General features: G+C 33.0%; 18 protein-coding genes and 3 pseudogenes across 24 annotated transcripts; 15 read left to right on the forward strand and 6 right to left on the reverse strand.

Moving 5' to 3' along the window:
* The first annotated feature begins 11,099 nt into the window (after window positions 1–11,099).
* On the forward strand, window positions 11,100–20,087 carry LOC120147185 (beta-galactosidase-like). 2 transcript variants are annotated; one of them, XM_039160623.1, is made up of 17 exons: window positions 11,100–11,289; window positions 12,100–12,339; window positions 12,941–13,087; window positions 13,562–13,640; window positions 13,884–14,061; window positions 14,365–14,430; window positions 15,093–15,332; window positions 15,987–16,193; window positions 16,276–16,579; window positions 16,873–17,032; window positions 17,163–17,271; window positions 17,550–17,685; window positions 17,791–17,846; window positions 17,930–18,229; window positions 18,474–18,593; window positions 18,731–19,417; window positions 19,752–20,087. In XM_039160623.1, the coding sequence occupies exons 1-17, from the start codon at window positions 11,157–11,159 to the stop codon at window positions 19,920–19,922; spliced, it is 3,333 nt and encodes a 1,110-aa protein (XP_039016554.1). In that variant the 5' UTR covers window positions 11,100–11,156; the 3' UTR covers window positions 19,923–20,087. The 2 variants fall into 2 exon arrangements, with proteins under 2 accessions (XP_039016554.1, XP_039016555.1); XM_039160624.1 differs by lacking the exons at window positions 11,100–11,289; window positions 12,100–12,339 and having other exon boundaries at window positions 12,952–13,087; window positions 13,879–14,061.
* Window positions 20,088–21,309: 1,222 nt separating this feature from the next.
* Window positions 21,310–23,886, forward strand: LOC120147194 (annotated as a pseudogene).
* Window positions 23,887–25,482: 1,596 nt separating this feature from the next.
* LOC120147189 lies at window positions 25,483–29,227 on the forward strand (annotated as a pseudogene).
* A 729-nt stretch (window positions 29,228–29,956) lies between these two features.
* LOC120147193 (putative RING-H2 finger protein ATL69) lies at window positions 29,957–30,674 on the forward strand. The gene has a single exon (XM_039160633.1). It carries the CDS (start codon window positions 30,136–30,138, stop codon window positions 30,670–30,672), a length of 537 nt encoding a protein of 178 aa, XP_039016564.1. The 5' UTR covers window positions 29,957–30,135; the 3' UTR covers window positions 30,673–30,674.
* A 3,204-nt stretch (window positions 30,675–33,878) lies between these two features.
* LOC120147192 (cysteine proteinase inhibitor 12-like) lies at window positions 33,879–35,404 on the forward strand. Of its 2 annotated transcripts, XM_039160631.1 has the most exons (3): window positions 33,879–34,368; window positions 34,860–35,005; window positions 35,121–35,338. In XM_039160631.1, exons 1-3 carry the CDS (start codon window positions 34,032–34,034, stop codon window positions 35,256–35,258), a joined length of 621 nt encoding a protein of 206 aa, XP_039016562.1. In that variant the 5' UTR covers window positions 33,879–34,031; the 3' UTR covers window positions 35,259–35,338. The 2 variants fall into 2 exon arrangements, with proteins under 2 accessions (XP_039016562.1, XP_039016563.1); XM_039160632.1 differs by lacking the exon at window positions 34,860–35,005 and having other exon boundaries at window positions 35,121–35,404.
* Window positions 35,405–35,654: 250 nt separating this feature from the next.
* LOC120147191 lies at window positions 35,655–39,541 on the reverse strand. 2 transcript variants are annotated; one of them, XM_039160630.1, is made up of 6 exons: window positions 39,319–39,541; window positions 37,961–38,033; window positions 37,779–37,872; window positions 36,954–37,079; window positions 36,806–36,863; window positions 35,655–36,592 (listed from the first exon to the last, which is right to left on the reverse strand). In XM_039160630.1, the coding sequence occupies exons 1-6, from the start codon at window positions 39,349–39,351 to the stop codon at window positions 36,020–36,022; spliced, it is 957 nt and encodes a 318-aa protein (XP_039016561.1). In that variant the 5' UTR covers window positions 39,352–39,541; the 3' UTR covers window positions 35,655–36,019. The 2 variants fall into 2 exon arrangements, with proteins under 2 accessions (XP_039016561.1, XP_039016560.1); XM_039160629.1 differs by having other exon boundaries at window positions 35,655–36,595; window positions 39,319–39,539.
* A 1,134-nt stretch (window positions 39,542–40,675) lies between these two features.
* LOC120147076 (zinc finger protein 3-like) lies at window positions 40,676–41,311 on the forward strand. Its single transcript, XM_039160533.1, has one exon. The coding sequence runs from the start codon at window positions 40,676–40,678 to the stop codon at window positions 41,309–41,311; it is 636 nt and encodes a 211-aa protein (XP_039016464.1).
* Window positions 41,312–41,637: 326 nt separating this feature from the next.
* Window positions 41,638–42,894, reverse strand: LOC120147077 (metacaspase-9-like). The gene is made up of 2 exons (XM_039160534.1): window positions 42,587–42,894; window positions 41,638–42,306 (listed from the first exon to the last, which is right to left on the reverse strand). Exons 1-2 carry the CDS (start codon window positions 42,829–42,831, stop codon window positions 41,694–41,696), a joined length of 858 nt encoding a protein of 285 aa, XP_039016465.1. The 5' UTR covers window positions 42,832–42,894; the 3' UTR covers window positions 41,638–41,693.
* Window positions 42,895–49,003: 6,109 nt separating this feature from the next.
* Window positions 49,004–50,039, forward strand: LOC120147124 (putative expansin-A17). The gene is made up of 3 exons (XM_039160568.1): window positions 49,004–49,148; window positions 49,199–49,520; window positions 49,626–50,039. The coding sequence occupies exons 1-3, from the start codon at window positions 49,004–49,006 to the stop codon at window positions 49,933–49,935; spliced, it is 777 nt and encodes a 258-aa protein (XP_039016499.1). The 3' UTR covers window positions 49,936–50,039.
* An 8,539-nt stretch (window positions 50,040–58,578) lies between these two features.
* On the forward strand, window positions 58,579–61,111 carry LOC120147211 (pentatricopeptide repeat-containing protein At1g11290, chloroplastic-like). Its single transcript, XM_039160645.1, is given in 3 exon segments — window positions 58,579–60,283; window positions 60,286–60,315; window positions 60,318–61,111. Coding segments are annotated over 3 exon segments (2,424 nt in total). The 5' UTR covers window positions 58,579–58,680; the 3' UTR covers window positions 61,109–61,111.
* A 140-nt stretch (window positions 61,112–61,251) lies between these two features.
* On the forward strand, window positions 61,252–62,808 carry LOC120147213 (protein ELC-like). The gene has a single exon (XM_039160647.1). The coding sequence runs from the start codon at window positions 61,365–61,367 to the stop codon at window positions 62,616–62,618; it is 1,254 nt and encodes a 417-aa protein (XP_039016578.1). The 5' UTR covers window positions 61,252–61,364; the 3' UTR covers window positions 62,619–62,808.
* Window positions 62,809–63,936: 1,128 nt separating this feature from the next.
* Window positions 63,937–66,049, reverse strand: LOC120147038 (nascent polypeptide-associated complex subunit alpha-like protein 1). The gene is made up of 4 exons (XM_039160508.1): window positions 65,914–66,049; window positions 65,757–65,829; window positions 64,681–64,820; window positions 63,937–64,470 (listed from the first exon to the last, which is right to left on the reverse strand). Exons 1-4 carry the CDS (start codon window positions 65,980–65,982, stop codon window positions 64,138–64,140), a joined length of 615 nt encoding a protein of 204 aa, XP_039016439.1. The 5' UTR covers window positions 65,983–66,049; the 3' UTR covers window positions 63,937–64,137.
* A 3,785-nt stretch (window positions 66,050–69,834) lies between these two features.
* Window positions 69,835–71,568, forward strand: LOC120147130. The gene is made up of 2 exons (XM_039160573.1): window positions 69,835–70,409; window positions 71,353–71,568. Exons 1-2 carry the CDS (start codon window positions 69,915–69,917, stop codon window positions 71,482–71,484), a joined length of 627 nt encoding a protein of 208 aa, XP_039016504.1. The 5' UTR covers window positions 69,835–69,914; the 3' UTR covers window positions 71,485–71,568.
* Window positions 71,569–73,512: 1,944 nt separating this feature from the next.
* Window positions 73,513–78,192, forward strand: LOC120146976 (uncharacterized protein YnbD-like). The gene is made up of 2 exons (XM_039160456.1): window positions 73,513–74,203; window positions 78,077–78,192. Exons 1-2 carry the CDS (start codon window positions 73,786–73,788, stop codon window positions 78,160–78,162), a joined length of 504 nt encoding a protein of 167 aa, XP_039016387.1. The 5' UTR covers window positions 73,513–73,785; the 3' UTR covers window positions 78,163–78,192.
* A 5,063-nt stretch (window positions 78,193–83,255) lies between these two features.
* On the forward strand, window positions 83,256–91,819 carry LOC120147004 (metacaspase-9-like). 2 transcript variants are annotated; one of them, XM_039160482.1, is made up of 2 exons: window positions 83,256–83,668; window positions 91,183–91,819. In XM_039160482.1, exons 1-2 carry the CDS (start codon window positions 83,323–83,325, stop codon window positions 91,719–91,721), a joined length of 885 nt encoding a protein of 294 aa, XP_039016413.1. In that variant the 5' UTR covers window positions 83,256–83,322; the 3' UTR covers window positions 91,722–91,819. The 2 variants fall into 2 exon arrangements, with proteins under 2 accessions (XP_039016413.1, XP_039016412.1); XM_039160481.1 differs by lacking the exon at window positions 91,183–91,819 and adding an exon at window positions 83,856–84,420 and having other exon boundaries at window positions 83,262–83,668.
* Window positions 91,820–106,802: 14,983 nt separating this feature from the next.
* LOC120147158 (SAC3 family protein C) lies at window positions 106,803–111,451 on the forward strand. The gene is made up of 8 exons (XM_039160595.1): window positions 106,803–107,181; window positions 107,542–107,642; window positions 108,577–108,798; window positions 109,560–109,778; window positions 109,856–109,941; window positions 110,052–110,148; window positions 110,789–110,881; window positions 111,117–111,451. Exons 1-8 carry the CDS (start codon window positions 106,875–106,877, stop codon window positions 111,273–111,275), a joined length of 1,284 nt encoding a protein of 427 aa, XP_039016526.1. The 5' UTR covers window positions 106,803–106,874; the 3' UTR covers window positions 111,276–111,451.
* Window positions 111,452–112,181: 730 nt separating this feature from the next.
* LOC120147157 (SUN domain-containing protein 1-like) lies at window positions 112,182–117,649 on the reverse strand. Its single transcript, XM_039160594.1, has 2 exons — window positions 116,446–117,649; window positions 112,182–112,789 (listed from the first exon to the last, which is right to left on the reverse strand). The coding sequence occupies exons 1-2, from the start codon at window positions 117,550–117,552 to the stop codon at window positions 112,481–112,483; spliced, it is 1,416 nt and encodes a 471-aa protein (XP_039016525.1). The 5' UTR covers window positions 117,553–117,649; the 3' UTR covers window positions 112,182–112,480.
* A 1,548-nt stretch (window positions 117,650–119,197) lies between these two features.
* Window positions 119,198–125,422, forward strand: LOC120147230 (heat shock 70 kDa protein 17-like). Its single transcript, XM_039160667.1, is given in 15 exon segments — window positions 119,198–120,056; window positions 120,662–120,894; window positions 121,571–121,730; window positions 121,921–121,948; window positions 121,951–122,165; window positions 122,269–122,405; window positions 122,743–123,082; window positions 123,212–123,373; window positions 123,667–123,741; window positions 123,819–123,919; window positions 124,040–124,109; window positions 124,246–124,302; window positions 124,399–124,460; window positions 124,763–124,835; window positions 124,929–125,422. Coding segments are annotated over 15 exon segments (2,664 nt in total). The 5' UTR covers window positions 119,198–119,306; the 3' UTR covers window positions 125,130–125,422.
* An 8,851-nt stretch (window positions 125,423–134,273) lies between these two features.
* LOC120147120 (U1 small nuclear ribonucleoprotein 70 kDa-like) lies at window positions 134,274–135,436 on the reverse strand. The gene is made up of 2 exons (XM_039160565.1): window positions 134,607–135,436; window positions 134,274–134,422 (listed from the first exon to the last, which is right to left on the reverse strand). The coding sequence occupies exon 1, from the start codon at window positions 135,274–135,276 to the stop codon at window positions 134,623–134,625; it is 654 nt and encodes a 217-aa protein (XP_039016496.1). The 5' UTR covers window positions 135,277–135,436; the 3' UTR covers window positions 134,274–134,422; window positions 134,607–134,622.
* Window positions 135,177–138,235, reverse strand: LOC120147119 (pre-mRNA-splicing factor cwc-21-like). 3 transcript variants are annotated; one of them, XM_039160564.1, is made up of 6 exons: window positions 138,148–138,235; window positions 137,644–138,037; window positions 136,938–137,409; window positions 136,413–136,488; window positions 136,145–136,203; window positions 135,177–135,952 (listed from the first exon to the last, which is right to left on the reverse strand). In XM_039160564.1, exons 2-6 carry the CDS (start codon window positions 138,006–138,008, stop codon window positions 135,434–135,436), a joined length of 1,491 nt encoding a protein of 496 aa, XP_039016495.1. In that variant the 5' UTR covers window positions 138,009–138,037; window positions 138,148–138,235; the 3' UTR covers window positions 135,177–135,433. The 3 variants fall into 3 exon arrangements, with proteins under 3 accessions (XP_039016495.1, XP_039016494.1, XP_039016492.1); XM_039160563.1 differs by having other exon boundaries at window positions 135,177–135,917; window positions 136,110–136,203; XM_039160561.1 differs by having other exon boundaries at window positions 135,177–136,203.
* A 1,852-nt stretch (window positions 138,236–140,087) lies between these two features.
* The window catches only part of LOC120147169, a 5,100-nt pseudogene continuing 2,986 nt past the window's right edge, over window positions 140,088–142,201 (forward strand).

Consider the following 142,201-nt stretch of genomic DNA (forward strand, 5'->3'; position numbering starts at 1 on the left):
ATATTTAAAATATTTAAACACTTTCATTAAAAAAACATTTAATCGTTTTTCGTCAATATGAATCTATTATTAATTTTTTAAATATTTTTAATCAAAATATAATAATATTTGTTATATATATTTTTAATATTCCTTGAACCTAAAGCAATAAAATATAAATTTGGAAATCATAAGAAATAAAATGGTCCTTTATATACTTGCTTATTATATGATATGCTAGGACTTGTGGATATCTATTCGAATTGTTTTAAACATGACTAAATATGTGTATGATTGATTAGAACGGCGTACGATGTTTTCAAACAATGTGTGTATATGTTTGAGATAAAAAATGTTTGTATATATATGTGATAAAAGTGTACGACATGTGTAGTGATGATCATATGAATATGCTTAATTTTTCATTATGTTTTATACGTTACATGTATAATTGTGTTTAATATATGATAGGTCGATAGTTATTATATGATATTTGAGTTAAATGATACATTTCAAACACTCTCGACGTTAAAAACATGATTGTGTGCCTATATGATAGGACTGAAATATGAATTTTATACTAAAGTGACTATGTGTATAAGTTTGACAAGCTTGTATGCCTAAATGAATAATATAAGATTATAAAAAACTTTAAAGAGATTATGTTATAAAAACGATTGAATATGTTTGTCGTACCTTATGATCTAAATGACATGAGTATGATTAAATGATAAAATATATCATCATTGTGCTTGTGCTTAAAGCAGGGCGAACTTTCTTGAAGATGAGCCTTGTCCCTCGTCAAATATTTTTAAGTATTAATTAATTTTTAAAAAAATAATAAAGAAAAATTTATCAGACCCCTCAATTAAAAAAATTGTATTTATGAAAAATAAAAAAATATTTTAACCCCTTTTATAATAAATTTATAGTTCCACCTATGCTTAAAAGTATACATAATGTATTTAAATACTAAAATTATTATTTATAACAATTTAATATATATATATATATGACGATTTCTAAGTTTTTTTAATAGTTTAGGATAATTATAACGTTTATATGTTCATAATTTTTCTTAACTATTGACAAAGCATACATACTCTGTAGACTTACTTGAATATAAAACCTCTCAAGGAGAATAATATTTCCTTTAACCAATAAGACTAGACGATTTTAAAGTTAAAATAACAATCAGGTATTTAAGGTAATTTCATAGGCTAAATAGGTACATAAGACAAACTCATAGGACAAAATACGCATTAATCCTAATAATAATAATGACAACTTGACACATACGTGTATGTTTCAAAATTCAGTGTATGTTGTGTCTGTTCTGGAATCCTTAACAATATTTATATGCAATAAAAAAATCAATCTATCTTACAATATAATAATTGAATTATTAAACAATGAATGATACTTGAAAAAAAAAATAACATTTCTTCTTATAAAACATTCCATTAGGGTTTGATAATGAAAACTTTATTAAAATGTATCCATCATATAATTTGGATTCACTGATTGAGACAATTAGAGTGGTTGACTCTTAATTAAGAAATTATGTTAAAAATGTAGGAATATAAAATTATAAAATTTTAGGAATAAAAAATTAGATAATCAATATAAAATATTAAAAAAAACTAATATGAAAATATAATTTTTTTTAGGTCCACTGCATTCAGCTGCCAAGGGATTGGTTCATGATGATTTCATTTGCCGCTGCTTTTTTCTTATATCTATCCATTCACCATCTTCAACTGCTGCATCATAATCAAACATGGTTAAACTCAAAGTCCTTGTCGTTTGTATTCTGATCGTCGCCGTGGATGTCGCCGCGGGGATTCTAGGCATCCAAGCCGAAGCTGCACAGAACAAGGTGTTTTATTCAAAAACCATTGATTTCATCAGGCTTTATCTTCTTTTTTCACCATGATTGCTGTTTTGTTTATAACAGGCCATTAAGCACTTGAGACTGGGGATATTGGATTGCAGATACAGATTATGGATGTTTAAGTGCAGGGACCCGAGGCGTGAGGCTATCAAGCTAGCTTTGGGTGCGGCAATGCTGTTGAGCCTTGCACACGTTGTCACTAACCTGCTCGGTGGGTGCATGCATGCCCGTTGTCGAGGAGAGTCCGAAGAGCCTACTCTAACAGTAAACTTCCATTGGCATGTCAAACTGGTAATTAAGCATTGGCATGTTCGTTTTCACATCGATATTTTATCGGATATCAAACGATACAAAAATTATATATTATTGTTGTACCTCCGTGAGCGATAGATCGAGAGATGGTTGGGGCAATCGTCCATGAAAACTTTAAATTATTATATATTAGATATTTTCTTTATATTTTGTATTGATAATCCGTTTTCATCTTCTAAATTTTATAAGTTCGTCCCTCTTAAAATTTTAAAGTTCACCCTAATATAAAATCTTGTGTTCGTCCCTGACCTCCGCCAAATATTCTTTCCGCATCATCTTCGCTCCTACACCTTAAAACCTCCGAAGAATCTCTACATAGGTAGGATTTCGAAAGAGCACTTCCGGAGAAATAACCTCGAACACCTAATATCCTTTGGAAAATCTAGAAGACATGAGAAAAAATTTCTTTAGAAGAAAGATCTTGAATACCTAACATCTCTAGGAAAATCACAATAACTTAACATAACCCCTCACAGGCTCATGTGACCTACCAGAGTCAAATCTACCGCCAATTGACCATATTCATTAGTCTACTAGCCTACGAGTAGCTATTATTACTCTATCTAACGCTGACACTAAGAATCACTATAAAACCTCTTGATCAAGATTGAGAGAAAAGATATATAGATCCTATTACTCTTCTTCTCCACTCAATTCTTCTTTACCTTTTATGAAAACAGAGGATTTAAATATCGACTAATCATTGTTATCTCACCAATTTTTAATTCTCCGTCTATACTAAAAAATGAACCGTCTATAACTATCATAATTCATTTATTCCACTCAACAACTATCATACATCAAATATTCTTCCCTTTACTAGCTCACACTGCAGAAATCAAGCAGTACAGATTTGGGATTGAGATTAGCAAGTAGAACTCATTTGACACATAATTTTGTGGGTTGATCAGGATCATATTAGCCGTTGGATTGTCGATGCTGGTGATAGGGATGTCGTCAAACAAGAAATCCAGGGCGTCCCATGGTTTCAGGCAGCATCATTTCTTGGCCATCGGAGGGATTTTGTGCTTCGTCCATGGGCTGTTTTCTGTTGCGTATTACGTTGCAGCTACTGACAATAAGTAACAAGTGTCATCTTTAGACGACATATATTAATAAACTCATTCTAAATCATAGTGTTCTGTTTAATAATGTTTGATTTGATTTTAATTTAAATATTATTTAAGCATATTCGATTTCTTATGCAAAAACAAATTTATAAAATCATAAACTATCCCAATTCTTTTCCATCCATAAATCAAAAGTTATTACACGCTTAAGCACATTCAAACTCTTAATAACAGTGAGTTAAGACGTTAATCTCTAAACTCATTGTGTGGATTGTTGACGATCATTCAATGAGTATATGTTAAAAGTCTATATCTAATATTTAAAAAATAATACATAATCAGATATCTATTGACTACCTAATATAATATTTTTAGCATATATTTATTAAGTGATTGAAGATAAAATCCACACGTGTTGTTACTACGATTGAATCCGACTCATGCTTGCTTGTACTTAGTTTTCAATATTAAGTATTTTATTTTATTTTGATGTAATTTCATCCAATCCACTTATTGAAAAATACTCACTTGAATTTTGGTCGACATTAAACACTCGTCTCTTAATAAATTATTTTTTCCTATAAAAATAGTAAATAGTTCCTCGATTAACAAGTAGAGGTGATAATTGGGTTAGGTTATTTTGAACTTGGACTATATTCAGTTTAGGTTTAATTTGGGTTTAGATTATTTTGGATTCAAGTTTAGTTTAGGTCGTATCACGTCAAATCAATACCATATCAGTTGATATGTATTCATATCAGTATCACAACTGTCGATTTTTAGTTTAAGTTAATATCGGATTAATCAATTTTCAAATTAGGTTAATATCATATTAGTTGATTTTTTGAATTCGATCAATATCAAATAATTTTAGTTCGGTCAATCTTGGATCTTCATGCCAATTCGGGTTGAGTTGAATATGAGTATAATCATGTATATATATGTATATAATTATTGATATATTATGAACAAATATCTTTTTATTTATCAATCTTATTATTTAAGTTTAATTTCATTAGAATCAATTATCATTTAAGGATGACAATTTAACTTAAACCGACCTATAAGATGTATTAGAGCTTGTGACATTTTTCGTATTGATCTAGTCCTTAAAATTTGTGGTACAATCTATTTGGTGAAAAATCAATTACAAATTCTATTACCAATTAAAAACTTTAATTAGATATTTAATGTTTAATTATAAATAGAACATTTTTTATTGAATTTAGGAAAGAATAATATAATAATTATGTTTGAATAAATATTAGTTTAAATAGCCTTATAAATGATAGTATACATTCAATAATATTTTAATTTTAAATTATAAATAAAATAAATTAATTAATTCAAATAATCTAGTTCGGATACAGCTACAGTAACAACAATGTGAAATCGATTATCCAATTAGGAGTTGTGAGTATGAGTAAGTAATTTAGTCATTGTATTAAATAAATAAATAAATCCGTCCACTCCAATTTTTGCATGACCCTCTGTTATTTGACTCTTCAAATCTTGTGTACTTTTTTGAATCATGTGCTTCTGCTCTTTCTTTTAGGCAGGGAGACGGAGGGAGGAATATTGTACAAAATCGTGGAAGAAAAGTTCATTTTCGTTTGAAAAGAATCATTGTTTGGGCTGCATTTTCTATTCCCTTCTCCCACTAAATCTGCATTTTGGTTTGATCATTCATTCTTGGCTCCTACATTGAGAACCTATTCGGTTTCCTTCTCCTTCTTATGGGGGGTTTTTCTATGGTTTTAGTGTCCGAAAATTCAGAACACAGCTAAGACGTTTCAGGTAATTTATTTGTACGTCTTATGGGCGCAAATTTACGATTTCATTTTATTTTTATTAATGTTTGGGTGCTTAGAAAGTGAACTAAATGTGTAGAAAATGAAAAAAAGGAGATTTTTCTTGAAGTTATGGGTTTTCTCTCTCTCTCTAAGTTGATCTAAAAAACAAAGAGAAGTGCGAGGAATTTGAGCCATTTGTGTTTTGTTAGTCAGCTTCTGTTTGGTTTTTTATTTTTCTTACGAGTCATGCATATCTGTTGTCTTGCATTTTCTTTGTCCATCTTCCTACTGAAGTAGAGAGTGCTTTGTTGACCTGAATCGAGGTGAGTCTTTTCATATTCCAGATATAAGAGAGAAATATCCCCTTTGTTCTCTTTGCTGTTTACTTGACATTGTGACTTCGTGAAGTTAGCTAGTGCTAGTTATAATTTCTTGATTTTGGCTGTTGATTTTCATCATGTTGGTTCAGCCTTACTATTTTATTTAATGGAAAAACCAAATATATATTTTCAACATTGACGTAGCTACTGTTTGTGGTTGTCCATGCCTACTTGGGCTCAAGTGTGAGTGTTGGATACAGATTTATGTGTGACACGAGTTTATTCAATTTCCCCCCAAGTTTTCCATGTATTTGAAGGCCCTTAGGAGGGTCATATACCCATACCCTTTTCTAGAAATGTGTTAGACAAGGATGCTGGAGATGGGTATTTTATGAAAAATGAAGATATGATCTTATTATGTTCCCTATGATGTTTAGAAGTATTAACAACATAAATCCATGCTTTGCGGGTTTGAAATGGGTAGTTTTTTTAATCCCCTTAAAATAGGATTGTCTATATAATTAAATGAAGCATAGTAGGTAGGTGAATAACCTATTGCGGCCCCTATGATGTTTAGAAGTATGATTAAGCAGTTAATATGTTGGAATGATCTTTAACACTTTTGTAGATCCATTTACAGAGGAAATGATGTTTTTTATGTGTTTATTTGAGTTATGTTTTGTTTTGGCTTAATACTATAGCATGGGATGATGATGCTTTTGTATGTCACTATGTCTGTAAGTTTATTTGCTTGTGGTTTGGAACGAATTGAATTAAAACTTTCAAAAAGAAAAAAAGATCCATTGATTTTGTTAGTTGTTGAATGGAAACAACAAACACTCTTTCTTATAATTTAATAGGCTGTAGTTACGGTATTACATTTTTTCGTTTTTGAAAAAAAAAAGCTCATGTCTTTTTCTTCTCTTATAGACTTTTCTATCATTTGTATATTTATTCATGAACCTGCAAGCTCATGTTTTTCACATTAGCTTTGTTCCGATTTATTCAGTTGATATAGTAGTCCGTTAATTTTCCTTGAAGTGACAGGAATGAAGATAGACTTTTATTATAGGCTTTTAAATTTTCCTTGAAGTACCATGCATGAAACAAATCAAGGATATGTAGGTATGACTTTCAAAATACATGGAAATACCTAGAAAAAAATTGAGCATATGCGTCTCGAACATACATGCATATATCTGGCACTCATTCCGAGTTTGAGTAACATAGGGCTTAGTTGATAGCTATACAACCTAGACTGAGGTGGATTTGTAAAACAATTCATTTTGTCCTTAGCCTATAGGATGATCATATGATACAGTATGGGTTCTGGCATTTGAAAAGCTTTCAAATGTACTTATAGGGAGAAAGCTGCTGATGGTTTTTAAACTTTTAATATCATCAGCGTTAGCTTTTCTTTTTTGTCCACCATGTGTTTTTTTTTTTGCAAAATATTTTTCTCCTTATCATTATACTTATTAGATGCATCTTTGCTGTGTATTTCTTATAGTTTAAAGTGAGAGATATGGAGGAAAATTCTTCGTCAGCTATATTAGATGGTGAGATAACTGGTGTTAACTTCCTAAAAATGTTAATTTTAAGTCATTTTTTACTTAAGTTATTATTTGTTTAAAAGTTCATTTTAGGTATTTTAGGATCATGTAGTTGCATATAGTGCATTTGTGGTGGTTGTGCTATTTTATTTCTTAATGGTGTTGTTTGAGGGAAAGGTGCAAGTTTGTTTGTGGTGTGCAGGGAATAGCAAGAAAAATGATTATTTGGGAAGCAATGTCGCGGCATCATACGTTGCTAAAGCAGATTGAAATGCCTTGGCATTTCCGGCGCAGAAAAAGACAAAAAAAAATTTCTGCATAAGGACACTGTCTCTGCACGTGAAGGACTGTTGTAACCGCCTGCCAGAGCTGCCAAAGGACCACTGCTACTTGGAGGATAAGGTTCACACCCAACATGTGATTCTAGGGGTATGAGGGGTATTTTGCACCCAACAACCTTATCATTACCCCTAGATATTTTTTATTATATATGACACCTCAGGGGGGAGAGAAAAAAAAAAAGAAAGGAGGAGGACACATACAGTAGCAAAAATCAGATTTTTATTTTTCCTTTTCCCTTCTTCTTCCTTGGGATATTCCTCCATTGATAAAGCTCCAAGGAGTGGCGAGCTAGGAGCTAGCGAGCTAGGTGGTTCACGGTGGCTGAGAGGAGACCTTTGGTGGCGCGTCGAAGGCTTCTTCTCAACTTCCCTTTTTACTGCTATTTTATATTTATTTGTGGGTTGTTGGAACAAATATTTTCATGACTTTGTGTTTGGATATTTTGAACCCCACCATGAACTAACTTATTTGGTGGTGGTTGATTTAATGGTTGTTTGAACTTTATTTTTAATGGTATATTTAAGTTTATTTTGGTTCTTTATTTGCTTTGCTTATGAATGCTTCACCATCTAGGCTTGTAAGAGGCATGTAAATGTCCATTTCTTAGATGAAGATTAGGTATTCAGAAGAATCCTAAGTTAAAAATACTTGTAAGTATTCGGAAGAAACGAAAGATAAGATCTTCATAAGCAATGTGTTATAGTATTTTCAAGGGGCTTTGAACCGGCCTAGGAGTATTATAATCTAATCCCTTAGATCTCGGAAGAGACTAGGATAAGATTTCAACGACTAAAAAGGGTGTCTTTATCAATAGGGTAGGTTGTCCAACATCGTTGAGTGAGAGCAGATGCCTTGACATCCTATTCTGTTAGGTTCTTTAGAACACTTTAGGAAAGTCCTGTTGAGTAAGTAAAGACCAGTTAGCTTAAATATACTTGAGAAATAAATTTAGCATCCGTAGATCAATCCCTACCATTCATTCTCTTGGAGGCTTGTCACGTGAGGATTATTTTCTTTTTATTTTATTTTCATTTTATTTACTGTTTTTACCATTTTTCATTGCCTTGACATTTCACCATACTCAACATCAAACATCCATCATTGCCTTTGCATTTCCATTTGCTACACCATCAGACCATCACTACATATCCACCAGCATACACATTTACATTGCCGTGACATTTGTATATATCAAGACTAACTATACTTAGATAGAATAGTGCATTGCTTTGGTTAGACTTTTGTAATTTCACCCAATCCCTGTGGAGACGATACTCACTCATCATTATATTACTTGAGCGATTGTGTATACTTCACATTACTTGCGTATAATTTATAGTACTCACAACACGCGAGCAACTGACATAAAGTTCTGCTTGGCAACTCCTAAAGAAATCGTAAATTGAAATATCTTTTTCATTTATCTATTCATTAGTTTGTTTCCCTATGCCAATACTCTTCCCCTTGGTCTGTTGGCATTTTGTTGATTGCGTCATATGATTTTTGGATGGTCTACTATTTTACTGCTCCCTTCCGTTCCTATTTGGCTCCTGCAAAGGAGTTAACTCTGGTATATATACATGCTTCTTGTAACTAGTTTTAGCATCTACACCAGGAAATCGAGAGCTTTAACAACAGTGTTTTCTATGAAAAATTAATTTTGATGCATTAGGGTTTATCATCTAGAAGTGGACTAAACGCTCTCTCTTTCTCTCTCTGTTATGCAATAGTTCTTTCATTGATGCTAATTGACTTTTTCCTTCCAAAATTTATTCACAGCTTACAGCATCAATCACTGGCTTTCCTATTAACCATGTTAGTCAGCTCTCAAATTCCTACCTTGGTTTGCCCCTTGAATTTGGTAAATGTTGTGCGTGTGGTGCATCCGAGCCTGGTCAATGTGAAGGTGCTTACTTCTGTCCCAGACAATGAAAATCGGAAACAACAATAATATTTTTTTTTTTGATAGAAATGAGAGGTCTCATTAAAAATCCCCTTCATAACCATCAAGATACTAAAATAGTTCGACGGACATTGGAAAGAAAAAGTCTAACACCCTTAACCGTACCTGACATGGATACGAATCCAAAGTGTCACATTGATGTTTCAAAACATTGACTCTTAATAATAGGGGAAAATTTAAGCTTTTATTTGTATTAGTGGTATTTTGAATTAAAGTAAATAATAAAAACTCGCATTAATATTTAATAATTCACATAAATACAAAAAGTATAAATTTACAAAATAGATCAGAGCATTTAATTTAAACTAAAGCTTAGGGTGATTTTTTTGTTCTTTATTATCTTAAAGAACTAAAGCTCCCATGATACAACTTATTTTCCTTTCGACTGTGCATTATGTGTGCGTATTAACACTTGCTGATATTCGATACAGGTCATGTTACATTTTATGCTTTCTGATCCTTGTCTTAAATTTGGTTTTGTAAGCATCTGCCCCAAAACCGATTATTAATAGGTGGAGAGGCCCAATTTGATTATAAGACTCGGGAAAAACATGATTGGACATAAAGCTATCAGCTTGACAAGTTCCGATTTCATTCTATGCAAGACCGGTTCGAATTTTCTCGTGATGCTTGATTTTGGAATAGGTTACTATGAATGATGGTTTTCATTTTCGTAATATATTCGTTGGTGGTTTACAATGTTTTACTGATTAGTATATTAGTGAATACATCGTATAAACAGATCTTATTATATATTTTATGTCTAAGGAGAAAGGAAAGGATTAACCAACTATTTGTGTATTTCACTTGATATGGAACAGGTAAACAAGAACACCAATTTCCCGGATACCAGGTGCATCTATGTTGTCACAACTGATGGTCATAAGCAAGAGTTCTCGTATCGCAAGTGCTTGGAAAACATGATCAAGGTGAAATATCCTGATTTGGCAGAAGAGTTGGGAACCGTGAACGAAACGTTGGTCTGGAGAATTCTCAATGGAACCCTCGAGAGGATACGGAGGGGGAGAATAGGCAGTAGGGCATCTGTCATGCCATATTTTGTTCATTCCTGATGCATGAAACTTTTGATTTGTACATATAAAACAGCTGTTTAGTGTGTTTATTCCCCTCAGGAAAAATGAAACTATACATCCATAGATTCCAATATCAAACTGACCTCTTTTAATCCAACCATTATCAGTTCATCCATTCGGGTTATAGTGTTTAACTTATGTCGATACGACTCTTCGGTTTCTTGAAGTATTCGTGTTCGATATTTATTCAACATGTAAAAAAAATGCCATGGGTGTATGATTCGTCTCTTTTGGTTCTACAAGGCTACACCCTTTGGTATCTCGTAGTCGTATGGACTAGAATTATAAAAAAGAGTATAAAATTAAAGTAGAATTGGATCATTTTGTCTAAAACCATCAAAGTCTACAAACTATTTCACATGATTATATGTACTCTTCATATTATTTTTTATTTCTTATATTTATTTTATTTTTTATGATATAACATATAAAATAAATAATGTCATGTAAATATAAGTATATATAACTTCTCACTCGAGTTGTTATATTAATATTTTAACTAGTATTTCGGTTGAAAATAAACAATTTGACTCTTTTAGAAAAATTGATGGCTAAATTTAGTTAAAAAGAATAGGGATCAATTTGATACAAATGTAAATATTGTGGATTCGGTTTATTATTATGCCAAAAAAATTAATATTGCCGTCCAAAACCTAAAACTAAAATGGATAACATTAATCCAATCCATACAAGTACAACCTCTGTTCTCCAATCACATATCCACGTGTCAAAATGTGACAACTTAAGATGACAAAATTGTCACGTTATATATGGAGAAAACAAAGGGCAAAAACCAGTAATTCACTTCACTCTCTGGTGCTGAGAAGTGAGAAAAGATGGCTTCTTTGGTACTGAGTCAACTCGCTTTTCCATCAGAAAATGGTTACAAAGTGTGGGAAGATCCATCTTTTGTTAAATGGAGAAAAAGGGATCCTCATGTTACTTTGCACTGCCACGAATCTGTTGAAGGTTCATTCTTTTTTCTTCAATCAAAGTTATGATTTTTTTTTGGTTTTTCTTTTTAAATTTCCGGGTTTGATTCAAAAGTTAGTATTTCATTTACATATTTTTATTTGATTTTTTTTGAAGTTTTGATTTTTCACTCAGATCTTATGCATTGGGTTCTTCTTGATCTTTTTAAGTATTAATACTATATTCATCAACTTTTCCAATAAAATTTGTTATTTGGGTTTGCTTTGTTCTATTTATTTATTTATTTATGATTAGTTTTTGATTTTTGTACTGGCTTCATTTCAGCTTGAGTGAATTATTACAATTTTTTATTGTGTTTTTCAAGTTTTGGTTTTTTATTCTGATTTTATGATTTGGGTTCCTTTGATTTTGAATTAGAAATGATGATTGTACGATTAAGTTCACTATAAATCAATATCAAAATGACTCCAATTTTCTTCATTGATTTCGGATTTTCTTTTCACTGGGAATGTGTTTTCTAATTAGTTTCTTTAGTTATATGCAATTCAAGCTATCGAGTGTCGAATTTAGTTTCGGATTGATCAGATTCAATACTCTTTACCTTCGAGGGGTTTATTTTCTCTCTTCAGGTTTTTTTCTTTTCTGTTTTGCTGATTCTTAGATGTTAGCAAGTCCTTTTAAAACTACTTAGTGTTATTTAATCTGCTGTTATTTGAACTTGATTCGCTTAAGAAAATAATGTTGTTCGCATAGACATAGACATATACATTGAGATTTTATGTCTAAGTTTCATTTACTGGTTTCGACTTCTGAATTATGTTTTCTTACACAATGTTGCATTGACAGGATCTCTGAAATACTGGTGCGAACGCAATAAAGTGGAACTTTCGGTATCCAACTCGGCAGTTTGGAACGACGAAGCTGTTCAGAGCGCGCTCGACAGTGCGGCTTTTTGGGTCAAAGGCTTGCCTTTCGTGAAGTCTTTGTCTGGTTATTGGAAATTTTTGTTGGTTTCCAATCCTGCAGCTGTTCCAAAAAATTTCTATGAAAGCGAATTTAAGGATTCTGACTGGGAAACTTTGCCGGGTAAGATATGTTAACATGTTATAAACTTTGTCTAAGCTTCACTTTTGCTTTTCAACTTTAGTTATGTATTTCTAATCTGATTTTTGCTTGAAATTAGGTGGATTATTATTACTATCATGTTGAAATAATTTTTAAAAAAATGCCAAAATCTCTCTCTTTATAGCATTTACCTATATAAGCCATGTAATCCTGAGTTTACCTTTTTCTGGTGCCTAGTTTTGCATAGTTTTAAGTTTCTCTTTCGATAATTATTGACATAAACATATAAGCATTTGGGCTTCATTTCATTCTAACATGCAACTTTTGGCATTTATGGAACTTGGTTGTCGAAATTATTGGGCATGTATCTATGACATACGATTCAGGGATGAACTAATAGGAAAATATAAGCAGTTTAGTATTCATTTGTTTGATAATTGTTTACTGATATTTGCATATTTGTCAACTATTTTGTGTTCTGATTTTATTCTTATTCTTATTCTTGAGCTTCACGCCTTTCGGTTGTACTAGCCTTTAGTGTGATATTTCATTCTTATTTGTCTTTTAATTTTCCCTAAATAATGTTCAGTGATAAAAGTTTTATGTTTTGCAATTGAAACAGTTCCTTCCAACTGGCAATTGCATGGATTTGATCAGCCTATTTATACCAATGTTGTGTATCCATTTCCGCTTGATCCTCCTCATGTTCCTACCGATAACCCTACAGGCTGCTACAGGACATACTTCCACATTCCTAAAGAATGGAAGGGTATGATCTATTCAAATGTGTTCGTGATTTAGACTCTCTTTATTCCGTTAATATGTTTCAGTTGTCACTTTCATCTTTGGCTCCGCTCATATTTTGATCTGCACGCTGTAAGGAAACAGTTGTAGTTGTTTCACTTCCACATCTGTTTATTTATTCTTTTATTTATTTATTTATGTATTTCCCTCATATAAACATATGTTTTCCACATATCTATGTTACTCAGACCTGGTTTGTGTGTGAGTGTCAGATAGGGATAGGGATATATGTTTAACAAGGGTATGTTCAATTCTTTCTTGGGGTTTCCATGTCATTAGAACGTCTTTAGAGGGTCATATCACCATACCCATATTCGAAAATGTGTTGGACACAAGCACTTCTAGAAAAATGAAGATTCAGAGCAACATAGGTTATCATGGTTGTTATACACTCTTCTATTGCACATTCTACGATGACAAAATATTTATCATTTGGCAGGTCGCCGGATTTTGTTGCACTTTGAAGGTGTTGATTCTGCCTTCTTTGCATGGGTAAATGGAGTACCTGTTGGATACAGGTATGTAATATGTACATGTTGCAGTAGAAAATTATTTTATTATGTGAGGGAAAGCTTTGTCACTTAAAGAAATGCCATCATCCGAGTTTGACTACCCTTAATTTCTTGAGTTCTAGAGATGATGGAGAAGTGAGAAATTTGGGGGGGGGGGGGAGTATTCGTTTATAATTAAAATATTGTATTTCTAGTTAAAATAATGGTGTTGGACCTATTATTAAATTCGTTTCCATTGTGTTAGTTCAGTCAGGATAGTCGGTTGCCTGCAGAGTTCGAAATAACAGATTATTGTTATGATTCGGACAAGAAGAACGCCCTCTCCGTTCAAGTATTTAGGTGGAGTGATGGGTCTTACCTTGAAGATCAAGATCATTGGTGGTTATCCGGGATTCACCGAGATGTGCTTCTCCTTTCTAAGCCACAGGTTATCATCTTGCCATAGTCGTTACAATTGTTACTTGTTTAACTGTTATGGCAAGTCATTGGACAGTGGATGCCATAGAGAAGCACTTTAATAAATATATATATGTGGATCAAAGGAATTTGGAAATATACCAGACCCTAAAGCCATGTAACTCCAATTCTTCATCTCTCTTAAAATACCTGTGTTTGGGGATTTGAACCTTAAAGCTTTTTGAAACACCGCTTTATAGTTATAAACTGTGGTGCAACTGATTTCATTTTATATATATCCTTGCATAATTAAATGGAGCTAGCTCTTTTGCAGGTCTTCATTGCAGATTACTTTTTCAAATCAAACCTTGCTGATGACTTCTCCTATGCAGATATACAGGTAAGGTTGGTCTACTGCAAGAGTATATCCGGAAATTTTCAGGGTTTTTACTGCAAAAATTATACCTGTTTTAATTGAACTGGTTTGTTTGAGAATGCTGCAGAAGTTTCTAATTGATTCAACTGCCATAGCTGCAAATTTGCGGATCTGCATTTAAAAGTCCTTCATTTTGTCACCAGTGCTTTAGCAAAATAAGACCATTTTGACACTATATTTGAGCTATGTTCCTGATGTTATAAAACAAAGGGATGTTGGTCTGAGTCAAGGAGAAAAATAAGGAGTTGATATATAAACCAAACAATTGCGGAAAGCCTTCCACTTCATTCTATCATAAGATAGAAAATTTTGCATCTAAGAAGATTGGTGAAGCTTTTATCATTATTTACGAGGCTGTGCTTAACTCAATTGCTAAGTGGTTAAACTATGAGAAAACCTAATGCCTGATAGCCTTAGATTTGAATATTCTGTTAGGGCTTAAGCTCAAGTCTTTGGTGGAGTTGTCTACTTCCGATGTACACAAAACTACTGTAGCTGTTCATATACCTAATCTGTATTCTGTACCCTTATTGGTTTTGTTAGCTTATTACATCTTATTTACTTATTTATTTTTTATTATAAAAGAATGTTATATGATATAATATTGCATCATACACATTGCTCAGGTTGAAGTGAAATTAGATTACTCAAGAGAGACATCTAAAGAAACAGTTCTTACAGACTATGTCTTAGAAGCTGTATTATATGATTTTGGGAGCTGGTACAATCGCAATGGAAATGTTGATCTGCTCTCAACGAATGTGGCTAACATGCAACTCAACTGCTTCCCCACTCGAACTCTAGGATTTCATGGTAATATGCTTGAGGGGAAACTAGAAAAGCCCAAGCTATGGTCTGCTGAACATGTGAGATTCTACGTCAATTCAAATTTTTCTTCAATTTAAACTATATATATTTGATTAAACCTAAAAGCAGTGGCACGCTCCTTCCCCTGTTTTTATTTGTCTTGCCAGTCTAGGTTCTCCAACCATGTTAATCAAACTTGGGTGTGAGTTTCTGACATGAGTATGCCAGATTTTCTAAGTTTTTACATGTATATGAAGGATACTTGGAGGTATTATGTCTTATTCATGTTTCAGGTACGATTGCCAAATATGGGTACTTAAACAAAAATGAAAAGTCAGAGCAACATAGTTCCCTATGATTCTACTTCTGTTATCGCTTTCCTATGCCTTCTGGGGCTTCAATATATTATTTTCTCTCATTTTGATGAGATCGCATTAGTTATATATAAGTTATAGTTTATGTCTTGTGTTACTCGGACTAGATGTGTCAAACACATGTATACATTCAACATGGGTATGTTCACTTTTTCCAAGATTTCAATGTATTTGGAAGGTCCTTGGAGGATCATATCCTCGTACCCATGTCTGGATATTATGTGTTGACACAGATTTTAGACACAAGTACTTCAAGAAAAATGAAGAGTTGGAGCAACACAGTAATTATTCTGATTTCATCTGTTTTGTTTATTGCTTGCTTGTTTCTGTTTCCTGCAGCCAAATTTGTACACACTGGTTATCGTGCTTAAGGATGCATCGGGCAACGTAGTAGACTGTGAATCATGCCCAGTTGGTATAAGACAAGTATCAAAAGCCCCGAAGCAGCTACTTATTAATGGGCGTCCTGTTGTAATAAGAGGTGTGAACAGGCACGAGCATCATCCGCGTGTGGGGAAGACTAACATAGAGGCTTGCATGGTTAAGGTAATGACACCTTAATTTGTTGACTGTTATTACTTATTACCAAGTTGTTATCTCTATATTTGTTCGTTTTTTTTCCTTGCAGGATTTGGTTGTAATGAAGCAACATAATATAAATGCTGTGAGAAACAGCCACTATCCTCAACATCCCCGTTGGTACGAGTTGTGTGACCTATTTGGAATGTATATGATAGATGAAGCCAATATCGAAACACATGGTTTTGATCTTTCTGGACATCTGAAGCATCCTACACAGGAACCTATCTGGGCTGCAGCAATGATGGACCGTGTTATAGGCATGGTTGAAAGGGACAAAAATCATGCATGCATTTTTTCGTGGTCCTTAGGAAATGAGGCTGGATATGGACCTAATCATTCTGCTTCAGCCGGTACTACATTTTGCTATATACTTGTTGCCTTAAATGTTTGTAAACTACTTGAGCTTCCACATTTAGTTCTATTTTTCTTCCCTCGGCTCAAGTTGTTATCATGTTGACTTCCAGAATTTATGCCTCAAGTACAACCGCTTCCTTAAAGCCAAATCACGATCAAGTTTCTCATTTGGCCATCATACTACATCTCTTAGTTTTTACTTCTAACGATCTCATGAATATGGTTTCTCTAATTCTCCTTTTATGTTATTTCTTCCCTCATGATTTATTAATTTGGAGACTTTACATAGGATGGATTCGTGGAAGGGACCCTGCACGAGTATTACATTATGAAGGTGGTGGATCTAGAACCCCATCCACTGATATTGTATGCCCAATGTATATGCGCGTTTGGGACATAGTAAAGATTGCAAATGATCCAAATGAAACACGGCCTTTAATTTTATGCGAGTATGTATTTCTTCATATCATTGTAACTCATTTCATTTTCATCTTTATTCTTTTCCTTTTTACAGCTGTAGTTTATTCTTGTAGTCGTTCCATTTGGTTAATCTTAGGTCCTGTGTTGCAATAATGTCAGGTATTCACATGCCATGGGAAACAGCTGTGGAAATCTACATGAATATTGGGAAGCAATTGATAATGTTTTCGGCCTCCAAGGTGGCTTCATATGGGATTGGGTTGACCAGGTTGAGAATCCTTAATTTTTAGGCCCTCTAGGATATCGGGAATTGTTTGTCTTGCCGTGATTAAATTCACTTAATGGTGTCTATTTCATGTCATTATCCTGTAAATTGTAAAAATGCATCAACTTACAATAACATGTGGCCTTATTCGAAGAAGTATTTGCTCTATCCTAATGGCTTGAATTTGACAGCATATTTTGCTCTTTTTACTCCATCTCTTGGGCCATTGTTTTACTGGTAATGTGTGGAAATGACTTAAATATTTTGCATTTCTCTTATAGGCCCTATTGAAGGACAATGGAAAGGGTAGCAAATTCTGGGCATATGGTGGCGACTTTGGGGATTCTCCAAATGATTTAAACTTTTGCTTGAATGGTATTACATGGCCAGACCGAACTCCTCATCCTACCTTACAAGGTACCCTATTTGAATATCATTTTTCTGCACTTTCTCTTTAGGATGATATATGTATTTTAGTTTTCCGATTGCATCAACACTTATAAAGTCGCTTATCTTCTGCAGAAGTTAAGCATGTCTATCAACCGATCAAGGTTTATCTAAGGGAAAGCATGGTTATGGTACTGTCTGGTTTCTTTTTCCCGTTCCAGCATTTTTGTAATGTAGTCTGTTTTCAACATCTAGTTAAAATTTAACTTGGCAGATAAAGAACACTAATTTTTACGATACAACGGAAGGAGTGATGTTTGAATGGGCTGTTCTTGGGGATGGGTGTGAACTTGGGTGTGGAGTTCTATCCGTTCCCGTGATAGAACCTCAGAGCAGTTATGATATCGAATGGAAGTCTGGTCCGTGGTATCCTCTATGGGCTTCCACGGATTCCATAGAAATATTTTTGACAATCACCGCTAAGCTTTTGCACCCCAAACGGTGGGTTGAAGCTGGTCATGTTGTCTCATCGACTCAAGTTCAGTTACCTGCCAGAAGAGATACCATACCTCATGTAAGTTCTATTCCTCTTTTTCTTGTTTTATGGTACTCGGATAGTGGTAAGTGTTGGATACATGTATGTGTCTTGACACTGGTTTTTTTTAATTTTCTTCATGTGTTTGGAAAGTTTTTGCATACGTATATCCGAATCTGTCAGAAACGAGTGCTTCAAGAAAAGTGAACGAGTCGAAGTAACACAAATTTATGGTATTAATATTATTCTGAATTGGCTTAATGTTTTACTTTGAACTCTTCAGATCATCAAAGCGAAAGACGATGTCCTTTCCACCGAACTTCTTGGGGATAATATCAGATTTAGCAACAAGTTATGGGAGATTACATTGAATACGAAAACTGGAAGTCTGGAGAACTGGAAGGTAATATAAGCCTATGACCTTTCTTAAATTTTGCGTTTTCCTCCGGTTTATCTTTTAAACTTTCATTGTGAACTAAAAGCATATGACGACAGATGTTGTAACTTCTAATTTCGGAGCAATTGGGTGGTAAATGGCAGGTTGAAGGCGTCCCTATAATGAAAAATGGCATATTTCCGTGCTTTTGGCGAGCACCGATAGATAATGACAAAGGGGGAGGTCCGAGCAGTTATTACTCTAAGTGGAAAGCTGCCCTTATCGACGATATAGATTTTCTAGCTGAAAGCTGTTCTATACAAAATAAGGCAGACAATCTTGTGAAACTAGCCATTGCCTACGTTGGTCTCATTAAGGGCGAGAATGGTACTTCAAATGAGTCGAAAAAAGTGGCTTTATTTGAAGTCGACATGCTTTACACGATCCATAGTTCCGGTGACATCATTATCGAATCCAATGTAAAACCGAGTTTTAATCTTCCTCCTTTACCACGCGTTGGAGTTGAGTTCCACTTGGAAAAGTCGGTGGACCAAGTGAAATGGTATGGAAGAGGGCCATTTGAGTGTTACCCGGATCGAAAAGCTGCGGCTCATGTTGGGGTTTTTGAGCGGTCGGTGGAAGATATGCATGTTCCTTACATAGTTCCAGGGGAGTCAGGGGGGAGAGCGGATGTCAGATGGGTGACGTTTCAAGACAAGGATGGTGTTGGAATGTATGCTTCAACATTCGGAACATCTCCACCTATGCAACTGAATGCAAGTTATTATAGCACCGCTGAGCTTGATCGGGCAATTCGGAATGAAGAACTTGTCAAAGGGGATAACATCGAGGTAAATTTTCTTCCCGGGATTTCGAGTTAACCGTGTTATGGTTTCCTTGGCTTTGGAACTTTCGTGTGTGAGGGCTCTTGTATGACCTTTATGAATCTGAAGCTAGGTATTTGATTCAAGCCCTTGAATTTTGGGTTTTCTTATACTGAAAATAAAAGGGTATACGAGGCCTGTCTATATCCATGCCGGAGTGTGAGATTATCGAAATCAGATCACTTTTGAGAATCTAAATATGCATGCATGCATGTCTTATGACTCGGGTTTCGAATTTCAGTTTCATCTTCACTTGAATGTTTGTCATGTCATGTTTTTTTGTGTTGTTATTCCTTCACAGGTGCATCTTGACCACAAGCACATGGGCATCGGCGGAGACGATAGCTGGACAGCCTGCGTACACGAGAAGTATCTGGTTCCGGCCGTGCCTTACTCGTTCTCGATCCGGTTATGTCCCATAACTGCAGCTACTTCTGGCCAAGATCTCTTCAAGTCCCAACTTCAAAACTGAGTCCATTTTCATATGTACTATTTGCAAATAACTTTTTGAAGTATGGACATCATGAGGGCCTGGGACGCCCTCAGGACACACTGTAATAAGACGTTTTCATTTAGTTTTCATGTGGATACAAGAGCGACTTATTTTAATAATAAATAAAAGGGTTAATGGCACCAATGTCCCTATACTTTAGCAATATTACCAATGCCGTGCCTCTATTTTTTAAATGTTCAATATGCCCCTGTATTTTACTCTTGTCTTAACATTGAGGAAAAATTGAAAATAATTAGCTTTTGGTGTTTGGATATTGAATTATTCATTATCACTAGAATTTTATTCAAATTATATTTCATTCTACAATTTATGTTCAAAATAAATATTTTAACTTTTTATTTTTTAACATAAATATTAAACACTTTAAATTAGCATATCACTTCTTTTTTCATAATGACTTTTTACAACACTTATTAAAAATATTTTTAAAAAAAAGTATTTTTCATGAACCAATATTAATAGAAAATGCCCTTTAACAAATTAAGCTATCATTGTTTGTAAAATAAATTCAAATTAAGTTCAGAATTTACACACAGTATAATATTAATAGAGGAATTTTATCTTTATTAACTGAAACTTTCATTGTAGTGATTGGAGTATACATATTTTTTGGTATCTAACTTTGATATTTGTTTGCAATGAAGTATCCAATTTTTTTGGTGAAATTATATACTTAACTTTTTATTGTTAGCTAATTATTTTTTCTTTGGTGTAATCAGATACTTAAGCTTTTTTTCTTTGATGCAATTAGGTACTTAACATTTTTAATTACATATATTTAGTTATCATTTATATATACTTTAATTTAAATACGTTTATTTAATGTAATATGCATTATAGATTCAAAAATTAAACGTTGAAATTCAAAGTATGAAAACACATAATTAATTTAGACACCAAACTGCACAAAGCAAAGTTAGATACCTAATTACACCATTAAGAAAAAGTTAGGTATCTAATTACAACAAAAAATTTGGATACCACATTGCACATAAATGTTAAATTTAGGCACCAAAGTAAAATTTCTCCAATTACTAATTATTTTTGTTATATATAATCTAGTTACAAAAAAGCTGTGTTAGATTGCCTATTTCAGTCATATATCTTATCCACAAATTGTTAAAAAGATAAGAAAAAGTTAGGTATCTAATTACAACAAAAAATTTGGATACCACATTGCACATAAATGTTAAATTTAGGCACCAAAGTAAAATTTCTCCAATTACTAATTATTTTGTTATATATAATCTAGTTACAAAAAAGCTGTGTTAGATTGCCTATTTCAGTCATATATCTTATCCACAAATTGTTAAAAAGAAAAAAAGAAGAAAAAAAAACGCCGAAGAAAATCATAAAGCAATATCCTATGTTACATGTCTCTCAATTTTCAGCTAAAGCAGTGAGCTTACGGTAATGGGTATGTTTCATTTTCCTCGTTCTCTTTCGAATTCTGGGTTTTTGAGTGTTCGTTTCTTTTCATGAACGCTGATATTTTATGGTATTCTAGTGTTTTTTTAGTAGTTATTATAATTCTTGTTCGGTATTTTCAGTCATTAATCCGTGGTAAACTGAGAAAAGAAAAGGTTCCATGGAGTTTTTGATGAATCCATTCCCTACCCAAACTTACTTCAAACCCTCAGTTTTCATGCCAAAGCAAGTTATTAATCTTCCATTAGTGAAATTAAGAGGTGGGATTGAGTTTCCAAGAAGAAACTTTGCAAGTTTGGGTAAAAATTCTAGTGTTAGTACTGGGAAAGGTGTTAATGGTGATGGAATGGAAGATTGGGAATGGGAGTTCATAGGGGAGATTGATCCATTTGGTTATCAAGCGCCCAAAAAGACGAAAAAACAGGAGAAATCTAGGGTTCTTGATGATAATGAAGGGATGGATTGGTGTTTGAAGGCTATAAAAATGGCAATCAAATCTATTGAATCTAGGTTATTGACTAATAAAGTTGAGGATTCGATAAAAAAGAAGAAGAAGAGAATCACAAAAAAAGATGTGATTAGTAAAGAAATCAAGGATATCGAAGAGGATTTTGATTTTGGGGAAGACAGTGAAGATGAGGGCTTCGATGATAATGCGAGTCAACTTCGGGAAACGGTTAGTTCAATGGCGGATGGGATGTTTTTAGAGAGGAAGGAGAAGGCGATGGAAGAGTTTGTTCAGAAATTAGCTCAATTTTCAGGGCCATCCGATCATAGAAAAGAAGTCATTTTGGTCAAAGATTTAGTTCAATCCCAAACTGCAGAAGTGTTGGAGATTACATCTGAGATGATAATGGCTGCTGGGAAAGGTTTAAGCCCTTCACCGCTTTCTCCATTGAATATTGCCACTGCAATTAATAGAATTGCTAAGAACATGGAGAAAGTATCGATGCCGAGTACTCGCAGGTTGGCTTTTGCTCGACAAAGAGAAATGTCGATGCTGATTGGTATTGCGATGACATCTCTCCCAGAATGCTCTGCTCAAGGTGTTTCTAACATTTCATGGGCACTGTCGAAAATTGGAGGGGAGTTACTGTTTTTGTCCGAAATGGATCGAGTTGCAGAGGTGACTTTGACCAAAGTTAAGGAGTTCAATTCTCAGAATGTCGCTAATATTGCCGGTGCATCATTTGCTACAATGCGGCATTCTGCGCCAGATTTGTTCAAAGAGTTGGCAAAGAGGGCATTAGCCATAATTCACACTTTTCGTGAACAAGAGCTCGCTCAACTGTTATGGGCAACGAGCCTGCAGATGACTTGCTTCAAGCTATGGATACTGTTTTCAATGATGCCAATCAATTTAAATGCTGCCTAGCCTATGAAACCAATGAAGAAATAGGTGCAGAAAATGGTAGCGATATTGAATTTGGAGGAGTTTCTGATCCTCCTGTGCTTATCTTAAGCAGGTATCAGCTTGGGAACATAGCTTGGTCCTATGCGGTTTTCGGAGAGCTGGATCGAACGTTCTTTTCTCATACATGGAAAACATTGAGCCGTTTCGAGGAGCCACGGGTTTCAGAACAGTATAGAGTAGATGTTATGTTTGCTTCACAGGTTCATCTGGTGAACCAATGTTTAAAGCTCGAGTATCCGCATCTCCAGCTATCGATCGGTGGCGAACTCAAGTCGAGAATCATTCGTTCTGGGAAAACTAAGAAGTTTAATCAAAATACAACTTCATTGTTTCAAAAGGAAGTCGGCCATCTTCTTGTGAGCACTGGCCTTGATTGGGTTAGAGAGTACCCTGTTGACTGCTACACAGTTGATGCTGTTCTTGTTGATCAAAAGGTTGCTTTGGAGATTGATGGACCAACACATTTCTCAAGGAATACTGGTGAGTATTTTCGACAATTCTTGTATTCTTATCGTGTTAGTGTATTCTATCGCCATAATCGCATTTGAGGCGTTTTTGTTATTTATATAAAGTTTGATACTTCAATAATTCGTATCATATAGATTTCTCAGCTTGATTACGCCCTGTCTTAAAACGGCGTCATATTGCATCTTCTGGTTGGAAGTTTGTATCATTGTCTTCCCAAAAGGTAACCTTATATTATTCCGACGCTTCATTTCGCTAAGTGTCTGTATAAATCATCTACTCCCCACATATTCGAAAATGGTTTCGGGGATATGACTTGAATGATGTAGAGAAACTTAGAAAAGAATTCGACATATATCCAAATCCGACATTAACATCTAAGTCTATGTAATGTAGTCTACACTTATCCCGAATTCGGATAACATAGCTTGTAATTTATTAGACAGGGTATTTCTTTGATGCAAAAGAAGGTGATGGAATGGTAAATTTATTTGTTGTCTTTCTGTTTTCAGTGGGAGGAACTTGAAGGGGAAGTGGAGCAGCTTGAGTACCTAAGGAAGATTTTGGAAGATCACCTTGCCTGAATCTATTTGAGGCAACCTCAATTTTATTTTTATTTTTATTTTTTTCAACGAGATTACTCAAAATGTATGTTTAAAGTTCTATTTTTTAAAGAAAAGAAAAACACCCCAAAAAAGATATTTTTCAAATTGGCACTGATTAATTCTTAAAATGATTTTGTTTTATTAACGAATATACGTTAAAATAATGTCTCCACTAATGTGTTAATTTTAAACATTTTTCATTGATTCTTTAAATCAAATAATGTCTCTACTAATTTAACCCTGACAAAAATTCGGTCTCATAATTGTTGAGATTCGTGAAAATCTCTAATATTTTGGCACGGAGGATGAGAAATTTAATAAAAATGCGATCAACGAAACACATTTTATTCATGAATTTATAATTGAGATGATTTATTCGATTGAATTTGATTGGTACTTATATTCTTTAATTTTTGATGCTAGTAAGTAAAATATTGTAAAGCAAAATTTCCATTATAAAAGGGAATTGAATATTGTAAAGCAGTTTTCCTTATCCTTCAATGGATTCACTCTGGCATTCATGGATTCCATTCTATATTTGATTCTATTATGATCCATTTTCTGATTTCCGACTTCTTTTTTCTCACATGCCAAGCATAAATTCAGCTTAAACCGTGACCATTGACATTGACCAACCCCCTCCCATTCAAAAAGAAAGACTTCTTTTTCTCACATGCCAAGCATAAATTCAGCTTAAACCGTGACCATTGACATTGACCAACCCCCTCCAATTCAAAAAGAAAACTTTCGACTCCCGTTTCAGGTACAAGTTTTCAATCAATCTCTCTCTCACCACCGTAAGTTTCTCTCTCTAAAAAAGCATATGGTATGATTGAAAACTTGGGGTTCCCCCCTTATGGTTTATGGTTTATGCCAAGTAAATTTCATTAAGCCATGAACATGGGATTTTCTTATTTAGCCAGTTTGTGTGTTAAAAACCGTTCCTTTTGCTGTCAAAGTTCTGACTTTTTCCTCAAATTTTAATTAATACCCATTTCCACTCATTAATCAGAATTCTTTTTTTTGTTTGACTTGTATTTAGTAAAAGCTTTGATTCTTGTGTAAGTGGGTTGTCTAGTGTCTTTTTTTTTTTATACTTTCGTGTTTGGTTCTTGTGTATGCCTGGAGATTGCTTGACCTCAATTCTGTATGGTATTTTTGAGTTTTTTTTTCTTGCTTGAAACTTTGATCCTTGTGGAAACTCTGTTTAATTTTGGCAACTGCATTGATTTTTTTGACTGATTTTGATGAATTTGAAAGATTTTGGTTGGTTGTATGGGAACATGGATCCCTCTCTGTTCTTCTTTTTGATGTCTTTGATTCTTATATGGAGAAAATATGTTCTACTTTGAAGCTCCCACGCTTTTCTCGAAATACTCATGTTTCGACACGTTTTCATCCGAATTGGATGTATACTTGTTGCATCCGAATCCGAAGAACATAGCTATGAAATGTATCTTGAACTTTGATATGCCAGTGAGCTTTGGTTTTAGTGTTCATCTGAGTAATTGATATCAAAGTAGTACTTGATGTTATGATTAGTGAAAACTTATTGCTTGATTTCGATTTCATGTGGATTGCTCTAGATAGTTAACTTCGTTTGATTCTTCTGAAGCTGCTTTTCGAGCTTTTGCATTCTCCTGTCAGTCAACTGGAACGTAGGAACTCCAATTGTGACCGGTTAGGACTTTTACCGGTATAGAGCTCGTCTTTAAGAAGTTTGGAGGATCGGAAATCAGTGTCCTTGTTTAAGTTTGACTGCAACTGTCAATGATATTGTGAAAGAACATGGGAAGTCCTTCACTGCTCCTTATTACATTAGTTCTCGGGTTCTCCTTTGCCACTTACAATCTGGTAACAATGGTAATGCACAATAGATTGATTTCCAAACTGATGGTAGATGACTCCAATGGTGGAATGTTTTTCGATCCAGTCATTGAGATGCCCGAAAGTGTAAAAAGAACAAAGAATGCCAAACTGCCTTTTCACGTTGCCTTAACAGCTACTGATGCCCCGTACAGCAAATGGCAGTGTCGGATCATGTACTATTGGTATAAGAAGCAGAAGGACATGCCTGGGTCGGAGATGGGAGGGTTCACTCGTATTTTACACTCTGGAAGTCCTGACAACTTGATGGATGAGATTCCGACCGTTGTAGTTGATCCTCTTCCAGCAGGACTCGATCGGGTACGTTTTTGGCATCACTATATTTTTGGTTCCCCTAGTCGTTCTTTTATGTGTGTTTAAAGGCTTAGAATAGTCTTAGACTTCCATTTTATTAGTTTGAGTCATCAATCTCGACAAAGTGAACTATTTTGTTGATAGCATAGTCGATTGACAGCTACATTAGGGCGTAATTTTTTTGAAGACGAAGAGTATCGCCTCCTTGAAAGGAGGTATTTCTTGGACATGTTTGTATTTTCGATTCGGTTGAGGCCGGCTAGATAGTTGGCTTTCTTAAGTGAGCCATTAACTATTGATACAAGCAAACAGAAAATCTTTATATTGTATTCTTAAGTTTCAGATTCATATTTGTAGGAACTGTGTGCTTAAATGGTTGCTCGAATTTAGAATTATTTCGGATCATTGGCACTATGTTCGAATGGATAACCTTCGAATCAGCTAGACAATAAAATAAAATAGAATAAAGGGTCGGAGTAACATTGTTCAAAAGAAGCTGCAGTCTAATAATCCCTCACAATATCGGCACCCAAGGACTATTGGCATTTATCCTATAGGTGGTACCAAAACATATTCTTGGATCATCCGAAGAAATTTTAATCGTCCGATCTTCAGCATTGTTTTTATGTATAGAAAAATGAAGAGTTTTCTAACTCTATGTTATGAGTGGGATTAGATTCCCCTTAGGCTGACATGAACTGTGATTATGTTGAAACAATTATAGATTGATATAACTTGGAAGAATGCATTTGCTGTATGCATGAAAGTTTTCATCTGCTGTATAAATGAATGCAGTACGTTCGTGGCGGGATTACTTGTTTGTTTCTGGAAAAATTTATTGTTTAGTAATTTCAGAAATTCCCTTGATTGTCTTTATTTCTATAATCTGCATCGTGTTTACCTTTTCTGAAGAGATTCCTCTCACTTCTCAGGGATATATCGTCTTAAATCGACCATGGGCTTTTGTGCAGTGGCTTGAAAAGGCTACAATTGAAGAAGAGTGAGTGCTTTCACATATCATCATTCTGTTATCAGTTTCATAGTACCTTCATCCATTTGTAGTTACGTTACTGGGATTCGGGTGTGAGTGCATTTTTTTTAAGTTTCTCCATGTATTTGGTGTTCCTTAGAAGGTAGTATCTACATATCCGAATTTGTGTCTGACATAGGTACTTTGAGAAAAATGAAAGTTTGGAGCAATATAGGTAGTATCTCCGAGCATGCTAACCGTTTTTCTTGATGCAGCTATATATTGATGGCGGAGCCTGACCATATTTTTGTCACTCCCCTACCTAATCTGGCGCACGGAGGATACCCGGCTGCATTCCCCTTTTTCTACATAAAACCGGACGAAAATGAAAAGCTGTTAAGGAAGTTTTTCCCGGAGGAGATGGGACCAGTGACCAATATAGATCCGATTGGCAATTCACCTGTCATTATCAAGAAGGTACAGATTTCCTATTAACCGATTTATAGATTAGGCTTGTTGCGAGTTTTGTCGACAAGCAGTTGTTGATTTTCACTGTTGAATACTTTATTATCTGTCTCTCTGTTGTAACCCTCGGCATTCCCTCTACATTTTCGTTGTTGTTGTTTGTCATAGATTTTGATTCTAGACAATTATAAGGTTTTTTACTTCGTACTTCCCGTTCTATTAAAACTAGATGATTCTATATACTGAATGGATTTTCTTATACAGGACTTGTTGGAAAAGATTGCTCCTACTTGGATGAATGTTTCTTTAAAAATGAAGGATGATCCGGAGACCGATAAAGCTTTTGGATGGGTGCTAGAAATGTAAGTATTGGCTATCTTTCTCAGACTCGCACTAGAGCTAGAGTGTCGAATATGGGGTTGTGTCTAACACTGGTATCCTCAGTTTTTTTCCAAGTTTTTTGCATATATATCTCCATACCATTGCCTGAATGCATGTTGGACACACATTTTCAGTACTGACATGTATTACAAACCGAAGGTATGCGTATGCTGTGGCGTCGGCATTGCATGGCGTGCAACACATTCTCCGGAAAGACTTCATGCTTCAGGTATGTCACCTTATTTTCTAAACGTTTTCTCTTTTCATGAAGCTTTCAGTTTCGGTTTAGTTTTCATCGATGCACCTCGTAGTGTTTTATTATTTGTTCGTAATTCAGCCACCATGGGATCTCGAAATAGGGAAAGGTTCATAATTCATTACACCTATGGATGTGACTACAACATGAAGGTAAACCATTCCAAGAATGACTTCAGACCGGATTTAGTTTAAATTAACTTGTTTCCACATAGCCTAAACTTTATTTATTTGTCGTTTAACTTTCAGGGAGAGTTAACATATGGTAAAATCGGCGAGTGGCGGTTCGACAAGAGATCATATCTACGAGGACCACCACCACGAAATCTCCCCTTGCCTCCTCCGGGTGTCCCTGAAAGTGTGGTATGTATTTATAAGTATCAGAGCTAAGAAATGCTATGGGCCATAGGGACCGACATAGTGTTTCCCCGTAAACTAGGGTCCGATTCTCTCTGTACCAGCATGTATTGTGGTTTATGTTCGCTTTGAGTTCTTTGTTTTCTCGGTGATTGGTTTGTAAAGCCGAGGCAAGTCATACCGCATTCTTTTTGAGCTTGAATTGGCCAACCTAAGTTGAGGACCAGTCTGCTCAAAATGTAGTAAATTTGACCGGGATAGTGTATGGCTCGAATGTATTCGAGGGAATTCTTCTTGTCGAATACGTTCATTTTGCACGTAACTGATACAAACTTGTTTATGATTCGAGGGGATTTCCCTTTCTTTTGCATGTATTTATGCATTTGTAGTTTGATTGTGATCCAGTTTCATGTATTCTACTTGCTGTCTGTAGGTGACCCTTGTGAAGATGGTAAATGAGGCAACGGCTAACATTCTGAACTGGGACGGAGAATAAACGCCGACGATCACAGGTTGCGAAAAGTTTATTTACGGTAAAGGACATTTTCTTTTATCGAACCGACATCTAGACTCTAGAAAATCGATGTTCGAATACCTTAGCTCGATTGAAACTTGAGATTTCAGGATGAAATCTTACAATCTAATAGTTGAATGTCTCCAAAATAGTCATAAATTTGTTAAGAACTAACTACCCCATTTAGCATCAACGTTGATTTTGTTTAGTCAACAATTTTTAATGAATGATTAGTTTGATATCAAAATAATAGTTCTTGAATCGAGCTCGAATTTAAAAAACAAATCGAGTTTGAGCTATTTAGAACAAATTTATCTAGTTATTTTGTAACATTTGTTTTTGGACTATCCAGCTCAGTTGGTAGAGCACAAATAATTCGGAGGTCTTCTACGGAAGCTGCTCTCAACCTGGTGTTGGGGGCAGCCTACTATCTTACCTCCCCCTTACCCCATTATATATGGGAACAAGGGACAACCATTTTCTCTCTGCTTATTTTAGATATTTAGTCCCTCTTGTTTGATTTAAAAATTAAATTATAATTGATATTGTTAAATAGTTTCTGTTAAATTTGAATGTATTTTAAGTTGGCTTTAAAATTTGAAAGTACACCCAGGATCACTTACTTTGAGATGTTTCTAACTTGACCATCATTTTTCAATTTTATTAATATGACTACTTAATTGTTTTAAATGATATCAATCGTTATTATTTAATGGAGAAGGTGATGATTGAGTGTTTTTTTAATGATTAGTGACTAAAATAAAATTAAAACTAAACATTAAGAATGATTTTTGAAAATAAATAGCTGAGTAGCCAAAATAGAATAAAGGTGATAGTTGGGTACTAAATGTGTAGTTTACCCTTAATATTTTTATATTATTAATGGAATTATTTTTCTTTGTCGATAAATATTAAATTATTAATTGCCTTGAAAACATAAAGTTCAAACTCCAAAGCTGGAATTAAATTTTTCCCGCGAACCACGGCGGGCCTCAGCCCACCTGCCCCATCAACCACCACCATTTTAGCTCACACTTCAAAATCCACAATCTCCAGATCTCACCCTTTCTTTATCCATCTCTTTATCCTCCCTTTCTTCACACAGTTTATTTGTCGGAAGCCAGTAACACCTACTCATGTCCACAGCGAATCCGCCGGTTTCGTCAACCGGCGTCGGCGTCGGCCTCGGTTACGGCATAGCCATTGCCGTTAGCATCCTAGTACTGATCTCCACAATCATGCTCGCTTCCTACGCTTGCGTGAGAGTTAAAGCCAGTGGAAACAACAACAATCGAAGTAGCCGGGGTAGCAACAGCGACGACACGAATGGTGGCATTGCCGACGAGGAATCTATGGAAATTGCTACGGTGGTGTTAGGACTCGACGGTCCGATCATCGAGTCATATCAGAAGATCATATTAGGCGAGAGCCGGCGGCTGCCGGGGCCGAACGACGGGCCATGTTGCATTTGCTTGACGGAGTATGAAGCTAAGGATCAGATACGGTGCATACCAGATTGCAATCATTGTTTCCACGTTGTCTGTATTGATGGCTGGCTGCGGATGAACGCAACTTGTCCTTTATGTCGGAATTCGCCGGCTCCTTCTCGGGGTCCCACACCTTCGGCTACCCCTTTGTCAGCATTGGTACCTTTAGCCGTTCATGGTAGATGATTGATTTTGTAATAATTAAGATAATTAATTAAGGTCTAATGATAATTTTTTTATCCTTGAATTTATTCTTTTAAATTTATTTGTCTTTTTTAAATTATAAAAAAGTAACATAACAAATATTTAAATATAATTTATGAATTATCAAAAACATATGTTTTCCATATATTTAAGGATAAATATGATATAATAATGCCACACAAGAAAATAATTTACTTTACAATTATATAAAATATCAAACTTCAATATAACATCCATACAGAAATATTTTTTTAATTAATGAGAATAATTTTAATGAATAAATAAAGAGAAAATCAAGTAAAATCTATAATTTTGAAAAGAATTATAAAAATTAAAATAGATTAATTACATTAATAATTCTTCTTAGAATCATCAAGAATCGCGAACTAATCCTTAAATATTTAGACTAATATCATACATAAAAAGAGTTAAAAAATTTCAATTAAACAACTCATAAAAATAGTAGATGCAAACAAATATTAATATGCGACGATAAATGATAAACACCCTCAAAACTAACATAAAAATAAATATAATGATAACAACATGTTGACAATCGAGTGTCTGTTGAGAATCGATTTATGAGAGAATTACGAACACTTATCAATATGAGAGAATTGAAATCGAGTGTATGTTGTGAATCGATTTTTATTCGTTCGTTTTGAATAAGAAATTTTGATTAAAGAATCAACTATAAAATTTAAATCGAATCCAAATCAAACTCAAATTTTATTTTAGAAAAAAAAACTAATAAATTGAAGTGGAGGGAGTAGGTATCAAACTGGGGATAAGAAGGTTAGAAATTCTCCTAAATTTCAAATTTGTGGGTCCAAATTCAATTCAATTTCACTTGCACTTGTTTTCATGAGGAGCAATGTTACGTAAAACACCGCTCGTAATTTTATAACTATGTGCATTAATTTGTAAGAAATTGAAAAGTGGTCCATGTTTGTCAGCACCAATAATGCTGAATTTAGGTATTCATTATGCATTTGTTGCTACCAAAGTCTTTAATTACATTAAATGCTGGTTTTAGGCATTCATTATCCACTAATTTGTTCTTTTGGGGATTTACAATTAGATCCAATTCTTTTATGTATTTTTTCTATATTTTTATATATAAAAAAAATAAAACTTGTTCATGGGCTCAAAAAATGGCCTAAAAGTTGTTGATTAAGTTTTTTTTTTATAGAAGTCGTTATTTTTATTACAAACAATATCATTTTTTTTAAATTATTAACACAAGAAATTAGTCACTTAAGAGCACACGAGAATCATACAAGAAAAAAGTTTTAAAAAATCTAATAAAAAGAAACCCTAACAAAAGATAAATACAAACACTTTATCTTAGGTAATCAACCATAACGAGTTAACTTTTGACCAAATAAATAGTTTATCCTATATATTTTTAGGTAAATTGCACCCATAACCAGTTAACTATTGATAAATTTTATTTTGACCACTGATAATTCAATTTTGTCAATCAAATTACTTAATTATTTAAGTGTTGTCAATCAAGTCACCAACCATTAACATTTAACGAAAAAAATATAATTACACATTTGATTATTGTCACTTACATATTCTATCAATTGAATCATAATTTTAATTTAATAAATTTAATATTTAATTAGATTACGATTCACCACTTAAATTAGGAAGATAAATGGATGAAACCTAGGTCTAGGGATAGGCTTGCACGCACATCAACCATTGGGCTAAACTCCTTATTTGGTAATGAATTACAAACTTTACAAGTAATAAGGATTAAATGTATAATTATATTATCTTTTTAATAGGCACGTCAACTTCTCTTGTAAATGTTAATGGTTGGTACTTTTGACCAGGCTTAAATAATTAAATTGTTTGATTAATAAAATTCAAGGATCGTGGTCAAAATAAAACTCATTTATAATTAAGCGTCATGGGTGTAATTTACCCTATATTTTAAAGCAAAGTCGAAATTTTAGTATTTAAACTATCAATTTTAATTTTAGGGTATATTAAACTTTTATTATATAAACTATCAATTTTATTTTGTTTTAGTAATTAACTAGTTTCTCACTCCTATTTTGGTCACTAAAGTTTAAAAAATTTCAATTTAACTACCCAACTTTTAAATTGCTCATGTTTTAATCACTCTAGTTTATTTTATTAATAATTTTTTTGACATAACATTTTTTTTTAATTTATAATAGATAATTAAAAAAATAAATTTAAAAGTTAGAGTGATTAAATTAGGTAATTTGAAAATTAAGTAATTAAATTTTAAAAAAAGTAAACTTCAGTGATCAAAATAGGAGTGAAAAGATAGTTTAGTGATGAATGATGTAATTTACCCATAAAAAGTGTCATAATGTAACAATTCCATTAAGCTTTTAACGACGATCTGTCAAAACAAAATAAAAGTAAATGTTAAGTATGATTTTGAAACAAAAAAAAGCTTATGTAACTAAAACGAAGCAAATTGATTGTTTAGATATTAAATTGTAGTTTACCCTAATTTTATAGTTAAGTTATGCAATCAATTGTTTAATAACTTATTCAATTTATAGTTATTGGTGTTTGTGGACTTCCTGTGCAAGTTTATTTCTTGATTTTTTTTCTTGGTTTGTATTTCAACATGCTTCCACGGATGAGATTGCCTTTAAGGGGAGATCGCCTTCTCCGTTTGTCGTTTTGAATCTTCTTCAAATTTTCTCCTCCATGATTGGTGATCAGAACAGTTGGTGCAATCAGTTTATATATGTCGTTGCTTCATTTATTCATACTTTTGCTTATCAAACTATCACTAGACGATCATTGTAAGATTTTATGATAGTCATGACTGTGTTTTTCGGTATGTTATTGGCAAGACGTTGTTACGGTTTATGATAAATAAATATTTAATTGTATTACTTTAAAAAAAAAAATTAGTTTAGATTTTCAGAACCGAATTAGCTATTGAAATTGAATAAACCAAAAAAATTGGACTATATGATTTGGTTTAATCAACTATCCACTATATTTATCAAACAATTTGTTTTAGAGAATTCGGAATTTGAGTTATTGATATTTAATTTTTAAGAATTTTCATTGTGAGTTTTTCCTTTTTTTCTTAGTTTATAAGCCTTGAATTGCTTACATATTAAGTAAAAGTATTTGATTCTTTGCGTAGCTCAAGCTAAAATGTCAAATTCAATTTCAGAATAAAAAGATTTCTTCAAATTCATTCGAAAATTTTTCTATATAAATCCGAATGCGAAAACCCAATTCCATAAATCACCATTTTATTCTCCATAGCAATCTCGATTCTCTGCAACAACAATCTCTCTGTGCCATCAACCCTCAGCTTTGAACCCATGGCCACCATCCCCGGCGGAGTTCGTCCTTCCGGCGGTTCTCAAAACAGCGCGGAGGTCGAAAACCTCGGTCGCTTCGCCGTCGACGAGCACAACAAGAAAGAGAACGGTGTGGTTGAGTTTGTGAGGGTGGTGAAAGCAGCCGAGCAAGTGGTGGCCGGGACGCTTCACCATTTGACTGTGGAAGCCATTGATGCCGGCAAAAAGAAGCTTTATGAGGCCAAAGTGTGGGTTAAACCATGGATGAACTTCAAGGAATTGCAGGAGTTTAAACATGCCGGTGATGCCGATGATAATTCGCCTTCTTTTACCGCTTCGGATCTTGGGGTCAAGCAAGGTTTGTTCATAACTCAATTTTCCTTCGATTTTAATTAGTTCTTGTGGGAAATTCTTGACATTTCTGGGAGAGAAAAAAAAATGAAGACGGATGGATGTAGAGAGTAGGTTATTCACAATAGATTGAATTTGAAAATACAAATTAGATTATATACTTGTATTTGACTCGCACTGAAATTAAAATAATATATTTATCATTTGACAATGAATTATCAAACGCTTGTATAAACATTTCAAACTCAAAATCTGTAATTATCTCTTGAATCACTAAGGTTACTTGTCGCTTAGTTCATACCAGACATATTTTTAATATTTCAATAGAAAGGAATGCATTTTTTTCTTTTGTTCTCGAAATTTTATATATTTTTAAAAGATCATTGGAGGGTGTTATCTTTACACATAAATCTAAATATGCATTTGAAAAAAGACATACATACTTTCTATATAAGTTGTTTCATATGAGACTCACATCAATTATTTGCTGTAAAATAGATGGCCATGGCCCTGGATTGCAATCTGTGCCAACACATGATCCTGTTGTTCAAGATGCTGCAAATCATGCTCTCAAGACCATTCAGCAGAGGTCAAATTCACTTATGCCCTATGAACTCAAAGAAATTGTCCATGCCAATGCTGAGGTATTTAAGTTTCGAGTATTTAATGGATTCAGATACGCGACAAAAAATAGTATTTAAATTCGATGCGGATTCAGATAGTAATATTGAAATCGCTTTCGTTGAACGTCCTATACAGGTGGCGGAAGATTTCGCAAAACTCGAGATGCTTCTCAAGGTGAAGAGAGGAGACAAGGAAGAGAAGTTCAAGGTGGGGGTGCACCATCAGAGCGAAGGAACTTTCCATCTGAACAGCATGGAACCAGATCACTCTTGAAGATAATGTTATTGCATAGTTTATGTTACTCGGACTCGAATATGAGAGCTAGACGTGTATGTGTGTCCGATCTTTTTTGATCATGTACCTATATCCTTATGCGGATATACACCGAATCCGAATATTATATTAACGAATGCAACAATGTGATATTAAGTTTGTGCCAACAAAGCCTCTTACAGTTGCAAGAATAATGTTAACCTGTGGTTGTCGTTAATTCACATGCATGAGAAGAAAGCCTGCAATGCATCCATCACAAATTTGAAGGCTGCCCGGGTTTTAGTTCCAACAACGAGGGATAGGAATCACTCCTTTCTGCAACTCAGGCAGGCAAACGAGTTCTTACCATTGCTCTTCTTGGTAAATCCAATTGAAGAAATGGGCAAGACCAAGTAATTTGACAATCACAAAACTAAAGTTAACGAGCTATGTCGAAACTAAACATGCAATAAGATAATAGTTACACTGAGGAGCCACAAATTTCTCGTTGCAGAACGAGCAGGTTCCCGGACTAGTGTCTTTCGGTTGTGAGAATCTACCATTTAAAGTTATGTTAGCGAAAGCTATAACAGAAACTCAACGATGATGGATAAACAAATAGAGAGAAGAGAAATGCATTTGAGCCCTTGTGACCTACTTAGAATATATTTGCATATTCCAATAAGATCATATAGACTATTTTCGCATTTTTTTTCTATCTACTCAAGGTACTAAACTGATCTTGACCGCTAATTTTTTCTAGAGTCCAGCTTTGGAGCTACTCACCCTTCCTCGTCATAATCTTCTTCATCCTCGTCTAAACTTCCACCAAGCCGAGCAAGTTGAAGAGGATCGATAGCCATCTTATCCATATCTGAAAGAGACCAACCTGGGTATTCTTCGTGTTTAGCCTCTGTTCTAGGCTCTGCCGAAGAAGACTGAGCAGCTGCCGCTGCTGCTGTGACCGCTGGTGCAGCAACACCTGCTGATGCTGCAGGTGCAGTGACTTTAGCAGCAGCAGCCGTGGCTGGAGGTGCATCAACTCTAGCAGCAGTTACTGAGGCCTTTGTATCCACTTTCTCATCTACCTCAGCATTCAGATCAATATTTCTAATAGGCTGATTGGCATCTTCACCAATTGCTTTCTCTTTAACTGGTTCCTTCAACTCAGAACCATCATCTATAGCCATTCCCGAGGTTGATTGACTTTTGTTGTTTTGCTGAAGTGTTGAGCATGGTTCTGGTTCTATTTCACGATGAGCATCTCTTTCCACATGTCGAGCTCCTCTTCCACGACCCCTGCCTCGTCCACGGCCTCTCCCGCGGCCACTGGTGCCAGAATGACCCACATCATGCTGCTGAATACATGAAGGAAGGAAGGATGTCAGCGGAAGTACTTCAATTCACTTACACACACATAAAAAATGGCATGCTCCGGATAATGACACTTGTTTAGCATAATTCATTCTATAGAGTTTCACACAAGTTCATCCTATGTTCTATACACTTATAGCATGTATGGCCATACATATATACACACACAAATACTTGAATCGAAGCCATCTTACCATTCTGCTTCTCTTTGATTCTTCGTCACTGTCATTCACCTCATCTCCAGTAGCTTTTCTGGCAGAATGATACAGAAAAATATCACCAACTAAATAAACTCTACAAATTGAAAAGTAAGAAACAAGTATGATCAATGGTTTCTCTAACCTTCTACGGGAAATGGTTCGATCATCAGTAGCAGTGGCCTCAGAATGGCCATGACCATAATCAGGAACCCGGCTAACAATGTCCCTCAGAAAGTCAAAAACGTTGTAGCTCTGTACACAATGCTTACTGCAATTTAGATTAGATGCTTTTGTTGGTACAATGCATAATACATAGAAAATACACAACACTAAGGGTAACAAAGAACGAGATCCGAAGACACGTAATATGATACAATGCTGATCACAAGGCTTGTTAGTCTAAAACTGTAGCATGATCGAGAAAGGATGAAAAAATAGACCCCTTTCTCCCAAAATTGTGATTCACCATTTATAGTAATCTTCATAGAGGATCTATAATACTTTTGGACCCAAAAGGAGAAAATCCGGACCAAGTCCAACATAAAATTAAAATCTTTGCTGTCCTTACAGACCAACAGAGGGTTCGCTTACTTAGGATTACGAAAAATGTTTGGAAGCTAATGATTTAATGCAAGTAAATACTTAAGTTTGATACTTCTGTACATTCTTTGGATCTTTTGCAGTATTGGATCCATTTCCTGTCCTCAGTCCTATGTCGCTCTGACCCTTTATTTCTCCTGAAATACAATAACCCTCCAACTACATAGAAAAAACTTTAAAAAACTGAACATATCCGTGTAGGACACATACCCACACCCAAAATTCCCAAGTCCAACTAACATAGCCTCAGGCTTCTCTCTGTCTCTCTCTACACTCTTTTCCCCTCCTCACCTTTTCTTCTTTAAATCCTAAAGTGGATGACAAATAATGCTCACTACAAAAAGAATAATGTTAATTATTCACTTACAGATGCAATGAATTCATGGTTTTTGCTCCTCTCTGAAGAGTAATCTCATACGTACGATCACAGAGGTCTTGTAGAAACAATTCCAATGCTTTAGCTGAAAAGTAATAGAAAGAAGCATGAGCAAGTAATATATATGCATGGATGATTTATTTCGGTAAACCATGAAAGTTATAGCCACTCACAAACTAAAACAGGCACTGCTAATGCAATCTTCCCTACATCTTCATCTGCTTGCATAATCTTCTTAATGCGAGCCTGAAAAACAAATATCAATTAAAGTTTAGTTTCAGCTTTAATCATGGCTGACATCGGTAAATCTGTAAATGTTACTATAATTCCAAGAAGATGGCTCATAGCCAAGGATGACAACACAACCCGTGGTCCTAAAGCATATAGGAAACATCGGGAAAACATTTTCTTTGGACTAACCAACTTTTTAATCATTATGTCACATACATATTCACCAGGCAAAAACAGCTCAAAAGATGCAACATTAAACGGAGTTGTGGGACCATAAACTTGTATATCTTAATTATAAGCGAATAACATTACCAACGAATATCGAGATATCCTAATATAAAACAGCAACCCCAAAAATGGGTAAGAAATCTGACAAGGACTATTACATACTGACAGAGACTACCATGAGAAGAAGATAGGATCTTTGACGCATCAATGTCCTTATCGCTCCATTAAGTGAGAGCATCACCTGACACGCATCCTTGTAAGTTGCTGGTTTAATACCATCAACTGATCAACATAACACAAGTTCCAAGTGCCAAGTGCAGTGGGAGAAGATAGGACACGGCTAAGCTACGTTACTCTAAACTTAGACATGAGTGTGGGATGGGGGTAGTGTTTGAAATAGGTATGTTCAATTTTTTCCATGTCTAAGGTCGTTGGAAGGTCAAAGTATGGGTACTTTCAACAACAAAAAATGAAGAGTCAAAGTAACACAGACGACGCCAATGATGTCAAGCAAGACCAAATTAGGACATGATGATTAACAAGAAACTAAAGTTCCAGAAGTCAATACTCAATAAGCTAAACATTCTGCAGACTAAGAACTACCAAATAATATTTGGGAAATTTAATTTCCATATCCCCATAAAACCGACCGATTTCGAAGAATCATAAAAGAACATTGTTAAAACAACATGAGGTTTTCATAGAACATCCAAAAACAAAGAATCCTCCCTAGAAGTGCTCTGAAAAACAAAAATCCAACAACACAGTCCATGAAATTCCATATAATCAAAACAATTATAAACTAAATATCCAAAAACCCTAAATATTGAACACATAATCAACTAATATATGGAAAATTAATGACGACCCAGATCACAAAAACTATAGTATAAATCGGAATCGCAGCAACAAAATCAACCACAGAATCGAAAAATAAAGCGAAACCAGATTTCATTATCCATCGAATCAATAAAAAATTAAATACCCAAATCAAATTAACAACTGATTAGAAAATGAAATTAAACAAATTCAATGAAAAGCAAAAGGATAATAAGAAAAGATAGAAGCTTACAGCTGGGAAACGGGTATCGAGCTTCTTTCTCATGATTTGGGTGTCAGATTTGGATAATAAAAATATAAAAAAAAAACCTAAACGAAATCGATATATATATATATATATATATATATACTAAATAAAAAACTACTTCAGGAGAAAAACGATGTTGTTCTAATAATTTAAAACACGAACAATTCAATAAAATATAAACTCAAAACAAAAAATAACAATTCAGATCCCAAGACTGCCCTTTTCCCCCCTTCTTTTAGTTCTAAAAAAACCAAACGTAAACAAGAACTCTTTGTTTCAAGAGCAAATTATAGATTAGATCACTTGTTTTGGTATTCTTCTGATTTGGACCACCTAACTTTCACTTTTACGTTTGGGTCACTTACATTACAATGTGGCATATTAAAAAAGTTTAACTTCTTATTTGATCCTGAAATTTAGAAAAAATATTAATTTAGACATAAATTTTTGTTTCATTTATTTTTTACCTTCCCATAAAACTTAAAACTTTTTCAATCTCTCTTTTAACTCGTACAACTGCGTTCACTATCGATGTTGTTCCAGCTATCTTGTTCTACCAATGATGAAACTAAATCAACTCTCATTCTTTTTCTTTTCTTTACAATTTTCTTAAATTATTTTTTTCATTGTTAAAATTAATTTCCAAATAACATCAAAACATTACACTAAAAACCAACAAAACAACTCTCAAAGTGAATGAAAATAAAAAGCGATTTACATCAAAGAAGAATAACATCCAATAATGGGGGAGTAATAACAAAATACAAACCCAAACAGTTAATTATAATTTAATCTTTTTTTTTTTTTTGAATATCATGTAGACGACGACACACAAATTTTGTTTGATCTCTCATATCAAGATATTCAAACAAAGTTTACCATAAATGTAATCTAATTTCTTAGTATTATAACATAATTTAAATGATATAATGAGATGGAACAAACTGAAGGAAATTTATTTGGACAACTTGGATCTATGAACACCTCTAATTACCATATATTTATCTGAGGTAAATGGTTACATGAACTCCAAATTCATAGAGTTGCCAAATTTAAAGTGATGCATAGGTGTCCAAATTTGTATTTTTACCATAAAATATAAATATAATGGATTTGTTTATAGTAAGTGAATATGTATGTATATCTATGTGAACATTGATGCATGAATAATTGAAGTATTATGATGAAATGATTCAAATTGACAACTTGAAAATAGATATCTTGCCATAATTGAAGCAATGTCACAACTCAAACCCCAATATATATCAAACAACATCCCTCATGATTTCCCCCCACACCAAAAATTCATATAGTTTTAGTCAAGCTGCCAAAGCATCTGAAAATGGTACCCAGCACCGGTGCTTCTCCATGCGAATCGAGGGTCATGCTGAGTCTTGTCACTCCTACCAACCTTATACCTTCTCGGTCTGAAGGACTACCTGAAACGAGTGTGGTTTACAATTGCAGCTACTGCAAGAGAGCCTTCTCTAGCTCTCAAGCCTTGGGGGGACACCAAAATGCACACAAACAAGAACGTGCATTAGCCAAAAGGGCGCAACGGATTGGACCGAGTGATTTTCTCCGTCCGATCTTTCCCTATTACCCTTATTCGTCCTTCTCTTCGAACCCTTTTCTTGGATCTTTGAATAGATCATCTTTTGGAGTTAGACATGAATCCATGATCCATAAACCATTTTATCCATGGATGCCATACAGATCGGGCGGATATCATTTCGGTCAAGGTTACCCTAGGCCAGCCATGATGAACCATCCTCAGCTGACCTCCAACGGAAGATTTGGCATCAACAATGGCGGATTTGCAGTTCCGGTGCCTTCGAGCTCTTCGAGAATCAACGGAATCAATTCTGTTGCAAGCTTTGGTAACAATTCTCAAGTAAATGTTGCAGTGAATAAGCCGGTAGCAGGAAGTGATGAGAACAAAGATAGTTCAGGAATCGATTTGAACCTTAAGCTTTAATTTATCTTTAGTATTCTTGTGCTCTAATAAGTTTCTAGTGAAGTTCATTTCATGCTTATTATGATTAAGTGTTCAAGTTCATTTTTTTTTGACTTTATGTTCAAGTTCATATTTGAACTTATATGTTTATTTAATTTTTATTCAACTACATTAATGAAATTAAAATTTATGTTGGAACTCGAATGAGATATTTTTATTTGAACGCACGTAAATAAATAATAATTTATTATTATATATGTATATTTACACGTGTAAAATAAACTCCTTATTACATTTTATTATTGTAGAAACCATTTTTTTCATACAAAGCAAACACATATATTCAGATTCGAATGATCAAAATCATAAAATAACGATCTTAACATCATGTTACAATCGATGTTTAAATTTCCGATACCGAGGGCTTGTTGTTGGGGTAGGACAAGAAAGTAACATCGGCGTTCCGATCGCTGCAATAAAGGCAAGGGTGTTGATCAAATCCTTGAGCCTCTAAAACCTTCCTAGCCATCATCACGACCTGTTTATTGCTTAATCCACCGGGGTTCTCTTTGAGTACCATCTGGATGGCATTGCTAAACGCCCCGTAAGCCTTTCCACCGCTCTCCGTCATCATAGGGTTCATGTCGGCCGACGTCTCGTCTGCTTGGCACCCACTTAAGAGAATCCCCTCGTCGGGCTTCAAGAACTCGAATAGATCGAACTTGAGTTGTGGTACGAGGAATTTAAGGCTGGCATTGGAACCAAAGGATTCTAACAAATGGGTACCGATGTCGGATGAGTTGATCCCTGTTAGTGATGATAAGTGCTCAAGTATGGATTCGAAAGGGATGCTCTTGGGCTTGTAAGAAAGTGATGAAGTTGTCTTGTACGTAGATGGTCCGATTTGTTCTTTTTCTTTGTCGATGAGACCGCCACTGTGACATGAATCCGCCAGGATCGTGAAACTTGCTCCTTCGGGCACTTGGTTAACTAATTGTCTGAAGTCCATGTCTGTAATAATCATGCATCATCTAAATATTAGGGTCAAATCGGATATGTAATTTGTTTATATATATATAAGTAAGGAATTTTAGCGACAAGCATTGAATATTAATCGATTAATAGTTTTTATTCGATTAGGAGGTATTTTACTCCAAATAAAATGTTAAAGATCAAAATACTAAAACAAAATAAGAGTTAAAATATATGGGAAAAAATACCCGTTACGAGATTGAAATCAGAGGCCACAATTGCTTCATCTTGTCTCAAAACATGGGCAGGTTTCAAGCTATGAACCTTGTTCCACGTCCACTATAATGAAAAAACAACACATCACCGGCTTCGGCCTGGCTCACCATCTTACTCAATGCTGCCTTTATGTTGGCTCCGGTAGGCAAAACTGTGGTTGACGACGACCCATCTCCATCTGCTGCTGGTGCATCCGTAAGGAGCTTTATATTCGTCTGTTCGAACCCGAATCGGTTAATCAACACGTCTCTCGTGGCTACCAGAACAGCCATGATCTTGTTAACTTTCGCCATTGGTGCTTAGATTTCGAGCACGAACTAAAAGTGCAGAAGAGTACCGACGTAACGGATGTTATCGAATATCGACAGAAGCAAGAATCGAAACAGCAAAATAAGGAGATTGTGCTTGGGATTATAAAGTACATGAAGTTCCATAGGTGACTTGGGAAATCGTTCAAGCAACCTTTCTGCCTTGTTGGATGCCTTTTAAGCGTCGGAAGAATGCTTCAACAACTCAATCTTTGCTGAACATTGAAATAATTTCTACAAAAGAAAACGTCTATTTTAGGAATAACGAAACATGTAATCCTAAACTTCTACATACAATAACAATTTGATCCTCAACCTTAAAAAAATATTATTTTTAATGAAAATGCTTACTAAAGTAATATATTGATATCGATTATTCATGTATATTTTATGTTGACATGATATTATTTGTTTTATATATTATTTTTAACAAAAAATTATAAAATAATAAAAATAGTTATTCTACATTTTTGAAAGATGGATGGTTAAATTATACATAATAAATAAGGAGTAAATTGATAAAATTATAAAGTTGAAGATTAACTTTATCATTATACTTAAATTTTAAATCTCACGTTGATAGGTTTATGGTGTACCAACAAAAGATTGAGTTTATTTCTGGTTAATATTAGGTCTTAAGTTCATACTAAACGATTTTTTTTTCATGAAAATTTTAAATCTCATAAATATTTAAAATATAAAATCAAAAATTAAGATAATATTAACTTTGTTAGATTACGAGTCTACATATATCTCAATTAAGAAGAGAAACTATACTCATAATCCAACAAAGTCAAAATTATATGACTCTTTAACTAATTAAATTAAATCTCACAACTATATGGAATATAAGGTCGAAAGTTAAAATAATATCGATTATGTTAGACTATAAGTTTATATCTCAATCAAGGAGAGAAACTAGACTCATCCAGCAAAATCGAAATTATATGGCTCTTTAATTGACTAAATTAAATCTCGTAAATTTTTAGAACAAAATATCGAAAGTCAAGATAATATCGACTTAGTCTATATATCAATTAAGAAGAGAAATTAGACTCATAATCCAACAAAGTTGATATTATATGATTCTTTAATTAATTGAATTAAACATCATAAATATTTGGAACATAAGAAAGAAAATTAAGATAATATAGACTCTGCTAGATTACGAGTCTATATCTTAACTAAAAAGAGGAACTAAACTCATAATCAAGCAAAGTCGAAATCATATGCTTCTTTAATTAATTGAATTGAATCTCGTAAATATTTGGAATATAAGATCCAAAACCAAGATGATATTGACTTTGTTAGATTAGGAGTCTATATCTCAATTAAAGGGAGAAACTAGACTCATAATTTAACAAAATTGAAATTATACAACTCTTTAATTAATTAAATTAAATCTAATAAATATTTAGAATATAAGATCGAAAGTCAAGATAATATCGACTTTGTTAGATTATGTGTTTATCTCAATTAAAGAGAAAAGTTAGACTCATAATCCAACAAGGTCGAAATTATATGATTCTTTAATCAATTGAACTGAATCTCATAAATATTTAGAATATAAGATTGAAAGTCAAAATAATATCGACTTTGCTAGATTATGAGTCTATATCTCAATTACGGAGATAAACCAGACTCATAATCCAGCAAAGTCGGAATTATATGACTCTTTGATTAATCGAGCATAATCGACTTTGATCAATCTAATTTTACTTGAACAAGCGTTCGCCCTTAATTGAGTGTCAAAATAATTTTGACTTTGCTGAATCATGAGTCTAGCTTTCTCTATATTTTCATAGAATGATTAATCTATAGAACAACGAAAATGAAATGAAAGCTAGACTCATAACCCAGCAAAGTCGAAATTAAACTAACAAAATATATAGGAGAAAAATACATGAAGAAAGGAAAACAAATAGGCTATATTGGCTAGCACCCCTTATCTTTTTAAGAATAGGGAGACGAGAAGTAAATCATGTGTATTTATAAGCTTCAAAGTATATTGAATTTAAGGGTTAGCCTAATAGTTTATAGATTTTCCACAAATGAAAATTACTTGGTATTTGCCTATGTTTTTTTCCCACTTTCTTTGATGGCAAAAAGTCAAGCTTTTTACACTTATACCAAACACATTAGACCAAAACTTAAATAATTTCACAGCAATTGCTAAAGCATCGCCATCTCAATAATCTTTGGTAACTATTACAAATCACCATAAAGGCTTGATTGAGCATGACTCGGATGAGGTACAGAAATAAAAATATTTATGGGTCAAGTTGAATTGGATTTAAATTTTTACTTAATTATATTATTCTAGAAGGATTTTTCGATTCTTTTAAAATAAGTATGTAAATATCGTCTGCTGAACAATTAAACATCATAAAAATATATTTGAATTTTCAAACAATATTAAAAAATTAAATTTTAAATAATTGCTACTACTCCTAAGCTAAATACTTTTTTTCTTTACTTTGTATTGAGATAACAAAGTGGTCATCTAAAGGCCTCGTTAAAAACCTCTCTAAGTCTATACAGAGGAAACCAAATAGAAGAATACAATGTACAACCACTAGAGACCAAAATACATGGCAAATACACAAATCAGTAGCTATATACATAAGCAACCTATCGGATCAAAACACAACAATCTTATAAAGTAGCGCCTGCGCATGACTGAATGGACCAAAACAGAAGCATATAAACTGGTCTAAAACTGGGCAATAACATCCCTGGGCAGAAACATACAGCAGTGAACAAGCAGCGAAATTCTGATTTTAAACACCACCTACAATTGCTTCCGGGTTACACACGAAATCATTCACTACTGGAACCAAAAGCGGCCACAAGTAATTCGCCCATAAACCAATCTGCAGCTTAACTCTGTGAAAAATCTGATCCGACGAGAAAGACACCCCATTAAATCTGGTAAGATTTCTGCAAACCCAAATGACCCACAGCAGTCCAAAAAAACCAAGAATCCAAATATTTCGATACTTCCTCCTTATTTTTTGAGAAAACCAAACCAGCAGTAGTTGTTTAACATCTATTGGAAACACCATGTTTACATTCCACGCTCTATTCCAACTTTGCCAAACTACCCAGGTTACATCACAATGACAAAGAACGTGGTTGATTGCTTCCATCTCCCTTTTACAGAACAGTCAATTAACCTAAAAAATGGTTAAAAAACGGCGTGACCGGTTAAACAAGTGACCGGTTAAAATTTAGACTGGTTATATTATATCATTTAACCAGAAATATGATCAAGTACAATAATATATTAGGTAGCGCTTATATAATGTAATAGATAACGCTTATTTTAACCTATTTTCTAACTAAACAAGTATATTTAAACCTGTAACATTGCAAATTTATATATTACATTATAATTATCGGTTTTGATGTTTTTGGGATTAATACAATTTTAAATGTATCGACACTTTATGCTTGCACCTCGTTGTGCTTTCATTTTGGGAAAAAAAAGTATCGACACATATTTAAAGAGTGTTGATACATAATGTAAATCTATTTGCTAATTAACCAGTATATTTTTACCGGTTATATTGTAAATTTACCTGTTACATAATAATTATCGATTTCGATATTTTTTGAATCGATATTTTTCATAAATGCATCGACACTTATACGTGCACCAGTTTGAGTTCTTCAATCGTAAGTTTATTCTTTAAGAAACTAAAATTGGCATAACTTTATCCTATGGAGATAATAAGAGTATATCATAAGTTTGCGTTAAGAGATGTTTGTTTCTGGATTTTTGTTATTTAAGAAACTGATAACATGGTAGGTTTCCCAATGTTATTTTTTTGTTATTGCAAAGTTTTTGTTATTTTCTTACTGGGTTTTGCTTAAAATATCCAACTTTTTGTATTAAAAATGAAAATTCTGAAATAAAAATGAGCACACAAGCAAACTTTTTTACTACCGGTTTTGTCATTTCGAGATCGATTTTGTCATATTTTTACTTGTTATATTGTTATGGATCGATACATTTTTATAAATCGATACTTTATTAGCGCTATAACTTCTTTTCTTTTAAATTCCAAAAGTGTCGATACTTATAATAAAGTATCGACACTATCAACATATCCGGTAGCTCTTTACCGGTTTTGTCATTTCGAGACCGGTTTTGTCATATTTTTACATGTTATATTTTTATGGATCGATACATTTTTATAAAGTGTCGACACTTTATTAGCGCTATAACTTCTTCTCTTTTAAATTCTAAAAGTGTCGATACTTATAATAAAGTATTGACACTATCAACATATCCGATAGCGCTTTACATGTTTTGTCATTTATAGACCGGTTTTGTCATTTTTTTACCTGTTTTATTGTTATGGATCGATGCATTTTTATAAAGTATCGACACTATCAATATATCTGGTAGCGCTTTACCTGTTTTGTCATTTATATACCGATTTTGTCATTTTTTTACCTGTTATATTGTTATGGATCTATATATTTTTATAAAGTATCGACACTTTCAATATATCCGGTAGCGCTTTACCTGTTTTGTCATTTATAGACCGGTTTTGTCATTTTTTTTATCTGTTATATTGTTATGGATCGATACATTTTTATAAAGTATCAACACTTTCAATATATCCGGTAGCGCTTTACCTGTTTTGTCATTTATAGACCGATTTTGTCATTTTTTTACCTATTATATTATTATGGATAGATACATTTTTATAAAGTATCGACACTTTTAATATATTTGGTATCGCTTTACCTGTTTTGTCATTTATAGATCGGTTTTGTCATTTTTTTTACTTGTTATATTGTTATGAATCAATATATTTTTATAAAGTATCGACACAAACCGACAAGCTAAGTTTGCCAGTTGCCAAATTTTTTAATATTTCTTCATGATTTCCACCTATTACATTATTATTACTCGATATTTCCGATAACACTAAACCAAATTTATCAAATATCTTTTAATATATCTGATAACACCATATATTAACCGTATATTAATTCACATTTCCGGAGACAATCCTGTATTCTGACTGATTAATAATAGGGTAAAGTATAGTAATGGTCACTGAACATTTCTGAAGCTTGCATTTAGGTCCCCCAACTTTTAAAACTTGCAATACAATCCCCCAACATTTATTCCGTTTGCAATATGGTCCCCCAACTTAAACCACCGTTAGAAAATTAGGGTAAATTATATAAATGGTCATTGAACTTTTCAGGCACTTGAATTTAGGTCCCCAACTTTTAAAACTTGCAAAATAGTCCTTAATTTTATTCTAAACCCCAAATTCCAAAGTAATTCAATTTCATTCTAAACCCTAAATTCCAAAATAATTCAATTAAATTCTAAACCCCAAATTCTAAAATACTTCAATTTAAGGTTTAGAATGTAATTGAATTATTTTGGAATTTAGGGTTTAGAATGAAATTAAGGTGTTTTGAAATTTTGAACATGAATTTACTATTTGACATTATCTAAAAAGGGAGAAGATATTTAGAAGTCTTCTGGTTTACTTTGTTAGAAATTATTTAATTTTCTCCTACAATTTTATATTGCCTGCTTGACAATTTGCTACTCAATTGTACAATAATGTACCATGAAACTATAATGCGTTGAATTTACAGATAATCCCAGGAATTTATTGGAAATAATAGTTAGAGCTGGCGACCCTTTGATTTGTTTCTCTTATTGCTATCAAGCATAAGAGAATTTTAGGTTATGATCATCTCTTCGATAAATACATGTGTTGTTGAAAAAATAAATAAAAATCATATGTATAGTATTTAGCTTGTCAAACTTATATTCACCCTGAGATTGAATAAATTGTAGTAACTTTTATTTCACCATTTATGGTAGTAGATTCACGAAAGGCATGGAAATATTATCAACTGCAGAACCAAGATTTATAACTACTGTCACATGGGTTTGAATATAAAAATAGGATTCCCATATGACATTATGAATTACGATGATTTATTCTATCATTTAAGGAATAAGGATAATAGCATAATATTTAAAAACTCTATCAATAATTTTTCATAAGCTATCAGCAGGGTCTATCACTGATTATAAATATCTAGGCAAAATGCATCTGTGGCATCAAACTCATCCTTCGCTTACATTCTCCAACGTAAAAGGAAAAAGAAAATGAAGAGTTCCTATATATTTACTACTGCTATTCTCATTGTGTGTTTTTATTTCCCCCCTAAATTTCATGTAGCAGATGCAGCTCATACTTGGCTCTTAGCACATGCAACATTCTATGGTGGAAGTGATGCTTCCGGCACAATGGGTAAGTTTCTTATTTTTGGTTCATTTCATTGAATATGTTGGTTTTTGCAGGTGGAGCTTGTGGTTATGACAATCTCTACACAGACGGTTATGGAACAAACACGGCCGCACTCAACACAGTTTTATTTAACGACGGCAAGTCATGTGGAGACTACTATCAGATAACTTGCGATGCAAAAAAGGTACCCCAATGGTGTCTCAAGGGTAAATACATTACCATCACCGCCACCAACTTCTGCCCTCCGAATTACACACTACCGAATAACAGTGGTGGTTGGTGTAATCCACCCCGACCACACTTCGACATGGCTCAACCTGCATTCGAGACCATAGCGAAATACCGGGTTGGAATTGTACCAGTCCTCTACAGGAGGTATGTCCACTGTTCTCATTCTGCCATAAAAAAAGAAGAATAAAAAAAGAACTTGAATACTAAGCACTGATTGACCATTGCAAATCTGAATAATTTGTTTTCCAGGGTTACATGCAGGAGAAAGGGAGGCATGAGATTCACCATCAATGGAAGGAATTATTTTGAACTGGTGCTGATATCAAACGTTGGGGGTGCTGGAGAGATTTCAAAGGTATGGGTAAAGGGTTCCAAAACCAATAAATGGGAAAGCATGTTGAGGAGCTGGGGTGCCAATTGGCAGAGCTTAAGCTACCTAAATGGTCAGACCTTATCTTTCAGGGTCCAAGTCAGTAATGACAAGACTCGAACTGCACTTAATGTGGTGCCTTCAAATTGGCAATTCAGTCAGTCTTTCAAAAGCAATGTTCAGATTTAGAACTTCTCATATAATCTCACATATGTATTTGTTTATGTATTTTGCTTATTACATTTACTTCCAAGCTGTATTATCATATTCTCATCACTTAGGTTGTGGCTTGGCGTTTTACTCTTGAAGCCCAGCAAGTGATTTGTTTACAAAATATACCCTGTTGTAACGGTACTGATGGTTGGAAGTTTGCAATTAATGTTCCAAATTTTCATTTATGGTTTTTGCTCAACCGAAATGATGGAAAATTTCTGGCGACACGAACATGATACTGTCAAATAGTAAATTCATGTTCAAAATTTCAAAACACCTTAATTTCATTCTAAATCCTAAATTCCAAAATAATTCAATTACATTCTAAACCTTAAATTGAAGTATTTTAGAATTTGGGGTTTAGAATTTAATTGAACTATTTTAGAATTTAGGGTTTAGAGTAAAATTGAATTACTTTGGAATTTGGAGTTTAGAATGAAATTGAGGATTGTTCTGCAAGTTTTAAAAGTTGGGGACCTAAATTCAAGTGCCTGAAAAGTTCAATGACCATTTATATAATTTACCCTAATTTTCTAACGGTGGTTTAAGTTGGGGGACCATATTACAAACGGAATAAATGTTGAAAGACTATATTACAAGTTTTAAAAGTTAAATGACCTAAATGCAAATTTCAGAAATGTTCAGTGACCATTACTATACTTTACCCTTAATAATATTACAAGAAACTCCTTAAATTTGTTTGGTGAGGAAGAAGGAAAAATAGTGGTTACTTGATAACGGTTATTAATAGATTTTTAAGGAGTCACTGTTTTAGATGTGAAAGGTAAAGTAAGTCAAGAGTCAAATCATTTTTTATTCTTTTTAATTGCTTAAAGATTCCTTTCAAAAAAAAATTAATGTAATTGATCAATTAATAAATATTATTAGCTAATCTAATTCCCATATATAATGAGATAATAAGAAGATAGGGTAGTAGACTGCCCCCAACGCCAGATTGAGAGCAACTTCTGTGGAAGACCTTCTTTATGAATTCTCCTCAATGAGACTCGATCCCACGATCACAAGATTAAGAGCCTTGCGCTCTACCAACTGAGCTAGATGGGCAATTCTGATCAATTAATAAATATGATGTCGATAATTTTATTAAAAAATATTAAAATTTTAGCATTAAGTTAATATGTATTTTCTATTTTATACTATTTTAATTGAGATTTTATTAAGGATGAGCTATTTAATTCCACATTATTTGTTTGATTTTTTTTATTTTTTTTATTTATTTTCTCTAATAAGATGATAATACCTTAAATCAAAATATAAATAATTTTATAAGATCAATTATATTTTTTAAAATATATTACATTTAGTTTAATGTTTAGCGGGATCATTCCATGAACTTTCCTTCCTCCCAACTCTCCTTACTTCATCTCTCTTTATTTATCTTTTCACCCAATTATATATAAAATATATGGAAAATCATATATATATATATATATTGGTTGCTCTCCCAGTTCCAAAACTTCGCATTGACTAATCCGGATCGACTCGTATCACATACATGATTTTTGTGAGTGAGTATTCTAATAGAGATTTTCTACATACACAAATATTCGAACTCGAGATCTTACTTAAACAATATCAAACTGCTTACCACTTGAACTAAACCTATCGATAAATCATATATATTGTTTGACTGTCAACTCATCTTACCCTTCATAAATGAAGGAAAACATTAGAGCCAACTAGCAAGTGAATTTAGTCTGCAACTTGCAAGACTTTTGAATCTTATAAACACATGCAATTTAGCTCCCTCAGCATCTCACCCCCTTAAAAAAAATAGAAATTTGGGTTGATTGCCATTGTTACTATGGTCTATTGCGTTGATTTTGCTGGATTATGAGTCTATCGTCAAATTAAATGCCTTTGTGAATTCTAATACAAAGTACTCATTTTTTAAAAAAAATGATTAAATGAATAAAATTAATTTTTCCGAGAAAAAAAATAAAGGAGATAATTTGTTTAAAACCAGACATGATGAATTAATAGAGTATATAGATTTGACATGTATAAGGCGTTTCTCATTACTAATAATTCCTATAATGTGTACTTTTCTAGTTTATGCTTCTAGATTTTATGTCCGAGGGAGATCTAGATTCGTAATTGAGCAAAGTTCATATTATCTTAGCTCTTAATCTCAATATTTTTAATAATTTCGGAAATATTAAATTCAGCGGTATGTAAATATGTTTCATACTTAATATCATATGGTTTCAATATTTTTTAAAATTTTAATTAAATTGATATTAGATACGATAATTTGTGTATTTATGATATTTTATATTTTTTTATTCGTATTAAACCCTTCAAACTAGAGATGACAGATTAAATTATGAATTCAGATGCTTATTTCATTGGGTTTTTATAGATATAAATATCATGGATCGGAATTTAAAATTATTATTTGTTGTAAATTCAAAGCGAATACAATAGACACCCTCAAATCTCCATTTATTTGAATCAACATCACTTATACAAAGACAGCTCAAGAATTCAGATATTTAAACATCATTTTTATATTATAAAATGAAGAGTATGTTTGCTTCTAAAAGGAATAGTATTAGGTCATTTGATTTTAATTTCAATAAAAATACTTAAATAATTTATAAATAAAAAATAAAATTGAATTCTCAAATAAATTTAAAATTTAAATAATTTAAAAATTTTATATATCCGACCCGGTACTATTCCTACTCGAAATAATTGGAGAATTACACGTAAAGGGAATGAGATGCTTTCAATTTGTTTGGTGAGAAGAAGGAAAAAGTGGTTGAATAACAACTATTATTAATTCATTATATTAAATGTAGGGAGTCACTGTTTGGCATGTGGAAGGTTGAGTAAGTCAAGAGTCAAAACATTTTTTTATTAGTATTCCGGTTCCAGGCTTTCAGTCTTATTTAGGGTCTGTTTGTTTAGCTGTAATTGGTTTTCCAGAAAATGAATTACTGGAAAACCAATTACAGCTAAACAAACAGACCCTTACTGGAATTTGAATTACTGGAAAATGAATTACTGGAATTTGAATTCTGGAAAATGAATTACATTTCTGTAAAATGAATTACATTTCTGGAAAATGAATTACATTTCTGGAAAACGTTTTATGATGTTTGGAAGATGTTATTTAAACATTTTTTCGGTATATTTTAGTGAAATAAAATTTTATAAATTATATTAATTATTTATTAAAGTAATAGTACTATATATTTTAAAAATATTAATTAGTATATTTTAATATCTTTACTAAAATATTATTGAAATATATAAAAATATTATTCATTATTAAATATAAAAAATTTATTATATATTATTAAATAAAAATATAATATCTTATATTATTATAATATAATTGATTATTTTATATAATATTAAAAATATAATATTATATTATTATAATATTAATAAATATTTTTAAATATTTTAATAATTAATATTTTGATGAAAATGATATTAAAATATTTTATTAATATTAAATTCATAAAATAAAATTATTTTGAGTATTTTTGCTTTGAAGTGAAAAGTTCGGAAAATGACTTACGGAAAATGAATCCGTAAGTCATTTTACAGAAAACACAAAGGAAATTCTGTTACTAGGAAAATGAATTACATTCCGGAAAACGAATTACGTGAAACAAACACGGGAAAACGTTTTCCGGAAAACGAATTACGTGAAACAAACACGGGAAAACATTTTCCGAAAAACGAATTACGTGAAACAAACACGGGAATTCGGGGAAAAACCAATTCCGTAATTCCAATTACGGGAAAAAAACAGACCCTTAATTTGGATCGACTTGCGTCAGACATTTAATTTTAGTAGGTGAGTATTTCAGTTGGATTTTTTTCATACACAAAGTCTTGAACTCAAAATCTACTTAAGCGATATCAAACTGATTATTACTTGAATTAACCTCGATAATAGAGTCAAAAACGTGTTTTATTATTCATGTTTGTATTCGATTTTGTTAATTTAAAGAGGACAAGACACAATATTTTTCTAATTTAACCTCTTATTAGAATTAATCAATAGAATACATAGATGATATATATTTATATTTTTACTGAAATAAATTTAAAGAAAGTCTTAGTCAAGATTTTAAAAACATAATAATAAATTTTGGAAGATAAAAACCTAATTTATGTGGTTCAGAATTACTTTCGTAGTTGTTCCACGTATTCGTTTCAACCTCTTTTTCAATAAAATATTAAGAGTTAATTGCGTCCCCAAACTATAATCATTATTTTAAGTTGGTCCTTGAACTTTTGAATATTCTAATTCCATCCTCAAATTATGACTCTCATTCTAAATTAGTCCTTAAACTTTTGAACATTCTGATTTCATCCCTAAACTACGCTCTTTCTATATTAGTCCCCAAACTTTGTAATTAGTTTCAACCATAGTTTAACCTAAATTTTGTTTTTTCAAGCATATAGTAATATAACTTGGCCTAACAATTTTATTTACAAGGGATGTGATTAGTATATACATATAGTTTGGGATTAAATTATAATATTCAAAGAGTTTGGGGACCAATTTAGAATGATAGTCATAGTTTAAAGATAAAATCGGAACATTTAAAAATTTAACGACCAATCTAAAATTAGAATCATAATTTGAGAATATGTGATACAATTAACTCAAATATTTAATATAGTCCTCATTGATTTTTCCATCTTTCACCTTCACACGTCTAACAAGCATTTAAAAGAAAAATCAAACTTCAAATTATTTACGACACTAATAATTTGAGGACTCAAATATTTAATATTATATAATTATTAGTTTATAATTACAAAAATCATAAAGACTTTGACAAGGTTAACTTGGAGAAAAGAAATAGAAGCATCCTTCTACGTTACTTTTAAATATGATTCCATTTTCAATTATCATAGAATTATTTATGGTGAGAGTATAAATTTAAAAGAGTAAAAATATAATTTTGCAACAATATTAGAAATATATCCTAACCTACAACCAGTTGGTCTAGTTGGATGAAAACACTAAATTTCTTAAATAAAATCAGAGGTTCAAATCCTGATGTTTGCGAATAGAACAAATTGAGTTAATAAAATTATCATCAATTTTGTAGTACCTAATTTAGATTAATCGGTCCATACAAATATATGAATCAAATAAAGTAGTATGAATCAATTATATAAGTTTACGTGACTATGTTGATGATTTCGAGACGATCCTAAGCTCACATGTCGGGAGTACAAAAAACTTAGTCTTGGTCTTCTTTTAAAAGAAAATAAAGAAACAATACAACCTACCAAGCAATTTCCTTTTCAATTGATTTGGATTAGTCGATCAATACAAATATATAAATCAAATAAAGTAGTATAAATAGATTATATAAGTTTATGCGACTATGTTGATGATTTCGAGACGGTCCACACATATGTGTTGAATAAGCTCACATGGGGGGAGTATGTAAAACTTAGAGTCAGCCGTCTTGGTCTTTCTTAAAAAGAAAAAAAAAAGGAAATAATGCGGCCTACCAAGCAATTTCCTTTTTAATTTAAAAATATAAGAGGTATAAACACAACTTTGTATAAAAAAATAAAAATTAAATTAAATTATCAATTAGAGGTGAAGATTAGGGTTAGTAGCGTCTTGATCCCTAAAATGATAAAATTATATATAGTTGAGAAAACAAATCATGGATTTATAAATCAATATATAATAAAGGTGAACGTTTTAGGAATTTTCACAAAATTTTATTAAATTATCCAATCTTTCTATTCCATTATTGCCCTTTGCAAGACTTTGGTTGACTTTGCAGCTTATAAATATGTTTTGCCCATTGTGCTTTCCAATATCATCTGTCTATTTCCTTCTTTACTTCTTGCCCCTTTTATATTTTTATCCCTAATCTAGCTTCCTTCATTTTTCTTAATTTTTGAAGTTCGAACATATTTTCTCTTTGAAGATATAATGTATTTTATTACTATACTTACTATTTTGTCAATTTTATATATGCGCTTTTATTGATTTATGAATCTAGTTTCTCTCTTCGTCGATTTTTTTTCATAATTTTTTTATGAAAATATGTATTTGATTGACTACAAACGACGAAGGGAGACTAGATTCATAATTCAGTACGAGTCATTAACTCGATTCTCATCTCCCGTCTTGGATATGTTCGTAAAGATAAAAAAAGGTAGTGTGATTCTCATCTCACGTCTTGAATATTTTCCTAAAAATAAAGAAATGTATTGTAAATATTGAAATTTGATTCTCGAAATTATTCTTTTCCTCTATAAACAGGTATATGTTTCATTGTCAACCCAAAATTAACGGTTTGGCTCAAGGATCAGAACCCAGCATGAAAAAAAGGGGTAAATTACAAATTTCTTAATTTTCATTCTTGTTTTGCTTACTTAAATTTACTTTTTTTTAAAAAAAAAATTAATTTATCAATTTTTGAGCTACACATACATCAATTCAGATATTAGACATCGTTTATCGTAATTGATCATCGCTAGATAGTCACCATCACTCATAATCGTTACCCAAAGGTTTCAAATCACCTATTTCAATACCCTAAGTCTGGATCCAACATTCATTTCACTTTCATTAAAAAAAAAAACTTCGTTTCACATGAATCTTAAAGAGAATTCAGTCCATCGATATAACCTTTATTCTCCACAATTCACTTTATCTTATGCATAAATGAAACCCAAATCTTAAAATTTTACCATATAAAATCTTAATATAAAATACAAATATCAATTTATAACTAAATAGCCATAAGGATGAAAAATCAATGAAAGAAAGAATTACAAAAGTGGGATTTTTCATGTTCATGTACATTTTTAGGGTTCTGTATTTATTTAACATAAAAGTTAATGGAATTTTCTATTTGACGATTGAATTATAGAAATAGCAACAACCGGAGAATGTTTGTTTGCTTTTCGCATGTACATCGGGCACATTTTAGTGTTTGAAGCTGAACTTTGGGGTGTTTTGAAGGACTTAATTGCATGGTAACATGAATTTAAGTGAGTTATTGTGCAGATTGATAATTGCTGGATATTCACTCCTCAATTATTAGATATTCTTCGTAGATTGATAATTGCTAGATATTCACTCCTCAATTATTAGATATTCTTCGTAAATATATCTATGGACCTCCTTACCATCATGTAAGGATGTAAAATCAGGTAATCGGATATATTTCAGTCGGATCTTGGCAGGTCAGATAAAATCGAGTACATGTCAAGTCAAGTCAATTTGATGGTTTGACTCGATCAGGTCGGATACATATCAAATTAGCCCGGGTCATTTTCAGGTTGATTTGACACCAGATCCAGATCGAATTCAGGTCAGGTCATTTTCAGTTTGGATCGATGTCAGTTCAGGTCAAAACAGTTCAGGTCCGAAGAAGATAAAGACCATGTTAATTTAGGTTCAGGTGGACTTCAGTCGGATCTCGTTCAGATCGGGTCACATCATTGACAGATAAAATTCAGGTCGAATGTTTACCGGATACGGATTGAGTTCAGGTCGGGTCGTTTTTATTTTTGGATTAATTATTTTGTCATCATTCGTGGTTGTTGAGTTGCAAGTTGTAATTGTATATGATTTCGAGTAAATTACAAAAAAAAATATTCATGGATCAAATTTGTAAAAAATATAAATTTATGGACAAAATTGAAAAAAATGTAAAATTACAAATAAAATTGGAAAAAATATAAATTAAACAACACACATAGGTAAGGGGCCAAATCGAAATAAATTTAAAATGTAAAGAATTGATGTAATGATTTTGTCCTTATTTTATTAAAAAGTACAAACAATAGAACAACTCGAGGGAGAGAAAAGAATGAGGGAAAACGGAAAATGAGGAAAAAAGAGAGAAGAAAATAAGATTTTACATGGATTTAAAATTATAATATTCCGATGTGAAATTGACTTTTATAAAATTATGTTACTTTGAATTCGTATTCCATGTTATAATATTGTTAACTATTTAACGATAAAATGATAAAACATGAATAATTTAAAATTTTAGTGATTAAATTAAAAATAATAATTTTTAATAAATAAAATATGTGTTAAAATGAAGTTAAACGATAAGATTTATAATTTACTCAAAGGAATCATATTAAGACTTTTCTTCTGTCGAAACATGAGCAAAACTTTCTCTGTTATATTTGCTACAAATTCATGAATGATAAATTTTGAATAGACTGAAGTGTATAAATGTATGTTTATTAATGGTTATGTATATATCAATAAATTTAATAACTAAATATTTATTTATAAAAGATTATAAGTTTATGTGAAATTATTTTTGATAAAATTTAAGATTTGTTTTATAAACGTTAGGGGTGTGAGCGTTTAGCGTCAAATGACTTAGAGTTATCATTGAATAAATACTAATTATATTTATCCCAGATTAATAAAAAATAATATTTATATATAAAATATTATAAATTAAATTCTAATCCAGATTAAATTCTATCATATATAATTAAGAGTAAATATTTGATCTGAATCTAAGTTTCGACAGAATCCGATCCATCTGTTAATATTCATGATTTTCTCTGTTCGGCCCATTAATCACAAACAATCCAAAGTAACGAAGACAGAAAATCTCACAATCCTAATCCAGTTCCGGTCCTCCCATTTGAAGAAGCCACGAGCATATGAACTTCAAGCTCATGAGAATATTACATAGATAAAATAAAAACACAGCCATGAGCTCTCAGCTCATATCTTCTTCTCCACCGATCACCAAATTCCCGACCCCAAAACCCAATCCTCACTCCCTTTCTCAAAGAACCCAAATCCCTCTCCATGTTTACAAACACCCAGCAGCTATCCTTTTAGAGCTCTCAACTTACGTTAAAGAAGTTTACCAAATCCTTCCCCACATAATCAAATCCAATCTCTACACCGAACACTTGTTCCAGACCAAGCTCCTCAGCCTCTTCTGTAACCACGGTTGCATTGCCGAAGCTGCCCGTGTTTTCGAACCCATCGAAGATAAACCCGAGGTTCTTTATTACACTTTGCTTAAAGGGTATGCAAAACACTCATCGTTGCACGGAGCTTTGTTGTTTTTCGTTAGGATGAAAGTTGATAATGTTAAGCCTGTTGTTTATAACTTTACTTACTTGTTGAAAGTTTGTGGGGATAAAGGGGAGCTTAGGAGGGGTAAGGAGATTCATGGGCAGTTGATAAAAAATGGGTTTTCTTCGAATGTCTTTGCAATGACTGGTGTTGTTAATTTGTATGCGAAATGTAGACAAATTGAAGAAGCTTATAAGATGTTTGATAGAATGCCTGACAGAGATTTGGTTTCTTGGAATACGATTATTTCTGGTTTTGCGCAGAATGGCTTAGCTAAACTTGCTTTGGATTTAGTTGTTAGGATGCAAAAGGAAGGGCAGAGACCTGATTCGATTACTCTCGTTTCCATTTTGCCTTCCGTGGCTACTATGGGGTCGGTTAAGATCGGGAGGTCGGTTCACGGTTATGTTTTAAGAGCTAGTTTTGAAGGACTTGTGAATGTGAATACTGCATTGGTTGATATGTATTCGAAATGCGGGTATATTGGAACCGGGAGATTGATATTTGATGGGATGAGACAGAGGACTACCGTTTCGTGGAATTCGATGATCGATGGTTATGTTCGAAGTGGGTATGCTGAGGAAGCTATGGCTATTTTCGAGAGGATGTTGGATGAAGGAGTGGAACCGACTGATGTTACTATAATGGGAGCTGCTCATGCTTGCGCGGATTTGGGTGATCTTGACCGTGGAATGTTTGTTCATAAGTTATTCGACAGTTTGAAACTTGGTAACAATGTATCTGTTATGAACTCTTTGATTTCCATGTACTCCAAATGTAAGAGAGTCGACCTTGCCGTGGATATTTTCAAAAAATTGCACGGTAAAACACTTGTTTCTTGGAATGCTATGATTTTAGGCTTTGCGCAAAATGGATGTGTTAATGATGCTTTAAATTACTTTTACGAGATGCATTCTCGAAACTTAAGACCGGATTCATTTACGATGGTTAGTGTGCTTCCCGCTCTGGCAGAATTATCAGTTACACGCCAAGCAAAGTGGATTCATGGATATTGTATTAGAAGTTGTTTGGATGATGACATTTTTGTGATGACTGCACTCGTTGACATGTATGCAAAGTGTGGAGAAATTCACACCGCCAGGAAGCTTTTCGATCGGATGAATGAGCGGCATGTAACAACATGGAATGCTATGATAGATGGCTACGGAACGCATGGGCTCGGGAAAGCTGCTTTAGAGTTGTTCAATGAAATGCAAAAGGGAACTGTTAACCAAATGATGTTACGTTCCTTAGCGTTCTCTCGCCTGCAGCCATGCAGGTATGGTGGAGGAGGGGCGTAGCTACTTTACCAGCATGAAGAGAGATTATGGCATAGAGCCTGCAATGGACCACTATGGAGCCATGGTTGACCTTCTTGGTCGAGCTGGTCGACTAGATGAAGCTTGGAATTTCATTCAAAAGATGCCTATCGAGCCAGGGATTAACGTATATGGTGCCATGTTGGGAGCTTGCAAAATCCATAAAAATGTCGAGTTTGGTGAGAAGGCGGCAGGCAAACTGTTTGCATTAAATCCGGATGAAGGTGGGTACCATGTACTTCTTGCTAACATATATGCAACAGCTTCAATGTGGGGAGAAGTGGCTAAAGTCAGAACTATGATGAAAAAGAAAGGGCTTCAGAAAACACCTGGCTGCAGCGTCGTCGAGTTGAGAAATGAAGTTCACAGTTTCTACTCCGGAACCACGAACCACCCTCAGTCTAAAAGAATCTATGCTTTCCTCGAGGAGCTGGGACATAAGATGAAAGCTGCTGGTTACGTGCCGGACACGAGTTCGATTCATGACGTGGAAGACGACGTTAAAGAGCAGTTAAACAGTACACACAGCGAGAGGCTAGCTATCGCGTTCGGTCTCTTGAATACCAGCAACGGCACACCTATACATGTCAGAAAGAACCTGAGAGTTTGTGGTGACTGTCATACTGCAACAAAATACATTTCCCTTGTGACAGGGAGAGAAATCATAGTGAGAGATATGCAGCGATTTCACCACTTCAAGAATGGAACCTGTTCTTGTGGAGATTATTGGTGAAATTGTCGTAGTATTGAATAAATAAAAATTATAAAATATATAAATTTAAATATATTTAAATAAATAATATCTTTTGATTTATGATCGAGTTAAAAAAATTTATAATTATGAATAATATAAAAAATAATTATTAAATTTTGAATAGAAGTACAAAGTATTCTCATTAAGAAGGAAGAAAAAGGTTTCCCCAAGGCTCCTCTCTGCTAAGCTAAAGCAAATTCTAAGATACAATCTTTCCACCGCCCACCGCCTCCAAATGGTTTCGCCGTCGTTAACTCCGCCGCCAAACCCTCAGCAAACACAACAATTCCTTTCCTCCGTCCTATCCCAGCGTGCTCCTTCCTCCCTCCCTTACACCGAAGACACCAAATGGCTAATCCGTCAGCACCTCCTTTCCCTTGTATCCAATTACCCTTCCCTCGAACCCAAAACCGCCACTTTCACTCACAACGACGGCCGGTCTATCAACCTCCTCCAAGCCGACGGCACAATCCCCATGCCTTTCCAAGGCGTCACTTACAACATCCCCATCATCATCTGGCTCATGGAGTCTTACCCTCGTTACGCTCCCGCCATCTACGTCAATCCCACGCGCGACATGATCATCAAACGACCCCATCCTAACGTTTCTCCCTCTGGGTTAGTCTCGATCCCTTATTTGCATAATTGGATTTACCCAAGTTCTAATCTTGTCGATTTGGTCGGTAATTTGAGCTCCGCTTTTTCGCGTGATCCGCCGCTTTATTCGCAACGTCGTCCCAATCCTAATCCTAGCCCTACTCCCAGCCCTAGCCCTTCAATCAATTCTTCCATGTCATCTAGTTATGGGCACCCCCCGCCGCCGCCAGGGCCTAGGGTGGCTCATTCGGCGGCAGGGACATACCCGCCTTCACCATATGAGAGGGTTCAGCCTCCGCAGCACTTGCAAGCTCGTCCTACTTCGACGGATGCTGCTGCCGAGGTTTATAAGAGGAATGCTATGAATAAGTTGGTGGAGATGGTTCATGGGGATATAATTGGGTTGAGAAAAGCTAAGGAAGTTGAAATGGAAGGGTTGTTTGCGGCTCAGGCGGTGTTGAGAAGGCGAGAGGAAGAGATTAATAAAGGGTTGAAAGAGATGCAAGATGAAAAGGAAGCTTTAGAACAACAATTACAGTTTGTTTTGATGAATACGGATGTGTTGGATAGTTGGGTTATAGATAATGAAGGGAAAACAAAGAACTTGGGGAAGAATAACGTGGATGTTGATCAGGCAATTTATTGTGCCGATCTTCTTTCTAAACAAATGTTGGATTGCACAGCTGCTGATTTAGCTATCGAGGATGTGGTTTATTCGATGGATAAGGCAGTGCAAGACGGGTCCGTTTCGTTTGATCAGTATCTGAGGAATGTGAGGTTGTTGTCAAGGGAGCAGTTCTTTCATAGGGCTACTGCTGTGAAAGTTAAGGAAGCTCAAATGCAGGCTCAGGTAGCGAATATGGCTTCTAGAATATCACATTTTGTCTCATGAGTGGTTATTGTTTTGTTTCAGATTTGTGAATATAAAAGATCATGTTATTCAAGGTCAGATTCTAGTCAAGATTTGATATAATCGTGATATAGCTGCATTACATTTAGTTTTATGGATATGTATTCTTCATACAGGACATAGCGGTATTGTAATGTGAATAATGTGCTCATGTAATCGATATGTTGACACTTGACACTAAGTTTTGGGTTTTCTCTTGTTATAATGAATTTGTATTCTTTTCCTTTAGCGGCTGCATTTGCGAGGAAACTGAAATGGAGTTGGCGATTGTATCTGTTGGTATTGTTTTTCACATCACATGTTAGTGTTTTTATTGTAGAAAAGCTTATGCTCGATGTTCGGGATGCCGGTTTGTTTCTAAGGCCTAAAGAGCAAAGGATTAATGTTGTAGGCAGGTGTAATAACAAATACAATAGGTTTCATCTGTTTCTTTTTTTCACACTATAGAATTTAAACCTGCACTAGCTTGTCAGTTCTTTCTGCTCAAATGCCTGGTAAAAGTTGCAAGCTTTTGCTCTTGATAGATTACCTTTTTTATAGCATTTATAGGATTTATTCTTATGTTTTCTCATCGTTTGGCATATGGTTGTTTTCTGTTGTAATCGCCTCTAGCTTGCTTGTCATCTCGTTCCTTAGATTATAGCGAAAAGATATTTTAGCATAGGCAACACTGCGGCAGAAAGTGAGATATAACAATAGGTATAATTTATATATTCTTATTAATCAGTCAATCTGAATACTGGCCTTGCTTTCCCTTTTGCAAGTGTTAAATTTTGTGTTATGGTGTTTGATAAATAATGTACTATTGCCTTTGATCTGTAAGATTACTATTCTTGTTTAAGCTTTGAATATAATCAAATTAGTTTATTTTTATAATAACAGTTAGGCTTTGGCAATTGACAACGGCAAACGTCGAGCCTCGAGTTTTTGAGTACTAAAATGTTATCCTTTTATATAAATTATGTGAGTCGGGAATAAATCAAGGGAGGATGAGTGATCGCTCATAAAATTCATAAATTCTCGTATATTTAAATTTTTGTTATATATTTTCTATAGATAATTTATTTTCGTCTCTCTTAAAATTTAAATTTAATATACTCACTTGCATACATCTTTGGGGTGAGTTATCTTCAAATTTTATTTAGTTTAAACTTTTTTATCATATCTAGATTCTTTATTAATATATTTGAAAATCATGTTCAGTAATAATATGCGAAGTTTAAAACATCAATACTTTCATAGTCGCTGAGGTAAAACATCGAAGGAGAGATCGTAACAAACACGGAGAGAATCAAAATTATAGAAACGAGATAATTATGGTAACATTAATGTACTCCCAAATGGTTTTAACTACTACAACACAAACGAGAACATAGCTAAGATGACATTACCCTAAAAAAAGATGAGAGAAGGCAAAACAGTTGCGGTAAAATGAGGGATATCTGACCTGAGGTACACGACTCTCATAATCCAAATAGAAACTGCCAAGGAAACGCTATGATTAGGTTGTAAGCTCCATTATAGCAGAAACAATGTCGCCATCAGCAGCCTTTAGTGCCTTGACAGCCTTTGACCTGGACACTCCTGCTTGTGTCATAACCAATTCAATGTCCTTGGGCTCAACACCTGTCTCATCCACTTCTTCATCATCCTGGACATTGGTCGATGTCTCGGGTTTTGATATCACATTGCTTAGGTCCGGAGCCTTGAATTGCTCGGCAGCCTGAGTCTGTAGCTGCGAGCTTAAGTCCTCAATCTTAGCTTCTCCAAATATTACGTACGTATCTGATGCTGGGCTCTTGAACACATCTGGTTTCGAGATGACAAATAAGATCTGAAATCAACAAGGACAATTAGTTATCAATATATATATATATATATAACCAGAGTTAATTTAAGTCGGTTCAGATTTAGAATTCCATTCTCTGTGATTGGGGTCTCTTTAGAATCAAAAGAATCAGTGGAAAGAATCGAAATACGAGAACATGACCCAAATGTCATACTAGGACCGCCATTTAAAAATAAAATTTAAAAGGGGACTCACATTCTTGCTCTTCTTGACAGTGACACGGCTAACACCAGGAATTGGTTTCATCCCAAGCTTCAACATAGCTTTGCGACTCTTCTTCTCGCTTCTGCTTTGCTTTGACCTACCAGCTCCATCTCCTTCTCCATCATGATGTCCTAAAACATGACACAATATAAAAAATTGATACCCTCATGGATAACTCATTGTCATGTTATTACCCTGACTGAAATTCTGAACACAGTGACACATAGGTTTTCAAGGCACATGTCAAAAAGAGTATTTCCATGTAATTTTTTTATCCTTTTTCATTAACTTAGCCTCAAATAGCAAAAACCAAGGCCATATCAAACAATCAAACCTTTCAGTACTCGAGTATTCAGCAACTTAAAACCATAAGGAAATGACACATGTTGGCCGTACACAAACATTTATACACACAAATATACTTCTCAATATTCAAGCATACATTAGGCTCACGAGCTACTTGGGTCAAGGATTAAAATACTCATACTTGAACACAAAAGTAACCAACACTTTTTGTTTATATTGTCAAACCTGAGTAAGCTTGGAAAAATCAGGAGTAATATTGATCACACAGCTTGGTTTCCTATCAGGGCTACCAAGTCCAACATTATATCAACAATGTAGGAGCAAAATCAAGTCGATCCAATTCAAAAGAGCATAGAGCTTACGTTTTGAAGACCAAACATATATATATACAAACAAGGGTCAAGGAACTCAAATCGATATTAAAATACTCGTGTTCAGCTAGATCGACTCGGTTAACAATTTGAACTCGAGTTAGTTTGTGAATCAAGTGGGAGCACATCTCAAAATCAAACTCTAAAACAAGTTAATCTTAAAATAAGATTTAAGCACATCTCAATATTGACTCGAGTTAGTTTGTGAATCAAGTGGGAGCACATCACAAAATCAAACTCTAAAACAAGTTAATCTTAAAATAAGATTTAAGCACATCTCGATATTGACAAAGTATCAAATAAAAATAATAGCATCGTTCAAATTATTTTAACACAAATTTCTTTAGAAAGCTCAAAAAAAGATGATTGTTATGGAAAACGAATATTCACCTTCGGCATCATCCTCATCTTCGTCTTCGTCGTCATCTTCCTCGTCGTCATCTTCAACAGTAGGTTGCTCAGACTGTAAATCAAAGAAGGAAATAATAATAAAAATCAAAGGATAAAAATCAAGAGAAAATACTAAATCTTAATTTTAGGAACATACATCGATTTTTTGCTGGTCGAGTTGAGCGGCGAGGATCTCTTCGATCTCTTTATCGGTCTGAGCAGTCATTTTTGGTTGAGAGAAAGCAAGCGCAAAAATGCAAAATACAAAACCCTAAAACCTCAAATATGAAGCGGCGATTAAGCTTTTTGCGCTGCCATTGGGCCGCCTCCAAATCACCTATAAGCCCAAAATATGTCAATTTTAGGATAAATTACCCTTAAGATCATTAAACTATTGTCTATATTCTATTTGGACTACTAAACTTAATTAGATTTCAATCAAATCACCTATCGTTGACCGTTAATAGAATTATTAACTTGGTAATTAAGAAAATTTATATAATAACGCATTTTATCTTCAGTAATTATATCAATTTGATCTTAATTTTAATTAAAAATAATTTAATAAATTTAATCATCCAATAAAATAGTTATCTTTTTTACCATATATCCATAAACATAAAAGAGTGGTTAATATTTGATCAATATGAGATTTTATAACTTCTTTTATGGTTATCCTTTACCATATGTCCATAAGCATAAAATAATTTACCAATATAATTTATATTTTCTCCTATAAATGATTGAAGATAAATCTCACACACGTTGTTGTCGTCACTTGCTCGATTTTTATGTGTGTTAATACGTATTTACGACATGTAATATTTATATTTCTTTTAAGATAAATCTTTTTAATATTTCATTTTGTAACAATTATAGATGATTTTTACTCATTCAATTTTTTGTACCCGACAACTTTGATAAAATCATCAACATCTAAGAACGAACTTAATAATTATTATAAAATTTACCCTATTTCCCTAAATAATTTTTAGGTTACTCCATTCCCACACACACACACACACACATATATATATATATATATATATCCCTACATAAGTCCAATTTTTTTGTTCTCTTAATTTTTTAGGGTTTTGCCCTGACTAATCCAGATCAAACTGTGTCACATACCTGACTTTGGTAGGTGAGTCTTCCAACGGGAATTTTTTGCATACATAATAATGACTCAAACTCAAGACTTGTTTAAGCGGTATCAAGTTGCTTACAATTTAAACTAACCCGTTAGTAAATAAGCCCAACTTATATTTTAAAAATATTTTTATAAACATGTTAAAAACTTAAATCTTAAATTAAAAAAATTAACATATTTTAAAAATATATATATATTTTTAAAAATGTTAAACTAACCCTTAGTATACCTAAACTTATTAATCAAACTTTAAACACATGTATACTTATTTCAAGAATAATTTGAAGAAGTCATATGTTAAAAACCAAAAAAATATCATTAAAATCTATACGACACATTGCACTTCAAGGAGGGATTAAATTCGAATTTTGGATAGAATATCGTTTGGAGGAAAGTCGCAAATTCAAAACATATAAGTTTCTTTTTTTTTATTTTATAAAAACACATTAAATCCAAGTTGTCCATATAATTAGACATGTTTAAAAGTTAATCATATGTTTTAAATAAGCGTAATACTAAAAATAGTTCTTCATATTTCTCTAAATAATCATTTTGATCTTTTTATGAAGTATTTTAACGCTCAACATTTTACTTTAATCTTCTTATAGTAAGATTCAACTGATGTTAAATTTTTAAAAAAAATATAATAATCTTATTTCTTTTTTTGATGCAAATAGAAATCGTTAGTTTTATTTGAAGAAAAAAAGTTACAATAAAGATTTGTAATTATAAACGTAAACTAAACACATAATTAGAATATTTCCTATGATCATTGACACAAAATGCTAGCAACTTAAGATCATACAAGAAAATGTTAAAAACACATCCAAAAAACTAAAAAAAAGTAGATACAAACAAAATTGATTGCATCGACAAATGAACAATATCATGTGATATTCAAACTACTGAAAGCAACAAACAATCGTAAATCAAAGTCGAGCGTATGAGAAAACTATTTCTTACCATAAATCGCATATATAAATCTAATATAAAATTTAAAATAAAAACATCAACAAAATAATAAATAAATATCATTTTAATAGTCGAAGAACTGTTTACTTGTATGCTCGTACACAACTGTGTTATATCAAAATAGTAAAAAAAAAATTGATTGTTGTAAATATTTAACTTACCACCTACAGAATGTGATACACATGGGTGGCTATGACGGAGAGATAAAATAAGAATGAGTTGGTCGGTCTGTAAAATTTGAACATGCACTTCACATGGTTTTGTTAATACATAAGGAGGGACCATCCATGAAAGCTCCAATTTTATCCATATTTGAAACTTGGGTGTCCCTAACTAGAATTCCCTCACTCACAATTAGCAAAATTAAGGATTTAAAATTTCATTTTCTTAGTCTTTTATAAACATTTAAAAAAATATGAATTGATTCGATTATATGAATGTTTATTTGTATCTTAATAAAATTAATAGTTTGAATAACTGATAAACATCATTGACGTAAAACTACATCTATAATCACTTAATTATTAAGGTATTTTAATTTAACCATAGTTGTTTTAATTTATCAATCAAATTATTTAATTATTTAAATGATGTCAATCAAATCATCATTCGTTAACATTTGACAAATGAATTCACGTGACAATTAATAAAATAAATATAATTATAAATTTAATCATCGTTACTTATACATATTTCTATCAATTTGATCTTAATTTTAAATTAATTTAGTAAATGATAAAGTACATAAATGGTCCCCGACTATAGGACATTGTTTTGTTGAGTTCATTGACTATTAAAAATTACATAATGTTCCCCCAACTATAAGGTGTTGTTTTGTTGAGTCTCCCACTATTAGTGTTACAAAATGGTTGACCAACTTTCATATGTTCCAAATTTATCCTTTTCTGTTAAAAAAAATTAAAGGTTGTCTATGATAGATGTTAATATACTGACTATGATATGATAAAATCATATTTTAGTGATATATACTAGCATTGCCACTACTTTCGAGCACTGACTCGATGACATAATGTAAACGAAGAGTTGATCTATAGAATATTGTTCAAACAATTATGAGATAAAATTTTATCATAACCTAGTTAAGAGTTTAACGTCCAGCTCAGATAACCACTATTTTTTTAACGAAAAATGACGAGTTTGAAATATATGAGCAGTCGAATGATCATTTTGTAAATTCTAATAGTCAGATGACTCAACAAAACAACACCCTATAATCGAAAAATTATTTTATATATATATTTTTTTGGATAATTCAATTTTTATTACCCAACGAATCAAGAACAACTACATAAAATAACTGATCACAAAAATCATATGTACACCATACTTACAAGACAAAAGATTGGTTAATCAATACCCCAAGAATTACATAGGAATGTATTAATACTATCAGACATATTAATATTTTCCCCCCGCAGTTTGATAGATACATAATCTTTGATGCAAACAAAAAGGTCTTCGACAATCCTTGTACATCCTCGGAAAAATCGTCAATTACGTTCCTCCCATAGGATATAGATTTTGGCATACCAAGCAAACTTTAAAATTGTTGAGATAAGAGATTTGTCTTTCCATGTATTGCTTGCCCATGTTAATGTCTTCCCAGGTTGAAATTGGTTTCTTTAGCCCATTATGAAGCAATATTGATTCCCATAAATTAGCAGTCATTTGACTTTCAAAAAATAGGTGAGATCGAGTTTCCATCGTTCCGTTGCAAAGCACACAATTCCCCAAGGTGATAATCCCCATATGCAGAAATCGATCCCTAATAGGTATTTTATATTTTTTAGTGGTCGAATAACTCGACAAAACAGTATTTTATATTTAAGGGCCTGTATAATTTACCATTTAATAAATTTAACATTGCATCAAATAAAATAGAATTAAATTACTTGTCTTCTTATGGCCAGTTCATGTAGCAAAGTATTATATATATGCAGGTTTTGAAGCACAAGACACTCAAACCAAACCAAATACTCTAGAAATTCCGTAAATAGAAAACAAAGTTTGTAATCATGGCTGCCATCAACCCAGCAGTAGCAGCGCAACTTTCCGTCGGTATCCACAGAAATCCGGCGACCAATAGCCGCAAATCTATAGCGGCGTCCACCCCCAATCCGGCCGTGAAAAATGATGCAGCTTCGATTCTTTCTATACCTGCTCAGTCTCCATTGCTTTATAGAAACTCGGTTCCGAGAAGCTTGGACACAAAAATCATGGCTGCGAATCCTGAAGTTTTATCGTCGGCAAATTTAACTGGCGTTCTGTTCTTCACGGAGTGCCAGTTTGGGAACTTTTCCGGCCAGAATTTAAAGCTGGAAAACTTCGTGTATTGGCATGGTTACGGAGATTTACCGGAAACTGTGTCTCAAAATCAGCCGACGGTTGAGTTTAAGCACTTCGGTGATTCCGAAGGTTCGGTCGGAGCTGTTTCGTATGTTGTCGGAGATAAGGTCAGGTGGATTATTGCCTGGAGCAATTCCGGAGAAGATTCTCTCAAGCTGAACAAGGTATCCTATAAATTTGCTTAGGATTATTTGGGGTTTCGACTTTTTTTTATTGGCAAAATAATAAATCTAGTACTCAATATTTATATTATTTTATTAATTTAGTCCCTATTTTTTATTAGTAAATTGGACCTTCGATTTTTAATAAACAGTAATTTTAATAAAATAGACTAAAATTTAAATTTGACACCATTGACATAAAAATATGTATAATGGTTAACATGTACTTCATATTAAGTTTGTGAATTTCTAAATATTTTAAAATTTTAATATTTTCAAAATTATTAATTATGTGACATATAAAATAGATAATGTTAAGTTAGCATAGTAATCTGTGAATCCAACTAAAATTTTAAACTATTGTTCTATATTTTCGTTTAGAAATAATTTGATTTTATTTTAAATATCGAGAGTTAAATTTAGTTTTAAAAATAAGATTGTTGATAGAATAAAGATGATTGTGTTGGTTGATCACAATTTAATTTTTTCGATTCAGGCGAATAATTACAGTGATGAAACTGTTGATAGAAAGTAATGAGAGAACTTTAGGCGATTGAAATCGCCTGGATTTTTTTCTTTCTATTTTCGGAGTTTATACCGACCCTCTACTTGACGGTGTTAGTAATAGGATTATATGAACATTGTCCACATGTCAACAACAACAAAAAACCTTATTTCATATGTAATGGGATAAGGGGGAGGTAGGGTAGTAGACTATCCTTAACTCCATGTTGAAAGTAATTTTCGTAGAAGACCTCCGACAATTAAAAAATAAAAAATAAAGATAAAATACAATGCATGTATAAATAAATAAATACATAGTTGAACAGTCTTCTTATACAGTTTTCATATACGCATCTGTAATAGGAAGTATTCCTTAAATAAATTCTTGCGTAAAAAAAATATGATTATTTATTTAATGTTATTTTATGACTTGCATTTGCAGGTGTATAGTGAAATTAATGAAGTGACTGAAAGAGGAGTTGATTGGGATTCAATAAGAAAAGCATTGGACCAAAGTGTGTCAAAGTACAGAGCTATGCATGTTGAAAATGGCTACTTGCTGATCTTGGATTGATCCAACCACCAATACACCATCAATGACCGCAACACTCAACTCCTAGAATTAACGTCGATTAGATGAATAATGCCCATGATTGTTGTTGGTTAGATTTGCTTACGGATCAAATACTTTGTTCGAGTTAAATAAATCCGATTAATATATGATGTTTTCATATGCTCCGTCTTGATCTTATTTTAACTTATTTGTCTCACAATTACAAATAATATAATAATCGATAAATTATAATTATTATTATAATACACGACAGAACTTAAAATATATATTATCTTAAATTAAATTTAAGAATAACCTACCTATGGGAACTGTTCAATCTTCAAAAATATATTCAACAACCAAGTGATAGGTTGAACTCAAATCTATATCGCTAATTCGTAACAATGAGTATAATTACAATAAAGTAATTTATAGAATAAAAAGAAAATATAAAGAAGAAAGATTTCAACAAAGAATATTGAATTGAGGAGAGTAGCGGTAGTTAACAAGTTTAACGAATATCATATCCCATTTCTTAGGTCATACTTTTTTTATATAGTATCTAAAATTGATTTTCCGCCCTTACATCACACAGTCATCTAACGTCTAAGCTATTCTTTTAACGCGTGACCTTCCTTACATCTAATGATAAGTCTTTATATGGAACTTTTGGAGTAACGATTAGGGATGGACATGAGTCGGATTTTGACTAATTCAACTCGACTAAAAAAATTTACATTCTTCATCTGACCCGATCCGACACAAAAAATATATACCTTCCACCCGTTATTTTTGAGATAAAATCAGAATCCGATCCGACCAAAATAATAAAAAATTATTTATTCAATAAAAACAACGATTTTAATTGAAAAAATCTTAAATATATATTAAAATTTTTTTTCGGGTAAGGTGTTTTCACCCTAAACCGACCCGAACATCAACTTTAAAAAACAGACTCGATCAAAACCTGATTTTTTTTAAAAAAAAATCATTTCGGGTCAAAAACCATCGGATTCGAGTCCCATGCCCATTCATAGTAACGATGTCATGTTCTTGGTTCATCACATATTTCTATATAAAAAAATAACGTAACAATTGTTGTTTATATTTATTTATTTATATACATATGATACAACTATAATTGTAACAATATTTAGAGTATGTGATTAAAAGTTTTCACTTGACATTTTTTTAAGTTGTGCGTTCAATATATTAAGACCAAAAATTCTCATTCGTCCTCCTCTTGAATAGGAATTATTCAAAAAAAAAAAAAAGATACAATTATAATTACTTTTAATATAAATTCAGATAGATTTATTCGATATCGTTTTAGTTATTTTTTTGCTTATAAATTCTTAATAAGTGATATTGAGACTATAATTCATGTTATAAAGTTTAAAAGAATTTGTTTATGTGGATTTTGTTACTGATTTTGGATATATGCAAGGAAAAATTTACTGCAACGAATTTTTAGTTGTAAGAAAAGTAATTTTCAATTGGTCAAGTAGTGTTTCAGGAAATATTACGTAAGAATTGAAATTGTTAAAGACTTGACGTTAACGTTAATGTTTCAACGAATTTTTGACTTATGTAAGAACTAAAATTGTTGAAAACTTGAAGGTCAATGTGAATGAAATTTGTGATATCATGTATTTTTAATCTTAGTGATATCTACGATTATAGTGAATTATTTATTTTTTTATCCGTAGATGTATGTAAAGTCAAATCACATTAAATATTATTTCTTATACATATTTTATTTTACGTTGATATCACTTTCATTATTTTTTTCTACTCACAATTCTTAACATACTGAAATAATTCAAACATAAAATGTTCTTCTTATTTTACTTCTTTACATATTAATGAAATAAAAATCATAGAAGAGACCTTTCCAAGAGAACACCATAGACTGATAAAACTGTAACTTCTGAAAGACTATGATCCATTAAATTTACTCATAATACAATGACCTATTCCGTAGTTTAACCAAATTTAACCTTTCCCGACATAGTTTCATTCGAAGAGTAGCAAAGGGAACTTCTTCCACTAGAGTTGGACTTCTGTCAGAATAGGGCTGAGGGAAAAAATTCAGTTTCGTAGCCAAAAAGATAAAGAAATTTGTGAAATCGTCAAATTTCCTTTCGATTTCTGGTGTGGGATTTTCTTCTTTTCCGCTTTCTGATTGTGAATCAATGTTGGGTTAGGATTATCAATCTTAATAGCTATAAAAGCAACAACATGGATGTCATTATATCTGATCTTCAGTAGATTTGGGTTCACAGTGTTGTCGATACCATTTTTGTATGCATCATTGATTTCATGGCTCGTTTCGATTGCTTCTCACCCTTCAATCAACCTTCCCATGCTATTGGGCAAAACCCAGATGGGACTTTCCCCATTTTGTCAACCATCTTGTTCTTCCCGTATCTGTACTTCGTTAGAGCTTTTTCAATGGTGAGAAGATTCCTCAGTGGTGAAGAACCTTACACCCAAGTTTGTGAGGGTTTACACGTTGGTGGTTGGCCTGCTTCACCTCGCTTGTTGCCGCCTGGTAACCCTGCTATTATTGATTGCACGTCTGAATTCCCAAGACTGAAGGAGTTCAAGGGTCATTCATATTTATGTGTTCCAACTTGGGACACTAGGGCACCTCAGCCTGGCCAGATCGAATCGGCTGTGAAGTGGGCTTGTCGAATGCGAGCTCGAAATCAGCCTGTTTTCGTCCACTGTGCATATGGTATGTTCTGCCAACTGAATCGTTGCTGCTCAATTTGCTTGCTTTATCAATGGAGTATTGTTTTCTTATACTAGTAGTAAGTGGGATATTGTTATTGTTTTGCGTAACTAGTTAAATGTGGCATCTTGATTTATGTTTCATATACATGCATTGTATGTTAATACAGGTGAGTACGGTTAGATGTTGTCGTGTATTCGTATTAAAGCTTAAGTTTTTACCTATGGTGACATTGTTATTAGCTAGCAAGTGGAGTATTGTTACTGTTTTTGATTACCGGTTTAATACGGCTTCTTGATTTATGTTTCATATGCTTGTACCGTGTGCTCATTTGGTGAGGTTAGATGTTGGCACATACTCGTATTAAAGCTTAAGCTTTTACCTATGGTGACATTGTTATTAGCTAGCAAGTGGAGTATTGTTATTCGTTACTGTTTTTGATTACCGGTTTAAATACGGCATCTTGATTTATGTTTCATATGCTTGCACTGTGTATTCATTCAGGTAAGGATGGTTATATGTAGGCACATACTCATATTAAAGCTTAAGCTTTTACATATGGTGACATATTTTTGATTTTTATATTAGCTAAATATGGCATCTTGATATATGTTTCAAGTGCTTGTGAGTATGGTTTGTTGTAGTTGCGTACTCGGATTATTAAGCTTAAGCTCTTACGTATGTTTTCGTTCTTTATTTAATCGACTACAAGGAAGAGTGTAGTTTTTTGTTTTGTTTGGGTAGTTGTCTTGTTTAGCTGTTGATGTCATACAGAGGAGCAAGATGATTCTTCTGGTTGGTATTTGATCAACAAGGTCCAGTTTACCGCATCTTTTCAAGGCATGCTATTTGTAGAAATGATTTGTTAACTTGGTCTTATCCCTTGACTTTAAGAACTTTGTTAACGCTAATGACTGATTTAGATATAAAATGAGAAATTTTTCTTTAATTTGGATTAATTTGAATACATTTGACTCTTGAGAATGATTCTAGTAGGAGATATTGATGGTAGTTTTCAGAAATGAAAATTTTAAGAAAACAAAGAAATTTGAGTTTAGAAAAGATATTTAAGCTTCACACTTATGAAGCCCAGAACGAGATTGAACCCTCTCATACCGGTGTCTAACATGGACATGCCACCATGGTGGAATATGTAGACTGTGTGTTTGACATCCATAGGATGACCATAGTGTTTAATAATGTCTACCCTTTCCTCCTTGTCCCCCTCTTGATTTCCCTACTTGATTATGGATATTTTGTGTGTTGTGTCGGATGAAGATTCTATGTTAAGAAGGCAAATTATGACGAAAGTGAAAACGAGGCTTGGCTTTGGTAACAACTTGTCCTAGCTTGGGAGTATTATTCCCTAGAGTCTAGAGAATCTAACATAGATCTCATACCCTCTCCTCCAAAAATGCAGAGCCTAAGCTGCATATGATCGAGTTTGATTGCAGAGGAAAAAGAATGTTTTAAGCTATGTTAATCAGACTCGGGAGTTATGTTAAATAGTACTAGTTACGAGATTTTTAATTGATGTTTTCTTTATTGTTATCAGTCGTTTTGAACAAACTTCAACTTCTTTGCAGTTGTAATCATGTACTCGTATAGTATACAATACAGCTGACTGAAAACAAAAGATACTGTTGCAGTAAATAAATGAATAATGTGACCACCTGATTGAACCAGTTTTGATTGATTCAAAATTTTCCCAGTTGTTAAATAGCATCCAGGCAACATCTTGTCGGGTGAGGTTGAGGAGGAAAGGAATATAGGGGAGGAATTATTTTCGGGACTGAGGATTATTGTTGCTGGTCAGGGGATGGCTCAATCGAAAATTGAGGAAGTAGTGGAACACGAGGATGTGCTGGTTCACGCAGAGAAACGGGCAGAAAATGACAAGAGGAAAAGTAGTGTCACTGCACGTGGTTTTGAGGGAATGAAGGATTATTGTATAGAATTCCCCATGTTGGATGGTAGGGTAGAGACAAAGGTAGTGGAGGAGAATATTGTGGGCCTGACAAATAATTCTGCATTCACTAGTTCCAAGGGCGTGGACAGGCAGAACCGGACAGCAAAGGATGGGAATAATAATAATTTAAGCTCTCTTCATTCAGCTCTAGGAAAACATTCGGTTCAACACTGGAAATCTAGAGAATGCCGTAGAAAGATTAATTACAGTAAGGTGCAGTGTGTGGAAGGAATGTCTGAACTTGAAGGTAGAATCCTTTATGATTCTGACTTTCATGCAAGGCGGCAGAGACATAAGAAGGAGCGAAAGAATCCCTTCAGATCGGGGCAGATTCGGATTTTGAATCTAAAAGTTCACGAGTGTTCTTGATTTCGGAACATTTTAGCGATGGACGTATTGAAAGATACAATATGTGGTGATTTGTTTTCAGGGAATCGAAGTTGATTTTGGATTTTGGAGCTGGAGTTTCGGTTGGTCACTGATGTCATGTCCAGTATTAGGTGCAGAATGGTTTTATTGTCCGAATTTGGCTTTTATGGTTTGTGTCAGCTGTTATGTGGCTTTTCTATAGTTGTTCTGTGTTGTGCTGTGTTTCGGGCCAAGTTCTGGTTGTTCTCTTGGAGTTGTTGTAGCTGAGGTGATTAGGCAGTTAGTGTTGTTGTGAAGGGTTGTTTTTGGTTGTTTTCTGGTTCTTTGTTTTTGGTGGGGGTTCTATAAGTTTGTATCTTATGTAATTTCTTTTGTTTAATGAAATCTTAAGGCACTCTTTTCCTCCTTCCTCTGATTAAGGAGCTTGTCTACAAGCTTCTTTAATCAAGAAGGGGGTTTTTAACGAGGCCTTCAATTCCTATCCAAAAAAAAAAATAGCATCCAGACCGAACAGGCCACTGGATCCCGGTTCAATTTTATTCACTGCATTTACAGGGTAGATGAAAGTAAACAAAGAAGACAATAAAGAAAGGAAAAAAAAGAAAATATAAAAGGGATGGGGGAGAGGATATGGAAGAAGATGGAAGTAAAAGAAAATCAACAAGGTTGTTTAGTAAAATATATTTCCCACTTGGTTAATGCTATGTAACTTCTTTTATTGTATTATTTTACACCAGTTTAGCAGGAAAATACTCCATGTCCCATATTTGATGAGCTGATTGCATTAAACAAGTTTATATTCTTGGTTGAATGTGATGAAAGTTGGAGGACTTGAATGTAATCTAGGATTGAGTTAAATGACATTTTTGGGCGGTATCCCTTAGAGTCTACATTCATGGACAAACATTTTCGGCGGCAAATTAGTTTGAGCCGGATATAGAAACAAGTGTATCACGACATTTTCAATTTGAATAGATGTGTAGAAATTAATCTCAATTCTTTAGTAGCTGACGCATGAAGGCATAATACTCAATAATGGGATTTTGAATTTGATCATGCTAGAACTTTTTCTATAGCCACTTTTGAAAATTGATATCAACCAGCAGTTGTCTTCTTCTCATTCGTTACTTTTTTCTTTTTCCTGTCCATTTATAATTTGGTTCCATTTTGTGGTGCCTGTACTATTGTCATTAACTGTATGTTTCACTTGGACTTGGAAGCGTCGGATACGGGAATGTGTCTAACGCTAATATTTTCTAGTTTTTTCTTTGTTTTTCCATGTACTTTGAGGGTTCTTGGAGGTCATATTCAATATCCATGTCTGAAAATGTGTTGGACAATGGACATTAGTATAAATGCCGGCATGTATGAACTTGATATGCACATATATGTTGACGTGTGCCCCTCTATGAATGGAGAAGTGTAATGCTTAATTTTTTTATACGACTCGCATACCGTTATCAGATACTCTTTTAACATACTCTGCAAGTGAAAGCTTGTACTGAAGTCAATTGTATTTTAATTATTCATTCTTGTAGGTCATGGGAGAAGTGTTGCAGTGATGTGTGCATTACTGGTGGATTTAGGCATCGTCGAAAACTGGAGAGCCGCCGAAAATACATAAGAGAAAGGCGACCTTACATCAAAATGAACTCTCTTCACCACAAAGCTTTAGAAGAATGGTCTAGTTCTAGACTACCTTCCACTAAGAGAAATGAATAGCTGGATGTAAATTCATTTAGTCGATCAAATCCATCTGGTAACACAAAGCCTTCAATTGCGGAAAACAAAATTGACCGACTTTAAAAGAAAAATAGTACTTTTGGTTACCATTTCATATCTTATTAACATTGTCAATGGCTGTAGCTCGGTTATGTGCTGTTTAAAGTTCCCATGGATATGGTATTTAGTAATGATATGATACCTCTAAAGCTATGCTACTTTATACGATACTTCTAAGCAATGTTACTTTGAGTTCTAATTGACATTAGGTTTCGAGTTTTATCTTAAGGAGAGAGATATGAATTGAGAGATAATGGACATTCTTTGACTCACTGTTAATCAGTGTAAAATCACGAGAGATATATGGATCGAGATCTTAATGTATATAAATACGAATGGTTCAATATGAGTAAGAATTTACATAAACATTTGGAATATTTCGTTTTTGAGCAGAAGAGTAGTTTTCAAGTAGTGTTTGACTGATAACATATTAATCAAATATGTTGATCAAAAATTAAAATATAACTTGCATCAAAATAAGTATGAACAAGACTAGCCTATAATGAGATTTGGTTTTAAAATAAATTTAAAAATAAACTCTACCCATATGATAATTAAACATAATGAGATTTAAACCTAATCTACGTTTACATTTTTTTAACCTCTGAGATTCGATTTATTAATTGATTAATCTGGATCGAATACTACAGAGACGAAAGTGATCATCTCAACTTAATTTACTCTATTCACGAACATCAGGATTCAAACCCCTATGACATGTTATAATTTATTAATCGACTAATCTATATTTACATTATTATTATTATTAAAATTTTGAATTAGAATTAAATACTATCCATCACAAGTTATACCTCCCTATGAGTCGTGATCTGCATGAGGTCATATACATGGACGTCATTTTATTCTTAATTTATGAGTTTAAGGACGTCAGTGCACATGCAAGCTAGCTTTCAAGAATACTGGTATGTATAATATAAACATTGGAAATGAATTACAAGTCAAGATAAAGCAGGATCGATGAGGAAAAAAAATGCTAAACCACTGTGAAAAATGAGATTTTTAGATATCAAATTGAATTTTGAAATTAAGTTATGTTCCTAATTGAACATAAAAAAATTAGATATAGAATTTAACCTTAAATCAATTTTAAGTACTAAAATATATATTTTCATTTCATTCAATTAAGTTAATTAAATTGGGTGACTAAAATTTTGTAGAAAGTCAGTCTAATACGAGTTAGTTATGTTGGACTCGTAATAAATTTAATATAAAATTATTGCACCTCTTTCAAATTTCTTCCGTAAGATTGATCTCTGTATTATTATTTCAGCACCTCAAGATTTTTAGAGAATCCATTCTTAGTTAAAACCTTGGAAAAACATCCTCAGTGAAGGATCTTCAAAAAAATCCCTCCATAGTTAAAACCCAGAAGAGCATCTTCAGTGGAAGTATCTCAGACACCTGACACTTCTTGAAAAGTCCTGACCTCTTAACATGACCTTTGATAAGTTCACGTGACCCATCAAAGCTAAATATATTGTTAGTTGACCATATCTATTGAATTTGTCAATCTACGAGTAACTATAATGACCCAACTCCTAACACCAAAACTAAGGGTCACTATAAAATCTCTCAGTTAAAATTGAGAGGGGAGAAAATTTCTTTCTTCACTCATCTCTCTTCTACGTCCTTAGGAAGATAGATGATATAGACACAAGCCAACGATCGTTTAACCACCAACTGCGACTCTTCGCCTAAATCAAAAAGGGTGAATCGCCAACAACACAGATGTTACACCCATTCCAAATCTCCTCCACTCCGCGTATCAAAACCTCTGGAGAATCCTTATGTAGTCAAAACCTCACGAGAGCATCTCTGGGTATAAATAAATCTCTAGATGGCCTTTACATCTCTTGAGAAGTGATGATCCTTTGACACGACTTCTGACTGACATCACATGATCTTTTTATAGTCAAAATTAATTGACAACCAATCATACCTGCCAACCTATGAGTAGTTATAAAGACCTTACGTCTGACACTAACACTAAGGGTTACTATGAAAACCTCTCGGTCAATACTAAGAGATAGGTTGGCACCTAATACCATCATGCCCATCCTTCTTCTTCACAAAGAGAAAGTGTAGATGCTGGCCAACGGTTGTTGAACCACCTGCAACGACTCTATGTCTAAATCAGAAGGATAAATCATTTGTAGTTGTAATAGCTCATTTGTTCTCATTGAAAATTGGTGTCGTGAGCGTGGACAACACTCCGAACCAAAAGTATAAGTCATGATGAATCCTTCAAATTAGTCATTCCCAGAACATGTTTGTTCTGACGAACTACACCGAAATGCTTGCAGCGCGACAAACTATGAATTTTTCCTTTCCACATCACACTTAATCACTCCTGTAAAAAATTTCTCCAACCACAATATCGACAAGACTCTTATCAGAAATGATCTATTAAATGTCAATAATGCTTTAAAGAATAAGTCTAAAGTCAAGCCACTTTATGCATTCCATCGATTAGGGGGGAATGTTGTACCTCTTCCAAATGTCTTTCGCAATATTGATCTCTGCACCTCAAGGCCTCCAGAGAATCCTTCTGTGGTTAAAAACAAAAGAACATCTCAGGAGAAAGAACTTCATATGCATGATACCCCTTAGGAAGTCACGACTTCTTAACACAATCTCCGATAGGCCCACGTAACCTATCAGAATTAAATCTATTGTCAGCAGACCATATCTATTGAACATACCAACCTAAAAGTAGTTACCTCTGACATACCCACATAAACTGCCAGAGTTAAATCTATTGTCAAGAGACCATATCTATTGAACATGTCAACCTAAAAGTAGCTATAATCACTATACGCCTGATACCAATACTAAAAGTCATTATAAAACCTCTCGACTAAGATTGAGTGGGATCAGAACCTCCTTCTTCGCTCATCCCTCTTCTACATCCTTATGAAGATTGAGGATTTAAACACCAGTCATTGCCCGTTTAATCACCAGTTGCAATGACAATCCTGTACGTCCACAAGATCTCGTGGTAAGCTATACATTTTCATGTAATTAGTTCATTTAAACTCGTTGAGTTCCTTTCAACTGTAGTATTGATTTGTTTATTTTTTTTAATCTGCAGCCTAAACTGGCAACCATTATACCGCGTTTACAGTCGAAATGGCCGAACCTTAGAATCGGTAAAACTAACGAAGACTTCTGGGAAACGGAATGGACACACCATGGAATGTGTTCGTATTATCCTCAAGATACTGAGTTATTTTGATGCCACCCTCAATCTTTCCGACCTATATGATCCACTTAGACGTAACATTCTGAAAAAAGAATATGGTTCTAAATAACTATTTAAAGATATTTTCTGATACGAAGTGAATTGTTTAATGCTACTATCAGTCTTTTGTAATTTGTGTATTTTTACTTTTATTGTTTGATCATGCAGTTTTGGGAGTTAAGCCATCAAATAAACCACATCCAATCGACACTTTATTAGAAAATGTGTACGAAAAGCTGGGAGCCTATCCTCAAATCCCATGCAGTATGCCAGTTAAAGGCAAGCAACTATACCTGCGGCAGATCCGTTTCTGCTTTAAAAGAGCACATCCACCTTTTGTTCTTCGAAACTGCACCGACGATATGGATGATATGTGTAGGTCAGTGCCACCTGCAGATTCCCGGAACCACCCACGGTCTCATGGTCTCATGTACCTTGCAAATTATTGGTTGTTGTCCAGTGGGTTATTATTGGCTTCTCGGTATTATATATTCTCAAACATCTTTTTAGTGTAAAACCACACGTTGAATGAAAGATTTTGCAAGCCTTTTCCTTGCTAATCTCTCATTGAGAGTTGAAAATTAGTACAATAATGAATAAAAAGAGATTTTCTCTTGTTGAATTTAACTTTTTGTATCTATATCGTATTTGTATTTAAATTATTTAACGATCTGAGTGGTTAATGAATTGTTATTTTTTGAAGTCTCATGTTCGAGCATCATGTATGCAAGAGTGTACGAACGTTTAATGTCAATTAATTAAAAAAAATTAAACATATATTACTTTATATTCATCTCGAACTAATAAAAAAATCTTAATTAGTATTACACCTAACTTGTATAGTTGTATACGTTATTAATTAGGAAACAAACAATATTATTTATTGACTTCGTATTTGTACCCAACTCAAAAAGTCTAGTTCTATAAAATTATTTATGTGTTTACATTCTAAGACACGTCTTAATATTTATTAGCAAACTTGATACCACCATTTAGTGGAATACAATTTTATATTGTTCACACGATTTAACTGCACGGGAGATCTTCAAACTATGATTCTATCTAAAATTAGTCTCTAAATTTTAAAACATTCTATTTAAGTCCCTGAAGTATGACACCATTTTAAAGAGAATCCTGAATTTTAAATGTTCTATATCTCATCTACCAGTATTATTCTATCTTGATTCTTACGTCAACGTATCATTAATTTTACTGGTTAAAAATTAATATGTTTTTAAAAGTCTCGAAAATTGAACTCGTGACCTGATTTTTTAAACATATAAAGTTAAAAGTAGATTAATGATATTGATAATTTGAGTACTAATATAGAATGTTTTAAAGTTTAGGATACATTAACGATGGAATGATATTGATAATTTGAAGACTAATAGAATATTTTGAAGTTTAAGAATTAATTTAAAATAAAATTATAGCTTAAGAATTGATATAAAATATGTCTAAGGGTTAATTTAGAATGAGAATAATTTGAAACCTTCAACACAATTATCTTCTGTTCACACTTAAAATAAAGGTTCATAATTTTATAAAAGAAAATATGAGCTGGAGTCAATAAAATGAAGTCATTTTAGACCTTCATTAATTCAATTATTAGTATTTAATTTATGAGTTTTATGGACGTCATTGCACATGCTAGCTTTAACATAACCTGGTATATGTATTAACAAAAGTCTTGGCTTTTAGCATCTCTCAGGCCTCAGATCGAAGAAATTAGTAAGATCGATGGTCAAGAGAGCTGTTCTTGTGGGTTGCACCTACAACGAGACCCGATTCAGTTTGTATGGTTGCATAAATGATGTGAGCAATATGAACACTTTGATTGTCCAACGTCTTGGCTTTCTTCAAGAAAATGTTAAGGTCCTGACCGATCCACTGTTACCGGAGGCGACTATTCCGACGGGTGAAAACATCAGGGATGCACTTTCTGAGATGGTAAAAAGTGCTGGAGCAGGAGATGTGCTGTTGTTCTATTTCAGTGGACATGGAACTGCAATTCCAGTATATGTACCAGGTCAACCTTACAGGGAGGAGAAAGCAATCGTGTCTTGTGATTTGGATCTCATCACCCGTAATACCTTCTTATTTCCATCTATTTCAGGAGATGTTACCTATTTGTTGACTAATGATTTCAATTTACAGATGGTTTTTTTTGTTCTAAAATACATAAAAAATAAAGATCAAAGTGATTATTTAATCAAACGTGAAGGATAATTTTGATATTTCCTCATTTGTTAATTAAACATTTGTGTATACAGGGAGGGAGTTGAGGGAATTAATTGACCAACTACCAGCAGGTGCGACCTTGACAATCGTTGCCGATTCCAGCTACAGTGGCGGCCTCGCCACCAAAGTGAAAAAACAAATCGAAAGCAACATGCTGATACCATTTCCGACATCATATGCGAAATTGATCAGGAAGAGCATCGATTTTAACATCATTCGTCAGATCAGAAGTGTAGCGTCATATCCGACTAATGATCAAGCAACAGGATCGAGCTTCATCAGCTCACCAGATGATGGAATCTTGCTAAGTGGGTGTGATGCGAACGAGACATCATTCGATGTGGTACTCGGAGGAGGAGGAGGAAGACCGTATGGGGCATTTACCAATGCATTGCTAAAAGTGCTCACGAGGAACCGCGGAGAATCGCTGGAAAATTCAAGACTTGTGTATGGCGCTCGAAAGAAATTGATGGAGGATGGAATTGGAGTTGATCAGAACCCTTGCCTTTACTGCAGTCACGACAATGTAAATAAACATTTCTTGGGTGGCTTTGTTGAGATTGATCAAAATGAATAATTATCTTCATTCACGATGGACATACGAGATTTTTGGGGCTATCGTTATTTAAATATTTTAAATTCTTATATAATTTAGATATTTATATGACTTATTATCTATTTATACAATGTAAAATTCTTTAATTTTACACATATTTAAGATCTTTGGATGAGTGAAATTAAATAGTTGATATTGACACCTTGTTTTTTCTCAGGGAATTGCTTCTCATTTCGTACGGTTAATCTTAACCATCTATTTTCACTATCAAACGGTCTTAAATTTGTGTAAAACTAAAAGAATTTTACATTGTATAATTGGATACTATCCCTATATATATATATATATATATATATATATATATATATATATATTAATTCATTTTTATCATCATTTTATGAGTTCATCTCTTAAAATTTTATAAATTAACATTCTGTATAAATTCATGTGTCTTTAGTGGAGAAACCATTGTGTACTCTACCCATAACTTAATTAAGTGGTTTAGGTGTTCCTATACATATACATAGGGATGGGCATACGACTCGGATCCGACGAGTTCCAACCCGATTTGTTCCATTTTTTTTAAAAATCAAGTTCGGGTCAGGTCGGGTCGAAGTTTTTTAGAGGTTGTGTTTGGATCGGGTTTGTATTCATTTATATATTTTTAAATGTATTCATATTTCCTGTAGCGTTTACAAATATGTTCGTTTAATATTGGACAATTAACACTCCTTTTCTACCACTCTAACAATTGAACGGTGATATCGATAGAGATGTAATAACTCTCCAACCAATTTATTAATTATTCGTTGGGAATTCTTTATCATATTCAGTTCATCAGCATTAAAACTTTGTCCTTCTCTCCGGTACAAATCATTTTCTTCCTTTGCCCTACCATTTTAATTTCATTGTAAGACTTGTCACACCAGTAATCTTTCAACATTTTTGGGACCAACAATAATACAAATTATGATAATAGTCCTATTAACTAAACTAATGATCAAAAATAGAATGATTCATCAATTAACTGTCACACAAATAATCTTAATTATGTGATTCATAATTTGATCTCTCTTCTATGAAATTATTTTAATTTTTTCATAATTCAAATAATTATAATATAGTATATGTTTAAATTAATTAACACTAATGTATATATATGGATAAACAATAAATGGGGTCATCTACAATATAATCCAAAAGTTGAACCACCTAAATGATCGAATGAGCCTATTCTTAGAATATGCAATATTTAAATTTAAAAAGATAGATTAAATATATAGATACACTACACCCAAGACCATTTAATTATTAGGGGATTCTAATTTGACTATCGACCTTTTAATTTTATCGATTAGACATTTTAATTATTTAAATGATGTCAATCAAGTCACATGTTGTAAACTATGTTGCGGAATACGACTATCGGATAGAGCAAAATCGCAACTGATAATTTGAGAAAAATAAAAATGAAGATAAAGAAGACTTAAATTTTACGTGGAAAATCCCTAAATAATATAGGGTAAAAACCACGGGCAAATATAGAAGAATTTTACTATGAGAAAATAGGAATTACAACTTCTATCGATCTAATAAGGAGAAAACAATAATAATTCTCTCTTGATAAAAAGGAGAAAACAACTCTCAAGAAACTCTCTAAATTCTCTAGTATTGGGAGAAAGCTAGAATGATTTGGGATGGTTTTGAAGTTAAATGGGTTAGAGTATTTATAGTTGAAGCTTAATGATTATTGTAAATACTCTAAAGTGCAGGGACTAATTTTACAATTTTCTCATGCCAAAAGTCATAAAAAACTGCTGCCTAATTTTGACAATTTTCATCCTTTTTTTCAACATTATTTGCCATGCACTTTCGGTGCATATGCAGAACCAACTTTCAACAATCTCCCACTTGAAGATTTGATTAGAACAATCATATTTTCACAACATTCTTTCTACCTTGTACCATCATGTTGTTGTATTCCAATGCTCTTTGCCTGGATTCGCCATGTACCGACTAACCACTCCCACTGCTTGTGCAATGGCTGGTCTTGTGCATATCATAGCTAACATTAAACTTCACACTGCCGATGCATATGGTACTCGAGACATCTTCATTCTCTCTTTTTCACTGCTAGGACTCATACTGGAAGATAATTTGAAGTTAATAGGAAGAGGGGTAGAAATTGGCTTACAATCTTGTATGTTGAATCGTGACAAGATCTTCTTCAAGTAATTGTTTTGTGAAAGCTAAATCTTCTTATTACTTGTGCTCGGTGAATTTGCATCCCTAGAATCTTGTTTGCTGATCTCAAGTCCTTCATTTCAAATTCCCTAGTCAGTTGTGCCTTCAATTTTTCAATATGATCTTTGTTGGGTCCTGCAACCAACATGTCATCCACATACAACAACAATATAACAAAATCGTTATAACCAAACCACTTGAAATAAGCACAAGGGTCTGCATTAAGTCTGTTGTATCCAAGGCACATAATGAAGGAATCAAATCTCTTATACCAACACCTCGGCGCATGCTTTAGACCGTACAGAGATTTGTTCAACCTGCAAACCAAGTTTTTTTCTTCTTCTTCAAAACCTTCAGTTTGGAGCATATAAATCTCTTCTTCAAGATTTCCATGAAGAAAAGTTGTTTTAACATCCTTGCTGATGATCACTTTGCGGGTAGTGGGATCCCACATGCGATACCCCTTTATTCCATCAGCATACCCCAAGAATTTACATTTCCTGAATTTTTTTGAACCCATATCTCCTTAGTTGTCTTCTTCTCCTCAATGTTTGACAATACTGCATCTGCTAATGCTAGATGAAAGTTTGCCATAGCATTCTCGTCTATCTCGTTCCTAGGCAATTGTCTTTCCTCAGGATGACCTTCATCTTTAATTTCCATAATGAGAAATTTCTCTCATTGAACTTTTCAATATCAAATTTCATTGTCATAGCTTCTATTAAGGATAGCTCCCACTATTTCACTATCGTGAATAGTTCTCTGGAACCTTCAAAGAATGGGTAATACCTTCTTACTTTCTTATGTTGAAGGATCCACCTTTTGGTGGCAACCACAAAGACAATAAGTAGATATTACACACTCTAATCTGACTCTTGATACCAATTGTTGCGGAATACGACTATCGGATAGAGCAAAATCGCAACTGATAATTTGAGAAAAATAAAAATGAAGATAAAGAAGACACAAATTTTACGTGAAACCCCCATAAATAATATAGGGCAAAAACAACGGGCAAAGATAGAATAATTTTACTATGAGAAAATAGGAATTACAACTTCTATCGATCTAACAAGGAGAAAACAATAACAATTCTCTCTTGATAAAAAGGAGAAAACAACTCTCAAGAAACTCTCTAAATTCTCTAGTATTGAGAGAAAGCTAGAATGATTTTGGATGATTTTGAAGCTAAATGGGTTAGGGTATTTATAGTTGAAGCTTAAGGACTAATCTTATAAATACTCTAAAGTATAAGGACTAATTTTACAATTTTCTCATGCCAAAAGTCATAAAAAACTATTGCCTAATTTTTACAATTTTCATCATTTTTTTCAACATTATCTACCATGCACTTTCGGTGCCTATGTGCAGAACCAACTTTCAACAAACTAGAAGTGATGTGACAGTAAACAAAACTAATATAATTACATTTTAATTCTCATTACTAACATATTCTATCAACTTGGTCCTAATTTTAATTTAATTCAATAAATTTATTAACGTGAGAGTTGGGAGAGCCACACACAACCATTAGGCCAACCTCACTCTTGTGATATAGAAAACAACATAATTTATATAACTTATACTAGAGTTAATACTAGAAAAGAGAATTATTCGAAATTGGGGATATTGGGAGTATAAGTAGGGATGGGTATGGGTAGAGTCGGGTCAGATTTTCGGTCAACCCGATTCGACCCGAAAATTGTACATCATCCACCCGAACCGACCTGATCCAATCCGAAAATATATATACCATACACCTTACCTGAATCCGATCAAATCCGAAAATATATACCATCCACCTGACCCGAATCCGATCCGAATTTTTGAGATAAAACCCAAATCCGACCCGACTTGAAATAATATATTTATTAAAAATATTTTTTATTCAATAACAATAGGAATTTAATTTAAAAAACAATATATAGATGATGGACATTATTGAAAGTATCCCTAAATATAAAGGTAAATTTATATATTTTCTCGAGTCAAGTCGGGTCGGGTATTTTTTACCCTAAACCCGAACCCGACCCGATCCAAACACAACATCTAAAAAAACTCCGACCCAACCTGACTCGAACCTGAATTTTTTAAAAAATCGATCAGATCGGGTCGAAACTCGTTGGATTCGGGTCGTATGCCCATCCCTATGTATATGTATAGGAACACCTAAACCACTTAATTAAGTTATGGGTAAAGTACACAAATGGTTTATCCACTATAGGATATTGTTTTGCTGAGTCATTCGACTATTAAAAGTTACAAAATGGTCCCCTGACTACATGACATTGCTTTGGTGAGTCCCTGACTATTAAAAGTTATAGAATGATCCACCGACTGTTCATATGTTCTAAACTCATCATTTTCTATTAAAAAACTGATGACAATATGAGTTGGACATTAACCTATTAGTTGGGATATGATAGTTGTTTGAAATTTTGAGATCATATTTTATCATATCACAGTCAGTATATTAACGCCCAACTCAGACTATCGTCAATTTTTTAATATAAAATGATGGGTTTATAATATATGAACTGTTTGGGGACTATTTTCTAACTTTTAATGGTCAAAGAAATACATAAAAGGAATGTACTACAGCTGATGGACCACTTTATAACTTTTAAAAGCCGTAAGATTCAATAAAATAATATTCTATAGTCAAGGGACAATTTATATACTTTATCCTTACGGAACGAGCAATAAAGAAAAACCCGGAAAACACCTAAAAAGACAAACACGTATAAAGAGAAATAAAGACCAGACAGACACCACCTTGCCCCATCAAACAATGACAAGTCAATGTCTTGAGAAAAATCAAAACGTGAGTAAAAGAGAACCACGTACACAGCAGATGATCAATCAACATGTAATAATTAAAGAGATTTTCTCTTGTTGAATTTAACTATTTTTTTTATCGTATTTGTATTTAAATTATTTAACGATTTAATTGATTAACGAATTATTATTATTTAAACATACATTATTTTATATTCATATTAGATTAATAAAAAAATCTTAATTAGTATTACACCTAACTTGTATACGTTATTAATTAGGAAACAAACAATATTAATTATTGACTTCGTATTTGTACCTAACTCAAAAAGTCTAGTTCTATAATTTTTTTCTGAATATTTTATGTGTTTACATTCTAAGACACTTCTTAATATTTATTAGCAAACTTGATGCCACCATTTTGTGGAATAAAATTTTATATTGTTCACACGATTTAATTGCACGGGAGATCTTCAAACTATTATTCTATCTAAAATTAGTCTCTAAATTTTAAAACATTCTATATAAGTCCCTAAAGTATGACGCCATTTTTAACAGAATCCTGAATTTTAAAATATTCTATATCTCATCAAACTACCACTATTATTCTATCTTGAGTTAAAAATTAATATTCTTTAAAGGACCCAAAAAATTGAACTCGTGGCCTGATTTTTTAAACCTATAAAGTTAAAAGTAGATTAATGATATTGATAATTTTAAGACTAATATAGAATGTTTTAAAGTTTAGGATACATTAACGATAGAATGATATTGATAGTTTGAAGACTGATAGAACATTTTAAAGTTTAAGAATTAATTTAAAATCAAATTATAGTTTAAGAATTGATATAAAATATTTAATGTCTAAGGGTTAATTTAAAATGAGAATTATAATTTGAAACCTTCAACACAATTTTCTTCTGTTCACACTTAAAATAAAGGTTCATAATTTTATAAAAGAAAATATGAGCTGGAGTCGATAAAATGAAGTCATTTTAGACCTTCATTAATTCAATTATTAGTATTTAATTTATGAGTTTTATGGACGCCATTGCACATGCTAGCTTTAACATAACCTGGTATATATATTAACAAAGGTCTTGGCTTTTAGCATCTCTCAGGCCTTAGATCGAAGAAATTAGTGAGATCGATGATTGCGAAGGTTACCAAGAGAGCTGTTCTTGTGGGTTGCACCTACAACGAGACCCGATTCAGTTTGTATGGTTGCATAAATGATGTGAGCAATATGAACACTTTGATGGTCCAACATCATGGCTTTCTTCAAGAAAATGTTAAGGTCCTGACCGATCCACTGTTACCGGAGACGAAGGCGACTATTCCGACGGGCGAAAACATCAGGGATGCACTTTCTGAGATGGTAAAAAGGGCTAGAGCAGGAGATGTGCTGTTGTTCTATTTCAGTGGACATGGAACTGCAATTCCAGTATATGTACCAGGCCAACCTTACAGGGAGGAGAAAGCAATCGTGCTTGTGATTTGGATCTCATCACCCGTAATACCTTCTTATTTCCATCCATACTTTATCAATATAATTAAGTTTTTAATATAAAAAAATATCGATGATGTTTGATTAAATTGTTATTTTAATTTTTTTTCTATATTTTGGAGCGTTTTCTATTTGTTACTAATGAATTCAATTTGCAGAGGGTTTTTTTTTATCCTAAAATGCATAAAAAAAATAAAGTTCAAAGTGATTATTTAATTAAAGTGAGAGATAATTTTGATATTACCCGGATTGTTAAATAAACATGTGTGTACAGGGATGGAGTTGAAGGAATTAGTTGACCAACTACCAGGAGGCTCGACCTTGACAATTGTTGCCGATTCCAGTTACGGTGGCGGTCTCGCCACCGAAGAGAAAAAACATACCGATAGCAACATACTGATACCATTTCCGACATCACATGCGAAATTGATCAGGAAGAGCATTGATTTTAACATCATTCGTCAGATCAGAAGTGTAGCGTCATATCCGATTAATGATCAAGCAACAGAATCGAGCTCGAGCAGCTCACCAGATGATGGAATCTTGCTAAGTGGGTGTGATGCGAACGAGACATCATTCGATGTGGTACTCGGAGGAGGAGGAGGAAGACCGTATGGGGCATTTACCAATGCATTGCTAAAAGTGCTCACGAGGAACCGCGGGGAATCGCTGGAAAATTCAAGACTTGTGTATGGCACACGAAAGAAATTGATGGAGGATGGAATTGGAGTTGATCAGAACCCTTGCCTTTACTGCAGTCACGGCAATGCAAATAAACATTTCTTGGGTGGCTTTGTTTATAAAATTGAATAATCATGTTCATTCACGATGGACAGACGGAATTTTTGGAGCTATCGTTATTTAAAAATTTTAAATTCTTATATAATTTAGATATTTATATGAATCACGATCCTTTTACACAATGTAAAATTTTTTAATTTTACACAGATTTAAGATATTTTGATGAGTGAAATTAAATTGGTAAGATTGACTCTTGTTCTTTTTTTCCAGTGAATTTCTTTTCATTTCTTACTATTAATTTTAATCATTTATTTTCACATATCAAACAATCTTAAATATGAGTAAAACTAATAGAGTTTTATATTGTATAACAAGATCCTATCCTTATATATATACATTATTGATAATTTATTTTTATCATTATTTTATAAATTTATCCCTAAAAATTTTATAAATTCACCCTAGATATAAAATCTTATGTTTATACTTGTTATTATGCACTTGTCCTGCTACCATTAATTTAACAGCAAATAGATGTTTTCGTATAGATTTTATTTGTTGGATGGATCTGTATGTCCCTTCCACCAAAACACGTCTAGGGTGTAATGAATCGAACTAGAATGAATAAAGTTATGTTTATATTTGTGTTTGTTTATTTATTAATTTTAAAAATTTTAGTATCGTGTTCGTATTCATTTATTTATTTTTAAAGGTATTCGTATTTCCTGTAACATTTACAAACATATTCGTTTAATATTGAACAACTAACACTCCTTTTCTACCATTTTATTTGCAAGCCAAAGAAAATTTGTGAAATTAATTCACTAGTCCTTAAGTTCCTTTGACTTTACAATTTTAACTCCAAAGTTTATCTTGTGTTCAATTTCGTTCCTACCTTCACTAATATTTAAAATGTAAAAAAATAAAGGAAAAGGAGAACTAAGTAAACGAGCTTATAAACGAGTCAATAAACGGGTTTCTTTTTTAACATAAACGAGCCAATAAACGGGTTTCTTTTTTAACATAAACGAGCCAATAAACGAGCTCATGGTCGTTCATTATTTAAATGAACATAAAAATTTTATTCATACTCGTTTATTTAGCTTAATAAACGAACATAAACAAATGTTAGGTTCACGAATAATTCATCAGACATTTTGCTCATTTATACCCTTAAACACACCGCATAATGTTTATATTAGTTGCTTTAATATTATTAATATTTACAAATATTTAGTTTTTATGTTAATTTTTTTAACAAAGTTTTTATGTTGATTTTTATCATAATTACGTTTATTGTTGATATTATTTTCTTTAATATTTTTACTGTTTACTGACATTTATTTTTTATGTTATTTTTTGTCATAATTTATTTTCATGTAAAAGTTGAACTTTTCTTAATATATTTTATTTATTACTAGTGGACGTTAATTTAAACTAAATTATATTTCTCGTTGATGTTTCAAATACCAAAGTGTAATCATACATTCATACTTTTCAGTAAAAATGTGTAATCGCACTTTAAGCTTCGTAATATAATATTTAGTATATTAATTCATCAAATTGCATGTTTCTATATAAATTTTTTATTAATATGTTAATTCATAATTAATTTTCAATCTGTGTTTGAGATTCTATTAAATAAACTTTTATTAATATGCTAATTTATAATTAATTTTCTTATATAACTTATAAGTGTTCATGATTGACCGTATATATGATCAAACTAAACTATATATTCAACTATATGATTGCTCAGAATATATGCTTAACATATATGATTATTATAACCCTCAGACCGATGCGGGTAACCCAATCCAATCTAGGGTGTCACATTAATGCTACCAAAGTGACCCATTGTAAAAATCTCGAAAAATTTAAAACTTTTGTCAAAACATGGAAACTCATAAAATAGTTTATGAATACAAAATAAAATTTATCAGTATTTAGAAATAAAACATATTTTCTGACTCAGATATAAAAACAGAGTACAAGATACATGCACCCTAATCATATGAACAGTACTCCGCAAATGATGTCGATAGTTGCACTGGTTCAGTTATTTTAACCAGAAAAGATGAGTAACAGAGTGAGCTTTGGAAAACTCAGTAATACAGAACTACCAGATGATGCTGAAGAACGTGCAGATACATATAAACATATATTTTCTTATCGGTTCAGACATCTACATATCTTTATGTTAAGTGGAGATCCTACTGATATTTCAGGTAGTAACAGACAGTAAGCTTTCAGTTCAGAGAAATATTTCGGATGACTGAATTCAGGAGATCATAATAGGTTATCTAGTGTGTTTCCGCAAAACCATTTAAAACATGTTTTCAAAACTATAATAGTCCCTCCAACCGAACGCCAATGCAATTTCCCAGAACTACATAACCTAAGGGAGTACCTTGGGGCTTGCGAGCCTACCCAAGAAAATTCTCAGGGCCACGGAGGCCTACCCAAGAAAATATCAGGGCCGCATAACTTACTCAATGGTCGCCTTAGGTCCGTAAGGAATTACAGTAGGAGCAGAACCTATAAAACGAATTAACTACAGCGATTGAACCTGTCAGAGTCTTCATACCCGATCTCATAGTATCCCAAATAAAACATTTTCATTCGGTAAACAGAAATCAGAAATTATAACAGAATTCAGATCAAATATCAGAACATAATCCATATCATATATCAGAATAGAAATCAGATAAAACGTTCATGTGATTAGGGAACACACTAGAGTTTTCAGATATGATTCGGAGATACAAGATAATCTTAACAGACAGAGAAACACAGATCTTCAATATACTTACAGAATGCCGGAAGTTAGAATCTCTATCGGAAGAGTTCATTAGCTGATGGAATCATCAGTTATTCAGAATGTGATTTATCAGTATCATATAGTATTTGAACGTTTTTCGGAGGCACTAAGTAATCAGAAGGGTATTCAGAATCCTTTGCATTTGAGTTACCGGTGTTTTTAGATATGATCAGAGCGATTTGAGCTGATAAGGGAGAACGAATATTCATGACATTTATAATCTATGTCGATCGATCAAATTATCGAACAACTTGAGCTGAACAACTCCCAGAATTAATGTCTATCGAATGATCAATTCATTGTCCTTTTAGGGTATTTACACTTTAATACCAACAATTCTTGTCTATAGATCATCTTCAGAATCATCGCTGAATATATCTTAAAGAGACGAACATATATTCTATGGGTCTTTATTTAATTTCCACGTTTCAACGGTATCAGGAAATGCCAACTTACTTGATTTATGGTTCATAACCCATATGGATAGTACATGATGTAAGTTCATCAGAGTTTCTAAACTTATCCAAATCATTTACTTAATCCTCAATCATTGAGGTTGTTAATTTCATTTATTAGTCATATCTATACCGATCACTTCCGAGTTTTCAGAGTAGTTCGGTCGTTTCAATGATTCAAATACGTACAATACTTCTATTCAGTTCATTTAAGAACTGTGGGTATTAGTAATTCCAGGGTTTAGAGGTACTTTAGGTCATTTTACACTTTAGAGGTATTTTAGTCATTTTACACTTTATGGGCATTATCGTAATTTATCCATGACACTCTTTTCGATAATTTCATATCCAAATATTTCTAACATTTTACCTATAACGAGATTAATCAGAATTTACGCTTTCTGAGATTCATTGATTTACTGATTAAATCATTGACTGAGGTTTAGTCTCGGTCATTCTACCTATTTCCTTTTCGAGTCGTCTGAGGCTTTTACAGTGTTCTATCCTTAATCCTATTTACGTTTGAGTCCAATGATAATTAATTACATCTAATGGACTAATCATTCCAATCAAGCCTATACCACCTATCCATTAGTTCCGAAAAGCATAAAAATGTAGTAATATATTACCTCAATTTTGGTGCCATATCGATCATTTAAACTCCATTCAAACGCCCTCGATCTTGAAATCAATGTCTAATAATTCCTCAGGTATAAAGCAACCGAATTTACGTCAGAAACGAAACTTAAATGAGAAACCATATTGAATCCAAATATAAATAACTAAAAAACAGCTTACCGGGTACGAATTTGACAAAAATGAACTTCGGATTTGGACTTAGGACGTTGATAAAACCCAAACAATAACTCTTGAATTCAAGCTCACCAACACAATTTCTAACTTCCAATTTTTTTCTCAAGAACCCGAACCTTCAAATATATGAACCCAAATATAAAATAAATTTCCTCGCCATAAAAATAACTTATTAAAAATCCTTTCTATAATAATGGGACATAACTGACAAAATTAAGAACTCAAAGGGCTAATTTAATACATAGCTATCAAGGTAAGTGACCAAAATAATCTTATTCAAACCATTATACAACATTCATAACTATATAGAAACTAAAAGACAAGGTTGAATTATTACTAAACTTGGATGACTCATGTTGTGATTTACCCTTCATCTTTTATTAACTTTTTCAAAAAAACCCACGTGCTCTATGTTCCATTTATACTTTTCTTATTTCCTTTCTTCTTTCACACATAATTTTTGTTAATAAGCCTTATCAACATGCTCTGAAGCAAGAAATCTTCACCGGTCGGAATCAAACATTGGTGACCATCGCGTCGGTCGTCGACTCTAATCACCGTTTAAAATCTAATTTATATTGTTCGAAGCGCCTTGATCTCCTCGTCACGGTTATGGCATCAAATCAACAAGATTCATCTCTGATGATCGTAAATCTACAAGTTACCATTCGACTTCCTTGAATTAAAAGCATCTATATCGTTGTGGGATCGAGTTTCATGGAGGGCATTTCATAATTTGGAGGTCTCATACGGAAGCTGTTTTCAACCTAATGTTGGGAGCAGCCTACTATCTTACCTCCCCTTACCCCATTACTAGGGGTGTTCAAATAACCGAACTAATTCAGTTAACCGATCGAACCGAATTAGTTCGGTTAATTCGGTTCGGTTACCGAATTAGTTCGGTCGGTTAACGGTTAAGAAAATTTTTAGAATTCGATTAACGGTTAATTCGGTTCGAATTCGGTTAATTAACCGAATTAACCGAAATTAAATTTTAAATATTAAATATATTATATATAACATATGGGCTCAACCCAAATCATTTAAAACTCAATTAATAATTTAAGATCCAATAACTTTTAAACTTAAATCAATATTAATTAATTAAAAAATTATATAAATTTTTTATTTTATAATTATATATTATTTAAATTATTTGTAAACTGTTTTTTAATTAAAAAATATTAAATATATTATATATAACATATGAGTTAAGCCTAAACCATTTAAAACCCAATTAATAATTTAAGATCCAATAACTTTTAAACTTAAATCAATATTAATTAATTAAAAAATTTATCTAAAATTTTTATTTTATAATTATATATTATTTAAATTAATTATAAACTTTTTTTGAATTAAAAAATATTTAATTTTTATATAAATTAGAAAATTTTAAAAAAAAATCGGTTAATTCGAAATTAACAGAATTAACCGAAATTTATTCGGTTCGGTTAATATGTTCGAAAAAAAATTCGGTTCGATTAACGGTTAAAGAAAAAAAAAGTTTGGTTAATTCAATTCGGTCGGCCATCGTTTTAATCGAATGAACACTCTTACCCATTACATTTGAGAACAAGTGACAGTCATTATATCGTCGTCGGTCATCTTCGAAGCTAGCTTTTCTATATGAAATTCTCGTTGCCAAGTGGGACATCTCCACCGTTGAGATCTTCCAAACAACTTTCAAAACGTTGAAAATAGGAACACCCATCTCTCTCTAACGTTCATATTTTATTTTGCTGTTCTTGGGTTGATATGCTATGACTGCTAATAGTTATTTTTCAGGTGATTAAATGTTGCACGAAATGGAGCTTACACCATCGTCCATTGACGTTGTTGGAGCTCGCATCGCCCATCGTTCGCCCCTGAGTTTTATCGGAACTCGACTGAGTTTGGTGGTGATCTGCCAAGAGTTTAAATGGATGGGTATTCGGTTGTTGAACCTTCGGTTGGATGGGGATGACGAATTGATTGGGTTCGGTTTTCATGGCTTGAAATGTTGATGGGTCGGGTTCATAACTTGCGATAGATTAATTAAGCGAGTTGTAGGGTGACCAAATTTCTTCTCTGATTTATAATTTTGAACTAAACTTTGCATCAAAATATCTTATTCATTTGTGTGGTTCTAAATATCTTAAATAAAATAATAAGGTTCACATCAATCAAAGATAGAATTCACGTGAACTCATCTCTAAACCCAAAGAAAGGTAAAATTATACTTAGAGTCCTCAACCTTCTCAAAATTTTTTGTAAACCCAACATTTTAGTCAGACTACTTTTATAAATATTATACTGAAATTTTAACCCTTAGATTGGGGTGTGACAATTATGTTGTTAGCCAAAGCATTATTCCGAGAATAAAATAAATAATAATAATATTCAAATATTATTATAAAAACAAAAGATATGAAATAAATTTATTTGTTTTAGAATTATTAGAAGTATAACAATTTGAGACCATAGAAAAACAAAATCAAAATCATTAAAAATAATAATAAATTTAGCATATAAAGAAATATTGTATGACAAATTCTGCATGAGATTAGTTTGTAAGGAGGAAGTTATTACTTATGTAGTATGTATATACTACTTCTTGACTTATTGTTTTTCAGCTTCAGCTCCCACTATTATTGAGCTTCCTCTCCAATTTTTAAGCTTCGGCTCCTATTGTTATACGAACCTCGATCCACATTGTTTGGAGAAATAAGATGATACTAAGTTCGAGGAACTCTGCTTGTGAAAATTAACAAATGGATGGGTAGTTAGACACTTACTAGCACGTGTTTGCATTTGTCTGTTTTATGCGTTAACTCTTGTATGTAATACCCAAAATTTTGCTAGTGACCAAAATGAATAAATTGAAAGTTTAGTAGCCAAATTATTAACTTTGGAAGAATTAAGGGTTCACAATGTCATTTTAAAAAGTTATGTAATCTGGTCCTGTAAATAAATAGTTCATCCCCAAGAATGACGTTTTCGTTTGTTTTAGATTTTTTCGTACATATTTTGTATCAAAAGCTATAAAGTGATAAAGTCCGGGAAAATTTTGGGTAATCAGACCGAATCGAATTTTTAAAATATTTTGAAGGATGATAAAACAAGATTAATAATGTCATTTCCATGTCTGAATTTGGAAGAATTTAATATGGACCGTTGGATTTAAGTTGATTTTCCATGTTAAATTTAAGTCTTCGGATGAAAAATGGTAAAATTGAAATTATGGAATTTTACAAGGGAAAAGTTGATAACTACTAACTATAAGAATTAATCTTAGCTCTTGAATGAAGATTCTAACCTGTGGCATATTTTTGAGCTTTGGATTTTAAGGTTAAAGTACTCATTTGACATTAAAATGAATTTTTAATTCATTTATGTTATATAAGTCCAAAAAAGATTAAAATAAAAGAAAAAGAAATTCAAGAAGATTCTCGTATTTCTTTGTTGCTACCGTGAGACTCATAAAACATCCAAGGTAAGTTTCAAATTGATTTTCAAGCGTTTTGGTTAAGATTTAAGGGGAAGCCATGAATATAAAATTGACCTGCATAAAATTCTCTATCATTTGGTACTATTAGTTACATGTTTTTCATGTCAAAAACCTTATGTTCTTGAATTGGATGGATGAAGGGAATGTTAGGATTTTATGTTTTAATGATAGATTACATAGTTGAAGTCGGAGAATCATTTCCATTCTTGTATGATGATTGAAATCACTTGGAAATGCTTATGTTGAATTTGGCTACTTAGGGTTTAGGTTGAAATTTTTGAATTGAAATTGATAAGAAATTGGTTGAAATTACATGGAATTGAAAGTAGGGAGTGAAAAGTTATGTTAAAAATACCCTAAATCATTCGGCCATGGTGAAGAAATTAAGGATGCAAAACAATAAAAACTGTTTAGAATTTTGAATCTCGCAGAAAGTTTAAAAAATACCAGAAATTCTATAAAAATAATTAGAAGGGATTCTTATATAGATGTGTTTTTATGTCAATCTAGTTTTGTTTAACGCAAACGGGGATTATTTTTTAAGTATATACTAAAATATATGAATTTTTTATCGACGATAGGTTAAAAAACAAGGCAACAGATTCTGCTCAAAACATATTCTGGAAATTGGATCAGAAAATTCACTATAAATTGTACAAGTCAAATTAGGAGTTCTTTATATGGTTAGATTCATATTCGAATCTGGTTTCAAACGAAATGAAAGGAATTAAAGTCCAATGTGTATATTAATAAAGAATAATGATTCTTTAAGGGTAATGCAAGCTGTCAAGATATGTAAATTATAGAAATGGAGTGGAAATTGATTGAAATTGATGTACTATGCTTGGATAATATGTCGGATGGCTTGACCATGTTATTAGATGTTTGAATTTGAAGTTAAATGGAGAGGGACCATTGTGAATAAATTGGATATGTTGGGATGAATTCTAAAAGAATTCATTTGAATGGTTAGATTGTGGAAATTTAAATAACTATTTAAGCTATGAGTTGACATGAGTGTTAGAAGAATTAAAGTTATATTTTAAGTGTTATGGTTAGTACTGATGTTTTGAAGTGGATTAGAATCGAATAAGCAACGAAAGAATATTTTATAAATTTTTAAGTGAATTTTTATGTATTATCATAGACTCGTATTCGGTAACGTGTATGGGAAATGAGTGTTATGTTATTTGATTAAATTCTATTACAAACATGATCTCTGCTTACTTTATGTACATAGAGATCATACTAAATTTTGCACTTAATTCTCCGTTTTCCTTTCGATTTGACATTGATTACTAATAATAGACTTAACATCTTTCTAAGGTTCTCGAGTTCATTATTATTTTATTTTTAAGTATTATATTTGTTATCTTCCGTTTGTAGTTTTCAAATGATATAATGAAAAAAAAAACCTTTAATTTTAATAATAGTGTCACTTTAACCCTTATCTTTTTTTATTACATTAATCTCCAACATTTTATTCTAAGTCAAAAGAACCTCTTGTTTGATAAAAATTATTAGTCAATTAACGATCAATGTATGGAGATTACAAGACAAGCTTATATGATATCACACATTGATGTGAAAATGCCACATATACAAAGGTGACGGTGTGCTAAATTCCACGTCAACAAAAAAAATAAAATATTTTTCTTAGATAAATTTTTTAGAATTTTTATTTAAAATTTATCAACCAATGGGCATCATCATTCGATCGGGTTAATTAGGTTTTGAGCCCGGGTTGCTGGGTGAAAAAATAATATAGAGAGATATTATTAAAATTATCCCTAAATAGAAAGGTAAAATTATATATTTTTCTCGCTATGGTGATTTATGATAATACCTTTTTTACTCTTTAAGAAAATTACTTAATTAAATTTTCATTTTTATTTAAACTATTTAATTTATATATAGGTAACATCTTATTATTTCATATAATTTTTTACTTGAATGTAAAAAATAAATGGTATTATTATATTAAAATTAAAAACAATGAATAAATAAAATCCAATAAAACATTAAATTATATTTCTATTTTATCTTGAATTACATTTTATCTAATTTAAAATGTTTGTATTTGTAACATCCCAAATCAGGGTCAGTGACTAAATTGCAAACTTTGAAAGTTTTGTGTTCAATTTAGAAATGAAATTAAAAGTCTCGGGATTTAAGTAAAGAATTTTAATATTGGATTAAATAGCAAAGATAGATGAACTAAATGGGCAAAATGGTCTTTTCATGGGAAAGATTTTTATCTTCCCTTTTTGAGTATTATATAAATATGGAAAATATGAGAGAGTTCCAGACTTCTCTTCTTCATTCTCTTCTTTTCCACCGTGAAGCCATAAGCAAAGGTAAGATCTCTTGTTAGTTGATATTTTGCTGAATTTAGGATTTGTTTATGATTATTGGATGATAATTAAGCTTAAGGAAAGCTTAAATCATCTTAAAAACAAAGGATGGAGGAATTAGGAGAGATTAAAGATTTTCAGTTTTTGAATGAAATCTTGAAATAAAGTTAATAAGTTGAATTTTAAGTTGATTTTGACCTGTCAATAGTTGAATTAAGAGATTTGGAGTGATAGAAAAGAATTTAGAACATGTTGAAATTTGAGTATAATTATTGAATTTCATTGAGAGGAGAGGATTTTGAGAATTAAGATGGGTTAAATGAGTACAAATGGGCTTAAGTATGTGTGTTTGAGTTTAGTATATGAAAGAGGTTGAAATATGAAGTGTTTAATATGAAATGAAGTAAATTTCGTGTTGAAAATATGATTTATGGGCTAGGGGAATCGGTACACATTCAAGGGGAATCGATACCCCCTCAAACGAACCAGAAATTCCAGAATCTCATAGGGGAACCGATTCTCCCACAGGAGGGAACCGCTTCCCCCCTAAAGGAAAATTGTGAATATGAGTTTAATAAGTTCGTTTAAGTTGCTAGTATCCAATTACAAGGTGTATGTATCTAATGATTGCCTCCAAATGTACATTTATGTAGATTCTGCGCGTAAAGCAATTCCTGAACATTTGGCAAATAAGATCGATCAAGGGAAAGATAAGAGATTGGAATTGACTAGTGAGGCCAAGGTGAGTGCATACTAGTGACATGTAGTGTTTAATGGAAATAAGACTTGCGATGAGTCTATTTCCTAAAGTAATATGCATGAAGTCATAGACATGATTATGTGTTGGTTATAACTATATGTGATTATATGTATTACATTGATTGTATGTATGCATGACTAAAGATAATGATATGCTTTGTATATGCTATATGATTTATGTAAGACTTTATTATGTAATAATGGAAGAACATTAAGTAAGTTATATGATAGAGTCATAAGAAATGAAATGAACATGAGAGAATAAGATAATCAAGTATAAGTCATATGATATGGTATAAGTGATTATACGAGAAATGTTAGGAGACTCTAAGAGAATAGTATGAATTCGAGGGCATAAATAAGGATACATAAGTTATATAGAGAAGATTGATAAATTAAAGGAAACTATGATTTATGTATTAAAGTGAAGAGCTACAAAGTTTTATTAAAGAGTATTGTGGAAGTCATGAGAAATTGAACTAAATAAATAGATGGTTTATGTGAGTGAAAAGGGTAAATGATATAAAATAAGTGAAATTATTTATAGGATAGAATGATACTAATTGAACCTGTAATATAAACTTTATAAATGAGTACTTGGGTAAAATCATTATATGATACAATTATAGAATATTACTATACAAATTATATTAAAATAGTATATATGAGAATATGAGTAAGTTTATAGGTTATTGATAGGACATATAACAGTATATAAATGTATGATAATATGAAAAAGTGAATTAAGTTTAATGATGTTGAACCTTATGAGTAGAAGTTATGTGATTATAAGTAACATGATTATATGATCACAAGATATGATACATGATATGAGATTTATGAAAGAGAAAATATATGTTATATGAAATATTATATGACTATGCGATTATATGAAAATGTTCTACGCGTAAGTGAACCATGTGTTTATATGTATATGGGATATGTGATTTATATGACGATGAACTATGTGAAAGAACTACATGACTATGTGTATATGTGAATGTATGTTAACATAAATATTAATGCCCATGTTATGTGTCATGAGAGCAAGGGGTATAGTTGGCATGCCAAGAGTCGAGGGTCTATGTGGTCTTTCGGGACATATATGTATTCTTTGGAACATGTGTGAAGTCTGGTGAGACACATACTTGATCCTTGGCATATGTATATGATTCTTAAGGAATGATATGTGGTTCTTCGGGACATATATGTATTCTTTGGAACATGTGTGAAGTCTGGTGAGACACATACTTGATCCCTAATATATGTATATGATTCTTAAGGAATGATATATGGTTCTTATGGACATTATTATATGGCACTACGGTGCAATTCTACGCGGTACTCCGGTGCAATTCTACGTGGCACTTCGATGCAATTATACGAGCTGTGGTGACAGCATAGTGCACAACCTCTATAGACTCACATATCTATAGTTCTCACATGTGTACATGGGATTTGAAAAGAGAACATAATTTGATATAATGATATGTGTATTTCTCGTGACATGGTAGAAGTGCATATATGTCATGGTGATATGAGATGCTATGCGTTTATGTATTATATGATTATAGAAATTAGTAATGTATTGTAGCATATTAAAATATATATAATATGTTTATATTCATTATATGCCCATATGAAGGAATTGAAGTAATGACAAGGGAATTAGTAAGGATAAACAGGTTGGTGATATAAGAACAATGTATGTGATATATATATATGATGTGTGATATGAATTGCATGATATGATATATGTGTGATAGGGGTTTTGGTATCTGTTACATAATATACATGAATATATGTTGATGTATATGTAAATGAGTTGTAAAATTTGATAGCATAAAACAGTCATGCATGATTAGTGGGTATGAATTCCATTAGATGTGTTTTCTTTATGCCTCACTAAGTCATCGACTTAGCGTGTGAGTGTTTCACCCGCAGGTTACCGAAAGTGAATATAGAAGTTGTGAGGAGCAATACAGGTCAGCATCTCCCTTACAAGATTTCAGATCAGAAAATAGATGAGTTAAATGATTTTTGTTATGTTGAATATAGTTTGCATGTACTAATTGATTGAGTTAAATATGCTCTGATCGATTTTGGTTATTGTGGTCAAATTATGTAACTAAACTGGTTTTACTTTAATGAAATTTTTAAATTTTCTTTGAATTTTGTCATGAGTCAAAGTTTGAAAAGTCAATGTGACACCTCGGACTCGTATCCGGGTCGGGTACGGGTTAGGGGTGTTACAGTATTATTGTATCACAACTAAATATAAAGATTAAATAGATAAAATTTAATAAATATTAAATTATATTTTAAATTTATCTTATTATAATTTAAACTATTTAAATTTATAGATAAATAATATCTTATTATTTTATTATTTTTACTTAGATATAATTTTTTATTATTATATCAAAACTAATAAACTAACTTTAACCTAAAGGAAATAATTGAATTAGTGTTGCCAATTAAGTGGTAATTAAAAAAATGGATAGATGGTCAAATTAGTATATGAGATTAATTTTTAATATATTTTTTGATTGATTCAATTTTCTATATTTGTCAGCTGATTCGATTTTTCACTAAAAAAATTCACCCACAAACTTTATAATATTCTTTACTATATTAGTCATATAATTTTTATAAAATAATATTTGTATTAAATTATTTTTTATGAATTTGGGATAAGTACAAGATAGTAATTGTTCTAAGAAAACTTTCAATCATTTGATATTAAATGCTCACACCTTTAACATTCATGATACTCGAATTCGAGACTTCAAAGAATAACTACAATATTTATATTGAATTAATGATCAATAAAAATTTGAAATTAGTATAATTTATTATGCATATTCGAATTTATTATAATTTATTATGTATTTAGAGATATACATGTAATTATGCTCTTCTAATTCTAAAGAACTATAAATTATTATATATGTTTGGTTAGTAAAATATGATTACACATGATTTAGTGGGATTCATTAATTAAAATATATAAATATTTATTTACCAATATATATATATATATAATATAGTAATTTTTATAATATTTCTTAATTATTGATATTGTACATGTAGTTGTTTAAATCTAAAATATATAGAGAGAACAATATTTATTTTTACCAACAAGTCTCTAAATTATTATTTTTGAATAAAAATGGAACAAAAATAAGTGTACTGGGTTGAATTATAATTGGGTAAATTATACGAATGATTACTTATACTTTCGATCTGACTGATTTTGGACACCAGTTAAAAAATGATTTTAATCGTTTCTTATACTATAAATTCTGAGATGATGATTAAAAAATAAAAAATAATCCATTTCTTCTCGGACCAACCATTACACAAAAAAGGCTCTTTCTCTTTTGGTTTCTTTTTCAGAGCTTCTCCCTTTTTATACAAAAGTTGAATATTGCTGTGTCGCCAGTGCTTGCCCTGTTGATGAAGGGCAGAATGTATCATATAGTCAGCTCCAGTACATGTAAGCGTGCATGTAGCATCATCATACGCGTAGCTATACGATCTTGGCCAAGACTCTTTAAACATCGCCGCATAAACACAGACGGTTTACAGGTATCGTGAGTGGCGTACACGTCGCTGCAACAATACTCGTGAGTCTTGAAACTTGAAAGCCTCGCACGCACTCTTACAGGCCTCACAGGAACTAGCCCTTAACTCCGACGAGCACTGCCGGTTCAAGTCTAACGCACCATGTTGAAGCACGTGCCTGACCCGCCGCTTGCCCCACGATCACTGGCAAGTTGTAACCATGAACTAAGCTAACATCGTAGAAATCCTTGGTGCATGACCCGATCGTGAATTCTACTAAGGTGGTCGGGGGAGTTGCACCACTGCCACTGCATTCGACTTGGCTTGAGCCACAGTCAGCAGTTTGGCAGGTGAGTTTACTTGTGTTTTGGTCCAATGTGCATCCGGATCTTCCCCAGAACCTACTTGACCAACCTGGGTGTGCCTCCCTAAGTCAGAGTTTCCAAGGATACCAGGCCAAACTGTTTGGTCGTGTAAATGTTGTCCCTGAAATCCTTGTGTATATATGTAAAGAAGAAGAAAAAGAAGTACATATTTTTTTTTATATTTTTTAATTGACACGTAGTAAGTATATATATTTTTTATATTTTTAATTGACACGTAAACACATGTAATAAATTCATATATTTTTAATTGACACGTAATACTTCCGTTATCCCGATAATATAAGGGATTAAAATCATATTTTTTAAATCATTCATACAATAAATATAGGATACCATGTTTATAGTTTACTCAAACTTAAAATGAATTTAAAATGTATAAAATATTATTAAATATCGGATTAAATCGGATCGAGTGGGCCGAAAAATTAATCCGTCAACTCTGTGCCCATGGTGACTGGGTAATCTGAATATAAATTAAACAATCTAAAATCTAATGATTTGAATTGAACCACTGCGTGCACCGCCGTCCAAGGAGAGAGCCCAAAACCCAATCGATCTTTCCTAGTGGCCACTAGACACCATGGACGACAGCAACCGCCGCCGTCAACCCCGGCGAAACCAGCCCTCCTCTTCCACTTCCTCCACCGCCCCTACACGTTTCCGGTCTCAAAAATTCTCTACAAATCCAACCAGAACCACCCAATCCTCAAATTTCATTCCATGCTCCAATACAACCACTGGAACTACCCATGACAATACCAGAAATCCCGGCCATATCCCTAATTGGAAATCTGAAGCAAATCCCTCGAATAATAAACAAGAGGAAGAAACAGAAGCAAGAGGAGATGTTGGTTCTATAATTGGAACTTGCCCTTTCATGTGCCCTGGTAATTTATTCATTTAATTATTCCAAAATTTGTGATTATAAGCTAAAAGCAAGTAATTTTCTCTCTGTTTTAATGTTCTGAATTTTGGGTTTCCATATTTTTAATTTTTGGTTTATGATTTTTCATGATTTTGTTTGATTGTTACTTTGACTGCGTATTTTTTGTTTCTGGAAGCTGAAGTAAATGGTAGAATTTGCATTTGGATTTGGATTTGAAAGTAAATGATCGAATAAAATACCAAGCTTTATTTGCAACTGTAGTTTGAAGATATAATTATGAAACTAAGTAACAATCAAGTTATACTTTATTGCTAGCTATCAAAATATGTTGTTTGTTACCCTTTCACCATTGTTACAACAGAAGGAGAGAGAGCACAGAGGGAACGCCTACGAGATTTAGCTGTTTTCGAGAGGCTAAATGGAGATCCTTGGAAAACATCTCCAGCTTTAGCTGTGAAAAAGGTAAGCTTTTTTACTTTCAAGCATTTAATTTTGATTTTTGTTTTGTTTTATTTGTTCTGGTGCCTTTTAATATGCAGTTCATTAAGGTTTCATAATGAGTATTGGGGCATTTACCTAATTGCCTTTGAGCTTGATTGAAATTTATCATGTTAAATAAACTGTTGTAAATGATATTAGGGACTGCACATATAATGTGGATTCAGATAAAGGCAAATATCCAATCTTTTTTCAGATTCGGTATTTTGGACTTGGATATCATAATTATTGTCCATAGCGAATTTGAAGCGGATATAGATATCAACTTTTGGATACAAAATTACAAATATTAGGTTTCGCATATCTCATTTAGATCCGGATTTAATATAAATTTGTACTGCTAAATGTAATCAAATTTTATGTTGTTCCTTTTATGGATCTGCAATAAATGCAACCCTAAATAAGGAATCATGCATATTATCTACCGTGATAGCAAAATTTTTGTTCGTATCAATGTTGCTTCGACTCTTTAATTTCTCGGTATTTGTGTCCGATGCATATCCGGTTGTGGGGTTATGACTCTCCAAGGATCCTTTGACTTAACCAAGGATTTGAACATCACAGTTAAGTCCCCAGACCCTGAGAATGCAGGAGTATTGTGCACCATGCTTCTATGTTACTTAAACTCAGTTTGAGTGTTGGATCCCAGTACCAATTTCCGGATATGTGAAGGATGTAAGGGTCAAACACGAATGCTTCAAGAAAAATGAAGTCGGAACGACAAGCTGTGCTACCACTCTTTTATTGCAATTAATCACAATCATGTGGAAAAAGATGAAAAATAAATATGAAAGTTACATTTTATGCTTAGTCCCATTGCATCAGTATGGCACTATCTATTGTATAAATGTTTTTTATCAAATGTTTAAGGCTTCTAATAATCCCTTATTTCTGCTAGTTTTGCAGAACTATATCACAGAAGTACGTCCAATCGTCAGGTGTGCGCCCTCTCGCAGTATTGGAAGATACATTAAACTATCTTCTAAACTTACTTGATTCAAGTGATCATCCTTTCGAAGTGATTCATGACTTCATCTTCGATAGGACTCGATCGATAAGGCAGGATCTTAGCATGCAGAATATTGTCAATGAAAGAGCAATTCGCATGTACGAGAAAATGGTACAATTTTCTTACTCAGAAATATTTGCCTTTTGTTTAAACCTTTACAAATTACAGTTGCGATATTATGATCCTGTGTTACTCAGATTCAAATGAAAATATTGGAAATGGATATGCATCTGACATGGGTATATTTAATTTTCCCTATATTTCCATGTATTTGGAAGGTTCTTGGAGGACCATATCCCCATACCTTTGTTCGGATATCAAACACTAGTGTTGGACATAGATACTTAAAGAATAATGAATAGTCGAAGCAACAATGTTACTTGGACCTGGTTGTGAGTGTCAAACATGAGTATGTTCAATTTTTTCCAAGATTTTTCATATATTTGAGAGTCCTTGGAAGATCATATTCTCATATCCACGTCTAGATATGTATCAGTTATAGATACTTTAAGAAAAATGAAGAGTCAAAGCAACATAGAGCTGTCCTGCTTGATTTTATCTTCTCTAAATTCTAATGCAACATTATTCCTAATGATGATGCTCATTCTTATCACTTGCTTTCTTTCTGACCTTAAAAAAGCTTACATCCTTTGTCTTATTGAAAAGAGTTGTCAGAAATTCCGTGTTTTTAACTCGTTTATCATGTAGTTTTCTGGTTGCCTATGTTGCTCTGATTCTTCATTTGGCTTGAAGTACTCATATCCAACACCTGGACCTGATACATATTTGGGAATCTTATAGCTACATAGTCTTGCCATGGAAAGAGTAGAAGCTTGATACGCCATTGAGATTTTATATATTTCATCTTACAGGTAAAATTTCATGTAGTGTCTCACCAAAAGCTTAGGAATTGTAGCGGTTCAAGTATTGCTTCTCTGCAATATCTAAACATGGAGCAGCTTACAAAGACTTTGACATCTCTGTATATTATGTATGAAGCTAATCATGAGAACAACTCTGTTAACGAGAATGAAGCCCAGTTTCGTTCATTTTACCTGCTTCTTCACCTAGATTCGAAGAATCAACAAACGGTATATTTCATTGTTTTCATGTCTATGTACTTTAATTTCAACCTTGTTGATCCTGAACTAGTGATTCTGATTTGCAGGAGTCGTCGTTGTCATTATGGTTTCGTGGTGTACCCTCTCCCATAATGAAGTCTAAAGAAATGTGTTTTGCCCGTCAAGTTCTAAGGTAACTCTGAAGTTCTATTGATGCCTATCACTGCAATCTCTTAAATATTTTCTCCGAAATTAATCTAAAATTGGAAGGGAAATATAAGATGTTTCATTATTTGTCTACAGACATTATCGAATGGGAAACTATAAACGTTTTCTCTGTACTGTTTCATCTGAGGCATCATATCTACAGTATTGTATTATCGAGCCATATGTTAATGAGGTAATCATTAGTTGAATGATCCTTTTATCCTTGGCTTTATTTTTTTTTATTGCACATAGTTTTCAACCATAGTGTTCAGTGTAGTGGTACGTTACTTTATGGACATAATGTTAGAACTTATGTTATTCGAATTCGGGTGTGAGTCTCGAACATGGGTTTAATCAACTTTTTTCTTTTTCTAATATTTATCATTTAGTGGACAGCTTATATCCCTTACCAATGTCTGGGATGTGTATCAGTCACGAATATTAGATACAAATACTACAAAAAAGAAAAAGTCAGAGCGACGTATTATACTTTAAACTTAATATCCTTTGAAGTTTCTAATATCCTATATAAATTTTAATTTCACAGAAACTTCAAATTAATGTTAATTGCATTCCTATGTTTCATCGACTCTTTCATTTTTCTTGAAATATTTGTATATGATACCCATGCTCAATGTTTATCTGGTTTGAGAACGGAGATAGACTTTTCAAGTGCTCCAAATATATTGAAGAACTCAAAAATACCTGTGTCGATAATCGATACACACTCGAATCTTATTAATATTCACAGGTATATCCAAGTAACATAGATGAGTCCCTCGTATTTGTCGTACATCTTTATTTTTTTCATTTGCTCTTCAAAAACTTTGCAGGTTCGAGCACTGGCGATTTCATATATAAATAATTGTTGCTACAAGGTTCATCCATATCCTTTGGAACAATTGTCCAAACTATTGATGATGAAGGTATCATTTTCTTACATACACACGATTTTAGGCTGTTACTTGAGCTCGGATATGATTGTCAAATACGAGTATGTTTTTATATGGATATGTTCGGGCTTTCTGAAGTCTTTTCATGTATCTAGAAGGGTTATATCTTACTACGCATGTCCAAAAATACGTCGGATACAAATAGTTCGAAGTAAAAGTAGGAGCAACATGGATTCTTCTGATGTGTATTCGGTATTGCCTTTTATAGGAATCAGATGTGGAATCCCTTTGTCATGCATGTGGTCTCGAGACTTTGACGGACAACGGCGAAAATAAATCCTTACCAACGAAACAAACAACATTCTCATTCCCCGAAGGAAGTTTGCAAAGCTACAAACTTATAGGGTTACAGGCAATGACAAGGTAACCTTCCATTCTAACTCAGTCTTATATTTAGGAGTTGCTGGTGAAGAGAGTGGGTGGATAGTCCTTGTATACAGTTGATGTTCGTTTGTTATTTCAGTTTTATTTCGATAGATAATTCGAGTTGTAAGTAATGTTATAATTAGGGTTGAATTCTGGTGTTGTTTGGGGTGTTATTGTTGATGAAAAACTGAATACAAAACTAACATTAATTATGATTTTTAAGAAAAGTTAAAATGAGTGATCAAATATATAGTTTATTCTTTATTTAATAAGGGTTGATTTCTCATGCATGAAAAGTTTATCCATTATCAATGACTATGATTGGTGATGAACCCAGGCTATTTTAGTTTTCTTATTAATGATATTAGCCATCATTATAGTCCAAAAAGATTATTTTAAGTTAACGGATCCATTCAATTAAACAGAGGACCTAAAATCTGACCGGTTTGGGCTCTAATCCAAATAAGAATTTATATTAAACCTAAATTTTATATTAAAAACTATATCATCAAGCTTGAGCTTTAAAAGTAAAATTCAATCGAGTTTCATTAAATTATGCTCAAATGAACATTCCAATCACTAAATTTTTAAGTAAATATGACAAAATGATCATTAAATTTATAGAATTATAATTAAATTATTATAAAATAATCATTAAATTCTATTAAATTATTATAAATAATCATTAAATTTATCATAATTTTGTATTTGTTGTAACAACACAGAGATCGTTTTGTAATATTTCAATATTTTAATGATCACTTTATAATTTTTTAAAATCATTACCCTTGCTTGTTTTAGAGGAAAGTAGTAGACTAAACAAGGTACAACGCTATAAATGAAAGAAATATGATACAAACAAACGAATGTGTCAAATTTTGTAAATAAATAACCTTAAACAGGATAATGACATATGGAAAAAAGACATGAATGCACACTGTTAAGTCTACAACATACCATTCCGAGTTTTCCGACTATCGCCTATGAAACAAAATTCTATAAAACTTTGCCTACAGGGAAACTAAAGTTCATCTATTTCTGGTTCGGACAAATCGAATCATTGTTCCAAGTCATGTAGGACCTAACCGAAAAGTGGAAACACAAAAATAGATTCACACTCATTTGCTACGCACAAGAAATTCTTACAGGTTAGTAGACAGAATCAGCGATTACCAAGAAGAGTGAGCATCACAAATATGATACGGATCACGACTCTGTTTTCACCATTGAAACGGAATCGGGCTCATGACCGTGCACCCTCAAACGATAAATGCAGGTATGTGAAGCACTTCCATGGTTGGAAGAAAAGTCCAGCCTGACTGTGTCAACAATACCGATTCCTGCTGTATCCAATACATCAAAGGTCTGAGCATTGCTCTTTTCAAGGTCATACGTGAATTCTGCCAAAAGGAACATCTTTTTGGAATCAACTGCAAAACCAGGATCACCGCCTTGCAGCTGCCAGCCATAGACTCGGCAATCCTTGGGTGCACTTGATCTGTCGTATGCCACACTCTGTACACAGTACAGGAACAGAATAAGCATTGAGAATAAAAATCAGAAAGAGCTCTCTCTTAAATCAGCCCTCGATTTATTTTTGTTGCAATCATACAAATGAAAATTATACAAAATTTGTCCATTCAAATACAAGAGAAATAATTGATGGCATAAAGTGTTTCTTCTGGTGCGCCACTAGAATGAGGCAAGATAAAAGGCACTAAAGAGAATGAGTATAAGAAATTAGAACTAAGAATTGGTGCATTTATATCACAGATGAACAGAGAAAGGAAATTCATATGGTCATTCCCCTAATGCCTACCCCCGTAATTATTTCCATGCACATGATCTCAAACAAAACCAAAAATTCTCCATAAGTGATTTACATGAGAAAGACTATGTTACCCAAACCCGGGTGTGAGTGTTGGGTTAAGGAGGATGTTTCCAACATGGGCACTCAAATTTTTACAAGTTTTTCCACATATTTAAAGGGTTTTGGGACAGTAATAACTGCACACCCGTGTCTATATGCGTTGGATATTGGTGTAGGACAAGGGTACTTCATGTAAAATGAGGAATAAGAGCAAACATTTCTACTGCTGCTTTAACCACAACGAACAAATGGAGGTTAAGTCACTGTTATAATTTGTTAGAGCACCAGGTTGATTGGACAAAGAATTTTGGGTACAAAACTATTCTTCTCTCCATCTTGCTTTAATCATCATAGGATTTTTTTTTATTACCTCTATCACATTAGGCTTAAAGCCAAAACACAAATCCTAGTATTCTTCTGCTCTTATTTTCACAAAGTACTTCTAGCTGCGTGTTTTGTTATTTTTTAAGGAATTGTTATTGCACTCTTTAGCCAGTGCAAATCAAGCAATACCAAAAAAAAATCTCTTCACTCAATACTTCCAAAAGTACGCCTCTGCTAAAAGTAATTGCAAATATATAAAAATATCATCATCAGCACATACTGTTTAAACAAGCCTCAGCAATTGTATTATTAAACCAATTTCACTTTTCATGAAACCAGCATTGAAGTAAAGGATTCCTCAATTATTTGGGAACCGGTGGTGCAGAATTTTCACTCAAAATTGGCAGGTTGGAAGGCAGTGACTTTATCTCTAGCTGGAAGAATGGTTTTGATTAAATCTGTTTTATGCTCACTGCCCACTTATTTTTTGTCAATGTTTAAGATTCCAGCTTCAATCCTTAAGACTCTCAATTCTATTATGTCTAATTTTCTATGGGGAGGTGGGAATGGTAAAAAGAAAATTCACTGGGTTAAATGGGCTGAAGTCTGTAAACCTAAGAATGAGGGAGGGTTGGGAGTATGTAATCTGAATTTCATGAACAGAGCTTTGTTAGGGAAATGGTCCTGGAGATTTGCAAACGAGAGAAATTCGGTTTGGAGGAGATTTATTTGTTCTAAATACAGTCTCGATTCCTCTAGATTATTGTTTGACAGTAATCTTCCAGCTGGTAGTTCTTGGCAGTGGAGAGCAGTGGTTAATAACTATTTCAAGCAAGATTCATTTGGTACTAATTTTCGATCCTTATGTAGCTTTCAAGTTGGCAATGGTAAGCACATTCGATTTTGGCAGGATGCTTGGGTAACAGATTATCCGCTACAGGTTATTTTTCCAAGATTGTTTTTGATAGCTATTAATAAATCAGGAAAGCTATGTGAGTTTGGAGATTTTCATCCATCGGGCTGGATTTGGGATGTTCAAGTGAGGAGAAATTTAAATGATTGGGAGTTGGAACAATGGTGTAACTTGATGAGCACTATTTCTCTTGTTTCTCTGTCTACAGAATCCAGTGATGGCTTAATTTGGAAAGGCAGTGGGGATGGTATGTTTACAGTCAGTTCTTGTGTTAAGAAATGTGTTTTTGGTTCCGAAGAGGTTCAATTCTGGATGAAGGTTGTTTGGACAGGATTACTACCACCTCGAGTTGAGACTTTATTGTGGAAAATTGTGCAGAAAAAGCTTGCTGTTAAGACTGAATTGGCAAGAAGAGGAGTTCAAGGAATTGACGATGTTTTATGCCCTCTTTGTAAAAAGGTTGATGAGTCTTCCTCGCATTTATTCTTTTCCTGTTCGGTTGTGTGGGCATTATGGAATAAGTTCTTACAATTGTGGAGTGTTAGTTCTGTTCTTCATGAAGATGCTAAAACTTTTTTATTAGGCTGGGAAGAGTTGAAGCCAGATTCTGCTATATGGTCATTCATTCCTGGGGTTGTTATTTGGACCGTTTGGAAAACCAGAAATTTAATTGTTTTTGAAGGGGGGAAGTTGGATCAGATTGAACTATTCTTTTTAGCAAGAGTCAGGTTGGCATCTTGGTTCCTAGCTAAGTATAAGGATATCTCTATTCCTAAAGACTCGTTGATTTCGGACCCTTCAATAGGGGATTCCCATTCGTCCTACAAGTTCCTAAAGTCTTCTAATGTTCCCTGGTGTCCTCCTCCTATAGGCTTCATTAAACTGAATGTGGATGCTGCCACTATTAGTGATTGGAAGAAAAGTGGGTTGGGAGGCATTTTAAGGGATCATCTTGGTGCAATATTAGGATCTTTTCAGGAGTCAGAAGGTCCGGGTCCTCCAACTTTGAAGGAACTCAAAGTTATTCAAAGGGGACTTGTTTTCGTCTCATCTATCCAAGGGAGGGGAAAATTCCGTTTGATTGTTGAGAGTGACAGCAGGGTAGCTGTGGACTGGATTATTAAATCTGGTTCTTGTCCAGCTGTGTATGCTTATATTGTTAAAGATATAGTCGTTAAACTTAGGTTTTGTGGGGGATTTGTTAGATGGGTTACAAGAACAGCTAACATGGAGGCTGATGCCTTAGCAAAAGCTGGTATAGGCTGAATTTTATGTATTTTGTTTTCGAGTGATTATTTGTAAGGGTTAGGGTTTTCTTCCTATAGGCTGTAATTCCTACTTTATTCAATAAAGTTATAAGGCACTCTTTTCCATCTTCAGTTGATTAAGGAGTTTACACATTAACTCCATTAACAAGAAGGTGGTTTTTAATGAGGCCTTCAGATCTTATCAAAAAAGCATTGAAGTAAAGGAAACACCACTAAAACCTCGTTGTTCACGTATAGTTGTCAAATATAATACATAATTATTTACCTATTTAGTTTTGGAGGTAGGATGGAGTTAGAACATAACTGAGCCATTACTTGCTAAAAACGAGACCCTAGGACAATTTTTGCATATGTTTTGTACTTTAATATCTAAAAGATCCATATATATATATATATATATATATTCAACTTTTAAAGAATTATTGCCTACATGAAATTGAGGAAGATCTAACCATAAGAAGTCTAGCAAAGTAATTAGATAGTAGTTAGTAGCGGAAATACGTTTCCTAAAAGAATGAGAAGCAGAATGCCTTTGCGAGATCAAGTGTTGAAACTTGAATCAAAGCTATGATAGTTCATATCGGGTGTAAATTATTTTGGCAAAAAGGACAGCTACAAGAGATCACGTTTAAATATTCACATCTTATGGATCTTATGTTAAAGCTTCAGAACCAGTAGCAAAAGAATCTGAATTACATTTACATTTATCATCATAAAACAAATCAAGAACAAAGACAAGCACAAAAGTGAAACAATAAACAACTTTATAACAAAGTATGCATAATAACAATATTACCTTGGCAACATGCTCCAAAGTAACAGCCTCTGGGATAATAGCCGTGCGGAGCTTAATCTGAACAAACCCACTGCTTCCTTTCAATGGAAAGCACTGCCCAGGCTCTCCAAAACTTGGCTTCAATATCTTGTCTGCATCCCTGTGAACCCCATTTTGACTACTTTTCAAAAACCAGTTGATTCCCTTCCCACCAAGAAATGGCTCTGAATGCCGAACAACCTTTCCCCCACCTGAAGACAAAGCATAATCAACCCTGCCGAGCCCATCCGAGGCATGCTTCTCAATCTCGTTCTTAACAATTTCTCTAGCGTAGGCTCCTAGATCACTTAAACTCACTGGATTCTCAGACTTACCATTTTCACCCTTCTCCTTTAACATTTGTTCATACATCTTTTCAAACTCTTCCTTTGTCAACAAATCCGCACTCTTCAATTCACTCAAGGATTTACCTAATTCCTCACTCTTTTCCTCCAATTTTTTCAATTTCTCCAATAACGCAGTTTGGCCCTCAATTCTCTCATTCATTTCCCTCTTTAAACCACCAATTTCGTTTTCGATTTTCTTATCAAAAACATCTACCTGAACTTGAATCATATTAGCCGTTGTTTTCAAGAAACTCTCAACCTCAGCAACCCTACCCTCGAATTCTGTCAATCCCATTTCTGTCCCAACGACACTAACATCCTCTGATTTCAATGTCAATCTCCTAATAATCTGCGCTAAGCCAACCAAAACAAGCAAAAACGCTAAGTTCTTACCAAAAATACTAACCGCGGTCAACCACCGCGGTTTCTCAGTCTTGTTAACCGCTACTTTCCGCGACCGCCGGGGCAGGCCGTTAGAGTTTTGACCCACGGTGACCTTTCTCGCTTGCATTGAGTCCTTTGACGGCTCGGTACGACCCGAATGGTGGCTCAGATCTCTACTGAGACCGGCAGTGGCAGCGGCGGCACCGGCAGCGGTTTTGTCTTCCATACGGTTAATTCCATTAGCGTTCGGATCAACGACCACTGCTTCGACGTTCGATATCTTCTCGGTGACGAGGGAACGCCGGCGAGGAGTCGCCGACGCTGGGTTGGCGGTGATCGAGACGGTAGATGCGGACATTATTGTTTTGGAATCAAATCAATACCAAAAGTCGATATTTTTAAACCTGAAATAATAAATAAGAAATTAATTATGTATTACGCGCTGGGTCACTGACGTGTTGAGGGAGAGATATAGAAATTAATTATCTTGGGTAAGAGGATCTCTTTGAGGACCTCTTAATATTTGAAATATGCAAAGTAGTCCTTTTTGAAAAAAATTGAACAATTTAATTCCATGAACTTTAAAAGTAAACCTTTAAAAGTAATTAATTATATTTGTATTTTTTTATTTATTAATTATATATATTTATTAGTATAATAATAAATTCAGTCCTTAACTTTTACGCATCATATTAATTTGATTTTTTATATAAAATTCAATAAATAATTTAAGAAATTTAGTCATTAACTTTTACACATTATATAATTATAAAAATTAACCATTCTTTTAGTCATTGGGTTCGTTTAATTCGAATAAAATTGTTAGTAGTCTTTAAATATTAATTCAGTAACTTTTTATAATTAGTCTGGAGTGTTACAAGATATAATTTGTTTGAAAGAGTCAAATATTTAATAATGAACGCTTAGATACTCTTATATTCGTTGTGGTCAAATATGAGACCTCTAAAAATAAAAATCATACTCTAAGCGATCACTTAATTCGTACAATAAATAATAAATAACTTTTAAAATAATATTATGTTGATAAAAAAAGGAAGTTATTTCTCCTTATATTTTATTTGTGTCGTGTTTTTAAAATATGTCTTTCTAAATGTTTTGGATAAATTACATGTTTAGTATTTAAATTATTAATTTTTATCTATTTTAATATCTAAACTTTTATTTTTTTTAAATCATAACTAATGTTTAGTTTTTATTTTATTTTAATATCCCGTCTTTAAAAGCTTAACGGACGGGCTAGCCATTCGTTGCATCTACAGTCGCCGATCATCTCATCCATCGATCGATGAAGTCCAAACTTTTTAGCTCACACTTTTTCGACCCCTAAATGCAATTTCGACTTCCGTTAAAACCGAGAAACGCCTCAATCTCCCAAAATTGATTATGGGCTCTTCGATTTTTTTCATCATCCAATCTCCATGGTCCATGGTCCATGGTTCAATGGGCCTGAAACTGAATTATGTTGGTCGACTCGTCATTCTCTCGTGGTCCACCGTTTGGATTGGTCGTTTGTCCCCTAAAACTATGTCACATCGACCTATCTATTAAGTTTTTAACGACATGTACTAAAATAAAACAAAAGTCAAACGTTAAGTATGTTTTTTTTAAATAAAAGTTTAAGTACTAAAATGTATTAAAACTGATAGTTTAGATACTAAACGCATATTTTATGCTAATTTTATTTTATGAATTTCATAAAATTTAACTAATTATTAATTTATATTTTCATTTTTCTCTTTTACTAAAAATTAAAAGGAAAACGTTTATTTTATATATTTTTATAAAAAAAATGTGAAATTAAAAGGTAAATTCTCTGCCCAAAGAATTCGCAAACGACCGGGTAACGAACTTCAAAGCACAACGCATCTGATCATCTCAAAACGCACCACGTGTCTATTATTCCATGTGTCCACTTCTGATAGGATGCTTTATATACTCTCCACGTCAAACCCCCTCCCTCGTCAGCTCACTGAATAAATATAACCAATTAACCCAACAGCGCTAAACCCACCGAGTCCTGACTCACTGCGTCAAGAACCTTCGGCTCGTCTCTTCAGTCTTCTCTCAAAAGCAATTATTTCGAGCAAGAATATGTTATTCCGATTAGGGATATGCTTATCCCTGCTATCGTTATTCCTAATTAAGTCGGAATCAGCTGTTTCAAGCATAGATCTAGGTTCAGAATGGCTAAAAGTCGCCGTCGTGAATCTAAAACCTGGCCAAAGTCCGATATCCATAGCCGTCAATGAGATGTCGAAGCGGAAATCCCCGGCCTTAGTCGCATTCCAATCGGAAGCTCGCTTGCTCGGTGAAGAAGCCGCCGGGATTGTCGCTCGTTATCCCGACAAGGTGTTCTCCAATCTTCGTGACATGATCGGGAAGCCCTATCAAGACGTTAAGCGATTCACCGATTCAATGTATATCCCGTTTGATGTGATAGAAGATTCTAGAGGTGCCGCCGAGATTCTAGTTTCGAGCGATGTTAGTTATACCGTTGAGGAGTTGATGGGGATGATTTTGAAGTACGCGTCGAATTTGGCGGAGTTTCATTCTAAAGTGAATGTTAAAGATGCGGTAATCTCGGTGCCGCCGTATTTTGGACAAGCGGAGAGGAAAGGGGTTTTGAGGGCGGCGGAATTGGCTGGAATAAACGTCATTTCGCTGATAAACGAGCATTCGGGGGCGGCATTACAGTATGGGATCGATAAAGACTTCTCGAATGAGTCAAGACATGTGATTTTCTATGATATGGGTTCCAGTAGTACTTATGCTGCTCTTGTTTATTTTTCTGCTTATAATGCGAAGGAGTATGGGAAAACTGCTTCTGTCAACCAGTTTCAGGTAAAATCAAAGCAAAAAGCTTTACGAATTTAAAAAGTTTTTGAAATTTAATTTTTCTATTTTCTTTAACCTGTCAAGCATCCAATTTGAAATCTATTGTTGTTAATGTTGATGATACGTTAATGAGTTATTGGTTTGTCAGCTCATGAATGCATTTGTTAGAAATTGAAATGTGATTGCTGATAATCAGTCAGTAAATCAGTGAATTAGACTGATCATTCATTCTTTATTCTGTTAATTAATAGAGGATAATTGGTGATATGTAATTAAATCAATGAATTAGATGGATCAGTAGTGTATTTTTTTTCCAAAAAATCTGTCAATCAATAGAGGATAACTAGTGATCTGTAATTAAATTAGTGAATTAGATTGATCACTGATTTGTTTATTCAAATAATAATTCTAAAGTTAGAAATTCCTAGATCCTAGAAACTTAGGTTGCCATTAAGCTTCTATTTTTCTAATGGATCTTGTAGTCTGTTCTGTGTTTAGGCATTATAAGGATTTTCTATGACTGCATCAGACCTTGTTACAGTTTAATATTTCATTATAGCAAAACTGGCTATTGTTTCCATCTTCATTAACACTTAACATATTTTTTTCAGGTGAAGGATGTTAGATGGGACTCAGAACTAGGAGGACTAAACATGGAATTACGACTGGTGGAGTACTTTGCAGATGAGTTCAATAAACAAGTTGGAAATGGGGTTGATGTGAGGAAGCATCCCAAGGCAATGGCTAAGCTGAAGAAACAGGTTAAGCGTACAAAAGAAATTTTAAGTGCAAACACAGCTGCTCCGATATCTGTTGAATCCCTCTATGATGATCAGGACTTCAGGTATGTAGCCTCTCAATCACCTTATCTAATTCTCGGTACATGCTTCTTGTCCATGAAAAAAAGAACCTTGAGGTACTTCGTATGCACCGGCGAAACTTTATTCTTGTCCATGAAAAAAAGAACCTTGAGGTACTTCGTATGCACCGGCGAAACTTTATTCTGCAAAGGCTCATGAATTCTTCAAGGATCAACACTTGCTTCTTCTTGCTCTCAGTATTCTCTTCTTCATATCTCTGTCTTATTAATGCCAGGATATCATATAAGACAGTTTAAAATAGGCATTGCTGTCTTCAACATTCCCCTTAAGACCTTAGATCATTCCCTTAGGAAATATCATAGTTTATATGGAGTTTACAAAAATGATAACTAAAAAAACTATTAATTCTTCTTTACCCTTTCATTCTAATCCTGTCCTTAGAAGTTATAATTTGTTTTTCTTTTTCCTTTCAAATAATAGTGGACAGTTAGGTGTCTATTGTTATGTCAACTTTGTAATTTGAATGTTAAATGAAATAGAGAACAAAAGCTAGAATGGGTGCCTAGGCGTCATGCAATGATTTCATCAATCACCTAAAATAAGCTGGAACATTATCTGGAATCTGTGGTAATTTTCGGGTGCTATACACATGCTTGTCTGAAATTGCCTTTTGTTCTTTCTTTTTTGACTTCACTTTAGGAGCACCATAACTCGTGAGAAGTTTGAAGAGCTCTGTGCAGACCTTTGGGATAGATCCCTTGTACCTGTGAAAGAAGTGCTTAAGCATTCAGGTCTGCAAGCTGATGATATATATGCCTTGGAGTTGATTGGAGGTGCTACTAGAGTTCCAAAGTTGCAGGTTTGTTCTACATTTTCTCCTTCTTGCATATAGAAGCAAATCACATAAAAAAGGCATAGAAAGAAGGTTTCCTTGTATAATGTAAAAATTACTAACTTGCACTTATTATTATTTATAAAGGTTCACATTTCTGTACACATGAAACTGTGGTATGAAACCTATTTGTTCTTGTTTCCATTTTCCTTAACAGGCCAAACTCCAGGAATATTTTGGTAGGAAGATTTGGACAAACATCTGGATGCAGATGAAGCCATTGTTCTTGGTTCTGCTCTACATGCTGCAAATTTAAGTGATGGAATTAAGTTAAACCGTAAGCTGGGGATGGTTGATGGTTCTTCCTACAGTTTTGTCGCTGAAATGGATGGGACTGATCTTCCAAAAGATGAAGTAAGCAGGCTTTTGCTTGTTCCAAGGATGAAAAAACTTCCCAGTAAGGTAAAATAATGTGTTGTTTGAACCCACATAGAGGTGGGGATTAAAAAGATTACTTATCTTTTCAGTAGTTTACTAATGGTAATGCCTATTTTCCCATTTACAGATGTTCAAGTCTGTTAATCATGACAAAGATTTTGAAGTATCACTAGCTTATGATCGTGAAGATCTTTTTCCACCAGGGATTTCCTTTCCTGAATTTGCGCACTATGCAGTATCTGGTTTAACGGATACAACCGAGAAGTAAGGATCTATGGCATCTTTCAATGCTTGAGGTGTTAATGGTTTGGTTTAGTTTCTTTTTAAGGGGATTTTGAGACCTGTATTGAAAGATCTGGTATCGTAACATTTGAAACAAATAAAAATGATTTATGAAAAGAAACCTTTTTGTGTAGTTTGCTTTGGATTTATTATTTCATACTTTTTGGTCTGGAAGGGTGAGGGTCAAATGTAAACTAATCTGTTATGCTGATACTGTCAATCACTTCATAGAAAACACCTCCTTTATTCTTTATCACATTTTGATTTTACTCTTTCTGCAAGAAGTAATCAAAGTTCTTTTGTTATCTGCCTTATGTAGGTACTCATCTCGGAATCTGTCTGCTCCTATCAAAACAAATTTGCATTTCTCTCTTAGTAGAAGTGGAATTCTTTCTTTGGATCATGCAGATGCTGTTATTCAAATAACAGAATGGATAGAAGTACCTAAAAAGAATTTGACAGTAGAAAATGCAACCATTGCTTCCTCCAATATTTCAGATGACAATGGTACTAACAGCAATTCTGAACAAAGTAGCAATAACTTGGAGTCAGATGGTGGGAGCAGTAATGCATCTAACAGTACTGTTGAAGAACCACGTCCAACGGACTTTGGTACAGAAAGAAAACTAAAGAAGCGGACCATCAGAGTTCCACTGAAGGTGCGAACAATGTTGAACATTTAGTTTAATGTGATTATTTGCCTTTATTTTGGTAGAATATATTTTTATTTAGCTTATCATTGTTTCATTTTTGTTTTATACCTTTTCCCAATTTCTAATTATTTGTAGGTAGTGGAGAAAACAACGGGGCCTGGAATGCCCCTTTCAAAAGAATCTTTGGCTGATGCTAAACATAGATTGGAAGCATTGGACAAGAAGGATGCCGAGCGAAGAAGAACAGCAGAATTAAAAAATAACCTTGAAGAATATATTTATGCTACGAAAGAGAAGGTGTGGTTTCTGTTTTCGGTTAAATTTTAGTTTGCTATTAAATTTGCTTTCCCTCATGATGGATGTTTTTTGAGTTGTCTTATCTATTTTATTTAAAATTAAACTGTTCAGGTTTTCTGCATAACTAGAAAATTTTGTTGTTTCTGTACTTGTTTATTTAATTTTCACCATGTCCAGTGTATTGTATAAGATGTCAATTGTCCATAGCATTCAGTCTTTCTTTGACTGAACAATGTAACTCATATTAATCTGTACCGTATTAAGATTTTTATTTTTTTATTTTCTGTTGCCAGTTTGAAACATCTGAAGACTTTGAAAAAATATCTGCAAATGATGAACGCCAATCTGTTATCAAAAAGCTTGATGAGGCGAGTCCCATCTTTTCAGAGATTGTTTTAGTCAATTCACTCTGATTAAAACTAAGCATAGAGCATTGTTTTTCCAGGTTCAAGAATGGTTGTATACTGATGGTGAAGATGCGAGTGCCACGGAGTTTCAAGAACGTCTAAATTCGTTAAAAGCAGCAGCTGACCCAATATTTTTCCGGTATCCTCTTTTTCCTTGGGATTTTTTTTCATTGTGTCAATATAGTCCGACTTTGATCAATCATCCATTCGAAGAGCTTAAGAATGGTGGACTGAAAAAATTTCTGTGGCTATTCTTTAGATTTAAAGAGTTGACTGCACGACCAGAAGCAGTAGAAGTGGCTCGACGTTACCTCACTGACTTGCAACAGGTATGTTAGATTATTTATCTTTACATGCTTTCTAAAGATTACTAGGTTTTGTTTAGTTGTTACTTTTGGAGGGGCAGAGATCAAAACGTATCGTTAACTGCTGCACGAATATTTATGTTTGTGGGTATCTGTGTAGACTATTAGTGGGTGGGATACAAACAAACCTTGGCTGCCGAAGGACAGAATAGATGAGGTATTTTGTTGACCTTTGAAATTCCCTTTATGATATTTTCTAAATTAGGTTTCTGCTTATCCTGTGGCGAGAACTTGAAACCATATTGCTTTTCAGTTGTCGAGCAGTATGAACAAGTTGAAGACTTGGTTGGATGAGAAGGAGGCAGAGCAAAAGAAGTAAGTTACTGCTTTTAGTTTTATGTTTGGCCTTTTCGTATGTGTAACATAGTGAGATGTTCGATCTTCATGGATCACGAGACTAATCCCATCGATATTGGTAGGACTAAAAGGGCTGCAAAGCTCTCCCATTAAGTTTTTATGCTGCTGCTGCATTCCTAAGGACTCGAATCCACTATAATTAACCCCATGCCATATTCGTGTCCAACCTGAGACCTGTCGTGCATCTCTCTTTAATTTTGCTTTTGAACCTTGTAATTACATGTCCAACCTGACGACTTTTCCGTTAACCTTTTCTGCAGGACATTGGGATACAGCACACCTGTTTTCACATCTGAAGAAGTATACGAGAAGGTATACAATTTGCAAGACAAGGTATGCCGGCCTGCTTGTTCTCTTTGATAATATGGTCACTCTGTACTTTCGCATAAATGCGCATAACTCTGTAAAACATCACATTGTTTGTAGGCTGCAAGCATTAAGAGAATTCCCAAGCCAAAACCTAAAGTCGAGAAGCCTGTAAAGAATGAAACGGAGACCAAATCAGAGAGCACAACAAGTTCTGACTCGGCTCCAGAGAAGGATAGCTCAGAAAATGAAAAACCAGGTGGGAACTTAGATAGCTCAAACAATGAAAATGGAGAATCCGAACCCAACGACGAGTTATAGTCAATTTCAACACAGCAAGCAAGACTCTTTTAACTAATTATATAGCCTTTCAATATCCTGAGATTGGTGGTAGCATCCAGGTGATAGAAAGGCAGTTTTGCTGATGGATTTTCGGTTTCCTCCATCCATCAGCAACAACGATGCCTTCCGTTATAATGTAAGGAACATTTCTTGGTGGCCCGGTGTTTGCCGGTAACGATTTTTAGAGAATTTTGTTATAGAAAAGGAATTGCTGCTACGATTTATAATAACTTTAAAAAAACGAAATAGATAGATAGATGATAGAAGAATGTGAAGTCCGAAACATAAGAGAGCAGACTTCTCTGGAATTAAGTTAGGGTTTATGACACCCTTTTTTGATATCAAATGTTTTGTTATGCGAGACTATTATTGCATTGTTGAATGAGATAGTCGAGCCTCCCGTTCGCATTGTTTCGTTATGGCGATCCCAATTTTAAAATTTAATTTAGTTTAGTTGGCCTAAGTCCGAAGATGATTCTTTTCATCCCATAATAAATAAATTAACAGTACAAAATAAATGTCGCGGCGGTCTTTCGGTTGGACTCCGAAATTAGACTTCGACTAAAATAATTGAGTTAGAGTCGTCACTGATAATTTTAAAAATATTTAGATGGATCGGACACCATCTTACCTGATCTGCGATTTACCAGAAATATGTCGGGTTCGAGAGTCGGTTACAGTCAAGGAAGGATTAATACCCATGTATTGACTTCTCAGTATCAATTAATTTGTCGATTGTCTTAATTGCGAAAAATTAAAAATTAAAATTAAAATTTAAAGATTGAATTCAAATTGCTCACCTGGTTGAAATTATTATTGAAAAAGTAAAAAAGAATATTCCATGGTAAAATAAAAATAATAAAAAAATATAAAAAAGTTTTAAAAATAATAATAATAATAAAATAAGTAATAAAAAATATAAAAATTATAATAAAAAAAACATAAACGAATTGGTGTTACAAGAAAATGTAGTCCATCTTGTAGAATCCACTGTCGGATGCACTCCATTTTGGAGGCATCATATATTGCTAGCTGTGTTTCATGAACGACCAACATGCGAATTTGATCGGAGTGAAATTGAACTCGAGTGTCACCTGTAAGTGCCTTTCCTGTTGGGATTTGGATTGCAACCGCTTCTTTTCTCCCATGTATCAATGCTCCACACACACAGATGAGCATCAGCACGTTGAAAGTCATCATGTTAAACAAAGAAACTTCTCCACCAGTGGGTGACATCACATATGAATCATTTTTCGAGAGTGCTATTCATGGTACTACTTCTTTCAGGTTGACACCTGTGATATCATTAGTCATAAGAAGACCACTGTTTGGTTGCCAATGCTGTGGAGGTACATTGGCAGTGACCGTCCCAGATGGATTCTGGTCACTGCGGCACCACTTCCATAGCTTCTGAACGCCGTTTATAACACCTGATATAGTAAACGTAAAGGCACAGAAAAAAACGTGAAAACTGTGAAGATTATGATCAAATACTTGGTGGGCAACTTCGAGTGATGAGCCGGAGCAAGTAAGAAAAACGTAAATTTTTGAAGAATAAGTGAAGTAAAAACCCCCTTTGGTCGTCTGCTCTTGTGCAGTCTTCAAATGGGCAAGGAATGGATTAAGCAAACCAGAAGCCATTTTCTCAGTCTTCCCATTTGCAGTTATCACCAAATCACACCTGGTCCGAATTGGTGTGGGCTGGAACACCACTGAGTCAAGTCGAGCTGAAGACTTCATTGTTACCACTCCAAACCAGATCTTTGAAGGAGAAAAGCAAATCTTTCATAGAAATTCCCAAAAAAGGAACAGAGTTTGACATTTGGGCTGTGAAGATAGCTCAATCTAGTAAACCAAAACATGGTTCGCAGTGCCTCCAGGAAAAGGAAAGTTCTCGGAGAAACCATGGGGTCTTTTGACAGAGAAAATGTGACCTTTTTAGAGAAAGCCCCCCCCTGTTTTATCTTCCCCCGACATTATTTAAAGTCAAGGCCAGATTCCCACTTTCTTTTTCTTTAGAGAAAAGGCAGCAAACATACGTGCGAGGTGGTGATAGTGGTTTAGTGGGTATGTAATGTGGCTGAGATAAAGGCCAGGTAGTGGAGTTGGTGGTTTGTTGGAAATGGGATGCAAAAATAAATGTGTGGTCAAAAAAGTGTCTACAAGAAATTATTATTTTTTAGCTAATTATTGAATTCTAATATAAAATTTAAATTTTATAACTTTTAAAATTATTAAAGGGAGTAAAAATAGATGATTGAGATTATTTTATTATAATTTTCTTCTTATTGGTTATTGTTAATTATAATTGTATATTTTAACTAAACGATTTAAAAAATATAATTTTTAAAAAAAATTACAATGTGAATAGATTATATATATTCCACTAGGGATTTCGTTTTACGCGGTTTATACAATAAATTTCTACTAAATGCAAAGTATAATTGAAAGGAATTACTTTTTAAAAATAAAAGTCCTAGCGTTAGGTGTTAAAGTTAGTATGTATATATAAACCAAATTGTACTGTATCGCAATTAATTATTTTTAATGCTAGTTTATATTACTTTTTGTGTACTGTAGTAATATCATAATTATAAATATGTACGTGTATCATCATAATTAATTATTATAAAATGTAATTGTTTTGATAATTTTATATAATAAATATAAATAGAGTATATATAATAAAATTTAAATTAGAATAAAGATTTGAACTTAAAATTTTTATTTTATATTTATATTTTTATCTGGCATCTGAAATTTTACAAAAATATTGTCTTTTAACATGATTTACATATTTAGTAAATTTGTTTATAAGTAATTTAGTAAGCATGTAATTATGTTTTAATAAAAAAAATTATAAATAATAAAATAAATTTATCGTTAATATAAATTTGATTTTAAAAATATTTTTTTTATTAATTTGGGATGATTACAAGATATCATTTCTTTAGAACCTTTTTAGTCATTAGTAATGCATACATATTCTACTTAAACTCAAGACTTTTAGAGAAAAAAACATTCACTTTCTTAAATTCAAAAGTTACTAATTTTAGACATTTGATTTTAATATTATCTTTTTTTTCTTTTAAAAAAGCTTATTTAATATTGTTTTATGAGTTCAAAAATACTTTTTATATCCCAAAAAGTAATTTCGACTGGTATCTAACCTATTATTAGATTATATTAGATTTGTAAATATCTATTAAATGGATGATTCTCTCATTCCAGTTTGCTCCATATACAAATATCATTATTTAAATTTATGATCTTATTTAAAGAATTTAATGTTTCGTCGCATTAGATTAACCTATAGTCGGTAACAAAAGATAAAAAAATAAAAATCACGTAGTAAAACTTTGAATGGAAATGGAAATCTGAGACGGGGAAAGGGGGTTTAAAACACACAATTATTCACCCTAAAACTCGACTTTTTCTTTAATTTATTAGGCGGACAATGTTTAAGGGCCAATTATTGAAGATGTAACCTGATATTTGCCCCATGGTGAAGAGACAAGTTTTCATAAAAGTATATGAAGATAAAATGAGCAATTTATTTTACAATAATAAAAGGTTAACTATATAAATGATAGTTGAATTTTTGGAGTGATGGTGTTTTAGTCACTCAAAACATTCTTCAATTTTTTTTCATCCCAATGTTCTTTTTAATATTTTAGTCAATAATTATAAAGGTCCTTAGTGAGTACTAATATTTGACACACACGTACATATATGAACAGTACTTATTTATCAATATAAAATTTAATTTAAATTTATTATTGAGAACAAATATGTTTGTCCGCCGTTGGCGGTTTACATTTTTTAATTTAGACAGAGAATTACAGACGATGAAACCAAAGAATGACTTGAAACCAAAGAATGACTAGTATCAAATTTAAGAATATCGAATGACAATTTGACAGGAATAATTCTTGGAGTGGTCTGACATTTCTAGTGGCCTTACTCCAAATGTATAATAAAAACCATAGATTATATAGGCAAAAGACGTTTCTAAATAAGAATACTTTCAATAAAATATACTTATCTAATAGCATCTTTTATGTATATGACCAAAATGAATAAAATCCTTGAACAAATATTGGTTGGTGTTAATTTAATTAAAAAAATAGATTACATATTTATTCTCTCTCTCATGTTGCGCGTTTAGGGTCGTGTTTTTCTGGTACGATAAGTATTAACTGCGGACTTAAATTTAAGAGTAAATTATATAAATGATCTTTTAATTATAGGATATTTTTTATTGAGTCTTTCGATTATTGAAAGTTACAAGATATTTTTTTGACTATAAGAAGTTGTTTTGTTGAGTCCATCGATTATTAAAAATTATAAAATAATCACCCAACTATTCTTATGTTTCAAACTCATCCTTTTATGTTACAAAATTGATAGTAATATGAGTTGGACGTCAACTTGAAATCTGAGATGTTAAAATCTGATCACAGTATCTCATGCGACTATCATATCTCAGTTAGTATACTGACGTCCAACTCAAACGAACGTCAATTTTTTATCAAAAAATGATGAATTTGAAACATGTGAATAGTCAGGTGATCAAGTTATAACTTTAAATAGTCGATGAAATTAACAAAACAACGTTATATAATCAGATTATCGTTTTATAACCTTCAATAGTAAAAAAAACTCAATAAATTAAACTCTATAATTGAAAGACGGTTTGTGTAAAACCCTAAATTTTACTTTATTAAAATCGTTATGGTTCCCTAAGAAAAAATTACCCACATTTTTATATTACCCTTTTATAATATTTGACGTACAAGGGTAGGTGTGTATATTTATGATATTTGTTAGAACAGAGCTTTAAGCCTCCCAATTCCCATCTATTTCTCAAAGTCGGTTGTTCAATCTTCTTCACTTCAATGCTCTTCTTCTCCAGGTAAACATGTTTGTGTTAATTTCATGATAAAATTTTACAATATTTGCTTCCTTTTCCAGAGATAACCCTAGATCTCTTTCTCTATACTCTTTCTATTTTATTTTACTTTTTCTGCATTAAAAAGTCGAGGATTGTGAAAAATAAAATGGGTATTTCTTGTTTTGAAGAATATTTTTTTCATGGCTTTGATTTCTTGTTCTGTAATATGCTTTCACATAGGATATTGATTCTGTTGATAAACCAGTTGTGAATGGAGAAAGCTAAAGTGGGTGTTCATTGTTTTTGAAAGGAAAAAAAAATTAAAATGGGAATTTTTTTTGGGTTCAAAGTGCTGGTCTTTGTGTGATTTTGGTTCACATAAAGGCTTGGTTTAGTGTATAAACAAAGTCTAGAATGGAGAAAAGTGAAGTGGGTGTTCACTGGTTTTGAAGAGAAAAATGGGATAATTTTGGTTCAAAGTGGCTGATTTTGTGTAACTTGTTGGTTTAGTGCATACAATAAGTGAAGAACTGACGTGGGTATTTTTCCTGGTTTTGTAGAGAAAGAGAGAATTTTTTGTTCAAAGTGGTGATCTTAGTGTAATTTTGGCATCTATCAGGAGCTTGGTGTAGTGCATAAACAAGCGGAGGTTAAGATTTTCGGTTCGAAGGACTGATCTCTGTGTAATTTTGGTTCACATTGGAGCTTTTGTTTAGTGATTTTGGTTGAAAGACTTGGTTTTTGTTTGAGATGGAAGGAGTGGCGGGTGGAAACACTGTTCAACCTAATTCAATCGGTAAATCCGAAGTTTTGGATGTAAAACCGGTGCGTACCTTGGTTCCTGTATTCCCTGAGCCATCTGAGGGTGCTCCGTATGTCTGCGTGTCTCCCAACGGCCCTTTCCCATCTGGTTTTACACCGTTTTTCCCCTTTAGTGGATCAACCCCAAGCCAAAATGGTGTCCATCCAACCGCCTCGCCAATTCAGCCATTTACTGTCGGACCTTCTAATGGCCAAAATTTATCACCAATGAATGCACACGGTAATCAAGGACACAAACCGGCTACACCAGCAGCTGCACGCAGTAATCAAGGACCCAAACCGGCTACACCACTGGATGCACATGGTAATCCTATCAAGAAAAGGGGAAGGGGAAGACCGAGGACTCGGTTTCCGTAGTAGCTGCCTACTTGGTAATTTCAATCCTTGAATTAGTGTATCCGATCAATAAGATGTTAACAGGGAATAAATTGGAAGAGGTGGTTTTGAGGTTTGATGCGATTAGGACAAAACTTAGCCAAGGGGAAGATGCGAACTAATCGAATTCCGACGTTCTTTTAACACGCAGACTTGAAAGCTGACAACCCAATGTGGAGCAAATGACTGCGGACTAATACGAAAAAGAGAACCGGGGATGTTTGATGTCGGGATCGCAGACCATCGTTTTCTTCCTAATGGAGTTATGTTAGAGGTAGAGCTAGTGGTGTTCTGTATTCGGAAAGTTTTTAGAGTATCATATCCTCGTGTTCGAATATGTGTAGGTTATCGAGTTCACTCGAGTACTTTTAGAAAAATGAAGAGTCGGAATAGTTGTAGACAAGCAAAACGTTTGGCTTTTCTAAAGACGTATGGGATCTATATGCTCATCCTTGTGTAATCATGCATCTTTATATGTATTTCATCTTATTAATTTGTAGCTTTGTATTAGGGATTTGGTTTATTTATTTTTCAAACTTTTTTTTTTTATGTATTTAGGGAATCGTATTTTTAACTTAATATCCAAATATGCATTATACTGGTAATCCAAATTATTAATAAAGGAAATTTGAAAAATATGAAGGGCTCAAAATACTTTACATTTTATTTATTTTTTATTACGACTAACAACGAATAAACGATTGTAAAGTAATAAGTAAGAATGACTAACGGCGAATAAACGATTGTAAAGTAATAAGTAAGAATGACTAACGGCGAATAAACGATTGTAAAGTAAGAATGACTAACGACGATGTCACGGTTCTAGGGTGAAAGAAAAGGAATTTAGATTAAAAAAGAAGAAAGGATTGAGAATAAGACTTTTTCATTCAATTTCATCATAAAAACCTCAATTACATATCAAATGCAAATATATATTCTAAGGCACTAACAGCTACCAATTATTTGTATGCATGTGTCAATGCTCGTGTCATGTAGTGTAAATGACTATTCTTTGTCTGGATTCTCTCCAACGACAACTCCTTGGCTATGAAGTATGAACCACTTCAGCTGACTCACCCGTCTGGACCTCTGTCCTGGGTTGACCCATATCTCCCTTCTCAACAACTTCATCAGATAACTTCTCAACTTCATTACCCATTTCATAACACATCTCTCCTTTTCCCTAATTCTCTTCATTTCTAATCCCTAATCGCGAATTTCCCAATTCATCAACCCTCGACGCCAATTCTTCCTCCTTTCACTTTTCCCTCGGCCGTGACATATGAATAAACGATTGTAAAGTGACAAGTAAGAAAGCATATATTTACATGAAAAAGTATACAAAAAAATTACGGGAAAGAATAATTTTATTATACTTAATGGCGTTATAAAATGATTATATAAGAGTATATTATACCATAAATTTTAGATATATTAAATTGTATGGACATTATATTCCAAGAACCTTTGCATCTATCATAAAATTTTCAATTAGTTTCTTTAATTTATTTATCCATAAAACCTATCATATCATAGAATTTTCTAGTTGAATTATTAGATTATAAACTTTAATTTTTTTAATTAATATTTGGGATAGTGGTTATATAAATTTCTTTTTGCAAGTGATGTTAATCAATTGATATGTGCTGTTAATTAATATGTGATGATCGAATAGCAATTAGGATTATATTTTTACTATAAACACATTAAATAATCACCGTTATTAAAATTATCACTTTGAACTATTATTACTTTATATATTTGCTTTTGCGGTAAGTTTTCGAGTTTTGAAATTAATAAAGGTGTTCATGATGAGTCAACATATAAACATTTTTTTACTTAATTTTTTTTTGTTTAGATCTGAATAAATATTCACTTTATTTTGATTTTTTATTGAATATTCTTAAGCAATTATTTTTGTCCGTTTTTATAGTACGATTGTTCATTTACTTTTATGATATTATTTTCTCTACCTTCATGGTAGTTTAACGTTTCATGTTACATTCATCACGATATACATCATGATCAGGAAAAAAACATTTCCTTTTACGATAATTTATCAGTACATTCAAACTCGTTCGCAAAACAATTGTCAAATAGGCTCTCTCAATCTCCATGCCTACACTAACATATATGTATAGTTTTGTTTAGAGACAATTTGTTTTTAATTTCTAGAGATATTTTGAAAGATGAAACATGTTTTCAAGAAAGGTATTGATTTTACTCTTCTTCATGCCCTTGAATTTTCATGTTAAAATGATATTGCCTTTATTGTACTTACATTGATGAAAACTTATTTTTTAAATTTTAAAAAACTAAACTAAAATAAAAAGATTTTTATAAAATATTTACTACATTGAATATCAAAACTATTTAGTATATTTAAATCTTGATGAAAGAAAATGAACATATTATATAAGATATACACCCATTTCTGACACATTCAAATATGATTCCAATAATATTGTTTCAAGCTATCATTTTATATTATTTGGAAACTATAAACTACATATTACTAATTAGTATTATTTAATTACAAATAAAACTCATTAAATGATCATAACAATTGAGGAGAATATTACTCTCTCTAAAAATCCTAAATTCAAACAAATTACATCTGAGGATGAATATATATTATCAATAATTAAGAAAGATTTTAAACAATCATATTATTCAAAAAAGAAGAAAAGTAATTAGTTATGGATATTTTAGTTTATAGATAAGTCCCAAATAAGTTGTTTATGTTATATTTAATATAAAATTCATAATATTATGTGAAAAAGCGTGAGAGAAAAAATAATATTTAGATATTTATTTATTTTGTTATTATCATTTTATGGTTCATGTTTTTTTAACATGAAAAACTTTTAAATAATTTTATTTTTATTTAATATTTAAACTTAGTATTAAATTTAAATAAAATAATATTATTAATTATAACAATATTGAATTAAATTATATTATGAAATAGCAGCCAATATTATTAAGGTCACTAAATGTTTGGACATAGACCAAAAAACCAATACAAAAAGCAGTTCTTCATTAGTGGGGCATATGGTAAAATTCTAAAATCCAGAGAACCAAAGGGAAACCAAAAACACACAAAACATAGTTCAAATTTAAACCCTGATAGAGAGGGGAACTTGCCTTCATAATACCATTTCAAGCTGTACTTTCAAACCTACACAGATAAAAGGAAAAATAGAACAAGGTCAGCTCCCAAAGTTTATCATCGGCAGGCAAAAGCAAAAATGAAAACAAAGAATCAAGAGTAGTGTTGTTCTGTCATGAAGTTGTCAAAGGTCTTCATGGTAAGTGCAATTCAAAAAAGTAACAGATAGTAAAATATAAGTTGCACAACTCACCGAGTATGCTTTCACATCAGCGTCGGTCATCTCTACGTGATCTCCTCTCACTAGACCGAGCATCATCATATGCCTCCCGCACATTACCTTTATTTTCTCGATCGTCTGCCCTGTACCTACGGCTTCCATGGTTCTCATCCTCATCCTTTCCACGACTTCTATATTTATGGTCCGGGTCATCTCTTTCTTGTTCTCTCCCTCGGGGTTCCTCTTCATCCTTGCCATGCCTTCGTCCACCTCTCTGGTCCTCATAATCCCGATTATCTCTCTTAGATCCATCATCTGGTTTGCTGATCCTGCTCTGAAGTCTGCCATCCTGTCTACCACTCTCACCGTCAAGCTCTCCTCCAGTCCTAACTGACCTAGAATAATTATCCCTCTTTCGATCATCTCTCTCCCACCTAGAATATTCATCCCTCTTCCGATCCACTTTTCCCCATCTAGAGTATTCATCCTTATTCTGGTCATCTTCCCCCCACCTAGAATATTCATAGCTATTCAAATCATCTTTCTCCCCATAATCTTTGGGAATTGATTCAGAATGGAACTTGATATCCTTCTGGTTATCCCTTTTTTGCTCCATGTCCCTTCCTAAGTTTCGACTTCTTGACTTTGATTCAGGCTGCTCGTCATGGTATTCATCATCGAACTTCCTCTTGCCCTTCAACATTTCCCTATTGTTTTCTGATTTCTGCAATCTCTCTAATCTATCACCCTCATTTAGGGTTCTTCCTCTTCTATCATCATTCTTGGCCTCAGAAGATGCAAAGTCCTTTTCTTCTTGATATCGACGACTACCTCTAGCATAATGACTGTCATCATCACCTCTATGTCCCTCTTCTGTCTTTGTCAACAGCATTGTTCTTTACAATGGTTTGATGCTTTACATCGCGTTTGTCAGAATCACCAGAGCTTCCATCACTATCATCTCTCGGGGAGACTGATCTCCTAGCAGCCCTTTCTCTTGCTGCCGTAGCCTTGCCACTTCTGCCATAGGATGAATTGGGATTTTTATCACCAGAATCATGTCTTCTACCTCCTCCCCTACCCTTCTCTACTTTTTCATCACTTTCACTAGAATCACTATCATCTTCCGTATCATACCTATGACCATGTTTCTGTACTATATCCTTTTTAGGATCTCTTGTTCTATCCCCATCAGAATCATATTCACCTTTCTTCCTTCCCCTCCTACCAGCGGTGTCAGAATCGTCCTCACTGGAATCATTCCTACGAGGACCTTTCTTAACTAATTCCTTTGTACGGTCTCTCCCTCTGTCTGCATCAGAATCAGATTCACTACCCATGTTGTCCCTCTCTCTCCTTTGACTCCCAATTAATTCATTCTTTCGTTTATGAATTTCACCTCTTTTCTTTTCCCTCTCGTCATCAGAATCAGAGCCATCCACAATGGAGTCATGCCTATTACGACCTTTTTTAGCTGTTTCTTTTTTTCGGCCTCTTTGTCTTTCAGCATCAGAATCAGATTCGTTACCCATATTGCCCCGCTCTCTCCTCAGCCTACCAAACAGCTCAATCTTTTGTTTTTGAACTTCACCTCTCTTCTTTTCCTTCACACCATCAGAATCAGAGTCATCCTCACCGGAGTCGTGTCTATTACGACCTTTCTTAGCTGTTTCCTTTTTGTAGTCTCTTGTTTTGTCTGCATCAGAATCAGATCCACTACTTGTGTTTTCCCTCTCTCTCCTCTGGCTCCCAGTCAAATCAGTCTTCCGTTTTTGAATTTCACCTCTCTCTTCTTTTCTCTCCCACCATCAGAATCAGAGTCATCCTCACTCGAGTCATGCCTATGACGACTTTTCCTAACTGTTTCCTTTTTTAGACCTCTTGCCCTATCTGAATCAGAATCTGATTCACTACCCTGCAATATTAAAGGAGAAACCAACTAATTAAAATACAAATGACATTGTGACACAGTGTCATACAAATCAGTGTATTAGCATTAAAAATGATCCACATATGTGATTGACTGAAATCATAGCTTTCAGCATGTTTAGGTCAAAATCATTCTAGAAACAGTTATCTAATCAATCAATTTTGATGAAAAATTATAATAATGTAATCTTATAATTTATTCTTTAATATACTAATACCACTATCTTATCCTTCTTGATGAAATAAGATTCCTTGAATATGTATTATGATGTGTAACACTTTACCTAATTTACTTATTTATCAAGATTTATGCAAATTAACATAGTTCGATGACTCATGGATTGCATACCACATGATTTATTCACCGAAAATTTAAAAAACTACTACAAAATTTAAGCTCAGAATAAGAATCTAAATTAAATATAATTGCATTACCTGTCTATCATTAGGTCTGCCTCTAGTGCGCTTCTTCTCTGATTTTTTTGACTTCTTTCGACTGACATGGTCATCAGAATCATTACTCTCAGTATCATAACGCTTACGACTCTTCTTGCGAGCAGTTTTCTTTGAATGCTCTACACTGCTGTCTGTATCAGTATCCGAGTCCTGATGCCTAGATCTCTTCTTTTCTTTTTTCTTTTTCCGATGTTGCAACTTGTCATCTTCATCTTGAACAGCTTGACCTTTTTTCTTGTCTGCTTTCACCTTAAGATCATTCACATCCAGTGCTGCAGAAACAGGTGGATCTCTATTCAGAAAGGAATGCTCGCGCTCATCGTCATTTTTTCGACGACTTGGCAAAGGAGGAAGCCCAGGTTCAGAAACCCCAATTCCAAGAGCAGCCCTAAAGGTCTCCATCTGCTTCTCCTTCCTCGCAGCAACTTGGTGGGTCTGAGTATCAGATAACCTAGCACCCAAAACATGAATGGTTCAATAAATACACAATAGAATCCATAATCCTCCATTAATAATAATAATAATAATCAAAGAAAACAAAAAGTTGCTAATAATCAACTCTTGTAAATCAGCTTATCCGAAACCCTAACCTCCAGAGCATGAATAAATCAATAAATGAACCCAAAAAAAAATCTATAATCACCCATTTTAAAGTAAAAGAAAACTAAAATTAAAAGAAAATTACTTTTGTTGACGAGTAGGCGTAGGAACAACTTCTCCTTCTTCTTCATCTCTCTCTTGCTCGGCATTCTCGAGAGCTTTCCTGGCCTCGACAAGCTTCTCGGCGATCTCAGATTCAGTGTAACCTTGTTCAGTGAGTTTATCTTCCAAAACCACAAGCCTGAGCTCAATCTGACGCTTGCGGTCATGCTCGAGGATTTCCTTGTTGGGTTTCTTGGTGGTGAGACCGGCGGTGCCTTGATCGGCCTCGAAAGGTCTGGTGGAATCGGTTACCCGATTCGTCTTCGGCTTTACGAAGAATTTGTTGCTCTGAATGTAACCATTGGTGCCTGACCCTCGAGGGGTTGTCAGTCCGATTCCGTTGTACATGTATTTTTTTAAAACCCTAACTCAAATTCCTGCGATTTTTTTTCCAGTTTACGATTAAGATAATAGATGTAATTCGATTTTTTTTATCAATTGAAATAAAGAAGAAGTGAAATTCAAAGGCATGAAACGGAAAACTTACAGAGATTTGAGATTCAAATCGTTCGTGCTTTGCTCTGCTTCTGGAAAATCGAGTTTGGATATAACCTAATTTAACTAATCTATTTAATCTATATAGATGTGCTTGAGAAGCGAAACGACACCGTGGGCGTCACAGATGTTTAATATGTCAAATGGTCCCTAAAACAGGTAATTCTTTTCATGTTAGTACCTAAACTAGTAAACTTTTTAAGTACTTTGATATTTGTACTTGAATTTTTTTTTTCAAATTTATGTTGATATGATACTTTAATATCCAATCAAGTTAATATATATATATTCTTAAGTAAAATTATGTATGAATTTTACTTTAAAAAATTAAATTAAATTTTAAATCAAATGATAGATATAGAACATATAATGTTTAAATTAAATTCAAATGAGTGAAAACACGATTTAATTGGACTCATAATGATCCATGCATCTTAGAAAAGTATAGATATTAGTCTCATATTATGGTATTAAAAAAAACCTTAAAATTTGAAAATTATAATATTACATATCTTTATCATACATAAATTTTCTCACAATCATTATTTCTTTGCAAATATTTTCTTAAAAACCAAGAAGATATAAATAAACCTATAGATATCTGTTAATCTATTTTTTAAATATTTATTTAAAGAAAATACTTTTATAGAAATAAATCCTTTGTTTTGTAATTTTGTTTTGGATAAACAACACTGCTGATCTATTTTATTTTAAATCGTTTTAATTTGATCATCGATTCTGAAAGACAAAATAGTTTTGCTCACTTATATTTTCGGGTTATAATATTTTGATCATTCGGATGTTAATCTCCACTAAATTATTGACATGACATATTAACAAAATTATTAATTTCTAATTTTGATCCTTAAATTATTATGTTAAATGTATTTCACAGATAGTAACTATATCTAAAGACTGCATATAGCAGAAATTAAGAAGAAGAAAAAACATATAAATAAAGTAAAACATAAGGCATGAAGAAGATAAATTGATAGCTAAAACTTTTCATTAATTTGATATCGTAAGTCTTCTATTAACATCGACCCTTTACAGTTTTCATTTAACCATACAAGTTTATCAACATAATAAGATGAATGGCAGCTTAAACTATCCCTAGAAATTTGCTAAAAGTTATAGAATAATGGGGTTGGGTGTAGAGTGCTTAATGTTACAGGGTATTACTTTGTTAAGTTATTATTATTAAAAATTATTAAATAGTCATTTAATTATTTATATATTTTAAATTCGTATTTTTCTGTTAAAAAATAGACTGTCATTTGAGTTGAACATTAATTTGCTGAATGTGATATAATAAAATCATAATTTAATAACATGTACTTGCACTACCGTTGCTTTTTAGTACTAGCTTGATAGCATAATGTTTCAAACATTGATTCGATGACATAATATAAATTGAGACTCTATTTACAAAATACAACTCAAACAGTTCTTAAATCAAATATTTATCATATCATAGTGAGTAAGTTAACGTACGACTTAGACGATTGTCCATTTTTTAACGAAAAAAACGAGTTTAAAACATATGAAGTTGAGTGACATTTTCATAACTTTCGGTAGTGGGAAATTCAACAAAGTAACACCCTATAGTCGGGATCATTTGTATATTTTACCTCAAAGGAAAAAAATATATTTTTTATACAAAAATATTATATTTGAAAAACTTTATTTGTATGTCTGATGTTAATAAATTTTAAATTTTTTTGAGCAGGTACTAACCTATGATACTTAAGATTAAAAAAAATATTAGAACAAATTATATATTTTTACCTTTAATAACCACAGTGAACAGTTTGGGCCTTTCACCGGCGGGTACCCAACTGCTTATGGAATCCATAATCCCCGAGAATTATCTAAAACCCTAAAAACATCGAAACGCTTAGAATCTCAAGCAAATTATCTCCGACCAATCGACAGGCTCTTTTATACTCATTCTAACCCGATGAGACCTCATTTCAATTCGTTTCCCCATCCATCCCAGCAGGTAATCTTCTTTGATTCTCTCTTACATTCCTTGTTTCACTTTTTTTGTAATTGGAATTTGATTTTCAATATTTTAAAAAGAATGGTTTTCAATCAAGTTCTACGGTGGGAAATCAGTGCAATAACAACATAAACATGGTTATGATGCATCCTCAAATGGGTATTTTTAATCCTCAGTTTCCAATTCCACTGAATAATAATAATCCCAGTGTTATGCCATTGCTAAATAATGTTGGATTCATGAGTGGAGCTAAACAGCAGTTTCCTACACCAAATAACAATATGGGTTTCCTCAAGTTGGTCCAATTTTACAAAATCTGAACAATCTTTCAATGGTACAACAACTTGCTGCTCAGTTCAATAACCCTCTGCAGAATCCGAATTGGTTGAATTTGCCTCAGCAAAATAATATTGCTTTGACAAATGGGCAGCAACAGCAACAGCAACAGCTTTTTTTACAGAATCATTTGCAGAATATGAACAAACTTTTGAATGCTCAACTCCCTGATCTCTCTCAGCTTGTTTCTGGTGGTCAAGCAATGGGGTGTCTCAATCCATCTGCTGTTCAGATTCCACATTTCGGGTTTATGCAGCCAAACCTGATGCAGCAGCAAGCCACTCAGGGTCAGCAAAATTTAGCCGATGTTAATGCATCGAATTTGCCTTCTGCAGCAGCTTCACAAGCTCAAGGAGACCCTTCTTTCAGAAAGCCGATGGTATATGTTTTTACCCCTTTACTGTTTTAACATTGTGCTAGGGGCTAGAGCTGGGTACATACTTCCATTTTTTATTAATGTTAACTCTGAATTTGGTTTGAGAAAGTCTGATTGCCTTTGGTAGATTAAAACATCTAATTTAGAGATGCCATTCTTTCAAAGGTTTCTGCGAATTTTGAAGAACATGCTTACACTACTTGGAAATACTCATTCAGCTGGGAATATTTTTCTCAATCGTATATGCTAATCCTTTTCCCTACACAGAACTTCTCAATATGCTTTGTTGTCATTTAATATGAAAGTTCCCTAATTTTTAATATGGAAATGGTTGATATATGGTGTTAAATTTTCTTTCCACAATGTTTTTAGTGTCTGTTTATCTTTTGTTTTGGTTTTTGAAATTAATACAAGCCTTTTATATTCTTGAAGGGATATCATGGTAAAAATGGCCAGAACAAGATCAGTTTTTCAGGAAGAAATGCTAAAAGGGATTCAAATTGGGGGTTGGTACTTTAAACATATTTTGGTTTCTAGCTTCACTTCGTGGAAGACTTCAATTTTTTGCATTTTATACTGCTGAAATTCAAATTGTGTAGAATTCGAAAGTCTAAGTTCCAGCAGTCTCGGTTCCATCAAGCTGATAATGCGAAGAGAGCATTTGCATCTTCTAATGGACATAAGGAAAAAGGTTAACCTTTTAATGAATTTCAAAGAACTTAAATGTGTTGGATGCATTTGGCTGTGGATAAATAGACAGTTTTATCTGTATATTTTATTTTGTCATAAAGCATAAAACTAAAAAGATTAAAAAGAAGAGAAAAAAAAAAGGTTGTTTGAAATTTGCATTATTATTATTATTTTTGAATAGTATGGGGTGGTTACAAGTTAATATTTGTTTATAATCTTTTTTTGCCACTGATAGCGCGCGCACACACCCTACAAACACAGTTGTTCGAACCTGGGAGGCTCGGACCTCAAGGGTGAACAACACTCCCCTTAACCATTGAGGCTACCCAATGGGTTCAAAATCATCTGGCATGTAGCACGTGTGGAATCGATTATAAATGAACTGATTTAAGTTACTTAAAAAAAAAATTGGGACAAGTTGAAGATCATTGTGAAAAATGGGAGAAGGGGGTTGGTCAAATTTGCTCTTGTTAAAATCTAAAGTCTTGATTTCTTAATCTTTCACAGTTAGTGCATGGTCTAATGAATGTGATATGAAGTTTGTTCCCTACTAGTAATTCTGGTGATCTGATTGAAAATAAACTGCAGGTATTGGGTGGAACCAGAATTTCTTTGGCATAGTGAAATAGGGTTTAAGGTTGG

Source organism: Hibiscus syriacus, unplaced genomic scaffold, assembly GCF_006381635.1.
Source record: "Hibiscus syriacus cultivar Baekdansim isolate YM2019G1 unplaced genomic scaffold, ASM638163v2 tig00110933_pilon, whole genome shotgun sequence".
NCBI classification, from domain to species: Eukaryota; Viridiplantae; Streptophyta; class Magnoliopsida; order Malvales; family Malvaceae; genus Hibiscus; species Hibiscus syriacus.

Excerpts from the sequence above, each read along its gene's own strand:
- LOC120147157 (XM_039160594.1), bottom strand. The coding sequence starts at position 117,552 with ATGTCCGCATCTACCGTCTCGATCACCGCCAACCCAGCGTCGGCGACT. Across the intron at positions 112,790-116,445 it reads CTTTGGAGCATGTTGCCAAG|AGTGTGGCATACGACAGATC; the intron begins GTAATATTGTTA and ends TACTGTGTACAG.
- LOC120147038 (XM_039160508.1), bottom strand. The coding sequence starts at position 65,982 with ATGACTGCTCAGACCGATAAAGAGATCGAAGAGATCCTCGCCGCTCAA. Across the intron at positions 64,821-65,756 it reads AGATGAGGATGATGCCGAAG|GACATCATGATGGAGAAGGA; the intron begins GTGAATATTCGT and ends GTCATGTTTTAG. Across the intron at positions 64,471-64,680 it reads CTGTCAAGAAGAGCAAGAAT|ATCTTATTTGTCATCTCGAA; the intron begins GTGAGTCCCCTT and ends TGTTGATTTCAG.
- LOC120147120 (XM_039160565.1), bottom strand. The coding sequence starts at position 135,276 with ATGTTGAAGGGCAAGAGGAAGTTCGATGATGAATACCATGACGAGCAG.
- LOC120147158 (XM_039160595.1), top strand. The coding sequence starts at position 106,875 with ATGGACGACAGCAACCGCCGCCGTCAACCCCGGCGAAACCAGCCCTCC. Across the intron at positions 110,149-110,788 it reads TCGAGCCATATGTTAATGAG|GTTCGAGCACTGGCGATTTC; the intron begins GTAATCATTAGT and ends AAAACTTTGCAG. Across the intron at positions 110,882-111,116 it reads CCAAACTATTGATGATGAAG|GAATCAGATGTGGAATCCCT; the intron begins GTATCATTTTCT and ends TGCCTTTTATAG.
- LOC120147130 (XM_039160573.1), top strand. The coding sequence starts at position 69,915 with ATGGCTGCCATCAACCCAGCAGTAGCAGCGCAACTTTCCGTCGGTATC. Across the intron at positions 70,410-71,352 it reads ATTCTCTCAAGCTGAACAAG|GTGTATAGTGAAATTAATGA; the intron begins GTATCCTATAAA and ends TTGCATTTGCAG.
- LOC120147077 (XM_039160534.1), bottom strand. The coding sequence starts at position 42,831 with ATGGCGAAAGTTAACAAGATCATGGCTGTTCTGGTAGCCACGAGAGAC. Across the intron at positions 42,307-42,586 it reads TATAGTGGACGTGGAACAAG|TACAGACATGGACTTCAGAC; the intron begins GTTCATAGCTTG and ends ATGCATGATTAT.
- LOC120147213 (XM_039160647.1), top strand. The coding sequence starts at position 61,365 with ATGGTTTCGCCGTCGTTAACTCCGCCGCCAAACCCTCAGCAAACACAA.
- LOC120147004 (XM_039160481.1), top strand. The coding sequence starts at position 83,323 with ATGGTCAAGAGAGCTGTTCTTGTGGGTTGCACCTACAACGAGACCCGA. Across the intron at positions 83,669-83,855 it reads TGATTTGGATCTCATCACCC|GGAGGGAGTTGAGGGAATTA; the intron begins GTAATACCTTCT and ends TTGTGTATACAG.
- LOC120146976 (XM_039160456.1), top strand. The coding sequence starts at position 73,786 with ATGGCTCGTTTCGATTGCTTCTCACCCTTCAATCAACCTTCCCATGCT. Across the intron at positions 74,204-78,076 it reads TTTCGTCCACTGTGCATATG|GTCATGGGAGAAGTGTTGCA; the intron begins GTATGTTCTGCC and ends TCATTCTTGTAG.
- LOC120147192 (XM_039160631.1), top strand. The coding sequence starts at position 34,032 with ATGGCCACCATCCCCGGCGGAGTTCGTCCTTCCGGCGGTTCTCAAAAC. Across the intron at positions 34,369-34,859 it reads GGATCTTGGGGTCAAGCAAG|ATGGCCATGGCCCTGGATTG; the intron begins GTTTGTTCATAA and ends GCTGTAAAATAG. Across the intron at positions 35,006-35,120 it reads TTGTCCATGCCAATGCTGAG|GTGGCGGAAGATTTCGCAAA; the intron begins GTATTTAAGTTT and ends CGTCCTATACAG.
- LOC120147191 (XM_039160629.1), bottom strand. The coding sequence starts at position 39,351 with ATGAGAAAGAAGCTCGATACCCGTTTCCCAGCT. Across the intron at positions 38,034-39,318 it reads TCGATACCCGTTTCCCAGCT|GCTCGCATTAAGAAGATTAT; the intron begins GTAAGCTTCTAT and ends TTTGTTTTTCAG. Across the intron at positions 37,873-37,960 it reads AGCAGTGCCTGTTTTAGTTT|CTAAAGCATTGGAATTGTTT; the intron begins GTGAGTGGCTAT and ends ATTACTTTTCAG.
- LOC120147185 (XM_039160623.1), top strand. The coding sequence starts at position 11,157 with ATGGCTTCTTTGGTACTGAGTCAACTCGCTTTTCCATCAGAAAATGGT. Across the intron at positions 12,340-12,940 it reads TGACTGGGAAACTTTGCCGG|TTCCTTCCAACTGGCAATTG; the intron begins GTAAGATATGTT and ends CAATTGAAACAG. Across the intron at positions 16,194-16,275 it reads TAGAGGCTTGCATGGTTAAG|GATTTGGTTGTAATGAAGCA; the intron begins GTAATGACACCT and ends TTTTCCTTGCAG.
- LOC120147076 (XM_039160533.1), top strand. The coding sequence starts at position 40,676 with ATGGTACCCAGCACCGGTGCTTCTCCATGCGAATCGAGGGTCATGCTG.
- LOC120147124 (XM_039160568.1), top strand. The coding sequence starts at position 49,004 with ATGAAGAGTTCCTATATATTTACTACTGCTATTCTCATTGTGTGTTTT. Across the intron at positions 49,149-49,198 it reads TGATGCTTCCGGCACAATGG|GTGGAGCTTGTGGTTATGAC; the intron begins GTAAGTTTCTTA and ends TGGTTTTTGCAG. Across the intron at positions 49,521-49,625 it reads GTACCAGTCCTCTACAGGAG|GGTTACATGCAGGAGAAAGG; the intron begins GTATGTCCACTG and ends TTTGTTTTCCAG.
- LOC120147193 (XM_039160633.1), top strand. The coding sequence starts at position 30,136 with ATGTCCACAGCGAATCCGCCGGTTTCGTCAACCGGCGTCGGCGTCGGC.
- LOC120147119 (XM_039160561.1), bottom strand. The coding sequence starts at position 138,008 with ATGTACAACGGAATCGGACTGACAACCCCTCGAGGGTCAGGCACCAAT. Across the intron at positions 136,489-136,937 it reads GCAGACCTAATGATAGACAG|GGTAGTGAATCAGATTCTGA; the intron begins GTAATGCAATTA and ends TTAATATTGCAG. Across the intron at positions 136,204-136,412 it reads TAGGAAAAGTCGTCATAGGC|ATGACTCTGATTCTGATGGT; the intron begins ATGACTCGAGTG and ends ACTCCGGTGAGG.